This window comes from Onychostruthus taczanowskii, unplaced genomic scaffold, assembly GCF_017590055.1.
Source record: "Onychostruthus taczanowskii isolate IOZ18803 unplaced genomic scaffold, ASM1759005v1 scaffold4, whole genome shotgun sequence".
NCBI lineage: Eukaryota > Metazoa > Chordata > Aves > Passeriformes > Passeridae > Onychostruthus > Onychostruthus taczanowskii.
The window spans coordinates 13,521,898-13,666,076 of record NW_024501459.1 but is presented as its reverse complement, the minus strand read 5'-3'; the positions used below and the strand labels follow the sequence as shown (position 1 = coordinate 13,666,076).

Below are 144,179 nucleotides of genomic sequence, written 5' to 3'. Positions count from 1 at the left end.
TGTCTTCTCTCTTGCTTCATTTAAAACCATCAGCTTTTTTCTTGCTGTAGGTTCTATGGCAGAGCTTTACATGCACTGCTTGTATCTTTGCTGACATCCAAGGTTTCACAGGATATATTAATTTCCTCTAAGCATTGGAAAAATCTTATTGGTTTTTAGCAGGACTTTATCATGACCTAAATGTGTGTGTTCAGTGTGAAGAAATGTGATTTTGTTAAAATATCTGGTGTATTTGCTTTTTTAGGCTATTTATGGAAGTACTGGATGACAACCTGTGCAGCATCAGGCAGATGCTCCCAATAGTAATGATTGTATTGCAGCCTGTTTTCATTCTAGCCATTGCTTGACACTTGTGGAATACTGCCATTTTACCATACTTGGATGGATGGATAGATAGATAGACAGATACACAGATAGATACATACGTACTTAGATGTATGTCAGCCAACTTCACTGCAGTGTGAGGTGGTTTCCATGTACACGCAGCTTCACCTTCTGCCATCTGATGCCAGGATGAGGACTTGAAGGATCATGTCCTTTTGTCTCCACAAAACCACCAGGGAAGTCCCTGCTCTGTTCTCATGAGTGGCAAAACCTCTGTTAAAATCAACAGGATCTGTATTTTTCCCTGTGTGTTTCCTATAACACACACAGCCATGGAAATCAGAAATAATACTGTAAACATTGAAGCAGCCTGGTGTAAGAAAAGCCTGGCAAGACTCTGGGGATGAGTCAAAACTTCATTTTTAATCCCAGGGCTGGCCGGCAGTTGCTATTCTGTTATCAACCTTTCTTCACCCCTCAATATTTTGATTCCAAAAAGAGAGACTAAAACCAATAATTGCTTGCTTAGCAGTGATTTCTTTATAAACATTATAAATAGATGAGTACTGCACTGCCCTACACCGAGACTTTGAAAAGGGTATTTAGAAGGCTCCTTAAGTTAAATGAAGTATAAGATCTTTATTGGTCTGTGGGCTGTAAGCGCCTGTGGCAATACAGGGACAAAATAAGACCAACAGAAAAAAAAAAAAAAAGTACTCTTTGATAAATAACCTTTCCATATTAAATGCACATCAATCTGACATCAACAATTAGCTGTCAGGTGCTTGGCTTTGCTAGCAAAGGCCAATTTTCAGATTAGTGCTAATTGCAGGGCGGGCTGACACATCAGCTCAGAGCCGCGGTAGCCAGCGGGCCGGGCAGGAGCCGGTTCAATAGCGGGAGCAGGGGAGGGCTGAGGCTGCCTGTCTCCAGCTTGCTGGCAGTTTGACTGTAGACTAAAGTAATGGAGCTGGCAGGGTGGAATCAATTACTGGCCAATGAAGATTTTCCCACAGGTCGAGGCTTGGGAAAAAAAGGACGTTCCTGCTGCCGAGACAGCTGGCATGGACTGTCCACTGGGAAAGGAGCCTGGAGAATGAGAAAAAGAGGGACAGTTCTCGGTGATAAACTGGTGACAGACTATAAATTATGAAAAGGGGATTTGGCAGAGGATTTAGAGCTTGCTACCTCTGCTTTTCCCTCCCCCAAGATTTTAATGCCAGCCATGCTCACTGAGTCATTCAATTATCTTAGTTAGAAAATGAGAAGTGTTAAGAGAAAAAAGCTCGGAATATTTTTTTCTGAGCAGGGTGTGTGCACATGTGAGCTGAGCTTTAAAAACCTTTACACGAGCAATTTCCTCTCTAAGCAAACCATTGGGCTGAGCCCCTGAGTGCACAGCTTACTAATGCTGCTGTGTCTGGTGCTTGCTCATGAGACAGCTGGATTTCTGCAGTGCTGTTACAAAGGTCACAAAACATTTTGCCTTTTTGAGGAATCCAAAATTTCTTTTGCTGCTCCTTTTCTATAGCAGCTCACTTCAGCGCTGAGGAAGACTGGAGCAGGGCAGGAGTGTAGCCCCTACCTCTGTGTTTTGCTGCATCTTGGCAGAAAAGTCAGTGATCTGCTTGCTCTAAGAAACACTGTCCTTCACTGGCAGAAAGAGCTGGGAACAACCAGCTCTTTCTGTGTGGAAAATCAGATGTTTATGCTATAAAAATTAAAATATAACGGTTAAAGCATGCACCTAAGTGAAATCTTTATATATAAGATGACAGAAATGCCAAGCAAAAGGTTCAGATTCTGTTCTTTCTTCTCCTTTTGAAAGTATTTTCATATTAGAGTGAGGATTAAATTGTTTCTTTCTGTCTCTTTTTTTGTACTTGGGGAGGAGTTTAGTTAGAAAAGTCAGGAGGCAAAATGTGAGCACTTGTCATTTGCTGTAGTCTGAACAGTGTGATCAGAAAACTAAGAATATTTGGGCTATTTTTGTAGCCTCATTTTAATTGAACAATCTCTGTAGTGGGACGCTGGTGAGGATGATGGATTCATCTGGGTTTTATGTTGGTGTGACTGTGTCTACCCCAGCAGGCCAGATATACGACATGGGTCTGTGCCTGTGTGCCTGTGTGGATGGATGTCTATTGAGGAATCTCTTTTTTCATCTGTGCACTCCAAAGTAAGGCATAATGAAGGTGTTCTATCACCCAACAACTACTACATACAAGTTTATGCACCTTTATTTTGCAGTGCATGGTGCCACAGGGCAGTTCACCTGAGAGTGGGGCCATGGCCCTGCAGGGACTGCCCCAGCTGTGCTGGTCCAGGAGCTGGGTTGACCTACAGTCCCAGTAGTTATCCTTGGCTTCTTTTGTGTTGCCTTCTGTTTTCTAAGCCAGTATGATTTTCTTGATTCACAGCTTTGAGCTTTCTTTCATGGCCCCGAGGGATAGAAATCTACTTTTTAATGAAAGCTGAGATTCTTGTGTAATGATTTCCATTTGGGAGCTGGGGCTTGAGGAAAAATATCTGTTATCACAAGACATTATCAAGAAACATCACAGGGGAGTTGGCAATGTTGAGCTTAGGTTAGGTATGAAAGGCTTTGTGGGAGGCTGGTAGAAAATATGAGTCTGTGGTTTACATCAAGTTTAACTGGATCTTTCTGAAACTTTTAATTGCACATATCAGCATGTGGATGGAAAAGAGCTTGATTGGCATGTCAACTTGGCAGGGTCTGGAAAAGGATTTCTCTTATCTATGCCAAGAGCTGGGAGAAAGTGAAAAAATTTCATCAGTCATATGGCTCATGCAGAGCCCCTTTCTCCTTCCCACTCCTCAATGTGGCTGATCCTCTTCTCACCTTCCTGCCTTTCTCTTTTTCCTCTACAGACACCAGAACAACTCCCACTGCTTCCTCTAGACTACAGCAGGGGAGACAGCTACCCCAAGAGACTTTTCAGCTGCTTTACTAGCTCCTGTCACCTTTCTTGGCTTCAGCTGTGGCATTTGCATCAGCTCTGCTCTGGCAGGATCTCACTGCACCCAGGCTCAGGCAGCCCTGCACCATGGCCCCTGCCACCCTCACCACCACCATGAACTACAATGGTCTAACATAAGCTGAAGTCTGCCTGCTGCTTTTTACCTCAAGCTTCAGCTTTGGTTCATTTCAAGGGAGTTTTTAAGGATGAAGAATGAGGGATTGCTGCTAAGGCAGATAGGAGAGATGTGATGCTAGTGTCAAAGAAGGTGAAGGTTCCTCTTGGTCCTGGCCTGCCTTCCATGGTCTCTCCTGGCTCTCTGTTTCCTTTCCTTGCTCTGACAAGCAGGCTGGGGCAGACGTAAGGTGTATGTGGGAAGTACATGCTGCTCCCAGAAGAAAGGTCATACAGCATCTACTGTTGTTTTCTTTGTGAAGGATGACAGATATCCTTGAGCCCTTGTGGAAGGAAATCTGCATCTGGTGACTGAAGTTAAAAAAGAAGCACAGTGATGGTCCTGCTTTAAATGTGTTTCCTCAAAACTACTAAGTGTGTCTGGCCATGTGCTGCTAAGGATCCATCAGATGCCCAAGGCATGCTGGGTTATTCCTGAACCTGATGGTGTTCTGGCCTCACTACTACTTTTCTCTTCTCACATTTTTGCCAAGTCTGTTCTCAAAATTGTATTAGTTGTATTCAATTTCTGAAATAATTATTCTGATACTTATTTTTCTAAAGTAATTTATCTTATCTGACCCTGCTGACAGGTCTGGAGGCTGAGCAGCTTCTTTTCCAGGAGAGGAAGGCTGGGCAGTGCTCCTTATCAATCATGGCCACAAGCCACTATTTTGAACTGCAATTTGCTTCCTTGGGTCAGACATTTCCTGGTGGGATGCCCTGTGGGATGAGCAGCCCCAGTGCTTGTTTTGGGGTAGCCAGGCAGGTGGGAATGGTGACTGTGGCACCTGCTACAGAGAGTGCTGACAATTAAATGCCAGCAGGATTGAGCTGTGCCATATCTTCATGAACTCAGAAACTGTCCTCTAAGGGCACGCAGGTTGAAGGGGGTTTAAGTGTGTCACATGCATGTTGGCCTGGCAGCAAATCAGTTTGATTGAATGGAGCAAAAATGCATTCTCAGAGGTTTCTCTTGACTGCACTGAATCCTGGAGGGTACCTGCAGCTCCTCGCCAGGGCCTAATGGCAGGGTAACAATGGATTTAGCTAAATTAGGTGATGTCTTGGCTGCAGAGCACTGTAGTGAGATAAAAAGAGAAATTCAGATCTGACTGGTGTCTTGGCTATGATTTTTCATTATAATTGCTGAAAAGTCCCTTCTGGTGGGGTGCATCAAGTGGCCATTGCTTGTTAAGGGTGTCTCTGTGGCTTCTTCTGCTTGGTTTTGACTGTTTCATGACTCACCTTTTAACAGATTCACCTTCCCCGTGTGACAAGTAACATCAGAATAGGAGAGAGGCTCATTAATGGATGTGAATATGTGGCAGGCATGGCACTAAGGTGTCAGGCACAAATCCAGCCATAGCCTGGTGGCTGCAAAGAAAGAAAAGCTGAGTGACAGGACAGCCTCTCCCAGTCATTTCCATGCTGGAAATTTCCCATTAGAAGTACTCAAAATGCACTGAGAGGTAAATAGATAGGAAAAAGCTGATTTTTATATCAAACAGGCAATTCAGGGCTACTGTACTGATTGTATAATTAATTTTAATATGTAGTTCAATAAAATCCCCAGGGATAGCCTTTTTTCAGCATTGAGGCCTGGCTTGCCATTTGCTAACTGTCAGAAGCTTTAGTGATTCTAATTCAGCAATGGAAGAGGCCAAATGGACCAAAAGGGAGGTGAAAAGCTCTTTCACTGGGTCAGGGAATTACCTTCATCATTCAAAGTGCTGTCTTCCAAAGTTTCTGCTTGAACATCCCTCCCTCTTCCCAGAACAATTCTGAGCAATTCCATTCACAGGAGGAAAGCCACTCAGAGCAGGTTTTCGGTGAGGCCTTCTCCGTGTCTCAGGCATGGCTTGTAGTGCTAAAAGGCAAACATGTGGTCCAGAAACCATGCAACACGAGCTGTAGCAGATATCCATGCACCTGGAGGCTCTTCCCACACCTTTCCCCTGCCTCTTCCAGGAAGACAGATGGAGAAATAATTTTGTCTGGTGAAAAGTCATCCAGAAGGGCTACAAAGCCTCCCATCACTTGTTTTCATTCCTGTCCCCAAGCCCTTTAGTCTGGATTTGTCCATGCTGAGCCCTGGCACAGCTCTGGGCAGCTCTGCCGGGTGTCCCAGCAAACACGGCTGCTCCTGCAGCAATGCCGTGGCTCAGAGGGGATCTCCACCCAGGGACCTGAGCTGATTCCAATCCTGGAACACTGAGGGAACAATTGAAAGCTTTCAGGCTTAGGTAAAATAACTGGAAAAGGCTCCAGAAATGTGGAATGGACTTAAGTGCAAGCATCCTGAAGAGATCCTGTTTAAGTGCTGGCACCACAGACCTTCCTGACAGGAACCACCCTCACCCTCCTCAGGGACGTTTTCTAGACAAAAACACAAAGAAAAAAACCCACTCAAAGACTCCAAAACTGGTTGCTAGTACCAGTTAGTCTCCCCCTCCATAGATGTGCTCGTGCATCCCTGCTCACACTACTGTGCAGTGACCCAAGCAGGCTTAGGTGCACACACTGAAGCTCCTGAGATGGTGCTGGCTGCAGGGTCACCAGTACAGCCACAATCAGTGACTGGGATGGGGTCTGCAGTGGTGGAAGCAGCTCTGAGTTTCCCTAGCTCATACAAATTCTTCAAGTGGCCTTAAGAAACTTGATTTCTGACAGAGGACGTCCATGCCCAGAGCCAAAATGTGAGGCATTTTAAAGGACTTACACAAACCCACTGTGACTCATGCAAAAATAAAGCGTTTATGGATATGAAAAGACCATTTATCCCCTCTACACACAAATCCATTTTTTTTTATCCTTTCCACATTGTAAAATCTTTGGGAAAAGGGACTTGTTGTTGCTCTCAATTCAGGGCTTTATGACCATGGGGGTATCTAATTTTCTCCTGAAAGGAAATAATGAAAAAGCATCTTTCTCCTTTTTTTCTTTTCTTTCTTTTTTTTTTTTTTTTTTTTTTTTTCTCTGCAGCAATTCAGGCTATAAGATGATTAAAATTATCACGATTTTCTCTTCATGTTTTCTAATGCAAATATATAAAATATGATGACTGGGAGGGCTGAAAAATTGTCTATGAAACCCTGGTAGCTGACAGATTAAGGCTTCATATCCTAGATAATGGTCTCTTAACCTGTTCATCAACTCAGCGTAAAAGAATTTCAAAATATTCATAAAATAGAAAGTATTCCTTAGAACTCCCACAACCTCCAGCACCTGCACAGATGAGATCCAAACCTCAGTCTGCTCTCTAGGGATGTCCTTGCTCATCAGACAGTGTTGGCAGTGGAGGTGTGCTGGGAATAGTGTGCCCTTCTCTGTCTGCTGATGCCAAGCACTCTCTGAAGGACTCTATTCAAGATTTATTTTTCCTCCTCTAAATATCTTTTTAAAATCACTGCTGCTTATTTGTACAGCTTTCCCAGAGTCTCTTTCCCTAGCTTGTTTATAGTTGGAAGGCCTTTGCTTATTGCTCATCCTAATCGCTTGCATCTTTACTTGGCCATACTGAACCTCCTGCCCTCACCCCTGTCTCCACTTCCTGCTACTGATTTCTCTTTCTTTATGGATCTCTTTATGTGTTTAGCTTGCTTTCTGTTCACAACATGTTTGCAGTTACCAGGATCACAGACATACTTTCAGGATTAACTCTTACCTTGCAGAAGGATCTCTTTTCCTTAGTCAGCTGAAGCTGTCTCTAGCTTACCATCAGTCTTTCCCTCTGCAGCAGGGGCAGATGACCTCACTTTTCTCCTGATTAAGGGCAACATCCACTGGTTTTGGCCTGTGAGGGGACCATGGTGGCATTGGTCCCTGGGAATCAAGCCTCCATTGCCTGGCCTGCCTGTGACCTAAGGGCATCAGGAGCTGTGGCACTGCTTTTTGCCATGAACCCTTCCTTTTCACCTCCTCCTTCCTCTGCCTCCACCCATGGCAGTTTGCCTGAACAGTTTTTCAAACCCATTTGTATTTTATTCCTAGAAGCCCTTTTGAATCACTGATGTGTTTCCACTTTTCCTTCACACTGATGTAAAGGCTGGCAGTGTCACATTCTTGGCATGTGTAAAAACCATCTCCTGAACTTCTCTCCTCAGAAAGTATATATAGCATCCATCCTAACATTACTTGCTTGACCACAGTATTTTCCTAATCTCTGTGCTTCCTTGGCTTACTTGAAGTATTTGCTTCTGATTCCAATCTTAACAATGAGCTACCGCTCCCACATTTGTTTAGTTTCATATTTAGTTTCAAGCACAAGTTCTCCAGCTCCTTATATTTACAATTCTTCAGTAATTTTCCCACCTTATCCATTTAGCTCACCTACACATTATAGGTATTTTAATGAAGACACTAATGCTAACTCAGCATTTATTTTACATATTCAGATAATGTGCAGTAAAGCATGTTGCTAGTCTGCATTCTCCAGTACAACATATTTTCGTTCTCTGCCAATTGCTAATTGGGTAGCACTTGCCCTGGCACTACTCTTTTCATTCCTTACAAGTATCTAAGTTGCCAACCAAGTTGCTTTTCTGTAGTAGCAGGTAATTTATTTTTCTCCATGGAGATAAACACGTAGCACTCCTCTTCATGCTGTTTCATCATTTAAAGATACTAATTGTCTCAGAAATCCTGGGAGTTTTGCCTGATTCCTCATCCTCCCCAAGTTCCTTATGAAATCTTCTAAATGTAAAAACTGATTTTAGACATTTTAAAAATATTACTGAAATATATGTAACCCCAGACATAAAAACAAGGCACTTCTGAACATCTGATCCTCATAGGCTTCCTCTTTAATGAACAGAGAGGTAAAATGAACATACAAAATTAGCCTGCTGTCAGTATCTCACTAGTTTCCAAAGAAGGTGATCTGACCTCCAGAGGTACCCAAGGATCTTGTATCATTCCCCCAGGTTAAAAAACAAGAAGTTGTAACATCGTGATTCCATCTTTCTCTATCTGGACAGCACAGACAGCCTGAGCTCTACAACTCATGTGATGTTGGTGCAAAGAAGGGAAAATTATCTATAAAAAGAAGAAAAGGTGCTTCCACAAATCCTGCCATATATCTCATGGGTCAGTTAATTCCTGTCTGCACTCTGAGATAGAGCTGTATCTCAGCCTTACAAAAGGAAAAAATGGAAAAACGGTCTGTTTTGCAGATTTAGTTGTTTTCTGTTAAGTCAGCTTCTGTACCCCTCTTGCCAGCAGAGCTTTCTGACTTGTGCTGCCTGTTAACTTTGACTCAAGCCTGACTTGGCAATTCTCAAGACCAGGGAGTGTCTCCAGTGACTTCTGGGGACATTGGTTCCATCCTGGATTCCTCACCCTCACCACAGAAACGTGCTGCAGAGCATAATGACTATATTTAATTTTTTCCCCCCTACAATTAAGTTTTTGTTGTTTGGCTTTTTTTTTCTCATGACTGAAGGAAACCCCAGCTCAAAGTAGCTTGCAGGACTGTGTCAAAGGGAACATGGTGAATTTTTTTCTTTCTCTTCTTTGGAGTAAAATATTCTCAGGGGCTCTTGGATGGCCTTCCTTTTCACTCCCAACCCTGAATGAGGCTGCTGGGCAGCGTCAGCTCTGCTCTGTTGTGCTCTGCTCCTCAGTCCCATGAGTACCCAATGGAGTGACTGATACTGCAGCCTCTCCTTATGTGCACAGACCCTTTGAAGTCACTTCAAAGGGGTTGTTTGCAAAGGGGCTGCAGGTACCAGGCGGTTAAATATGGCCAATACCGTCTCGACTGTTTAACGATTCAAACATTATTTCTTACGAGCAAACAGAGGCATTTTTTTTATATTGTTGACACTGATCCTCTAGCTTAGCAAAAGGCACTCGTGCAACATTTTCTGCCTCAATTTATCATCTGCCCTAGGCGTTCGTTGCACTTTGCTCATCATTAGGGAAGAAATAAAAGCCATTCACTAATCCCCAAACCACTTTGTTCCTCTATGGCCCTTCAAAGAGCAGGGCCCCTAAATGGTGATTAAGGACTCTGGAGACCTTTCTCAAGAGAGATTCCTTTGCGTCCCCATATCAGGTAGAAGGAATCGAATTCTCAGGCTGGGCAGTTTTTTTAATTAATACCATGGGACTGAAAATAAAATAAAATAAAATAGGATAATTATATGGGGCTTTTAACCTTTTTATAGGTTTTTTATGTTACCTTTAAATAAAACCAACTCTCTCTGCTCAGTTTGTGGATTTAGGGTGATGGAGTTAATTTGCAGGCTGAGGCAAGAGTAGGAAGTTAGGCTGAACTCTACCTGGCCTCCTGCTGAAGAGGCAAGAAGCCTTGTACCCTCTTGCCCTTGGCCCTGAGATGCTATCTGCCCAAAGGCAGAGGAACTTCAACTTCCCCAGCAGCACGGGGATAGCCTGGGATTTGACCTGAGCCCCAGCCCTGCAGCATCTGCCAGACACTGGACTTTGAGGCGAGTACGCTGCATCTCTGGGAGCAGCTGCCCACGTGTGGAGCATCCTCTCCCCAGCCCTGGGTGTTTGCTGATGGACATGAACCCTCAAGCACCAGCAGCTGTGGCAAACACTTGGTTTTCTGCCCCCTTGATGCAAGTTGAATTTTCTCATGTATGTGTAAATTGTGGGGGAAAAAAACCTGACATCTGTGGTCATTTGCATGGGTGTGAGCTGGGAGCTGGGTAGGAGTTCAGCAGAAAATACCCACCCCAAAAGTTGGAAAATTTAGAGGCCTTCTTTCTATTTTATGACATGTCTGGTTTTTATCTGTGTGGTTTTTTCTTGTCAGGAGCTCTTTTCTGTAAGCTTGTGCCTGATGAATACTGATTTGAGACCTGTATATAGAAGTTTTTTCTCATTCCCTCCCAGGCTGGATGGTCACATTTCTTACTTTCCTTTGAGCACAGCAAAGCTGGTTTTAGTTCTAATGCTGTTAGAGGTTTGGGGACACAGGTGCATGCGTGGGAGAGTGGAGGCAGAGCCACAAGTTGGAACACTCTTTGTGTCTCTGTTAGGGAACTTCCCCCTTTCACCTCCATCCCCAACCAGAGAAAATGCCGGATTTCAGAAGAACCCCTGCATGACAAAAATGAAATATGTTCCACCTCTTACAGCTGGCTTCAAAAGCTCAGTGCGATAGAAAATTGTGATGAGTCAGAAATACCCGTGAAATGGAAATAATTGGCATGGTTCTTCTTATGGTAGTGTTTCTAGGACTGCTTTGTTGTGAGTCTCTGTTTCAGGAGAACAGTGGGAAAGTCTTTGTTGCAAAAAAAAATTTTGCAAAAAAACTCTCCTGGTATCAGTGACACTCTTGTTTTAAAAAAAAATCATGAAGTCACCTCACAGGTAAAGGCAATGGCATTGGAGCTGTGAAGGAGCTGAAGAGCTGCTGCCACTTCCATTGGGTGGTGCAGGAGCCCTCCAGAAATGACTCCCAGGATGTTCTAGAAACTGGTGCTGTTGGTGCCTGTGAGAAGAGGAAGGAGACAGTTCTGCAGCAGCAAGCGAGCTCTAAAGCTCCACTGTCACCTGTAATATCACGGTGCTTTGCCAGACCTTCTCCAAGGAAGACTGGTTTATGCATTTTGTACAAAGCACTGGCTGACCTGCTAAGCTGTATTCTCCTCTCGAGTCAGGCCCTGTAGTATAAATCTGGAGTAAGCGAGTGTGAGCCGGTAGAGGCTCAGCAGCCCCAACAGAGCAGAATTTGTCCCTTTGGTTTTTCTCACCCCTTGTGGATTCATCTGTCATTGGGAAGAAGCAGAAACTTATAATTAACAGAGAAACAGGAAGGGAAGAGCAGAGTTCAAAGCTGTCTGCCAAAAGAAAGCGATCCCAACCGAGTCTCCCATGATTGTGTCTGGGATGACAATCGCAGCCCAGCACTTCCAAGGACAGCTTATTGTTGTGCCGTGCTCCCCGTCCTCACCGCCACTATTGTCTGCCTGCCTTGCCTCGCTTGTTGAGCTGTAAGTTGCCAACCCAAAATTAGGACTCTTCTGGGGCTAAAGGTCAACTGGCAGCTTTGTGATCTTTCTGAGGATGTGAGTTATAATGAGATCACAGAAAAGTTTTCAAACGATGAGCAATGCAGTGGCCGAAGGGGTTGGCTCAGTGATAAGGAATGGAGCAAAACTGGGGGGCTGATCCATTCCTCTGGGTAAATGTCTATACAAGCGCCAGTCTCATTTCGTCCGTATAAAACAAGCCCGGTTTAACCTATTTAAAACGGGGTTAAAAGGGGTCATAAATCTCTACAGGAGCTGAGGATCCGCAGAAAACTCGATCTGATCTCTTTTACATCTGTTTCAGGTTCTCAGCCTTATCTGCCTCAGCTGCCTTTGCTCTTTGTGGCCGCACACAAATGCCATTAAACAAAAGTCCTTTTGCCGGGGCTGAGTGGCAGGTATAGGGTGACCGTGCTGCGGGGGCAGCGGAGGCGGCGGGGGGGGGGAGCGGTTGCCGCCGACAGCCCCCGCAGCCCGCCTGATTGACATTGTAAATCTATACAGAGGGGTTGTTTGAGGGGAGCCCGTCAGATTGACAGTGTAAATGTGTAACACACACACACAGCCTGGGAGAGAGGAGCCTGCCGGCGGGTGGGAGAGCGCCGGCGGAGTGCCGGTCACACGGAGATTGAATTACAGCTGCATTAGATCAGAGCTGTGGGAAACGGCACCTCCTAAACACACACACGGCCGGCGGCGGGAGGGCGGCCGGGGAGGGCGGGCAGCTGCGGGCCGGGCCCGGGGCAGCGCCCGCGGGGGAGCCGCTCCCGGCGGCAGAGGGGAGCCAAGAAACTCCTGGAAAAAGGGGAGAGGCCGGGATGGGAAAGGCGGGATGGCAGCCCCGCAGCTGGAGCGAGCAGGCTCCAGAGGGGATTTTGCTGGCTTTAAGCGATACTTTTGAAGATTTGCAGGTTTATAGCGTTTCACTGCCACTGTATGGAAGAATCTCAAGACCACCGTCCCTCTCAGATACCAACCGCCCCTAATCCTTGTGACTGGCCATACACTCCCCTGGCATCCCACGAACCTGCGGCATTACAGCCCCCGGGCCGAGGGCCGGGGCGGGGGGAGCCTGGAAAACTGAAACACTTTAAGCTCTATTAGAAAGGGCAAAAAGTCAGCGGGCTTTGAAATGAACGCGCTCAGCAGGAGCGGTGGAAGCATTTCCAGGAGACAGCGGGAAGGCATTTGTTTTCTTGGCTGGCACCAAAGCGCCGGCTCGCCCTGCCGCGCACAATGCCTGGTGCTCTGAGGGGCCATCGCACCTCGGCATCGGCGGCCACCCTCTGCCCCCCGGCCTCCTCCCCAGCAGCCGCCCTTGCACCGCCCGCGAGAGGAACCCTCTGCCGGGACTCGGCTCTGCTGGGGAGGGAAGAGCCTCCTTGCTCTCCCTTTAATCGCCTGTGTTTGTCTCCCCGAGGGCTGGATGAGCAGAGGTCAAAAAATGACCATAACGGCTCCTATCCACAGACCACAATTAAAAAAAAAAAAATTGTTATTTTTATTACGAAATCAACTTTTCAAAACAGTATTTTTATTGTATTTTTCAGTGTCTCCTGCTTTGCATAATCCCTTCTCTGCCCAACTCTACTCACAAACACTGGCCAGTCCATTTCTAATTTCTCAGCCTGCAGGCTAATTCTCACCAATAAAACTCAAGCCAAAGGGTAAGACAATGCCTGACATAGGAGCTGGGGCTCCACACACTCCACAGATCCAGAGGCAGCTTGCCTCCAGCTACAGGGCAGGATCTGACCCACATTTTACTGCGCTTGAAGTCTCAGAGACTTACTGTGAGGCTGATCTGTACAGCTTGGCTGAAAACCAGAGCAACTGGCAGCAAGCAGGGAGAGGCTTTGGCCAAGGCCATGAAGTTGTCCAGAACTGGGAAAGATGTACAGGTGTGCTGTGAGTTGTAATGAGGTCCCTGCTGTACAAAAACCAGAGATATTTTTCTCCTGTTTTTCCCAGGTGTTTATAGACTGCACCAGAGGCCTACCCTCTCCACTAGTAAAATTTTCCTAGTAAAGGTAGACCTCTGGCACTGTCACATTTTGTCACAGTGAGCTGCAGACTGAAACAAGTAGTGAATGGCTTGTGCTCAGCATGAAGGGTACACAAACAAAAGGCCACTACACATCCTCTGTCTGCACATCAACCTGAGGGAAACATCCCCTGGCTTCAGGTCATTTCACATTTACAGACATCATAGCTGATAGCAAAACCAGTCCTTAATTTCCATCTCTCTGATGGACCCAGGTCCTCAAAACCATTCAAACTCATCCAGGTTGGCTGACCTGGCCTGAATAAGTAATTCCCTCAGCTATGGTGGCAGAATCGCTGAGGTGTGTGGGATGGAGGGATGATTAACACGGTGGAAGGCAACTGCTTCAGCTGTATCAGCTGCAGGCGGACCAGCCTTGGGAGCCTGCTTCCCAGCAGGTGTCCTTTGGCACCAGGATTGGTAGCTGGCTGGCTGGCTCGGCCAGTCTTCCATTATTAACCAGGTTGTCTGGTTGCTCTCCAGCATGGTTTTAGTCCAGTCTTCAAAATGCAGAAGAGATAAGGCCACTCTCTTTAGAGGGGAAAGAAAGTTCAGCTGTGTGTATATAAGCTGTGTTGTGGCACTTGGCCTCATGAGCCCTGTTCTGTTTGTTTAAGAGTATGACATAGTTCAGGTAGAGTAAGCCCAGAGCTTTACAACTGGGGTTTGCTGCTCCCAGTTCACAGACAACCTGCCACCTGACAGGCTCTGACACTGCTTTGGTTCACAGGAAATTAAATCTCAAGAAAGAGTCTGGCTGACTCCACAAGGAAAATGTCCTCTCCAGTGCATCTTTTCCTCAGTCCCCTTGCTCACAGGCCAGCCAAGGTCAGGGAAAGAAGATGGACAGGTCTTTATGTCTCCTTCTGTAAGAGATGTCTGTGTTACTCAGTGTAAGGCGATCTTTGAGCCCTGACTGCTTGCAAGCCTCATCTCCGCAGGGTTTCTTACTACCTACCCAGAGTTCCTTACAATGCTGGCTGCTACAGTATTTTTAAAGTAAATATATAATACACACTAAATGTAATTTTTGTTTATAGTTTGTTCACTTTTGTAAAGAGTGTAAGGATTGTTCCAGAAGTTGTTGGCAGATAGCAGACCCCAGATTCATGTCATTTTGATATTCATACTCTATTACACTTATGAGACTCGGAAAGATGTGTGGGGCAGCATGACCCCACTTCTCTATCTTTAATCTGCAGTAGCTGCCATGGGTGTAGCTGTGCTCTCACTGACCAAATCACTGCTTGATCTTGTCATTTTTCCAGGCCTAACCTTGCTGGAGGAGATCAACCCAGCTTTCTGGTGAAGCTGACATAGCGTGTGGGAGAGCCCTGGGGAGTGGGTGCCCCACTCTTTGGCCCACAGGCAGGCCTTGTCCAGCTAGCACTGTGTGAAGATCTTTCTTCTTGCACATAGACACTTCCTTGTTGCAGTCCCCCAGCTCAGCCTTGGCTCCCAGGAGTGAAGACATTACTCCTTCAAGATGACCCGATAGGACTAGGAAATCTTGTTCAGTTACTCAAAAGCCTTGATTGGAAGGAGATGAGTTGTTTCTCCAGTTTGTTTACTCATTTGGGGTTTGTCTCTGCTCACTTGCTGAGCAACTCATTGATTCTGGTCCCTGCTAGTGTCACTCAGGGATAACCCTATGCTGGTGATCAGTGCACCCCTGTGAAGGGGCTGCAGGGCAGAGGGATTGCTTCCAGCTCCTTGCTCCTCATGCTGCTAAGCAGTGTGTTGTCCTGAAAAAGAGAGAAATAATTTCTTTAGAAGGATCTGCTAGTTGGCAGCAGATTATCGCAGAAGGCATTTTGTTGTACAATGTACAAAACAACAAATGTACAAAACAACAGAGACTATGAAAAACAGAGGCTCTTACACTGTGCAAGTTTTATAGTCTGAAAATTCTTCATGGCTTTGTGAGCCTTTTTTGTGGCTTTTATGATAGGTAGGTATTAAATGAAGTGGGAAATCAGAGCTACAGATGCATTTGAGCCTCAGCCATCTTGACAGGTCTTGGCCTTTGGGAGAAGGTGCTGATGCAGCATGGCAGGGCAGAAGGCAACACAGGGTCCATTTGCAGTTCTGCAGAGGATGATCAAGGCTTACAGCACAAATATCTCACCTTTGAAATTCCAGTGCTATCAGGACTGAATCAGTGTAAATCCAGAAACTCTGGCTATCAGAAGCTTTCTGTGGAGCCTTTATGTAACAGCTATTCCACAAAGCAGAACTCTTTCCCAAATGGGATTTGGGAGAGGGAAGTGCTTCAGTTTATTTTGATGTTTTAATTAATTTACTCTAAAACATAATTAAAATAAAATAGTTGTTAAATAAATTGCTGTGAAATTTTCCTAGATTATGAAGTTGCCAACATTTCTGTGAATTCAGTTTAGTGTCAGGAGTTCTCCAACCCTTTTAACTTCAGAGAAGACCCACCCAACTGGAATATCAAGAAATAGCATGATGTTGTCCTTCAGGTAAATTGAATTTACTGTGTCTGCATGAGATGCTGTCTCTTCATTTACCTGGAACAGGTAAATTTTCTCCTTGTTTACTGCCTGCTTGCAATATAATTTCTCTTTTCATTCTCACGACATGTTAAAGATCAACAATTGCATTTTGTCTTGGGGCTGCTCCAGTTTTCATGAGAGATGCAGCAGTTCAGCTAGGGAACAATCCACAACTGTGGCTTCTCTGCAGGACTCGCCTATCTCACGTAACCACTGATCCCTTTCTGAGCTGAAAGCGAACCTCCTTGTGAAACACATTGATACGGCCACCTCAGCACACCCCTTTTTTTTTTGGTGGTTTCTTTTTTTTTTTCCAACCTGAATTCCTGCTGACTCCCAATGCAAATCATTTCAGTCCAGCTTCACAATAGAGCAGGAAGGCTTTCCACTGGAAAAACATTCAGTTTTGAAAGTGCTTGTGGTGCTGGGGAAGCTCACAGGTTGCAGCCAAGCAGGGCAAGATCACACTTCCAGGAAAGAATGACTAACCCGATTTCCACATTGACTTAGCACACAGAGTGCCCTGGTAAATATAGCACCCCAGAGGTCATAGGGATGGGGTGCTGGGGGTAGAGTTCAGTCAATTTATGGCCAGGCAGTGCGAATCAGGGCATTCTGCCCTTTGATGTCAACTCTGTTATTGGCACCAGCTCGCTGGGTGAGTGAGATTAGTGAGTGTGCATTATAAGGTTTCAGACTGGATGTTGTTTCCTGGATGGGCAGAAATGGGATGGTGTGCCTGTCAGAGCTGGTGGGCTGCTGATGGAGGAAATGGTGTGTTGGGGAAGAGGTTACCAATGAAACAGCTTATTAAGGATGGTGAGGCACTGCAACAGGTTGTCCAGAGAAGTTGTGGATGCCGATCCCTGGAAGTGTTCAAGGAGATTTGAGAAACCTAGTCTAGTGAAAAGGTCCCTGTCCATGGCAGTGAGGATGAAACTAAATGGTCTTTAAGGTCCCTTCCGACCCAAATCATTCTGTGATTCCATGATTCTGCGGTTCCATGACATCTGCAACTGCACACTCCATGAGCTGTTTAACCGCCCTTGATCTCCAAAGGCTATTTACAGAGTAGCTGTAGGTGTGAGCCAGCTCTTCTGCTGCTGGCAACAGCACAATGGCCTGTGATCCTCAACACCTATTTGCCTATAAGTTTTTCAGAGTGTTGTCTGGTCACAGAAGATAAATATCCCTCTTCTCCTGTCTGCACATGCCAGCCAAACAAGGTGTCATGTTTTGGATGCAGAGTCAGGACCCTGAGGGACCTGAAAAAGAAGCTGGGTACTGTTGCCCTAACCTGCTTAAAGCTCCTCTGATCAGTCTCAGACAGATGCTCTCTCCTCTTTCATTGCCCCTTTCCTCCTAATGATCTGCCTGGTACTTCTTTCAAAAACAGTTTCCTTGTATGAAAGCTAGTAGTGAAATGTCTCAGTATTTTCAGGTAAAACAGTAACAGTTCACTTTAAAACATAACGGTGTACGCAGAACTCACAGCTGGGCAATGCCTTGGCACTGCCTCTCCTTGGTGAACCTACCCAGTGTCTCCATAGCATTTCTGCTGGTGATGAATGAGGACACCTCTGCCATGTGCCAAAAAGTGCCTGGTGCACCACCAAGCATCCATGGGAGCTGTCCTTCAGTGACTGCAGTGCATGACATGGCAGATACTGCATCACTGCCATGTTCACTTTCCTGTAGCTTTAATTAAAAGAGGAAAGATTTACAGGAGCATCGAAAGCATTAGAATAAAATTTTCCATGCTTCTGAATTTTGATTAATTTCAAAGAAAAGACTACAGGAATTTGTATAGGAAAGTGTACACATACACCTAAAATAAACAAACAGCGGCCTTGTGTGTTTACCATGTCCAAAATCCACTGGAAACTGGAGAGTGTCCCACTGAAAACACCAAAAAAAGAAGAAATCTTGTGTAAAGGGTGAAGGAACAGAAGTGCAATCTAGTGGTTAGGGCAGGTGCAGGACTGACAGGATGTCTTTCTGGCAGTGGTTTTATTCCTGGCTTTACCACAGCGTTCCTGTGTGCCTGACCAGGAGCTGCAGGACCGGACAGCGTAAGCATGTCTGGGGACACACTGGGAGAAAAGCTCTGAGCCTGCAGCCAGAGCACTGTGAGCAGGACCTAGCTCTTGGAGCAGCTCATGAGCTGCTCTCATAATCCAAGCCAAGGAGTGTGAGGCCATCACATGGCCTGGTCTGGGGCAGAGATCTGCATAGGCCACCATGGGAATGTTGTCTCGTGATGAAAGGGATACAGGCATCAAGTCAGCCACAGGATCACTGCTGTGTAGCTAGGACAAAGCAGGATTTTGAGTTATGACTTTCTGGTCCCAAATCTGGGGCAGCAGATCAGCATGTGGCCTCGTCCCTGGCATTTGCATTTCCACCTTATGTGGTCTCAGTGGAAATTACTGGACTTGAGAGACCAAGTGCCCTCATTCAAGCACACCTTAGGCAAAGGAAGGAAATGGGACTGAAATGCAGGCTGTCATTTGTGGTCCAATCAAAGGAGCTTCGCCTTCTGCTCTCATCACCCTCTGGCTGAATTTCCTCTCCATGGGAAGGATAAGTGAGGTGGGTGAGGGAGGGACATGGATTCAAAGGCAGCAGCCACTATTTATACCCGCTGCACATTAAAGGTGACCGCTCTGGGCTGTCCATGTCCTCCTCAGTGGCTGCCTCACCAGGCTCAGATAACAAACAGCCCTGGCCGCCCTGCAGATCTGTGGCAGGGATTATCTGCTCGTTTGAAGTGGTATTTAGCTGGTCTCAATCAGAAATCTGACCGCATCAGGTTTGCATTAGCTTGTGCGGAGGTAGTGGTTTCACACGCTGACACGGTAGCAATTAAGGCAGTCGCTACTGGTTCTTACCCCAGGGTACAACTTTGTTTTGTTCCTTGCAGATTAGTGAGGCTGCATGAGTTTCCACATAGTTTTCTTTCCTGTAGACCCTGGCTATTTCATGTTGAACCCTCTGGGACCATTTATTAGACCACACAAACAGTAATTATTTCCAAAAGAGGCCAACGGTGTTCCAGACCTCTTGCATGGCCAGTTATAAAAAATATTATGAATCAAGGGGAGGAATTTCACGAAAGCCAAAGAAACCAAAGAAACTGTACAAATGCAGGGAATGAAATAATTTTGAATGGCAGGAACAGAAATAAATATCTCTTCAAAAATGCATCATTGTGCCTTTCTTGACATGGGAGGTGAGAATGAAGGAGAGCACCTCCTGGGTCCCCCTTCATTTCCTCCCTTGGCTTCTTGCCTTGGTCAAAGCCACAAACCTCATCTCCTCTTCATGTTAAACCTTCCTGAGGGACCCAATTATGGCCTGGTTGCTGCTCACATCAGCTCACTGGGAGAACCCACATTTATTTTATTACTGAAGCTGAAGGCCTGACATGCGGGAAGGGGTTGGATGTGCTCCACCCTTGGAAACAGCAACTTACAATGAAAGGAAGAAGTTCACATGAAAAAAAGTAAGATGCATAAAAGTTGTAGCAAATCAAGGCAAACACACATACATACAAGCAACTATCTGAGCTGAAACACAGCCTCTTACCACTACGAGAGCAAAGGCTTTCACAAAATGAGCTGCTTTCAGATGAACTTTAGTATATGACAGTTTTTCAGCTTGGGGACCACATGCCTCTGTGTAGCAGCTGAACAACCCTATGTCTTGTGGATGCCATATGAAATGACTGCTGTTCATCACTTTCTGGAGCTCCCTCCTACAATATTCTGAGGCAGTCATGCAGGGGAAGTATCTTATTCCAAACCTATTGTGTTTCTCTTAGCATTTGCATGAGTCAGGACAGAATTATTTTCATGTGAATTGACGGATAAAATTCACATCTATTCACTTCAAAAATGTAAAATTCCATAGCCATAGTTTCTTCAGTCTTCTAAACCAAACCATAAAAATACAGGAAGAAGAAAAATTAATAAAATAGCAATTTGCTGCCTGGCCAGAGGCAATAGATGATCACGTTACCCCAGTATAATCTTGTTAACATCCACTAACAACGTCATTAAGTAATTTCACAGCAGGGTGACATTTATTGATCTCAGATATATAGAGTCACTTACTGCGAGTGACCTAAGCTACCATTGCTGTTGGATGACTTGGGCAACTGCTCTATGCTGAGTGTCCTGAAAGCTTTCTGAAGAGCTGTCATTGCTTATTGCACAGGACTGGCTCCAGCAAAGCTTCTAGATGGGAACTCACCAATGCTGGATGCTTGGCATTGCCACAAGCACAGCTAAGCAGAGGGAGTGGGCAGGCACAGGAAAGTCAGTATGAGTGTTCTCAGCTCTGGTGCCCACACTTGGGAGGGCTACAGCATACAAATACAGCCAACACATGAAGCAAGGAGGCTGGTGTTTCTAACAAGCTCAGCTCAGATCTTTGCAGCAATTGCCACAGCAGCTGTTAAGTCCGTAGATCTTTTGAAAGGCAAACATTATAGCTGTGTGTTTGTATGATGGCAAATCCAGCTGTAAGCCACCAGCTGAGGATTTTCCTGAGAGAGTGAATGGCCTGCTGCAGAGACCTGACTCCTGTCACATTTTTTACCTTGGGAAGTGACACTTCTGCCACTTGTGCCTCTCAATGCAGCTGGCAAGTGAGAAGCAGTTCGGTGCCACACAGCTTTCCTTTACTGGTACATACTTGTGACAGGCAGTCTTTGGCACCACTTGGCAGAGGTGTCTGTGTCAAGGCTGGATTTCCACAGACCCAATTCTGTCTCTATCAACATCTGGATGGTGTTGAGCTCCAGGTCAGGAAGGTCTCAGCTCTAGCAGCTGCAAACTCTCCCTGGCTAGGAGTCAGTCCATGGGTTTCTTAGCTGAGAAAGTGTACTTCAGCTGGTCTGCACCAAACCCATCCTCTACCAGCAGCAATGTGGAGGTGTGAACGAGGCCTCTGGGAAACCAGCCAGAGTCCTTGGTAGACTTGTCCTGGTTCTTCACAGCAGGGGTTACCTGTTAGTACTTCCTGCACACTGCTACACCTAGGCTCTGTTATGGGGAGCACCTCACCTCTTCCAGCCCCATGGAATCCTGAGGACTGTTTATCTGTCTCTGTAATTAACAGGACTATCTCTGACATTAGCAGGAAAATGGCTATTTTTATATTCTTGTAGCACTTAAACTAAGAAAGCGCTGTTGTATCAAGGAACTCAGTGTGTGTGCATGTGCCAAGAGATTTCATGGATAACATAACAGTTATGGATTTAATGCCCTCCACAGTTTCACCAAAAGAGTGAAAAGCAACTGAGCATTTTCCATGATAGTGGTCTGAAATCCAGACAGACTCCTTGTCTTCCTCTTGGTTGAAGTTTAGGTGCTGTTTTCCTTTACAAAGACACAAGTGACAAAGACCCCAATAAGCACAATTTCAAAGGCTTTCTAAACTTATCCCATGACAAAGCAGGCATGTTGTATTTTGTAGGGCTTACAGGGTATTAAGACAAAATCAACTGACAGTTCAAAGAAGGCTGGGAACAAAAATTCTTGTTCCATTTATTATACTATTTCTGATGGCAGCTACCACTTACATTTCTTGGTGTTTACTTTTCAAGAGGTCAACAGCCAGTGTCTGCAGGAAGGATGTCCCTGGGAGTTATAATATTCTGACTGTGTGGTTCCTTCCAGCAGCTTCTGTCTTTTACTGGTCCAAAGTAGCTACCGTCTTTCCATATTTTCTTTTCTTCACTGCATCTTAAATTATGTATATATGTATATATGCTTCCCATTGGCCAAAGCTCCTCCTCCCTACTACTTATGAGAAAGTGTAACAATGACGATATCGACTTCCAGTTTTGAGCCTCAAGATTGATATTCCTCCAAAGTAAATACTGGCCTTGGCGGTGCCACAGTCAATATTTACTTTGAGTAAAATAAATCTTGCTGACAACCAAAACCTGAAGTCAATATTGGCTTGCTGTAATCCAGCTGGTATAAAGAAATCAGTTTCCTTTATAATACCTGAATGCTTTATGCAAATATTTTCAAGTTAAATGTGGACTCTACATTCCTGTAGTTGTAAATGCAGTACTGAAACCATCCCCCCATTTTCAGTCATCACCAACCTGAGAACACTCCAAGAGAGAGCATGAAAGCTCTCCTATCTCAGAAACAATCTGTGAGTGACTGATTAACTATCTCATCTGTGTACTTACTCTGAGGCCCAATACTTCAGTGTCTAAGAGTCTTCCAAATCCTTAAGAGAGGCAAAGTTTGAAAAAAAAAAAAAAAAAAAAGGGAGTACCTTTTACTAGAGCAGGCATTATAACTGAGAAAATGGGTAAACTGGATACACAAACATTAGATCTAAAGCTTAGGACTCTTCCAGAAAACCCTGCATTTTGTTTATTTATACCTTTACATCTACAGCAATATCATTGCTGCTACTACCTCCAAGGACTGAAATAATATCTTCCTCCTAATCCACAGGGAAACATTTTAGTACTAAAAATAGGTACTTTTTAAATGGAGTTCCTTTGGCAACCAAGCTTCAGCAACCATCTCATTTACCTGCTTTGCTGTTTATGTATTGATCAGACACTCCAAGCTCAATAATGTTGAAGCCTGTTGGCTACCACCCTACCACCTTTGATGAATGTCACATTTCAAACTAATGGTTATCCTACAGGTTTTATGCAAACATGGTGAAGAAAAGGGCCCTAGACTGGTTGTCCTCTGTTGGCCATGCCAGAGGATTTGATCTGGGTAGTCAGCACGCCCAAGCCCTCTGCCCACTGCAGCATCTCCTGCTTCCTGCCCATGTGCCAGCTTGTGACTGCAGGCAGCAGCACCATGGAGCAAACTGGCAGGTACAGATTCTGGGCCAGAATCAGGATGTAGACCATTACTCCATAGAAAACAAGGTTTGATTAATTCTGCTGACTGTGGAAAAGCACCATTTAAAAAATTTTTGTGTGTAACCAAGTATATTGTCCCAGTACACACACCAAAAGAGAGTTGAAATGAGGTTGTTCATTTAATTTGTAGTTCCAGAAGGGGTGGGCATCTTCACAGAACATTTTGCAATTACTGTGACCAATCCACCCAGAAGCCTCCCTTTTAGCTGGAGCTCTGTTCCATTGAAGTGACTGTTGTAGGCTACTGTGGCCATGAAGTCTGAGTGAAGCTCCCTCAGGCTCATATAGGCTTTGCATATCAGGACACAAATCATGAGCCACTTTCCATATTCAGTGAGAAAACAGGAAAAAGAACAGAGAACTTTTTCAAATGACTCACTGATGGGCTGGGGTTTTTTGTTCTAGTTGGAGCTTTTTAATTTCTAAATATAAATAATGAGTTGCAAGGACTAAAAAATAATTAACTAGATTTAGTTCTGAAGAAGGCTTGTAATTGTTACAGTGCAGAGTTGCTTTGCTAGATTATTTTTCCTTTGGTTCAGGTTACTTGTGCAAAGATGTTGGTGGTCCTCACATATTCTTAAATCTGAACAGAGCACTCACCACTCCCTGCAGTGCAATTCTGTCAGATTAGCAATCTCTCTGGGAGGTCAGTGTCTGGAGCAGTTTGTGAGTTGCATTATAAAAGAAATAAATAATAAGAAATTATAATGCTTACAGTCAGTGGAAGACCACAGGTGCAAAAGGCAGCAGACTCTATCAACTGTTAGTGCTATGGTAAAGCCTAGTGTTCCCCTCAATAGTACTGTAGGCATTCCAAAGGAGAGGGATGCTGTCCACCAGGAAGAGGAAGATCTGACAGGGACATCACTCAGAACTATTTGTAATGATATAAATCTGGGGCCAAATCAGGGATTGTTTAGTGGAAATAATGTAATGATGCACATATGAATGCCTCCCATATTTCTACATGGCACCTTCCTCACTGGTCACCAGTTTCTTGAGTAAAGCAGGCCATGATGCAGGGTGGATTCTGCAGGTCTTTCCCTCTCTAAGCTTCTCCACATTCACACTGGGCAAGCCTGACTTCAAGGCAGGCTCTGCTTTCCAACCTGCTGGAGCACCAGAAGTGCCTGTTCATCTGCAGAGGGCTGGGTCACCAGCTACTTGCTCACCTCTCCTTAAATTCCAGCTCTTCATCTCATTGAAAACTAGACTGCAATTTACTTACCAAAGCAATTGGAGCTACAGCATGGATGTGAAGTGTTTGTAAATGACAAAAGCAGTTATGAGCAAAAAGCCAGATGTGCATGATGGTATGAGGACACCAGCTCTGAAGCTTAGCACAATAACTCTGTAAAGCACTTCTTTCTGTGGCAGGAAAATTACCTGCATTTCTCTGGGCCAGCCATTCAGTCTGTACCTTCAATAATGCAAAATATTGTCCTGTACCCTGAGCTGAAGAGGATGTCATGAGACAGGTAATCTAGAAAGAGGATTCAGTTTCTAAAAAAAACAGGGTTGGGGGATAACATAAATGACAACATCCAAGTATTAAAGTGACTCTCACAGAGACGCCCTTTAAAACTGAGCTGACTCACTGGGAAGCATTTCACTGTTTCCGAAACATGGGACTTGTTTTCCCCACTGAAAGGACAGGAAAACCCCAAACCAAACAGACTTGAGATATTTCAGTTCTCTGTAACCTAAGTGAAAGCAAAATAAAAGCGTAGAAATACTGGAATTTCCCAGAGGATGGATATTTTTGCCTAGCTGCAATCTCACAATGTCAGGGCAGACTGATAGCTCTTTCTTTGCGCCTTTCCTTTAACTGTACCAGGAAAGCACAGGCCATGCTTGCACCAAGCCTGACTGTGGTCATTAGCAGCACACTGCTTTCACAAGCCTGTGCCTGGTGAAAGAGAAGCAAGCACAGATTTAGACCGTGCTGTGTTTAGGGTGAGTGCTTGGCAGCCCCGCTCCCTGTAAGAGGTGAGAGCACCCTGTGCCTGCGCTGAGCCCCACCACGGCAGCACAGGCACCAGGCACTGCAGCCTGCGGCTGAAACGGGAAGAGCCCCAGCTCCAATGTTCCCTGCAGGGCTCCCTGCCCTGCCCAGCACCCACCCTGCTCACAGCTCTCAGCCCCCACTGTTTCCTCAGCATGGCTGCAGAACACGGGGAGTCACTCCAGACCAGCAGGACAAGGATCATCCATGCCAGAGGAGCATGGTCCCAGGGCTCCCTGCCTGGCTGAGAACAGCTTTCGGCCAAGGCTGCTGGCGTGACAGCGGGGCTGGTGGGACCCTGGCAGCTCTTACAGCTCCTGTTGGATGCCTGTGCAGGGTACATGCTGCCTGCATCATCTGAGAGGGGGTCTAGTGTGCTCAGCATTTGAAAAGCACCACAGCACCAGGGCTGTGGGAGAAGGATTTAACTAAAGATGTAAAAGTTAAAAAAAAGGAAAAAAAAAAAAACAAAAAACAAAACAAACAAACAAACAAAAAGAACCACCACCACCACAAAAAAAAACAACAAAACAACCAAACACTGCCCCCCCCCAAAAAAAAAAAAAAGGCAAAACAAAACACCAAAACAAAAAAGAACACACAAAAAAAACCCCTAAACCAAATCCAATGTTGAGCCTAAAACCTGATCCATGCACAGGTAGTTGGTGCTGCTGTGTGACTTGGCCTTGCTGTCTGATGCCTGCTCTAATAACCAAATGCCATGACTCAGGTAATCTGCTCTCTCTCTCTCTCTCTCTCTGTCTCTCTCTCTGGGTCTCATTTCATTTTGCAAGCCATGGCACGAACTAGCTTAGCCTTGAAAAAAAAACGGACTCACTTCCTAAGGGCAGGCTAAAATAACCTGAGGATTTTTTTTTTTAAAATGGTGCTTTTATGTTCTTTGCCACAACAGAAAGACATTGGGGATTTCTGAAGATTAAAAAAAAAAAAAAAAAAAAATTAAAAAATCAGGTTTGTTAAAGACAGATGAGATGTTCTTTCCAGCCCAATTTTCTCTGAGTTGCTCCTTTTCAGAAGAGAATCTGTGCCTCTCCCGTGTCTAGTGCTTGACAATCAGCACTTCTTCTCTCTTCCCTGAGTGGTAAAGCCGGGGGGAGGGAGAGGGCTGAAAGTAAAGCAAAGAATTGTTCAGATTGCCTAGATCCCTCCAGGAAGTGATCTTTCTGCTTTTACTCCAGACACACGCCTCCCAGCTAGCCAGCGGCTCCAACTAATTAGCACACGTGATGGGAATAGGAAACAAAGCCACAAACAATAGTAGCGTGGGAACGCAGTGTAAACTGCAATTAGAGGCTCACAAGATGGGGGCTGTGCTGACCCCCTTCCTCTCCCTCCCTCCCTCCCACTCTGCCCTTTTCCAAATAAATAAATAAAGGCATAAATAAATAAATAAGTGTATAAATCCGAAATAGCTGCCGACAGTGCAGCAGATAAGCGTGGGAGGCAGTGCAAACCGTGCTGGGGAGGAGGTGAGGATCGGCGTTTGCAGGGCGAGCAAGGGCCAGCTATTATTTTCATTCCATACTTCAAGTATATCGAGGCTGCTTCGTTTCCTTTTGTTCGGCGTTGGGGCACAACAGAAAAATCTGTTTGGGGAATTTCAGCACTTGCCAGGTCATGGGGGAGGTCACTCTACTTTTGTTGGGAGAGAGGCAGAAGAAGAAAGAGGGCAATCAAATATCCTCCTTGAGACAGCTTACAAGCACATGTCTCATGCTGTCAGGGGGCTAGGCTCCAGTGTGACACTTCCAGCTTCTTGTCCTCCTGCCAAACTGAATATGTTTGGTATACGTTATATATGTGAGAAGTGGTCACCACTTCCCTGGCCGAGCACAGCTTTAAGACACAGTATAACAGAGCTATTGTGTGGGATTAAACACGTTTGCTGTGGTGTAAGCATTAAGAGCGTGTGACTGTTTGCACTTGCTTTAGAGCACCATCATTAATAGTGACTGCGGAGGTGCTCCTAGAGAGCTCATCATCCTGGCATCTCGGTGCCTGCACAGTTATGTATTGAGGGCCATGTCCCAGAGGTTTGGTTTGCTGACAAGTAAACACAAGGGATTTTTATCATGGCTACAGCAGTATGAATCAAGAGAGGCCTGGGTATGCCTGGAAAGTAACTGCTGTTGCTGACCTGGCATGCTGCTTTGATAGTGTCTTTTCCCATATAACTGAGATTTTCTGGGATAAATCTTTCAGATGGGGGCTGTTTTGGAAGAACACTATTTCCCCTGGAATAGTTTTTCATTTTTAGAAGCAGTTGAAATGAAGGTTACTCAGAGAACAGTGGATCTATGCAGGGTACAGGTTTTGCACTGCTATACTGGTCAGCTCTGCAGGGTCCACAAGTCTTGACTTTTCTGAAACTGACAGGAATGCTGCTGTTTTTAAGAACTGTGAGCAAGACTGAAGTAAAGCAAGTCACAGGAAAATACCCTCAAAGTCAGTGCAGGATGTTACAAAGCTTTCATGGCATTTCAAAATCGGTTTGAATCTCAAAATTCTGACCCCTCAACTTGGAGTCAAAATGCTCAAGTCAAATAGTAGGTACAGTATCTAACTCTGTTCTGGCAAAATCACAGTGACACTTTTTTTCTGTGTTTATTTTTTTCCTGGTATTCCATATGGAAGAGACAACTGATGATAGGATTTGATTTTGGTGTCCTCTAATATCCAAATACTCTGACTGTCTGGAAAAAGGTTTCGCATTCAAACCAGCCAAGCTTAGTCATTATCTAAAGTAGGCAAATCAAGCTACTTTGCCAGGATCTCCATGATGAAACCTCAGCCAAAGCCCTGACCAACTTTGTGGCAATTGAAAATCCCTGTCAGTTTCTCACTCTTGTCACACATGCTAAACATCCCCTCACAGTTCATCTCTCTGTGGCTGCCGAGTGTCTCCTGCAGTGGCTGCTTCCCCAGCTCTGACTTTTGCTCAGGTGGCTGATCGCCGTGGGACAGCAGCTGTCTGGAAAAGCCTAGGGCAGAAAGGTGTGAGGTGAATACAAGTTATCATCTGTGAGAGAGCAGATGCTCTTCTGGGAGTGAGTGCTCACCACTTCCGATACAGAATATTCACCGTTTTCATTTAATTCATCTGTGCAATGGTCTTAATAGCTGGTACCTTCAAAAGTCATGGATTAATGCTTTGATTTGCTTTATTCCAAACTGCCCTTACCAACAGCTACAGGGCATGCTCCAGTATATATGTATATTTTTTTTTCACAATGAAATTCAGTTCAAATAAACTTTTTTAGGAAAAAATATTGTTTTTATTAGCCAAAAAGCCAGGTTTTCCTCTTGAAAGAGCATACTATAAAAAATAGTTTTCATGGTAAAAGAGAAGGTCTGGGAGTAGTTCCCTATCCTACACCTCCTAGCAAGAATGAGTAGTACACACACATTTTTCTCAAAGCTGCATCTTACTGGCAAAGAAAACTCAAAGTAAGTCCCAGACTGTAAACTCTTTGGAGCAGAGGCTTCCATATATCACTGTATAACACAAACATGATTTGAACACTGCTTTTAAAACACTGAAATTGTAAAATTGCACAGGAAAATAGCTAGTCAGGCTGTTCCTTGATGGACTGTGAAGATTTCAACAGCACAAAAAACCAGAGCAAGTTTCTGCATTATTATTCCTCAGTCCATTTATGAGAAGCACTGTAGGAACAGAACAAAACTATTTTGGCAAACAACAAAGAACTTGGTTATAAAAAGTCAGCAAAAGGAAAACTAGGTTTTACTCTGTGATATTTGGTGCCAACTGTACTGTGATAGTGAGGAGTGATCACTGGTATAAGCAAACTACCCATTTTCAGTGAAATTGTCACCATGGTGGGATGGTGTCAGTAGTTGACACAATTTTGGGGCCATTGTTCCCTCTGGATTTGGCAATGCTGTCAGAGGCTGTCCTGCCAATAACGTGTTGCTGACTTTTTGTGTGATTTTACACGAGGTGCACTGTTATACATATGGACAGGGTGTCACTTTCCCGTGATTAAGATCAAAGGTGGTTGCAAGTCAAACCAGAATTTTCTACACTATGCCATGTCAAGTTTGCCTCCTTTTGCATCTGAGACAGCCATTAATTAACATGAGCTGGTGTCATTCTTCCTGTAGGGTCTTCCTGTGTCTTTCCACAGGACAGCCTGTGTTGTGGAAATGGAAGAAGGCATATTTATGGAAGAAGCTGACATCTGTAAGAGCCTTGGGTCAGATGGAACCTTGCATAAAAAGAGAAAAGAGGCAAAATTTATTGGAAAGGAAACCAGGTAATAAAATAGCCAATCTGCTTCTTCCCTCCTCAGTCACAGGGCCGTAGAAATATGAGGTAGCTTTGCCTGTCAGCAGCTTGAATGTACATTCACAGATTAGCCTTTTGCACAGTTATAACCCAGATCTGGTTTTGGAGATGAGCTGAAGCCTGAGCAGGTAAATGCAGAGTATCTGTTGGAGCCATCCAGAACAGATATCTGTTTGCACTGCTGCTCTTTCTGTGCTGACAGTGCTAGTCTTGCTTATTCATAGCTATACACTGCTTCCAAAAGATGACACTTGAAACTCATCCTGCAGCAGAAGCACTGCAGCTGTAGCATTCTGCTTACAGTAAAGACTTTGATGTAAATATTATTTATCCCAGTCCTTGGCCAGCTTGAAGAGAGAAATGTCTTGATGATCTGGCTATCACTACAGATGCATGTGAATGTGTGAGGTTTATGTCCTTCTGCTGCAGAAATGGCTCCAGCACAAAGACACTCAGTTCCTGCATGGCAGAAGCTGGGGCCAGTGTGCTTAGAGAGCACCCCAGCCTAATTTCTGAGCTGGCTGTTTGGACCTCTGGCATGTGCAGACAGGAGTGTCAGAGTTCAGCTCCTGACAAAACACATTTATAGTCACAGTATTGCTAACAGGTCATGCAAGGGGTCTAAAACCCTCCTGTGTCACTCCCATTCATTTCTCCAGCGCTTCCATTTCACCTGTGATAACTAGTTTTGCCCTGTGTCGGTGGCACCAACTATCAACACTCAGCCAAAACTCTGTAAAGGAAAGAACAAGATTTGGAGCAACAACCTCTTGCTTGCAGAGCTGATGCTGCAGCTGGATATATGCAGGGAGGGGAGGTCAGGGGGGAGCACTGGTGTTTTTGCCTGGCTGCAATGTGAGTGCCAGAGCCACCAGTTGAATTGGGCACAGTAACCATAGCAACAATGAGTTTCTGGGACTTGGGGTGACAGGTTGACGGGATTACTCTTCAAAGCACTTGCTCTCTTGGGAGAGAAAACCTAAAGGAAGGGGATGGGAGTTAATTTAGCACACACACACTGGAGCAAGGGTCAGCAGTGGCAGGTCTCTGCTGGAAGGAAGCCTGCAGCAGCAATAAACAGCACCATTTCAAGCACTTTGAGTAGCAGCGAAATCACTATGGGGGGAATCCAGGAAAAATATGGGGTGCACACAAAAACTAGCACCACTTCCTTCCAAAGGACAGTGGCTCTTGCCACAAGAGCTCCTGCATGTCTCAAACCTGAGTCTGTGCTTTGGTGTGAGGGCTTTACCCTGTCCTGCCATTCCTGCTTCCAGCTTCCAGCACTGGGGGCCCGGTGTGGCTGTAGACCCTGGATCTCAAAATGCTGAGTTGTGCCAGACCTGGAAGCAATGGGGAAACTGGGGCAGGGGGGAGTGGCAAAAGGGGGCATGTCAAGTGTGGTGGTGGTGTGTGTGATAGGAAGGGGTGTGAGATGAAATATTTGGGTGGTGGGGTGACTAAGGCATGGCATGCTGCAGCAGGAGGTGGGCATGTGGAAGGTAAGAGGGCTCTGTAGTGTGAAACAGGGAAAAGGGAGGCACAGTGACAGTGTAGGGGACAAGAGAGAAGGCTGTCATCTCCTAAGGTTCATAGCCTCATTAGTGCAATGAGGGGGCTGAAATTCAGTTCTATTTAGAAGCATCACCTTATGCACTGTTTTAATTTCCTTGGGCTTTGGTGAACAATGGGCTGCTCCCCTGTTTGCTGTTCTGGTGAGAGAGATGTATGACAGCGCTGTCTTGGTGTGTTGGTAATTTTGGGCTAATAAAATTTCCCTTTGGGCTATGGTTAACAATTAGACCAACGCTATGGATCCATGCCCAGCACCAGAAAAGAACAAGAGCAATTTAAAGCTGGTTTTGCTGTCTGCTCCTCCTAGTGCTGGATGGGAAGATTGAAACCACACACAGGCAAACGTTTCCTATCTTCCCACAGCTGCTGATAGCCAACTACAATTGCTCACACTGTGTTGAGGCACAGCTACACTCTACCTGCCCATTCTTGTAAATCATGTGCAGAAGTCAGTGTCTACAGAAGCTCAGAAAGCTTCTTTGGAGGCTGCCTGGCCCCAGTGGTTCACAGAGCTAAAGATGGGGGCAGCTCCAGGATCCAGCTGCTGGGAACCTGGGTGGCCACACCTCTGCTACCAAGCAATCGATGCTTAATCCCAAGGATCTTCTTCTACCATGTTTGTTTTCCCCACAGTAGGAGAAGATATATATGTGCCTGGATGGGAGAACTCAGATGTGTAGTCTGCAGGCCAGAAAGACATAAATGTCACTGTACCTTTCACTGACCTGTAAAAGCAAGTGATGCAGGCAGACAAGTTTTAAAACAAGAATAGTAGAGGCTGGGAAGGTGGATGTAATAGAAGTGCTGACACAGACTTAATTAAAGCACTGCAGAAAGGATAAAAATAATGTGGGAATAGAAGATTTATGTCATCTTCTGTTAGCTGCTTACAGGTGGCTGCAGGACTGTTTCTATCTTCGTAATTGCAGGTCTTTTACTACTTTTAGCTTGGTCCCTGCTTCCATTTCCCTCCTGCTTGAGATGCTTTGCAAAAATATGGGCAACTCCATTAAATCTGAGGCAACCCTGTGCTGGTAACCTAAACCAATGGGAGGCTGAAGGTACTTATTCTGTGGCTTTAGAATGCGAAAATCTGGGTTCATCGAGTCTTTGCTCTCACATGATGCTCATCTTGGTTATCCTCCAGTCCCTCCAATTGTGAAACATGGAAGAATCAGCTTAGAAGGGAGCCTGAGTTGAAAGGCTCCATGTAAATGAAAATATAATTATTATGAAACCACCTCAAAGAGTACACCCTCATTTCACCTGTCCTATTTTGCCTGTACCTCAGCCTGAGAAAGCTGGCAGAATGAAGAGGACTTGTTGGGGAATACAGCATTCAGGCTGAGGGCCCTGCTGAGTGCAAGGCAGCATGTACTCACAGTAAGCGTGCCAGCCAGACCTCCACACATCCTGTATCCAGTGCTGACCTTTCCTGTCATTCCTCCCTCCTTGCCAGCAAAGGCCACGTGCTTTCAGCTTCTTAAAAGCTGTTCCTGCTTCTGCTCACAGCCACAATACATGTTGGGGGGAGTAAACAAGAAAAGGATGTGGCTGGCAGATTTGTAGTTTGGAAGGGTACAGGAAAGAGGGATGCCTTGATTTCCCTTGCATTGCCAAAAAACTGAAAAACCCTAAGTTTAAGCCTCCTCAGCTTTCAGGCTTTAGCCAGCATTTTCACCTTTTCTTTTCTTTTCTTTTCTTTTCTTTTCTTTTCTTTTCTTCTTCTTCTTCTTTTTCTTGTTTTTTCTTTTCTTTCCTTAAGGAGGGTAAGCTACTCTTGCCCTGGCTTTTCCTTCTTTTAGCCTAGAAAAGAGGATCAGAGTGAGCTTATCACACTCTAGAACTCCCTGAAAGGAGCTTGTAGCCAGGTGGGGATCAGCCTCTCCTCCCAGGCAACCAGTGACAAGATATTACCACATAGTCTTAAGCTGTGCCAGGTGAAGTTCAGGTTGGACATTAGGAGGTATTTCTTCACAGCAAAGGTGATACCTGGAATGGGCTGCCAGGGAGGTGGTGGAGTCACCGTAACTGGAGGTGTTTAGGAAAAGAGTGGATGTGGCACTTAGTGTGCCACTTAGTGTGTCACTAGCCATTGTCTACTAGACCAGAGGTCTAGTCTAACCTCATTTATTCTGTGATTGCACTCACTCAGCTCTCCCAGGCCCTTGTTGCCTTAGGGAAGCCCTCAGAAGGTTCATCAGCCTCTGCAGGGTGCAATGATTCTGCTGGGCTCGGGCAGCTGGGGGACCCCAGCAGGAGAGGGGGGCAGAAGGACTGGCAGGAGCACCGAGGCTGCCGTCTGCACAACACCCACAGCACCCACACCGGCTCCCCAGCTGGGGACGTGCCCATTCCCACCCCTGCCCAACACTGTCCGTCCATCCATCCATCCATCCATCCATCCCTATCCATCCATCCATCCATCCATCCATCCATCCCTATCCATCCATCCATCCATCCATCCATCCATCCATCCATCCATCCCTATCCATCCATCCATCCATCCATCCATCCATCCATCCATCCATCCATCCATCCCTCCCCCCGCCGGGCCCCCGCCGGGTTCCCACGGCCGCACCTCCCCCGCGGCGGGGGCGTGGCCCCGGCAGCGGCTGGCGGCGATTGGCTGGGGCGGCGGCGGCGGCGGCCAATGGGGGCGGGCGGGGGCCGCGCGTGGCGGTGCTGGGCGGCGGGCGGCGGCGGGCGTGCTCTGCTGGGCTGTGTCCGTGCCCGCCGCCTGCGCATCCCTCCCTCCCTTTCTCCATCCATCCATCTATCCATCCACCCATCCATCCATCCATCCGTCCGTCCGTCCGTCCCTGCCTCCTCCGTCCCTCCCTGCCTCTGCCCGCTGCCTCCTGCCCTCCCGCCAGGCGTGGGAACTCCATGGGAGAGACGGGCGCCGCGCGAGGCGCGGGGCGCGCTCTGGGCGCGCTCCTCCCGCGCCCCGCCGCCCGCCGCCTCCCCGACGGCCGCCCGCGCCCCGCCGCCCCCGTCCCCGCCGTCGGTGCCATGAAGCGGGCGCACCCCGAGTACAGCTCGTCGGACAGCGAGGAGCTGGATGAGGCCGTCGAGGTGGAGAAGGAGAGCGCAGACGAGAACGGGTGAGCTCAGGCGGGCTGCGCCGCGGCCCCTTCCTCCCCTCCGCCCCGCGGAGCCCCGGCACCCCGATCCCCCGCGGTGACCGGTGTCCCGCTGCTCCCCGCAGGAACCTGAGCTCGGCCGCGGGCTCCATGTCTCCCTCCACCACCTCGCAGATCTTGGCCAGGAAGAGGCGCCGAGGGGTGAGTGCTCGCCGGCCGGCCGCGGCTCCCGCAGCCCGGCCCGGCCCCGCTGACCCCCGCTCTCTGCCCTAGATCATCGAGAAGCGCCGCCGCGACCGCATCAACAACAGCCTGTCCGAGCTGCGGAGGCTGGTGCCCAGCGCCTTTGAGAAGCAGGTAGCGCCCAGCGACCCTCCGCCGTGCCCCCCATCCCTTCCCGGCAGGGAGCGTCACCCCCCGGCAGCGGCTCTGGTCCTGCCTAAAACGTTCCGTGCCTTCCCTTCTCTCCCAGGGATCAGCCAAGCTGGAAAAAGCAGAGATTCTGCAGATGACTGTCGATCACCTGAAAATGCTGCATACAGCAGGAGGGAAAGGTAAAGTTTTGTGCGTGACAGTCAGGAGCCCTGCAGGGAGGCTGCCGTGGGAGCAGCGCATTCCCGAGCACTGGCAATGCCTGCAGAAAGTGAACGCTAGCTCTCTTATGTTTCACCAGGAATTAGGGACTTTCGCTACTTCACAAGATTTGTGGCATCACTATCACTGAAAGGTTTTGCAGTGCTAGCTCTGAGGAGAGTTGTTCTAGAGGAGAGTGATTACGTCTCTCTAGCAGTGTGTCAGCACTGCGTAGTGAATCAGCTTTTGGCAGCTTGGAAAGCAGTTATTATTTATGTCTAATGCTTGTTTCTCTAATTTTCTGAAATTTCAGAACAAAACTAGGAAAAATGCAGGATGAAATAAGTGGTGAAAAGATTTAGCAAAAACACTGAAATGCCCTTTTAAGAAAAAAGTACTTTGCCTGCTTAACTGATAAGTTAGGACTTGTGTTTCTAATGAGTTTCAGTGTGCTGTGGTTTAACTTGCACAAGGGAGACAAATGGAAGGAACAGAAATACTTTTCTCCGGTGTCAGTGGGCAATTCCAGTTTAAAAATGGCAGTTTGTGACTGGTCTTGGGACTTGCAGCATCACAGCACAGATATAAAAGAAAAGCTTGTTAAACAAAAAAGGAAAAAAAAAAAAAGGAGCTTGGCAGTTAGTCTATGGTTGGGAATACTAACCACATCCAAGTGAAATATGCTTATAGGGGAGGGTGGAGTGGGGAGGCTACTTGAAGACAATGACTAGAAAACAACATCTTAAGACTTCATTCTCTGTTCTTTTCTCTTAGGTTATTTCGATGCTCACGCTTTGGCTATGGACTACCGGAGTCTAGGGTTTCGAGAGTGCCTGGCTGAAGTTGCTCGATACCTGAGCATCATAGAGGGTCTGGATGCCTCTGATCCTCTGAGAGTTCGACTCGTGTCTCATCTCAACAACTACGCCTCTCAACGGGAAGCAGCGAGTAGTGCTCACACTGGCATTGGACACATTCCTTGGGGCAGTGCCTTTGGACATCACCCTCACATACCTCACCCGTTGCTGCTGGCTCAAAGTGGGCATGGTAATACCAGTACTACAGCATCTTCCACAGAACCACATCACCAGACCAGAATTGCTGCCCCACATGCTGAGACTTCCTCACTCAGAGTGCCCCCAAATGGCAGCGTCGGACCAGTGCTCCCTGTGGTCACATCTACTACCAAACTGTCTCCTCCTCTTCTCTCCTCCATGGCATCTTTGTCTGCGTTCCCCTTCTCGTTTGGCTCCTTTCATCTGCTGTCCCCCAACATGCTGAGCCCATCTACACCAACGCAGTCAGCAACGCTCAGCAAACCCTACAGACCGTGGGGGACTGAGATTGGCGCCTTCTAAGAACTGACTCTTTAGCGAGGGTGGGAAAGCCTATAAACCTAGCTGAGCTGGGTTATGCCACTCTTAAAGTTGAGGTTCTTAGTAACTGGGACAAAGGTACAGCTTCACCTTAACTGAGTTTGTCTAAAAACTGTCTCGTTGGATTTTTCTTTTTGTTTTCTACATTTTTGTATTAACAGGGTTGTTGTTTTGTTTTTTTGTGGTTTTTTTTTTTTTTTTTGGTAGTTGCTGATGTTGTCCAAAAATAAAATTACAATAGTGGTTTGTTAACACTTGTGTTAGATCTCTGCTGAGCATTTAAGTCACTTTTGTAAACAGTTTGTTTCAAATGTTTCATTTTTCCTGAGTACATCAGACTGGCTTTTTATGAAGAGATACCACCTATTATTGTTAGCGATGGTCTAGTTTTGTTACTAATTTTTCCAAGACCATTCTTCTCAGCATTTACAAGCTGTGTTTTTGTTAGTATTTTGACACTGAGATGTTCTATAAAGAGTTACTCTTTTGTAAACTATATTTGAGTCTTATATTTCTGAGCAAAGCGTTGACAAATCATATGCACCTGCTTGACCAGCTTTATCTAAGAGCCCAATTCCTCTTTCTTCTGAAGCCATTTGGTACATTTGGCAATCTTATTCTAGTCCCTAGTAGATACTTACTCACTTCTTAGAACCACTACCCTATTTCTTCCATCAAAAGGAGCAGTATGAGTGGGGAGGGTGCAAAAGTCAAAGTGCATGCTGTATGGGTGGTGGGTTTAGCTGCTGGGGCAGTTATGGGTATTAAAGTTGTCACCTGCAGTAATCTCCCAGCTGGACCTGGTCACATGCATCTTCATTCCATAGGGCCAGATCCTGCTTTGAGTTCCAGTGGAGTAATTGTTCTGCTAGCCTGAATTCTTGGGTATCTGAGGTCGGACTCTTCTCTGTCAGCTTCAAATTTTCAGCTGAAACAGTTGATGCTGGTATTTCAATAGCCAGTGGAATGGTACAATGGGAACCTGTTCACTACACAGCCTTGTTGCTTAACAGATGCATCCTAAGTGATGTTTCTATTGCGTTTTAGGTGCAGTTCAGTGCCACTCCTCATTTTTTTAAGGGTTCTGCTGTGTTCTTGTGTGCCTGAGAGTGTGTGCACATACATATATTTTGCTTGATTTTGTGAGAATCTTAATCTGAACAGGTTTATTGAGTGAGTTCCACTGGAAGGGGTTTGCCTGCTCTTGTATCTGTGTTGTGGCTAAATAAAGGAGAAAGAACAAAGTATTTAAAATGACATGCTTGTCTGATATATATCAGTGAAGAATTCTATGCCTGTGGGTGTCACAAGAGATGTCGAATGATTGCTACTTAGTCCTGCTGTGGGCATTTGTATTTGCTCTTTTCTCAGATATTACGGCATGTGTAGCTTTACTAGCTGAGTACGTGAAGAACCTTGGAGTGCCTTGGAGTAACAGTCAAGGGAAGGAAAATGTAGGATTTCTTTTGCACATCACTTTTATGTGCCTGGCAGTGCGTGGGCAGGTAGTGAAGATAGCAGGGTTTGTGCTAAAGAAGAGGTTAAAGCTGCACTGCACTTGAATATATTCTTAGTGACTTGTATTAACATTAAGAAGTGATAATCTTTACAGATATGAAGACCTTTTCTGTCTAACTCATGAACTTATCTGTCCTGTAGCTCTGGAATGAAATTTTGTACGTTAGAATGAGGTTCAGATCACATTCAGTTCATTAGTGCAGAATCTACCCCAGGTCTCTGACTGATCCTGTATTTGTTTGAGTGGTACCATCAGTGTCTAACTCCTTTGCTTGAAGTAAAATCCTGGCAAGATTACAGGCAGATAGGTTTTCTCCTGATGCAGTCTGTCCTACCTGCAAATCTGTTCCTGCAGAACTTCTGGAAGTACTTTACTTCTTTCCCGCACATTTGAATTTATAGTGCACTTGTTTTGGTAAATGGCACATCCTTGTCTGGATTTAGCTCTGCCAGAATAGCAGAAAGAATTCGGCCCTGTGGGAGACGAGAGCTTTGTTTAAAGAGGGGCTCTCAGGCCAATTAAGGAGTGGCATTGATGAGAGACTTTCTCGGAAGAAGGATTGCTGTGAGGCTGGAAGGAGCGGGAGAGCATTCAAGTGCGTAACCTTGTTTTACCTTCCTTCTGCGGCTGTAAGGGACCACTGCTAGAAATGAAATGCAAAACACTGTGGGAGCTAGAAATACATAGGTGTTATTAAGGAGAGATTATAGAGCATAGTATTTCATGTAGAAACCTGAAATAAGAGGCTGTAAAATTCCAAATCCAGTTTCCTTTCACAGTGTGTATTGTCTCCTGTTTAATTACGCTCTGCCCTGTCCCTAACAGGTTTTTATAGCAAATTAACAACTCCTACCTAGAAGATTGCTATAGTGCATGCAACTATTCTTTAGATCTTTTAATAAATGGCAATGCTTCTCAGCCTTTTAATGGTTATTTCATTGACATTCAAATGACTTTGCCTCCCTCTAAATAGCTGGCTCTTTTGTGTAGAAAGACCCCTATAATTATTTTTGTCCCACTGTCCTACCCTTGAATGGACTTCAGAAGCAGACTGCAATAAAAGTTTCGCTGCTGGTGTTTGTCTCTATATCCACTGTCTTCTCTTTCTATTACCAATGACAAAGGTATTAATGAAAAGTACTAATTCAACTTTTGCCATAATTCTACATTCAATTTTAGGGATTCAAAAATCTACTTATTGTTATCATAGAAAGAAATGAAGGAAGTCTAGTAACTCACAAAAACTAGTAATTCAAATGGGAAATGCATGGCTCAGAAGCTGAAATATCAGGATTGTAAGTCCAGGGCTACTGCCAACTTTGTAAATCTGTCTTAGTAATCACTTAATGTACATCTGTTTTGCCAGCAGTGAAACAGGTATGGCAGTGTTTGGTCTCCTTTCCTCAAGAGGTAGTTGTAGTTGGAAATTTTCTATATGAATGATAAGTACTCTTATTTCTTAAAAACTACAATTCTGAGACATTCTGCTATTTTTTTTTCTTTCCTGCAGGATGCTAGGTTTCTAAAGAGAAACTGAGAAAGGCAAAATCAGCTTGGTTCTCTAGGCAATAGATATCTCCAGAGTCCAAAACATTTACTTGTTTACCCTATTGCAAAAGAGCAATTCAGGAGCACAAGCTTAACCAGAGGGATGCTGGAAAAGAAAGGAAATGCATATGTCTTGATCCTATGACCCCACAACGATCTTCAGTTGCTTTGGATGAAATGTGTCCATCTGGAAATCCTCGGTTAAAGCTTTGTGTAGGATGTAAGATGATGTGGTACTTCATTTATTAAGGAAGATGGCTTGGAGTGCAGAATAAATTTAAAAGACTGGTAAATGCTGCACAAAACCAGGTACAAACCTCTGGAAATCCATTCTGTGCTTTGGCGTAAAGGAATAGCTGATGAAAGTGACATTTTTTAGCTTTTGGAAAGAATCTGTCAGTAGTTCTTAAGACACTTTCTGTTCAGCGCTGCTGTCTTAACACTAGTAGCATGACAGAGTTTATTAGGATCCTGCTGAAAACCCCATGAATCCTGCCTATTGCTCTCTTCACTCACACATCAGCATGTGAGTCCCCAGGTGACAGGAGCCTTCCTAGACTATTGCATAGTGGTGGGAAGTCTGCCAGGCTTTTTTTTTTTTTTTTTTTTTTTTTTCCCAAGCAACAAATAAGCCCAAGTGAACACAGATAAACTGAAATCCTTCTTCCTGTTTTATATTGTGTGCATACTCGCAAATGTTTATTGCCAGAAACTCCCAGTTTGGATTGCAACACGCTCTACATGGCGCTGGAATTCTCTAGTGAATAATGCAGAGGCCATGGGCTTTGTGCTGGAAGGCAACAAAAATTATGTACAAAGCCCTTTTCTGAGGCCTTACATGAAAGGATGCAGAGATGGGTTGTGGTATTTGTGACTCAGTACACTAAGGCACGAATATGTTCATCTGTTAACCAGCCTACCTGACCTTGCAGGGTCTGTGTGTGCTTTGCCTGTAACCGAATTACTCTCTCTCCTCTTGCCCAGCTTATAAATAAAAATTAGAACAGTCCCTTTCTTCTGGAGCCAGGAGATGTGGGCACTGACTCATGCTTGCAATATAGTAGCGTCTGCAGTCATAAATGTTGAAATGCCAGTGCCTTGTAAGATACAGATCCTCGAAGGTGTCTTTTGGGAGTCTGAAATGTTCATTTAGTGAAGGCTTTTATTAAGGAAGTGCTTGAGTATTTTATGTTGTTCTCTCTTATTCCACCTAGTCCTGTGAAATTTTTTGTCTAGCAAATTCTGCTGATTATTCATGCAGCTTGAAGGAGTGGACCAAACTGCCTTGCTCTGACCTGTGCAGTGTGCAGTCTGCCCAAGCCTTCCCAGCAAAGTTCTTAGACATAGGTTCCCTTCCAGCTGTTTTTTATTTTTTATCTCAACAAATCGTGCAACACAGCTGTATAATGCAGGAGGGGCTTATCTAAGTGCTCAGGACAGCTGAGCAGTGGGGGGCAATCTGCCCTGCTTGTAGACCCCCTAACCACATTACGTTGTTTGGACCTTTTCAGAGTCTTTTACAAGGCTGCTCATTTCAGGTGAAACCTTCTGGCAAGGAAGGGGAGGAATAGCTGGAACCAGTCCTGCACATTGGGGCAGCCTCAGCACAGGGAGGATGTTGCAGACCATGCTTTTCCCTGTACTGAAGAGACTTCTTGGATCTTTCCAGGTGGCTTCTCCAAGGTAAGCTGTAAAGTCTAGGCACAAACATTGGTAACAGGTTAAACAGGTACGTGCATTTCTCTGTTTTGCTCTGCTTTCACAGACAAAAGGATGTTGAGAGTAGGAAAGCTGGTGAAGCAGCTCTGCAAGAGAATGGCAGGAGGAGGAAGGAAGGCTGATCTGTAGGACCAGAGGAAAATTGAAGCTGTGAACAGATGAATGAAAAGATGCATTGTTTGCATTGCCTGTGGCAAAGATACGGAAATACCTGACATCAGATGAAAAAATAAGCTGCATGTCAGTATGTAGAGAATTTATAGAGGGGAAGGTAGTACACAGTATTCATAATTTTTCTCAGTATGAGCACCATACAAACAGTGAGGCATGTTATTTAAAACCAATAAGGTGCTGAAACAATTCATGTGAATGTCTTCATTGAATTTGATGGGTCATCCCACTGGCTAGGAGAAACCAGGGCTGGATGGACATCAGTGGCTGTAAGAGTGCATCACAACGTGGTTTACTGATTGCATTTGTACAATCCAGTCAAGTAAGTGTAAGGAGCTCAGGGAATTAAAGCAAGAGATGGGGCTTGACCCAAGTTGACAGAGGATTTGGGACATCAGAATAACTGGTAAGAGCATCTAGTGACTGGCAGCCTCTTCCACAAGCCACTCAGCCTTCATCAGTAGTTACCACCTAGCTGTTAGTGCTGCCACTTAGCTCCTGGGTTTTGATATGGTGCTTCTCAGCATGGGTTAGCCATCTATGAGGTCTCCTTCACAATTACATGTGTAGGGCAGGTGTGTGCTCTCACCAGGAGTGGGAAATGAGCCCTTCTAGTGCAGGTGAGCATGGTGCCTCTTTCTGAGTCAAGGGACATCTGGTAGAGAGAACACAGAATTTCTTTCATGTTATATATCTGCTGTAGATAGTGCTGATAACGACTGGGTAATCCTCTCATTGTCACCAAGCCCGCCTTCTTTAACAGCAGAGGCCTTTTCAGAGGCTGGATTTCAATAGCAAAAGAAGAAAAGAGAAGAAATGTCATTTGTTGCTGTTCGGGGATGGCTATGTGAAAGTTTGTGGGATTGGATAGTGATTAAAATGTAGCAAAGGGAACTGAGGTGTGTGCTGTAGGAACTCTTATATGCCGCACAGCAGGTTTATCTGTTTTTTACTTCATCAGGAAAACATCAATGTGATTGAACAATGTTCCCTGTATGATGTAGATGCCTTGCTGTCTGTAGATTGCCCCTTTGAATTTCTCTGGGATTCATTGCGTCTTCTGTTAGGAGGAAATTATCAACAACAAGAGGAAATCCTGTACTAGTACTGAATAGTCCTTATTTTAAAGGTACTTCCCTTCTTGTGGGAATTGTATATAATCAGAACAACACTCCATAAAACAGATGAATTATTTTAGAAGGAGACAGGTCAGCCTTTTATTTAAAAGGTCTGACGTTATTGTGCATAAGAAAATCAATTGTTAGAGTGGATGACATTCTTCCACTAGCTGCCTGTGCTTCCCAAAGGTGGGGCAAAGTTTAAGGCATTGGTAACAGGAAGCCTGGGCTCCTTAGAGACTTTCATGTTTTCTGGAGCATGCAATGACAGAATGGCTCTTTTTCTTCCCCAAAATAGCAGCAGGAATAAGAATGATTAAACTTGACCCTGTTAAGGATTGGAATAGATAAAGATGCTAATGGTGCACATACCTGTGGGCCAACCCCAAATATCCACCAGGTTGGTGTGGGCAGGGAAGGTGCATTAGTCGGTGTTGTGCTGTAAATGCCATGCAAGAAGAAAGAGAAGCTCTTTTGAAGACAAACCCTTCCAAGAGACCTCCGAGATCTGGCGCTCTGTGCTTCAGTTCCAGCTGCACAGACCTTTCCCACCCCATAAACCAGGGGGCAGGTGCTGTTCCCACATGAAGCCAGGGGCTGAACTACCACGTGGCTACAATTATGTTCTGGGATTTGGGGCACCAGATTAACCAACCACACCAAGAAGTGTGATTGCAGGTGTAAAGTTAAGTGGTTGTCATTCCCTCACCTGTTAAATCTGTGCCTGCTTCAAAGGAGACAGTTGAAAACCCACGTACTCTCCTCAGCCAGCCTTCAGCTGTGAGAGCCCTGAGTGAGTAAGATACTCCATGAATGAAACTAAAGCAAAATATGTTATGGGACTCTAGAAGTCTTTGGGTTGTTGCTGGTTTAGACAAAGTTTGTCTAATTTTTCTCTCCTCCCTGGGAGGTAAGAAGGCTCCCTGCTTCTTCATGGTGCTGACAGAGGTTTGCAGGACCCCTCAGACCTGACTTCATCCTGCCAGGAAGCAGACTGAAGGGTTATTTTCTGCCCCTGCAGCACAGCAACATCCCAGGCTGAAAGCACAGCCTCAATGGCAGGGCTGGCTGAGAGCCACAGGGGCCCAAGACTGGGAATTCCCATGGTCTGCCACCAGGGGCAAAGCTGAAGGAGTGAAACAACAGGTTTCCGGGTAGAAAAGCCCTTGTGGTTTTTTGTTTGTTTGTTTTTAACTGCATCAATATCCTCATAATGTGCTAGTAAGATGGTCTGGCTTTATGTTTTTTTTTGTTTTTTTGTTTTTTTGTTTTTTTAAATAAAGAGGGAGAAATAATGAAATTATTCTTTAGCTTTCATTTTGGTTGTATACTTTTTAATGGGGGGAAAAAAAGGTTCAAAATCCACATCTTATTGCCAGGTCTTCTCCTAGGAACTGCAGTCTTCTCTCCATACTATTTTCATTGCCTTTCATGAGATAGATACCCAGTCTGCACTAAGCAGTTGCTGAGAAAGCTGTGATTCAAGTTTTTTATAATGTAATACTTTTTATACCAGAGTCTTGGGAAACAGCCTGTTCAACTCAGCTATCTGCATTGCTTTAACTTTTATAACCTACAACTCCCATCAGAAAGGAGATTTTTATGAGATTGCATTTGACACATCCCCAAAAATGTTCCCTTAACAACTATGTCTGACTGACTGAAAAAGGCTAGAGAAGACTTTGCCAGGGGCTAGTGCCACCTCAGATTTAATTTTTGGCGACAGTGTCTGCTCGTCACTCATTTGTACTATTGCAACACTGCTGTTAATCCTGTGGGACAGGGAGAGAGCATGAAGATAATTTTGTACACTGAGCTTCTATGCAGCACCCAGCCTGACTTTGCTCCAAGATCACAGAAGTTGCAGAATGAAGCATAGTCCAGGCGAGTGGGTAGGGAACCAGGAAAAAGTTGAGACCCCTTTTATGTTGAAGTCTAATTATAAGGAGTAGTTTTTTATTAATAAACTCCCTATCCCCAGGGCTTTTTCAGTCTCACCACTACTGCATCTGCCTATCCCCAAAGTTAGGTGATATTTGCAGTGTACAGTGGAGGTGTAGCACTATATTTTGGGTAAGAAGTCGGGATTCAGAGAGTTGAAAATCAAATAGTTGAGCTTCTTGGCATAGGTGTTTCAAACTGGGTTAATTTTTTTCTTCAGGACTTCTGTAGCAGTTCTGAATTCAAAGCACAGCTGCTCTTGATTTTCTGGAAGCCCCACAAGGTGAATAGTTCTTCACATCAGCCTGAGTTACTTCCCATGTCAGAGTTTCAGCATCAGGAACATTTAGGAAGCCTTTTTCTAGTCTCCTACAGCACTTAAGCAAATGGAAGCAAAAAAAACAAAAAACAAACAAACAAAAAAAAATCCAGTTCCCACTTTACCCTTAACTCTAAGACTGTATTTTCCACTCCTAACACATTCAGCTATTTCAGTTATTTCAGCAACAACCAGATCCCTTTACTACACCCTGGAGAAAGGAAATCCAGCCAGTGTTTGGAACGAAACAGGTTTTGTAAGCAAAATTAATACTTCCCTTAGATGTGTTTTTTTGGCGTTTGACTTCAAACCTCAACACTGTATTTCTAAAACAGTCTTTTGTGTTTAATGTACTAGGTCTTAAATAAATTATATGAAGGCATGGCTTTGCTTATGATGTCTCAAATCATCACATGAATGGTTTATCAGTAGGGCTGAAGGTCTTCGATACTCAGACCCCTTCAACAGGTAGGGATAAGTGGTGACACATATAGGTGATCTTCATGTGGACCAGATCTAGATAACAATCGGTTTAAGGGGAGAAAAATAACCATTTGTGAGGGCTGTGTGTGATCATGGGGCACGCACAGCTGAAGATTCTGCTGAGATGGCACAGATTGCCATTGTGCCACTGGATCATGGTAGGGATGTGGTGAGGTTCCAGATGGGATCCCAGTGGAAAATGTGCAGTAATAAAAATGTCTAGGATGTGGAAATTGGCATTTAGAGTGCAGCTTTGAGTGAAGTTAAAGGCATGAAAAGAAACTTGTTGGGACTGTGGAAAAAGGTGAGGGCTGAGAAAAGGGGCCCATGTGTGAAAGGAGGGGATATTCCCCTCTATCCTCCTCACTTGCCAGAAATATCATGGCATTTTCCTACCCTGTGTGATGCATCAGTTGCTTGGACACAAGAGATAGGATCACCATCAGATAAGACTGAACCTTTATTCTCACTAAAATTGGCTCTGTCCATGAAATGGATGTAATTACCTGGATGAGAAGCTGACAATAAAACATCACTCCTTTTGCACAAGGTGCCCCAGATCCATCCTGAATTTCTGCAGACACAGCTGTGCTCTTACAGTCTTCCCTGGGCACAAACAATGCCACAGATTATTTCCCCCCTAACTAATTGCTTGCTTCCCTCTGTTGCCTCTCTAGTTCCACTGTCTGATGCCAGGAACAATGACAAATGTGCAGCAGTAATAAACAGCTAGATGCTTCAGCAAGGCATTTGTGCCTGCACATGGCTCGGTTGCTTAAAATGGCCAATCTCTAACTTGGAGTGATGTATTCAAGGAATGAACAAGGAGCCCTTCTAACCTTGGGCAAGGGGTCTTCACATGATGATGTCAGAGGAAAAAAAAGGCAATTAGGACTTGTTAGGACTTGTTTTGCAATTCTTTGTAAGGAGTGAAAGAAGAAATCTTCTTAGAGTGGGCAGGAAACCTTTTCTGGAGGACATACGAAAATAGGTCAGTTGTGTCTCTTCTTAGGGAGTGTACGGAAAACACAGATTAGTGTCTCTGGAACAATTTTGCTTTATGCTCTGGCTTTCACAAGAGGAGGAAGGCTGTGAGGCAGCAGCGTGATTGCAGTATTCAGCGGCAGGGCCCATGGGAGCGAAGGAGCGCCATTTGGGGCGGGGTGTGGGCTGCACAATAGCGCGGGGCTGTTTGGGAAACGCTTTCATACAATTTTATGAGAGAGAGAAAATAGATGCCTATAGAAATAACTTTTACAACTCTGTTGATTTAAAAGAGAATGAGAGTGCAATGAGGGTGCTTTTGTTCCAGCAAAGAACTTTATAGTATGTATTGTGCCCTGACGTCTCTGTGGCTTTCTGCATGTTGGGGTGCAATGGGCTGATTCTCCTGGGTTTTCCTTCTTCTCCCTCTGAGGCCAGCAACTATGTCAGGGCTCAGTTCTAACATTTGCAGCATAAGGGAAAGAAGATTTCTTTAAAAAATCAAAACAAACAAAAAAACCTGTGGAGAGACTTGGTACCATGGGTAATAATTAGAAGTTTCACCTGGTTGTCTTCAGGGGGGATGAGATCACAGTTGCAGTCAGAGTTTGCTGTTTCTCTCTGGAACCTGTGGTCAAAATGGACAAATAATGAATTCAGTGCCACTGAACACTGAGATATCTCTTACAGTAAGTAATCTAGTGTCAGAAAATATCTTTCTGTTCTGGAGCTGTACTGGTATCTCTATGGAGCAAAAGCATTTCACTACTGCAAATGCCTATTCCAGATGACAGGTTATGGTTATGCTCTGGTGAAATAGTCACTATTCATATGTTTGAATTACGTGCTATTAAAAAATGAGAAAATAGTGGAAAGCACTGGGCACACTGAACTGTCAGAGTTCCGCAGGCTCACAGACAAGCACACCTAAAAAAACAGCAGCATTTTCAGGCACTACAGCAAATCTTCCCTCCCGGCCCCTGAACTTCCTCCTGTATTCTTGGAGATAACCCAGCTTGCACATCACGTGCAAGGGATGATACAGCCTGACCTTAGCAACATGCATGCCTTTATGGTGTCCAGATGAGCAGGGAACAATCAGTGTTAGCAGTTTTTTTCCCAACGGATTTTTTTTTTTTGAGAAATTATTGAAGAAGTGAGATAAGGTTCAAACCATGTGACATGCATGCCTTTATGGTGTCCAGATGAGCAGGGAACAATCAGTGTTAGCAGTTTTTTTTCCCAACGGATTTTTTCTTTCTGGAGAAATTATTGAAGAAGTGAGATAATGTTCAAACCATGTACACTGCTAGTCCCAAAATCAAACCAGGTCACTTTGACTTTTAAGAGTCAGTGGTGCCTTGACAAGAGAGGAAACCTGATGGCAAAGCACAGTGGTGCTGGCCAGAGGATTTGCATCTGTGATACTTCTCATATCGCTAAGATGCCAGAAAGAAACTCCAGTTTTCTGGGAGGAAATGTTTGCCATCTGCTTCCCTCTGTTGACTGAGCTATTGAAGTACACTAAACTTGGGTAGACCGAAGGCAAACTTCACAGACAATAAAGTGGGGTGGAAAGGCAGACAATAGGGCAGATTCCAGGCATTTGTGAACTGCTGAAGCTTTGCTCACAGTGCTGCAATGGCTGAGGTTTGGCCCACTTTGCTCTTAGTTTAAGCAGTCCCTTTTATGTAAGACCATGCTCTCGAAATGAAAAGACATGCTTTATGTGTACACTATTTCAAACGTGCATCACCTTTCTCATGTCTAAATAATAATTCCCCCAACCTAAACTTTTCTTGTTTGACAGATCAAGCTGTCTTTCTTGCCTGACAGATCAAGCTGTCAGTCACTGCTGGCACTTGGCCTACAATCAGGGAGGAAAATGAAGTAGCTTTCTTGTTCTAATGGTGTTTTTAAAACAACAGCTTTGTATTAGTCACCACAGCTACCAAATGCGGGCAGCAGTTCAGGAGAGCTTTCCAAGAGTACTGCTTTCTGCCACTGAAATGTTGGTAAACTCACACTGGCTGTAAGACAGGTTCCAGTCCTTCATTGGGTGCTAGGGAAATGTAGTGTGCATTATAGAGAGACACTTCTATTAAACCCTAGCAGCTCATTTGCACTAGAGCCAAACTGCCTAATATCTATCATCCTGTCCTGCTCTGCCTTGGCCACAGAGTATACATTTCCCTCATCTGGGAAGGGAGAAATGGCAGCAGTGACTCATGTTTGACACTTATGTCATTTGACATGAATGCCATTTCCACTGGAGACCCTGGCTTGCAGTTTCTTTTGTCTTCTGACTCCTTCTCTGGCATCTTCTTACGTGACATCGTGTTTGAAAATGCTAAAAAGGGATGCTCTCAGTTGGCATAAGATTCACACAATTTATTTTCTCCTGGCACAAGCATGCCACTCAAAGGGGCTTCAGCTCTCCATAAAGCCCTCCCCCACCAGATTTGGACAGATTTATGTTTTCACTGTTTGCCTGAGATGCACTGCACAGCAGCATGTCTGTGCTCAGAAACAAACTTCACCCGTGGCAAAGGCACCTTCATGGGCTTGACACAATCCTCCTCCAGGTGTACAGGTAACTTCCAGGGCTCCCCTGAGCTGGTTGGAAGAACACTGCAAGCTCTGCCTTATCTTCTGAGAAGTAAGCTTAAGTGACAAATCACCTGCTGGACACTTTTTCTCAGCTCACCCTGTACTGAAATGCTGCTGCTTGGGACTGAGCTTAGAAATACGGTGGACCTCTCTAAGGGAGTAAATCACTTAAAGCTTTTTGGCAACAAGATGTGATCATCTGCCCATCTGCAGAATGTATTGGCTGGCCACCACCTGGTGGTTGTCAAAAATAGCCATGGAAAGTTGCCTGCCTACGGAATGTGCCAAGGAATGCTGCTGCTCTTTCTTGGTGGCCTGTGATCAGAGGCACGAGCTGATGCTTTGCTTGGCTCTGCTCAGCAGATAGATGTTTTAGGACTCTGGTTTTAGCTGTCATCACCAGGCATCATTTGTTGTTGTCTTTACTTCAGACCTGCTCTGGTACATAACAACTATGAGTGGATTTGCTCAAAGGTCAGCCATCTTTCAATACCGTGATGAACCAGATTCTTTTCTCATTTGGCTCCTACATGGTGCTTTGCTCGCTTGGAGTATCCTGCCAGAATCTTAAATAATCTTTAATTATGTGGGATCGCTACTGAGCTCCCCTACTCCTAGCAGTTTCTTGTGGTTCCCTTAAATGTTCTGGGTGATGGAACACTGGGACTGTGTAGAGTTAAAACAAGTGAGCATAAGCATTCTATTGTTTGCATCTTTCTCCAAAAGGGCTGGTAAAGAAACTCCTCTTTGGGGATAGATAGAGGTAATCTTTGCAATTATCTTCACAGATGCCTGACTACAACTTCTACAACATGTCCTTGACTTTGTGTTTAGCATTAAACGTGAAGGGTGAATTACTTGGGATGCACGGGGCTGTGGCCTGCCTTCCTGCTTTGGGGATAGGTTGGTTTGTGGCTGGGAGTGATGGTAAAGCAGGTACAAAAAAAAAACTCCATGCAGTTTTTTTTTTTTTTGCTGCCAACATGAGCCCAGTTGCCTGCATCCATGATACGAGGGCGTGCTCTTAACACATGCTACTGCTTAGGGTACCTGGTTGAAATGTAGAGTCTGCTACTGTTTTTATGCCTTGAACCAACCCTTCTATTCTGACGGCTTCATTAGTAGCACAACAAGGATTGATAAACTCATGAGTGCTTTTCCTGGCAAACAGGAAAGTAGAAGGAAAGCAGCCCACTCAGAAATTTCACCCATATCAGAATGGAGAGCGGAGAGCTGCAGTTCCTGAGCTGAGCCACACCTGAAGTCACAAGTTTTTAACCAGACCACTTTTTCTCTTTTTCTGTTTTCTTCTTTTCCCCCCTAGGCAGCCAAGGACAGTATTTAATTTGCTGGTACTGCTTCTGTTTCTGTTTGCAGTCAGATACAGGTACTGCTTGGATACATGTGATGAATGAAAGAATGATTGCCACAATTACAGATCAACAACAATGTACCTCCCATTTTAGGCACAATTATGCTAAAAAAAGAGAGGATATAGGTCATGGTGTGTGAATTTTCTTATTTGCTCAAGTGAGTCTAAATGTTTCCTTTTTGCAATGACTCAACTTTTCAACTATGGGATTTTGAATGACCTGTTTAGTGCCTGATTCAACATTAAATAACACAGTGGAACAAATTTCTGTTTGTATAAGGGAATATTCACATCCCATCCTTTATTAGCCATGTAAATGAACAGCCATACCTCTTAAGTGCTATTTGGTATTTTTTTTTTTCTTTTATGAAGTGTACAGTTAATTTTAAACTTTGTGATTTTTAAAGTGTGATCAAAATACAAACACATAAATTTATAACTGAAAAAATTTTACTTTGAGGATGTATTTATAGTGGCTGTTATATCACCATCCATTTTTCTTTAGAATAAGAAAAAACAAGATATTGTTTAATCACCAAAAATTCATTCAATATTCTCTCAGGGATGAAAACATGAATGGCCCAAACAATTAAGTGGCATGGCACAGAATAAAATAGAATAGACAATTTCAGTTGGAAGGGACCTACAGTGATCATCTTATCCTGATCACTCAGGGCTCACCAAAAATTAAGGCATGATTTTAAGGGCATTGTCCAAATGCCTCTTATACACTGATAAGCTTGGAGCATTGACCACCTCCCTGTGAAGTCTGTTTCAATGGCTGACCACCCTCTTGGTAAAGAAATGCTTCCCAGTGCCCGGTCTAAGTCTGCCCTGTTATCCATTCCTTTTAAGAGTCCATAAAAGAGGACCTGGCTTAAGTAAATTAAGTAAATCAGATTGTGATTAATGGGAAAGAGAGGGAAATAAACTTATCCATAAGTAATTTTGCAGATCCACAGCTGGTTTTGAGAGGCAAAGTTAATTCTTCACAAAGTAGAACACTTCATTTTGACAAGTACTGCATTCTGTGCAATTCCTTGTGTGTGACTTAAACAAGTTTCCACAGGGCACTGCTTCAAGAAGTGCACATAAATTGATGAGGTCCAAACACCAAAAATGATGTGTTACCTTGTTATTTGTTACTTTATTCCCTTTTCCAAATCCCAAAGAATGACCTGCATTTGCCATGAAACACTTCTGCCAGCATTTGTGATACCTTATGTCATGATGGACATAATGTATAACACGGGGTAAGCTAAAACATGCTTTAGAAACTCTCTGCCTTCTCCTTTATGTATTTTTCTCTACCATGGCCTCTGAGAGCTCATTTGCCAGAAAATATAAAGCAGTTTGTAGTAAGGGGGGAGTGCCCTTCCCAAAATATTCAATAGCACTCGAGAATGTAATGGATTCCCATTCTCTCATTCTCATGTGAGTGCTGTGCCAAAGGAAGCCCAGTGCCATACACAGAGGATGAGTAGCTTGTAAGGGTACCCAGGGCAGTGGTCTGGGGACCTGGGTCATGAGAGAAACCCACTTAACTAAGACAGGTAGCATGTGAGTCATCTGAACTGTGAGGGAGAAGGCAAAATTAGAGAACCTTTAATTTCTGCTTTGAGTGGCTTTGGATTTAATAACATTTATAGGAACATTGTCTGTGCTTCCAGCAACTTTCCAGAGACAGTTTAAGATCTGTTACTGGTGGTTGAGTATTTGCAGCTGCCTGAATGCAGGACATTTTCACCAGAACCACCTACCCATCTGGCTGGCTTTTGATAAGTATGTGAAAATAATTTATGATTCCATATGGAGTTGTTGATGCTTTGTAGATTGTACGATTTCAGGGGCATATCATAGCCAACACCTATGAAGAGATGTAGATAATGATTTCTTCAGCACCCTTCCTATGGAAACTCCTCATAGTTGAATTTAATAAAATATCTACAGTTACTGACAGGGTTATCTCTGTTGATGTGAGCAGCTACCCCATGCAATGCCATGACTACCATGAATATCTGTATTTTCACCCACATTTCCACTTGATTTTGTCTTCTTAAAGCCTCTTGCTTTATTTATGATCATCTCTAGGCTTTTTCTCAGAAATACCCATCAGGATGGTAACACTCATGTGTCTTACCTAATTCTGAGAAAAACTGAAGTTGTTCTGACACTTCCCTAGGCATTTTAGTATCTCAAATGTATAGTCTTTCTTTAAGACCAGTTGCTGAATAAAGCTACAACTCTATCTACTTCCACCTCTATTTTCAGCCAGTTCTTGTCCGCCTAAGTGTAATGGAGATAATTTTGTATTTAATTTCTATTTGCTTTTAAGACCACTGTGAACATAGTGGTCATTTGGAGAACAATACAGTCTTAATAGTGATGCAAAGATGCAAAGTTATATTTAAATCTTTTTCTGAGTGAGATAATATGTATTGTGCAAAAGCTTTTCTGTGGTTTCAGCCAACTATATCTTCTACTACAAGGCTAGTGAGAAGAAATTATGGTTAGCACCAAAATGAATAAATCACTGAGCAGAATAAGGAGAAAGATCATTTTTCCCATGTTAGGCAAACCAAGAAAGATTAAGTTTATGGGTATGGCCATGCCAGGATTCAATATTGAACTATCTGTGGTTGATTTCCACTGCTGGGAGAGAAAGTGCAATACCCCTTTCTGCAGAAATCAAGATTCTGCTTAGAAAATGGCGTGTTTCTGTTTTAATCATTAATTTTTGCTTACACCTCAGACCTGCACATCATCCTGTGCTGGGCACAGGACTCTTGAGCTCCAAAATGCAGACAGAGTTCTTCAGGAAACTGGAATAAACTTGGCTGACTTCTTGCTTGTGTCCTGCCTTTAAGCCTATTGAAATGTGATAGAAAGAAAAGGAGATATACAGGTTACACCTTTATATCCTTGGGAAGAAATTATCTTCAGTTTAGAAACCTCTTCCCTTTCTTTTATTGCCTGGAAAATCCATAGAAGACTGCAGGTAAAACAGTATCTTACTGCAGAGTGGTCCCCTTGTGCTACAGTACATGAGAAAGGAGCAACTCTCTTTCAGCGCAGGGAATTTTTCTCCTCTAAATGAAGAAAGATCTAATTTCTCTCAGAAAGGAGAAAAATTGGGTGATGAAAAATCAGTTCCTATATTTTACTGGTCCAAATAAGAAGAGAGGATTTTTTTTTTTTTTCAGTATTAAAACGTAGGAAATATTCAGGTTTTCCATACAATCTGACAGGGCTCATGCTTGCAGCAGTAAGCAGCAGCCTCTCTGGGTGAGCTGGAGCCTGTGTAGCTGTGTTTCAGCAGCCCAGTGCTTGCTCCCAGCATCCTGGGGCTCCCAGCCTGGCTGGGGAAGATCCTGGTTTCAAACTGGCTGAGTTCAGCAGGCTCTGAGCCCAGGCCAGGAGCGTGGGGCTGTCTGAGCACACCCCCACACGTGTGCTGCAAGGTGCCTCGGGCAATGCAGGGACTCTGTGTAAACTCTTGGTACCTCTGGGAGCATTAAACTTGTGATGGCAAGGAGGCCAGTTGCTGTGAACACCCTGTGTCCCAGGAATGATCCCAGTGCCCCACAGCAGGCTGCCTGGCAGGGATGTGGGACTCCCCAGCCCTGCCTGGGGTCTGCCAGGCACAGCAGCATCTTGCACAGGCCAAAGGAGATCCTGTCAATACAGTAAACTCTGCATGTTCCAGAGCTCTGGAAGAAGATGTCCAGTTTGCCTTCAGCTTTGATGTGGAGAAATTATATACCTTGGATAACCACAAAATGAATGGGAAACAATGAGGAAGAATCTCTCTAATTTCAACGTTGTAAATTCCAGCTTGGTTTGCTGATGAGCTGTATCAAAGCTGTGGAAGTGCACTCCCTAGAGAACAGAGATGCCTGCGTGCCTTCAAAAACTCATCACAAATCCTTTCATAGGAAAAAAACCCCATTTTTAAAAACAGTCCAAGCACCTGATTATTGTGTAAAACATGAGGGTAAAAGTGCACTGTGAAATGCAGAAGTAGCATCATTCCTACAGTCAGCTCCAATACAGAGCCAACAGCTGGCCAGAGGACAAGCAGATAATGCCCAGTGCTGATGACCTGCTGTGAGCTGGGAAGCACAGGACACACAGCCCTGCAGTGGTGTCCGTGCTGGACAGCATCTTGGATGGGCTCAGAGTGCAGCTCTCAGGATACCCTGGGACCCTGCTGTCCTGGTTTTAGCTGGGATAGAGTGAATTTTCTTCCTAGGAGCTGGTACCATGCTGTGTTTTGGATTTAGGGTGAGAACAATGTTGATAATACACTGATGTCTTGCTGAGCAGTGCTTACTCTAAGTCAAGGACTTTTCAGCTTCTCACACCACACCACTTCGAGAAGGCTGGGAGGCACAAGGAGATGGGAGGGGACACAGCTGGATGAGCTGACCCCAGCTGCTGAGAGGGATATTCCATGCCTTATGACAACATGCTCAGTATGTAATTTGGGAGCTGTCTGGGCATTGGTCAGTGGGTGATGAGCAATTGCATTGTGCATCTCTTTTTTGGTATAGCATAATTATTGTTGTTATTATTATTATTATTATTATTATTATTATTACTGCCTTTCCATTCCTGTCCTATAAAACTGTCAACTCATGAATTTTACTTTTTCCCTGCCATTTTCCTCCTTCATCCCACTGGTGGTGACCCAGCAGCTGTTTTGTGTTTAGCTGCCTGCTGGATTAAACCATGACATCCATGCATGGATCACCTTCCCACAGGACCCCTCCTGAAGTGCCAGGGATTGGGGAAATTCAGAGCAGAAGCAGCATCCCCCAGCTTCACCCTTGTTCTCCCCCAGCATGGCTGCTGCTGCCAGTTTGCTGCTGTCTCTCAGTGGCAGCCATCAGCCTCCTCCTTCTCTGTGTTTCCCAGATGATTTCTTTCCCATCAGCTCTGCCGCAGGCTGTGCCTGCATGGACAGGTGCCCAAGGAGATGCTGGGTGAGTCAGGCTCCCTCCAGCACTGGTAGGGTGTCCTAGGAGCATGGCACAAGGCAGACTGAGCTGGTCCTTCATGAGGACATCCAAGGTCTGACAGAAACTGTTAATCTGAGCACAGACTGTGTTTCGCAGGCAAGCAGCTGTGCTGCCTCCAGACTCATCCCTGGAGGCAGAAGATGTGCACTCATCCAGTGCTGCTCCAGCTAATACCTGTGTCAGGAAAACATGCACTCTGTGCAAGCAGTTCATGGACAGCTCTTCATATGCCACTGCACTCCACCATTCATTTCATCATTTGCAAACATCTAAGTGTAAAACACAGTGCAGGAAGGGATGTTCCACTTTCTTATGCTGTGTGCATCATCCTTTTTCACCCTGCGTGATCTGTCTGAGGAGATCTGTTTTCCTGCTTCCGTCCAGCACTCAGGAGAGCTGGTTGAGGCTTGCTAGGAGCAGGAATCAACCTCTAAGCTCCAGACTAAGGAACAGTTAATATTAACCTGCTTATTCATATGGCCACCTTAGCCTTTAGTTTCTTTTAAATGTCTGCCAGTGCTGTATTTTTAAGGAAATGTAGCAAAAGCAATGAATTTTGCCCGAGAAAAAAGTGCTACCTTTTATTTTTTGTATAAACCCAAGCCCATATTTTAGGGTAAATATAGAACATCAGACTCCACATAGCAGGATTTCAGGATTCTGCAGAGGTTTAAAGGCTCTTCAAAATAAAATTTACCATCTGTAGTTGCCTATTAAATAATAAGAGATTGCCATCTTCTGGTCAGAAGCAGTTGTACATGGGGATATTTGTCAGCTTTTGTGAATATGTAGAAATTATTATCTAAATGACTTCTTGGAAAGCTGTGTATTTTAAGAGCTAATGTTTTTAAAATGTATTTTGATAGGGCGAACCTATTTTTCAAAGTTTTTTTAAAAATCCATTGCAATTATAATGGCTAAAAGAAATTTAAGTTGTAGCTTGGCTGTTTCCTTATATCACACTTGTCTGGGTTGTATCTGGGATAATGCTTTTCATGTCTCCATCTTCAAGAGTTGCCCAGGATTTCCCTTTTCTGTGACTCATTTCACCAAAGCCAAACTGTTACAGTAGGAAGACATTTTCCAGCAGCAATTTACTGCCATCCAGAAGAAAGGGAGCATGGGACTATATTGTAGGCTTGAAGCAGGCAAATATTTCCCTAAGTAAATTATCAATTATATGCATTCCTATGGTTTTTGAATAGTAAAAGGAATCTACATTAATTTCCCAGGAGGAAAGCTAAAAGATCAGATGGCGTCAGAGCTTCAGCACAGCACTGGAATTATGAATAGCTAGAGCACAGGCATTTTACTGTACACTGGAGAACCCCCTAATCCATGGCATAATCCAAGCATATTCTGGTTCCTATTGCTCACAGAGCTATGGATAACACACACACACACACACACATATAATGTAGGCTAGATTTTAGGTTCCTGTCTTGTGCCCTAGTTCCAAGTATTGGTGTGGGGATGGAGAAAGAGTTCAGTCTTTTTCAAGGGAGACAGCTTCAAGGATGACCATGCTCTCTCCCTGATGGGGAGATGAAAACTACTTTTCAAATGTGAGATTTGTTTCACAGTTCATTTATCCCCTAATCTGCTGATGGTTTCTGATGTAGCTTCTTTTGCCCTTCCCCATACTTCAGACATTGCTTTTATAATTTTCTCAGTCTTTTGTCTGAGCTGGCTGCTGTGCACCCTGTTGCTTTCTAGACATATTTGAAGTTTCAGTAATGCAGGAATTATCATAATCAGGAGTGCTTCTGATGGTGGTGTTGCAATAATTGTAATTCTGGCTGCTCCATGTTTCACACAAAAATATCAGTCCTTTCTTTGGACTTAAAGCTATCCATGGTCATGCCACTCACCTTACAGAGGAGTTAAACCTGAGAATGCTGGACTCAGGCTTCAGATTTCAAAACCACCATATATCCACCATAAAGACCCTTATGTAAAGTGTAAACTGCACAGCAGATGGAATGGATATTCTTCAGAAGAAATCCTTACAATCAAGCCCTGGGGTATTCAGAGATGCTCCCCCTTGCAAACTCTGACCACTGCATGGCAGTATTGCACCAACATCACTGCGGCACCAGCCCTGAGGCATGGGGAAAGTTGCCTAAAATTATCCCAATATCCCACTGATAATATCCCTTCTGCTGAGTGAGTGTCTCCTCTTCTCACTGCTGGAATATGCTGAGAACAGGGCATGTGGTGCACCATGGATGTCGGGCCTGCCTGTTCCTGTGCAATCCTTGCTTCTCTCCATCAAAACCTGATGGGAGGGTTTGATTTGACATGATGGGATCTGGCAACAGTGGGATGAGAAAGATGTTCATGCTGCCCCAATATCTCGCTCCTTCTGGAAGAGGGGAGAGAAGTACCTCTCTTCTCTGCATAGTTTAGGTGCTGGGAGTAAAACTCTTTCCTGGGCTGATCACAGAGCCCATCTCTCTGACAGGGCTGCTGGATGGCAGTCAGGCAGGCAGCTCTGAGTGTGTGTACAATGCTGCTGTACATCAGTCACATGTTTGGGGATTCTGGACTGAGGAAATGAGTAGACATTGCTATTTGGCTATAGAAGGGTTAGGATTTCTTTCCAGTCATTCAAAAACAAAGCAACAAAAAACCCTCCATGTGATAAGAAGCATGATGACCAAAGGGGAAAGAAAAGGCATTGTTTTCAAGTTGTGGTGGATTTAAACCATACATCCAAACCTCCTGATTCTGGAAATATTTGGAGGTTGTAGTAGGGTTTGTCTCTTCTCCCAGCTAACAAGGGACTGTACAAGAGGAAACGGCCTAAAGTTGTTCAAAGGGAGATTGGACATTAGGAAGGAATTACTCACAGAAAGGGTAATTAGATATTGGAATGGGTTACCTAGGGATGTGGCGGAGTCATCATCCTTGGATGTGTTAAGGAAAGACTGGACATGAACTTAGTGCCATGGTCTAGTTGACATGGTGGTGTTTGGTTGCAGGTTAGACTAAATTGTCTTTTCCTACATAAATGATTCTGTTACTCTGTAACTCTGATATTGGGAAAATTTTTTTCACCAACAGGGTTATCAAGCATTGGAACAGAAGTGGCAGAGTTGCCATCCCTGAATGTATTTAAAAGATGTGGAGATGTGGAGATGTGACGCTTAGGGACATGGTTTAGTGGTGGAGTGAGCAGTGCCACATTAATGATGCCAGAACCCAATGGTCTTAAATGTCTCTTCCAACCTAAATGATTCTAGGATTCTATGCATTGGTTTGACCATAAATTTAGTGGCTTCAGTAGGACCACAAGAATTGTGACAGGTTTGAGCCATTCCTCTTTGATTACTCAGGCTGTTGCCTCACAGCAGCTTTGACACCACTGATGAGTTAACCAAGAGGAGATCTAACCTTAACCACGCCTGGAGTGCAGACCTTGGATCTGCAGAGGTCAGAGGCCAGAAGTGTCTCTCTAGATGTGCTGCACAGCTCTGCCCTGCTTCTGAGCCATCGTACAGCCCAGTGAAAGGAGGGAGCACCATGTGGTGCAATGCCAGCGCTCCAGCCTCACTCCCGTCCTGTGTGGGGTTTCAGGCAGCCTATGGAAAATGTTTGGCAGTTCAGCAGCAGATACTCACAGCTCATGGCATGGATTTGGGCATCTACAGTTAATCAAAGAAGAAGCCTAATGTTTTTTATCTAAAAGCCCTGAACCCTCTGGCTGCTGTTGAATTTAAAAAGCCCTGTCTTACCCAAATAGTAACACTTTAAAAGCATGTGTTTTATACTTATATTTTATTACTTTTCAAGGAGATTTTTTTATCTGTAGCTACACATGAAGAGAGACCCATGGCCACAATACTCTTGCTAGTACAAGCAGGGAGGAGCTAGAAAGGCAGTACTAAAGCAAAATACAGGGACATGTAAAGAAACAGGAGTAAAAGAAGGAAATGGCTATGCTGCAGATCTCCAGATATTTTTTTCTGCTATTAGAATTAAATAGGCACTGTATTTGCAAACAGGCTTTCAAAGCATAGTTATACTCAGTAAAATGAATTGTAGACCCTCCATTGTTCAAAGAGCCAAGTGAGCAGGAGCAGAGCATGGTTTGTGACCTGGGGCAGTAGTGTCTGGTTCTTCACTCAGCCTTGGTACCTGTTGAGAAGCACTTACCAGGCAGAGCCCAGTTCTGCAGCGGGTGAGAGTGTGCTGGAGACCATCCCAGTTGGCACTTTGGGTGTGGACACTCTTTTCTGGGGAGGAAGAGAGTTGAACCCCATGGAAGTGATGCAGGTTGCCCTGTTTGGCTCAGCACCAGAGATTTCTTCTGGGCTTGTTCTCTGAGCAACCATAGCCAGGAAGACAAACAGGAAAAGGGCTTGATGTACTTCCAGAATTTGTTAAATCAATGGACAGGCAAAACTATAAGTGGCTTGCCATTGGGAAATGAAAACAAATCTGCAAGCGCTCAAGCTAAGATCCTGGAGCTTAAATTTAGTTTAAATAATGCCTTTTTTTTTTTTTTTTTTTTTTTTTTTTTTTTTTTTTTTTTTTTTTTTTTTTTTTACTGGGGCTTAAAGCAATATACAAACTTTATAGGCTTGGCAACATTGAAGTTCATGTCTTCCAGACTCAACGTTTGCTATCTGGCTTCCATGCCAGGTTTACTTCTGGTAATTTCATAAGAAAGATAAGTAATTTAGGCAAGAAGACCCAGCTGCTGTAACAAGTTGGAGTACTCATTTCATTCTGTGGTACTGAGTTCACTGCACAGAGAATTGAACTCACAACCTTTCTCCACGTTCAACTTCTGCTGCTTTTTGACTGCAGGCCATCTCTTGGCCCTGAAACAAAATAGTCTGCTAAAATAAAAAACTGATTGTTGTAGACCTGGAGCATAAAGTCCACCTCTCTGAAAGAGCAAGTAAATGATGTGACTTTGATAACTTCGAATAGCTAGTTTAGTTTTCGACTAATCCTAGAGATAATTCTTTATCACTTGTCCAATTCAAAATGGGGTCTGATTCAATTTTACATCTCATCTCTGCAGCTCAGCAGAAACCCAAGTGATTTTGTTCTTCAATAAAGCCTATAAATTAAAGTTTTCTACCCTGAAAACCTGTGTGTTTACACCCAGAATCTTGTCATTGTTATTGATGTACGTACCCAGAGGTAGATTATTTACTTTTCTTTCCCCAAATTCCATTTTTCCCCCAATGTTGAGTCAGGATTGAGGAATGCATGTGCATGTGTATACAGCTAGTTCTTTTTTTATAAACTCAGTGATAGAGGTTACATTTACAGGCTCAGTTTATATGGTAATTTTTATAAAACAGCCAGCCTAAGCACTTGAAAATACATAGCAGGGATTAGTCCCATATTAGCAGAGAAATAGGCTTGGTTTATTAATAATTGTTTAAATCTCATTTCCATGCTTTTATGACTACATTAGGTTTTCCCCTTACATGGACACATGCCAGAGGCGTAATGGAGCGAGAGAAGAAACAAGCCCTTTTTCAGTTCACAGAACCCCAATTCTTTATTAATCACAGCTTGCTCACAATGACATACAGGAAAATAGCACTAATGAAGAGTAGAATATGCAGGCAGCAACCTCCAGGGGGGTAGGGACAACTTCAAAACTGCAGCTATTTTGGGGATGATGTGTTAGGTTTGGTGATATTGTACTTGGCACAAGCACCCTGTCTAGTCATTCCTCCTGCTTCAGCCCTCTTAGTCCTAGATGTCTGTCACTAGGTAGGGTTGGCTAACACTGAAGAGTAAAGGTCATGATGGATGGAAGTCAGCAGTGTCATAAAAAAACCAGTAACAACTGGCTCATGGGTTCCAGGTGAAGGACTCGGTAGCCTCTTGTACTATTACACATGTATTGTAGTAGCATCAGATAAGTATCATAGATCATGGCACCTACAGATAAAGCCACTTGATGCTATCTATTAGTTGCTCCATCAATAAATTGTCAAGTGGTGAATTAAGCTCACTTTACAATTAGCATTTGTATGGCTGTTTGGCATCATCCAAAACTTGTCATAGCTTGATGGTTACAACGTGCCTCTAAAATTTGTCTCAAACTGATCTTGCTTGAATTCATTCTGTTGCACAGATGTTTTTGTTGCCTCTTACCTCAAAAAGCAGAAACAACAAACACTCTGCGTGGTGATTCAACCTCAATAGTACAGCATAAGTTGTACAGAGTCCTGCAGCATAAGTTGCATTTGAAAAACCATTTTAAGAGCCTTTTGTCTTGGACAGCTGAATGTGAAGTCACAATACCTGTGATCTAGTCACTGTTTCAAGAAAGCTTATAGATGGCAAAGCAGTCTAGGTTATTAGGCAATGATTGGCCTCTAGCACCATAGAACTACTACTGACCTCATGGTGGGTTGGAATGAGAAGTCGCAGGGAATGGAATTAGACATGAGGTGCTTCAAATGAACAGACCCAGCAAATTCAACCGAGTGGAAATAGACAACATCAGAAGCCTGTTACAGGACATGTAAGATTATGAAATAACTTGCATAATGCAATAATTGTATTTTTTAACAAAAATGTAAGTATTTACAAAATAAGATCCAAGTTTTTTAAACATCAAGCAAATCATTCTGCAAAGAGACCGCATTGTTTTTGTTTTAATTTTTTTTTGTTTCTTTTTAAAGTTTTTTATTGAGTTCTTGTTTTTACCTTTTTTTTTAACCACGTCATACATTTCCCATACTTATATCGCATGATCCATAATAATATAGGCAGGGGGAGTTTACTAATGGTGGGGATGGGTCACATCCACCATTGCTGTTTTCAGCCGGACAGTTCCACCTGGAGCTCCTTGTTTCTACGGACCTCTGCAGCATGCCTCTCCTGGAAAACACCAAGAAAGGGAAAATCAAATCTTTTTCTCATTCCACCTGTCCAGGGAGGTTCACGCTGACAAGACGTTTAGGTCATGCATTTGATGCTTGTGCAAAACTTGGTTCACAGCACAACCATCTTTCAAAGAAGCAACACAGGAGAGGTGTCATCCACCAGACCAGCCTGAGGCACGTTTTGTGTTTACTTTCTACTCCTGCTCTGGAGTTCAAAAGCTTTTATTTGATATGGCCTCATAATCCTCAGCACCTCACAGAGTTTCATTTAAAAGGGCCACATAGAGAGGCGCTGCTTGCAGCACAAAATGTGCCACATGCTCACATTTGCCCTTTGGATTCCTGGATATTAAACTAAATATAGGGAAGGATGAGTGAGAAATTAATTGCCTTCACATTGTATGTTAGTTACTCTGTTATCTGTAGCATTTAGGAACTGTAATAAAGATGCAAGAACTTAGTTTCAATGAGATAAGTCAATTTGAACATCTCAAACGTCTCCTTAGTCTGAACACTGAAGCTACCTGTCCTCTTGATTCTTTCTCTGGCTATGATGAAAAATACCTCCTATTTCACTAACTTAACCTGTAAATCAGTCCTTTAAAGATCAGTAATAATGAATGCTAGATTTTATAAGGGATTTATTGCTTGGTCTTCCTATTAACTGCAGCATACAGAAGTTATTTCTGCGGTAGCTTCTAGACACCAATACCTTGGGGAACCCACATTCTGTGTAACTTTGGAAGACTTGGAACCAGGTATCTCACTTCTTTTTCTGTATATTAAGGATTCACTTTTGATGTTAGCAAATTATGTTTGTTTTTGATGTTTTGGTGTTGGCAAAATTGTATTTTTTAATTACTGGTCAGTGCAAATGATTCCAAGTAAGTTACTGTCATCTTTCCTCGGAAGTCTTTCTTGGGTTTCATGCACATATACGATCACATTTCTGTGGAAACAGGGTTTAACAGTCTGTTAACATTAACCTAGGACAGAGAGATGTATCAGCTGTCCTTCCCACTTCCTTTTGGACCTTGAGGATAACTAATTTGCTTTTTCCTTTGTTTTCATAAGGTCTGGGAATATGCCTGCAAATGAAGTTAATGCAAAAATGTCAAGAAATCTGGGTATAGTTCTTAAGCTCAAGAATTATCCTGTTTGTGTAGTTACTTGTAACATCATCCTTTGGATTCTGTTGTTTCTTTCCTACTCTCAAAGACTTTTGTCTCCATCACAGATGTAGAGGTGCTTATGAATATCTCCTTGAAAACCCCTGAGAGCTATTTTCTTTAGCCAATTTACTATTGAAATAGTATATCAGGGTATATTAGAAACTTAATTATTGAGAGAAATAAATGATCACTCATGCAGCACTAATTAATTTTTTCTTAACACTTCTAAATCTTTATTTGCATGTTTCTCTCCTTTGTGTGGATGGTTTCTTTGGAGAAGGGCATACTTTATCCTGCATCTAGGGTCTGTGGTTCCCTGTTTCCCCTGGCTGTACCAAAGATCTCCATGGGAAAATTTACTCTCTTCCTTGCAAGACTTGTGGAAAGACAGACCTCTTTTGCTGTGTATGAAAGAATTTTTTCCCCATAGTTTTATATCTTTCTCCTCTGAGAAAGCAAGAATTACACATATAGGACAATTGTTTGATTTCATCAGTGACTTTTCTTAGAAGCTAAAATCTAAACAAAAGTGACCTTTCATTTGTTCACTGAACTTCTTAGAAGCTAGAAAACCAACTTTTCTCTAGAGACAGTCCAGCAAAGGGCCATGAGGATCAAGGAGCATCTCTCAGTCTCTGCTATGAGGAAAGGCTGAGAGAGCTGCATTTTTCAGTTTGGAGACAGCTCAGAGGGATCTAACAAGTATCTATAAATGCCTGAATGAAAGGAACACAGAGCCAGGATCTTTCCAGTGGTGCCCAGTGACATGTTCAGGGGCAATAGGCAAAAACTAAAACCCATGAGTTTTCCTCTGACCGTCAGGGAACACTTTTTCATTGTGAGGTGACTGAGCACTGGCACAGGCTGCCCAGAGTGGAATTGGAGTCTTCATTCTTGGAGATATTAAAAAGCCACCTGGACATGGCCCTGGGCAACTGCTTCTACGTGGCCCCTCTTGAGCCTGGAGCTGGACCAGATGATCTCCAGAGGCCCCTTCCAACCTCAACCATCCTGTGATTGTGTGACTAAAGCACTTCAGTCCTCTTCCAAAGTGAGTGGGGGTTTGGACAGGCATCAGTAGCTCTGACTTAAAAATAGCTCAAGTGTAGCAGCTGAGATAAGGACTATGCACAACGTCTCTGTAAAATATGGATTAGCTTTTCCTCTCTAGTCTAAGGTGAGGAGTGATGGTGTGGTTACCTTCTCTTGGAGGCGTTCAATAAGAGCAGCTAAATTAGCTTCACGGTTTTCTTTGATCTGTTCCATTTTCAGTATCAGTTTTTCCTCTGCCATTTTGCTGAAGTTATTGTTCTCCTCCAAAGCTTTTTGAAGCACTTCTCTCTCATGTTCTCTCTTCTCTGCCAGATGTTTCAGCACCTGGGCCTCCTGGGACTGGAAACAGAGACACAGGCTGAGAAGAAATACTCATGTGGAGCAAAGCACATGTGGAAACTGTGTAAAGTTTGCTGTCTTTTTTTAGAAAGGTCACTTTGTGACTGAACTGGGTCAGCCTCAGGTTTAGAAGCACTGGTTAAATGTGGGGTGCATGCCTGAGACAGCAGCAGAGAAATGTCCAAAGCACTTCTGCCAACAAGAAATGCTGCTGTGCTGCTGCTCTGGCTCGCCTGGATTGCTGCAGGGGTTGCTCAACCTCGGACAGCTGCAGTCTCTTAGCTACAGGCCTTTTATCATCAGAGATAGGGACCTGGGGTTGAAGAAATGTACAGAGTAAAAAGAGAGATTAGTGATGCAGGACAGGTGCAATTTTCACCCAGGTTGGACTCTTCTTTAATGTGCTTGAATAGTTAATAATTGTTTATTGACATGAAAGACAAGCAGCATCAATTCAGACAATGTTTCTTCTGATTACACTTATATTCAGATTAATCTCACCAATTAGGAAGGGGAAAAAAGTGTTTTATTGCATATAAAATATCAAAAATTTTTAGTTAAAAGTTTTTATTTTTCAAGGAAGGTGAAAACTGCAAGCAGGAATTAAACAGATGCAGTCTATGCTTAGTATTGTGTTCTTCCTTGTAAACTCACTTCTCAGAAGCATCAGCTTTGTTATGTATATTCAATCAAATTTCTAACAGGAGACCATTAATCCTAGGAAAGAAGCCAAAATACTTGCAGTATTGGGCCCATTCTCCGGCAAGTCTAGTTGAAAAGACCAGTTATTTGGAAGGCATTAACAACATCATACACTTCTGGATAAAATAAATGAGAGGCAGCATGAGAAGAAACAGAAAAACAGAGAATGAAATAGGGCACTGGGAGGCTAAATGTGTATTTCAGTGCTGATCCCAAGGCACCGTTGCCATTGTGATCCATAAAAATGAGTTAGTTTATGGCCTAAATTAAGGGTTTTAACCATTAATTACAATCAGTGGTAATGAAACCTTTTAAATTCTATCATGTGGCTTTAAATGGACTGAAAAAGGCTGCAATTCTTTTATATGAGCAAGACTCAACTAGGAGAAAACAAATATTTTAATGAAAGTAAGATATGCATAAAACCAAATGCACTGACAGGGCAAATAAAGCAGATTCTAGAAAAGGCTGCAAAGGCAAGGCAGAACATCTTGCAGCAAGATGTTGCAGTAAAACACATCTGGCTTTGAAAGGCTGTAATGGCCTGCTTGAGATCATGGGAGACAGCCACTTCCATCCATCCTTATCACTTGATGAGTTTCACCTCTGGCCTGGCTGCAGGCACAGGCTCATTTCTCAATCCAATCTCTGGAGCACCTGCAGGCAGGAATGGTCTCCTGGAAAGGCTGGTACCTCCCTGAGACTCTTCCTGGCTCCTCTCTCCCTTGCAGAATATGTAGAACAGAGTGAGAGAGCAAGCATTTTTCATGTCTTTGACTCTGTTGTGCCAGATGAAAGATGTTGCAAGTGGGAAAAAAACCCCGCAGATAGATGAAGCCAAAAGTAGAGGGAATTTCACTGGTGGAATATGGAAGAAGGATGAGCCAAAGACAAGTAGAGATGGCAAAGAAGGAATTTTGTCGAGCAATTAAAAAATCAGAAAAGCCCCATAAGTTTAATAAAAATATCAATTTTAAAATAATAATGTAACATAATAAAAGTAGCTTATTTTGAAACAAAACGTTTGATTACAGATACTTACCATTTAACAGTTCTTAACCATAGGTTATTTCACTATGTAAAAAAGTTATTTTAAGAGATCTGATGCAATGTAAACCTGAAATAACTAAATATTTTCATCTCTCTTTCCCACTTGTGGACAAACATGAGTGGCCCAGTTTGCCTAGTGCTTCTACACTTATTCTGCATTTTCTGTTTAATTTACTACTCAACAGAAATCCCTCATCTACTTTTGGAAGAGTTACAATCATTACATTTTGTTTGCTGATACGAATTTTGTGAACCCTTTGCTTAAATGATCTAAAAGTAATGGATAATCTGGGAGCACATTTCTCTTCCTGTTGGGAGTTTGAATAGAAAAGACCCCATTAGAGTTATTCTAATGTCCTTTCCCATGAAACATGGGAAGAAGTGACTTGTTAATTTGAAAGGCTAACATTTCATGGTGCTTAAATATGCATATATAATGTGTTATAAAATCAGACATTTTCAGATTTGGAAAACAATTTTCAAGGACATAGCCATGCACTAATAAAAAGTAAGATTAGGACTATGCATATAAGACGCATTTTTTAAAAGAACATTTGCTTTCAATGGAGGTAGCAAAATGCCTTTGAGATTTTGAGGCACTTGCCTATTTTTCAAGATTTGTTTTTTCTTGCATTCAAATCCTCTGCCTTCTGGAAAGATTTTTACCATAAATCCTGGAGAACAGTGAAAAATTAGAGCTCCATATCAAAGTACACACATTTCTGGATGCTGTGCTGGCAGACAGTACATTCAAAAGTAATTTGTCCTATAATTCATGATAATGAAGAAAATCCTTATCCTCTAATTCAGTATTTACTGGATGCAAATTGGGTTGGCTCCAGAAAGAGACTGCTTGAAAGCTGAACCAGGCCTCAGGAACTGACTGTAAACCCCTAATGTGATTTTCCTTTGCGTTATGTCTTTCATGGTACATTGTGACGAATTTTGAGACAGGAAAACCACCGGTACCCAGGACTGGTTCAAAATAAAGGAACCCCCCTCCCTGTCATGAAACGTGCACAGGGTAGGATGTCATTTAGACTGACGTCCCTTCTCTAATGGCATTGTACCTCAGCTGTCAGTCTGCCTGTTTCCCTGGTGTTCAGACCATTCTGAAATCCCCTTATGACAATTCTGGAAGGCGCCTGCTATGTGTTTGTACTGGATTGTCAAATTATTTTCTGTTTCCAACCCATTTGGCAAAAGAACTTGGCCACCCTGTCTGTTCAAAGTCTACTACGCATCCAGAAATGGGTAAATGAATGACCATGGATACCCAGGGGAGCTGGGATTAATAGACTCCCTTTGTTGTTTGTCTTGGCTTTTAAATGGCTGAGTTTGGACTCACACTGTTCCACAGTGATGCGGGATTCCAACCTACATAGGAGGTTTTTATTTCAAGTTTATTTTCGACACTGTTTGAAGTGCTGGAAAGGATATTTTCAAGTTTTTGATAGTTCAAACACAGTGGTATACTGCTTATGATGTTTCTTATACAGATGTGGTGAGAAAATGAAAAAAAAAAAAGCTGTAAACAAGATGAAAGATAAAGAAAACTAACAAGGAGAGAAAAATATGAAATGGTGGAGCAAAAAAGCAATATTCAAGGGGGAATATTCAGAACATTTCTTAAATAAAACAAGGCATAACTAATGCAGCTCCAGCTGCAGCATCTAGTGTTACATCATAGAATCAAAGCGTCATAGAATGTCTTGGACTGGAATGGACCTTAAAGATCATCCAGTTTTAACCCCCTGCCATAGGCAGGTACATCTTCCACTAGACCAGGTTGTGCAAAGCCCCATCCAACCTGGAGCACTTCGAGGGATGGGGCATCTACAGCTTCTCTAAGCAACCTGTGTCACTGCCTCACCACCCACACATTAAAGAACTTTCTCCTACCATTTAATCTAAATCGCCCCTCTTTTAGTTTAAAACCATTCTTCCTTATTCTGTCATTATCTGTGCTTGGAAAAAAATCACTTTCCCTCCATTTTACAAGCCCCCTTAAGGTACTGAAAGGCCACAAAATAATGTGGAGAAACAAAAATACTTATTTGTTAATAACTAAATATAGAGGGATAAAAATATTTGAGAATAGTCCTGGTACAGGTACCTTTGCTTCAAGAAACATATTGATATGCTAAAAATGCAGACAAATTCCTGTCATGTTCATGTATATTTTTAAGGGATCCATGTGCATCTTCAGTTTTCAGAGATAAGTGGTTCAAAAGGAAATCCGCATCTGTTACCTGGCTGGCCAGAGATAGATGTAGACTACTAAACACTCACTTCATGAGCAAAATTAGTTATGGAAACTGGCTTTGGAGATACACTGTTGAACTATTACTCACATGAAGAAAATTCTCCTTATCTGAGTAAGAGGTGCTTTACTTTCTCACATCTGTCTTTGTTTGATAGATATATTCAAATATTGACGTAATTGATATGGAGATGAAAGTAATCCCTTATTGCTCTTAAGCAAAAAATGGGTTCAGACAACTGCTCTTAAGCTGGGAATTTCAGTTTGAATGCATTCAACCTCAGACACAAGTACCCTTAGTTACTAGGGTGTCTGAGACACACCACCAGCCATGAGTGCTCCTCTTCCACAGCACATTTGTTCACTGACTCTTTTTTTTTACAATGAAGTAGTTCAGAAGAAGCTGCAGTAGTGTTGGTGTTCCTCAGTACACTGTGTATCTATGAGACACTATTAATGGAGCAGATTTTGAAGACAGGAGGAAAGGCTCCTACTGCAATGTAAATGCCAAGGTGAAGCCTCGGTATGGTGACTTGAAGTACTGATGTTTTCAGGGGAAGGAACTGAGGCTGGGGTTTTTCCTTGTAAAAGCATGGGAATGGTCTCAAGTTAGATTTCTCTCAAGAAATACCCATTTGGCAGGAGAGTCAGAAACATGTGATCTGTAACTATGGGTGTAGCTCTGCTCTAGTGAAACTAGATAATTAAAAATTTTGCTTAAATTTAGGTCAGGATTTCTTTTTTCAATTTATTTTTGTATAGTCTGCCAAACAACCTTTGGGATGTGGAGTAAAAAAAAAAAAAAAAGCCCATCCATGTGGGATTCAAGAAAAATTTCTCTTCCTCTTTTGGCACAAAATTGCTGCACTCATGGTTGTGATCTGTGGGAGTGAACAAGGCAGGGGGGAGCATGCAAGAAGTACCACTTGAGCCTCTGCCCTCATGGTCTGCTGCAGTTTGAGGTCTGGCATTATAAAGTTAATGAAGATTAATGTCAAATTGTCTTATGGTTGTTCATTAGTGGCAGAGCCCACGCCACTAATGAATGGGGAGAGAATGTTTGCCAGCATTGGGATGTATGCTGATGGCTCCATGTGGTCCGAGACAGAACCTGGTGCCTAACACCAAATCCCGTCCTTGTTGGTAGCAAACATCTTCCTACAGGCCCATATTCCATAGGCTAACGTGTGGTTTTGGATGAGTGATGTGAAGTTTCTTGGAATTTTTGCTATCTTTTGTTACCTAGGAGTGAACCATTGTGTATAGACACACTATGGTGTAAATCAAAATGTGACAGAAACATTTGTTCCTGGTGCTGATTACACCTATTAGTGGGACCTTTACAAGGAAAAATGCTTCATGCTGTGTTATTTCTCCACAGCAGCACAGCTGAGGGCCAGCAGCAATAGAGAGGGAGATCAATAGGTGGGCGAGACAGGAGACATATGACTTGGGCACTGCCTGTCCTCATTCCCATCCTTCTCACTGTAATATTTCGTGGGAAACAGTAACAGAAATGAGATGGAAGAAGCTTGACTTTTGACAGGGAAGGAGCACATCCCTTCTCTGCCTGTCACTTGGAGCAGCAGTTCTGTAGGTGCCATGCAATGTCCAGGGAGAAACACTTGTCCCCCAGCTCTGCTGCCTTTCCTGCCTTCCCCCACCAGCCTCCTGTAAACCAAACTCTGGGTTTACTGCTTTGGGCCAAAGCAGAGATGGGTTAAGAGTGTCAAGAACCACCTCTGGGCAGGCTCAAAGGGGCTGGCTCAAAGGACAGTGATTTGGATGCTGAAGCCCAGCACTGAGTGTGGTCCTGATGCTGGCAGAGGTGCCCTGGGCTGGCTGCTGCTGTGGGGGCACAGCGAGCCCAGCCCAGCCCAGGCTGCACAGCAGGCTTGTCTTGTGGCATTTCATTTCTACAGCAATAAAAACCCAGGAAGCTGTAAGTCTATACCCAACAGCATGAAAGTAAAAAAATATATGACTGTTTTCCTGTATTCTTTGTCACACTAAGCTCTAGGGATAAGCTTGATTCAGTTTCATCCCAATACAAAGCCATTAAAAGGATTTAATGACATATGATTTCTCTTCTATAATCCAAAGTCTAGAAGAAATGCACATTCCTTTAGTGTTTCTTTTTATGCTACTAAGTAAATTGAACATAGGCAATAAAAATAAATAATTTGACATAAGCCCCTTGAAGTTTGTGCACCACTAATAGTAACAGCTGAACATTCAAGGCCAGTGGGTGAAAATTGATAAATGCTAAAAATTCTGTAAGAAAACCTTCTGCTGCATACAATGTCACAGTGCTCTAATTTTTTAACTGAGGAGGATGAAAAGATCTTTCTGATTATCCACCAAGGTACGAAAATATAGCACACATATGCAAAAAAAAAAAAAAAAAGGATAATAATCATGTGCCGTACAGAGGATTCTATAAATGGAAAGGACTAATCTGTAACTAGCCCAAATGGGCTTTGCTGTGTAATGCAAAAAATAAAAAATGCCTCAGGTGAAACTCTCTGAGAGTATGAGGTCATGACTGTAAGGTGAGGTAGAGAAAAAAGGAGAGAAAAGGAAAGGAGTCCTGTAAAAGCTTACAAGGAAATAAACAAGAATGACAGACTGGAAAAAGCCTAAGCAGGAGACCGCTGAAGTGCATGTATTGCTCTAGAGGGTCTCATGAGTTGGAAATTTTATTAATGAACACTGCCTAATTAACAGAGCAAAACTTAACTCCTAAGCAGCGTAAAATTTGTTAGCAACTTGTTTTCCAAAAAGGCAATTCTCATCTGTTAGTTATACTTGATTTGAGTTAAAATTGTGCTGGAAGGACATGATCTAGAATGGCCATGCCTGACAGTTTTGTACTGAGATTGAAAAGCATTATAATAACAGCCAGCTGGCTTTTGGAAAAAGTCTGCCTGGTTTGTCTGGCAGCAAAAAGTGGAAGAAGATGCTGAGGGAAACACTAGATGAAGTTGGGCAAATCTCTCTAGCTTTCATCAGTCAGCAATTTCCACATTCCCTGAGTCACAAGTTCCATTCATAATAATTTCCTACAAAGTAGTACTCTATCAAGTTTTCTATTTTATTTTTTAACTAAATTATATTTTAATAATGTCTAAACAGTCTGTGATAACAGATATATCTTAAATAAACAATACATGAAAACATGATTCCTTTTTGAAATTTCAGTCTGATGATTTCTTTGAATGTTTTGTCCCCTTTGGATTGTGTGACATAGAATATAATTGTTCCTATTCATCTTCTCATTACCATTCATGACTTTGGAGACTTATATTTTATCTTTCATCTGTTGTCTCTTTCTGAGCTGAAAACTGGACTGTTTAATTTATCTTCTTATGGAAGATTTTCTGTTCCTCTAATTGATTTTTAATCCTTCTCTGCACTATGCTTTTTTTGAGGCAAAAATGAAGTCAATAGTTAAGATGCGAGAACACCAGGCATTTTAACAGTGATGTAAAGAAACATTTTGCTCTGTTCTTTGTTCCTTTCCCAGCAATTTCTGCTGCAATGTTAATGTGGAGGATCTTGTCTCTTAAAATAACTCAGTTGTATATTCATTCAAAATGAATATAGTATCAAGGGGAAGAAATGGCAGGTGTCTGTATTGCTGTCACTGATTACCAATCTATTGCGTGATTAGTTTTCTCTAGAAAGAAATGAACAGTAATGAAATCAATGGAATGAAATCTCTGAAACATTCAATTTGTATTTTCCACCAAGTATATGCATAATATCAGGCCTTTTATTGCTGTCATTTCATTCTGTGTCTGTATCTTTACTGGACCATTTGTACTCGGCACAGAGGAACTTCACAGACTGAATTTTTTGGGGAATATCATAACTTGGATGAGTGAGAGCTCACCCCTCTCAGCAGGTGCTAGTGCAAATGGAAATTCCTTGGATATACAGTCATGTCCTCTTACTGAAATGAATGCTCTGGCAGAAATATTTGTTTGAAAGAGGCAAGAGTGCTAATGAGTGTGTGCTAGAACCACAGAGTCATTGTTAGCAAGCCTGCAGAAACGACAAGAGTAGCAACACTGCAGTTGTCATCTAGATGAATTGTTCAAATTAGTGAGGTCCAGAACAGTCAAGTTTCACTGCAAATCCAAACTAAGTGCCAGGTTGTAAAGAGCTGTCAGTAAACCAGATCTACTGACTTCAGCAGACACATAACAAACCACACCCCAGAGTAATCGTTCCCTTGAGGTTCTTGGCAGTGACCCTGATCTGCTCTGACAGGAATGAAAGAGAATGGAATTGCTTTTTCTGGATCTGTTCCATGTGCTATCCGTGGCACAGATGTTGCACCTGAACTTCTGTATATGTTTTTGACAACATCAGGAAAAGTTCTGTGAACAACAGTTTTAGCAAGAAATCACATTGTTTAAAAGATAAATAGGAGGCTTAAGAGACATATAAGTTTGTTTTATTTTCTGAAACCCTCTACAAGGGGCTCCATGGGCAGGTAGAAGGGATTTCTAATGCCTATTTAACTGTGCAAGCTGATTTGCCACAAAATAACATTGATCTCCTGGGTGAAGGACACAGAAAGCCCTAAGATCCTAAAGCTTCTATGGCTCTCCTTTTCTGTATCAGCAAAAAGAAACATTAATTAACCAGGACAATATATTACCAATTTGAATTTTTCTGTGGTCACTGCAGGCAGTCATGACTTTTCTGAAATGGTGCAACACAGCACAAATGCTGTGAATATATAGAACACTGATAATTTCTAGACTGGCAATTCAGCCTGGTTATGGTGAGTGTCTCATTGTCATCTTCTGACTTATTTGATCTGGAGTTTGTCTTTTTCTCTTTGTAAAAAGTAAAAAGAAAAAGCAACCTGATTTAGCTCTGACTTAGAGAAAAGGAAGACCTCTTCAACACATCAGTCATGATGAAAGTCAAATAAGCACTTAATGGGTATTTCCAGCTGCCTTTGTGCCAGCCTTTGTGAAAAAGGTGTAACAAGTCTTCCAAATGCTATGCGACCAACTTAGTGATTACAAAAGACAGCTTTACCATTATGGGTCGGATCATAAACAGGGGAAGACTTTGTCTGTGGAAAACCCTAGAAATCCAATTTCCATCACTACTGAAAGTGCTAGAAATGCCTCTTAGCATCTGTGCCATGCTAGTGTCCTAATTCAAGTGTGCGTGAATGATCCCAAGCCACTCTATTCAGGGTGTTCCTCTATATTGCATAAATAGGACATTTTAGCTGCCTTATGCAGACCCTATGAATAATTTCCACGGACACTATAAAGAGTCAAGATCTAGTAGCACAGAGAGCATCTGCTTGAATTGCAGATCCAGCTCTTAAACTCAGACACAATACCTGCCCTGGTTTTGAGCAACTATTACAGGTGCCCTGAATGAACCATTATTTATGCTCACATTGTAAGCAAGTGCATTTGAGCCCACTTGGCCCCTGTCTGAAGCTATGTCTATTTTGTAATGCATGCTTCCCCAGCATTGAAACCAGTGAGGCTTGCTTGCAAGCTGCTGAAAGACAATGAACTCGTTCATTTCTATAAATATATTGATGATTTAGTCCATGCAGGCTACCATGAGTCAGTGATGGCAATGGAAAACACACAAGCAAACATGAAACTCAACTGCTACTCTGTACACTAAATCATGTCTAATTACTAGCATATTTTTTAAAAAGGAAAGATACCTTTCTCCTCTCCTCTGCAGCCTCCAGCTTTTTCTGGATCTCCTCAAGAGAGAGTTCTTTCTTCTTTGGAGAAGCTAAAGTTCGTGGTGCTTCTGAGACTGGAGATGGCGGCTTTAGGATCAGTTCAAAGGCCTGGCCTGAGGCACGTTTGTTGATTTGTTTCACTTCCATGTCTGCACAATAAGGTAGGAAATTGTAAGTCCTTCAATACACCAGCAGTATTCAGGAGAGAAGCAGCACTGATATCAGAGTAGGATCAGAAGCACAGACAAATGATTTAGCATCTTTGCCTTGCGCATTTTAAATGCAATGGCAGGTTATGGGCTGAAAACTGTTCTTGGGAGTACATTCAATTTCATCTGTAATAGCTTAACTATACCTTAATCTCATAAAGATAAAAATTTACAGCAATTTTTGATTCTTATTGGGGTTTTGTGCCATTTCAAACCCCATGCAAGCAGTGCCCAAGCTGATTAATTTTTTTAGGCATGCTTTCATCTTTTCTTCATTTTCTTGGGAATTATGCCAGCTATGAAGAGCTGTAATTCTCAAAAGAGGAGTAGGGAAAAAACAGCTAAACGTTAAAAGTTTAGTTAGCTCCTGTTACGAGCAATAACCAGCATCATGGGTATTGCACACTCCATAGAAAGTAATCACCCAAACTAGCAATTAAATTGTTAAATCAGCAAAATATTCACCAACTAACACTATGGACTAGGAGGAGAACTGAGTCGTTTTCCAGAACTAGCACATTTTCTAACCTGCAGGATGATTTCCAGTAAACGTCACTCACCATCATATTTGTAGATGTTCATGTTGCGAGGTTCCGGGTAAAAACAGGAGCAGATCAGCGAGAGCATGGACAGCTCCTTCATCTTTTCCTTGTAAGCTGAAAGGAGAAATCTCGTTAGCATGCTTCACTTCCCCAGCTCCTCCTCTGGGAATCTTGAGCTGAGTGGCTGGGGACCAGAAAGCCTACTCCATCACACACCTGGCACATTTCTCTAGAATATTTACTTTCACCTACTTCTTCTCAACATTGAACCTTTATCAAATCACAAATGAGATCCTCAGAACTGGCTTCTGGTCCTCTACATGACCTCATCCTTGGGCATAATGCGGGCAGTCCTCTCTGATTTATAGAAAGTGAATCTGGCTACCAGGAAATGCATTTAGCATTGGAAGAGTGCCATGACTCCACTCTCCCCTGGCAGGTGGAGAGACATGAAGCTCTTAAAGTTTCTCTGACGTACCCAAATGCAATTGAGAACAGCTATGAAAAGCTGGCCATATATCACCATAGGCTAAAGACATTATTTTACAAATGAAAATGTCATCCAGAAAATTAAAAATAAAACCAGAAATGAGGATACATTTATCAAACCATTTGCATAATGTCCTTAATATGTTTAACTACCTGAAACAAAGCTTTTCATTCCCCACGTACTGGCCAAAATATGTGGCTTTCATACTCAGGTCTAGTCTATATTAGCTGATGCCATTAATACCCTTGTAATCTACTTTATGGTGCTATCTTTGCTGACTTTATAATGCCTGTAGGCCCCAGTCATGAACTGAGGAGGCACTAGTCTAAAAATGGTCATACCAATACAAAATCATTATGCAGTGAGCACTGTGCTCACCCTTCCTAATTGCCTGTAAGTAAGAAAACAGTCTCATACTTTGTCACTTGGAAAGCCAATGACAGAGCCCAGACTGGAGCTGGCTCTCCTGGGTCCTGGGGCAGTACCCTGCCCACTCTCCACACTCCATAATGCATGGATGTTAAGGCAGGGTGCTTCAAAATTCATCTTGGCACACACAAATCCCTGCTATAATCAAAATCATATCTACAGAGGCAGACACTCATTTGCTGCCAGCATGTGAAAACGTGGCTTAAAATATGTGTGACTCAAAGTATTGTACTTAACAGATTAGACCAAATTAGCCCTTGTTGTTGCTAAAGGAAAATCATATGGTCCTTGGATCTTCAAACTGTGGATACAAATGAAATTCTCAATCAGCCTTTCTTAAGGATGCCCTTGTGGTTTTTGATTTTGCTTTTCCTACTCAGAAAGAAACCTGAGATTGATGAGGGCTTGAGAGCCTTTGGGTGCTGATCAGTATGGTGGTATTTGAATAATCCATGGTTCAAGAAAAAATTTATAGCTGCCAGTAAAGGATTAGATAATTTAATTAAGCTTTGCTCAAGGGTCTCTAATCAGGTACCTTGAATAACTCACCTAAAGGAGATATAGCTTTTCAGAAACCATTGGTAAAGGACAGGATTTGATGTTATGAGTGTACTGAAGACTCTGCTTTCAGTGAACTTAGGCTGTCAGGGAAGTTTGGTCTTGACATGATTTTGGTTTGAAACCTGAGTACCAACTTGCAAAGAGTAACTCAAAAATCTTTTAAAGAGAAAAATCATGTCCATCTGATGTATATTGAATTATGAATAATGATAAACATAATGAATTGTTCACTTAGACCTCCATCCAACAAGCACACAGGTGTGGTTTTCCAGACTTTTCTCTGAGGAGGGTTTGCCTAGCCAGCTGCCCATACCATTGCATTTCTTCCCAGCAGCAAGGTTGTGGAGTGGCTGCACACCAAACCCTGGCAGGCTGCTAAACATAGAGAAAATGGACACTGAGCTATGTGTTAAAGACATGGCCATTGATGAGGCAAACATAATCTTGTACAAAATCTGCTGAATCACTGCTAAAATGTATACATTGAAATATCTTTGTAGAAAGAGGCATGAAAAGCAGCATCCTAGGAATTTTGCCTTTTGAGGTCTTTGTTAATATTTTTTATCTTTGCCTGACATTGAATATGTTCTGCTTCCTAACAGCATTTTAAATGATTAGAAAAAGGTGGTTTTTTTTCCCAGCTTGCCATCTGCAAAACACAGCAGGAGAAAGATAAGAACATGCCCAGCTCTCTTTCCTTCAGTGCAATAGCTGCACTGAAAGCATGCTGGCAAAATCATTGCCTTAGTTCATTCTGGCCACTGGCAGAATTAAAATGACTTTCCATCCTTCACAAGAATTACTTTTTGGTTTTTTGTGGTATTGATTTAGTCTGCACTTGCCCTAGAGACTCCTTCAACTGTAGCTGGAGCTCGGCTTGAATACTCACAGAGGTTCTGGAGGCTTCTGCAGCCCTGGAACCAAACAACCTTCCATGGCAGCAAACACTGGTTTTCCTGATGTAGACTTAAGGGCTGAGGGTGTCAAAGGACCTGAAGAGGCATACACCTCCCCTGGTGTCCAGCATCAACATTGTGATGGCCTGTCTCCCTTGATCAGGCTCAGCTCTGAGAAGGAGCCCTGCTTTGTTCAGCTCTCCTTTCCTTAAACATTTCCTTAAAACGCAATATAAAAGCTGAAAGCAGCAATGTTAGCCCAGTTGGTGGTCTGATTAAAGTGGCTGGCCTACGTCACACAGGTTAGACAGGGAGGTAACAGTACCTTCCCAGATCCCAAGGGTCAGTGTTTTAGCAATGGAAGCCTGTTATCTCAGGAAGGTTTTCTGTTAAGAAAGCAGCACACACAGACCACACAACCAAGGGCAGAGCATTTGTGCAATCTGCACAGGACCTCTTGTGTAACCTGAAAGAGGCACAAAAATTACCTGCCTCATGGCAGAGCTTTTCAAAACCCTTGAAGACTGGCAGTGATTGCAATGAAGTTTATTTTCCAAATGTGTTTCTACTGGCTTTCTAATTATATCACTCCTTGTGCAGTCATGTAGGCTACATATCATTCCATTAACTGTGCAAGTTAAATGAAAGAGAGTAAATGATGGTAATCGTAACACTACAAAAGCTTTGATAGGGAAATTGATAGGCCAGAACAATGTTGACAAAAGATGGCAACAGAATCTTTTTAGTTATATGCAGCAAGATCTAAATATTTATATGCATTAAGAACACTGATTTTTGCAAAGACCAGAAGAGAATTCAGTATTAGCATTTCTTGTCGTTTTGTTGTGAATATACTAGGTTTCATAGGTCTTAAATTCTGAAACTGTGTGATTATTCTAGAACCTCATCTATGTTTTAAGAATAAACTCCTCATATTCAGAGTTGTAGAGGAAACCTTAGAAATACTATCAAATGCCCCTAATTGTTTGACAGCTTCAGAAGAGAATGAACTCAGATGGCTTTGAAAATCAAAAATGCATGCTTTTTTTTTTTTCCTGAAAGAGTCCAAAATGTACCTTAATATTATTGTTTCAAGCCAACCTCACCCTTTTCTCAAACTTCTGAAATTATTTTCAACATCTGTATTTAGAAACTTTGAAACTACTCCCTCTCTTGGGTGAACATCCATCCTCTTCCTTTTTTGGCTTTACTTGCTAATCTGGCTAAGATCTTCAGGGGCCTTTTAAGGGCTCCAGTCCTACAACTGCATGAGCAAGAAGGGAAGGACAGCAGGACTGGACCTCCAGAGGGAAGCAATTCTAAGGATTTCATGCCCATGTTGTATAATTTTGGAGATCTTTTCTTGAGGCTAGTCTAGTGCCATGGTCTGAACAATCATTAGAGCCTGAGGCACATTAGGTATATTGCTAATACACACCTTCCAGTTTCCATACCTACCAACTAAACTTGTTTATGCTACAAGATTGCTCTGATGTGTGGTCAGCTGGGATGTTTTGATGATCCTCTTTGAAAATCCTCTATTGATCTCAAATGATATGTTTATTCAGATATATCCTGTATTCTTCTGCTAATGACAGAAAAGTGCTCCATCCATTGCCAGTCCTGCAGCTCACTTGCCCAATGAATGAAGCTGTTAAAGTGGAGTGCTATGGCTGCCATTAGAAGTCAGCAACCACTTATTTACATTTACTGCTGGGACAAAAAGAAAGGTTAAGGAAAGCACTGCTAAACCCTTACTGTCCGTCCTCATCTGTTATCCAATAGCTATAAGGAATTTTTTACAGATTACACTGTAAAATGAAAATCTGTCCTGACTGACTGGCCATGGGCAATTTGGGTCACATTTTGTTCCTTGGCAAAGCACAGCTCAGACAGATTGCTGTGTCACAGCAGAGACCATTATTCATACCCAAGACTATTTTTAGCACATGAAGGCAGAGAGAAAAGTGTTAATGTTACTTATAATTGGCATCTGATATAGGCAAATGTGTTGATTATTTTTGCCTTACTGAATCTGGTCCGCATGTAAGAAATGTATTTTATACACACATTAATATGTATAAATATTAATCACACACATTAATATGTATACATCACGTGCATTAATTTGTAATGTCACTCTATTTTGACATTTCAAGTACCACTTGCCAACTAGTTCTTGAAGTTCTGCACACCTGGAAGGAAAAGGACACTGGCGCATTGCCCATGGTCAGAGTGTGAAACCCATAACACAGCTCAGCCCTGTGCTCCCTTGCCAGGAACCTCTCTGACAGTTGCACTTCTGAGACTAAACTGAAATCCTGCTTAGTTTTCTCCTCTGGCAGACATCGAAGCATTAAGATGTAAGATTAAGCATGACATGCAGACAGAGAAGACCTATCACACCCATCCTTTATACAGATTTCTGATGGATGTTATTGACAATGTGGTTTGTTACAAATGTTATTTTGGTAATGCTCCCTTTGAGCTGCTAGAGCTTTTGGTTTGTCAAGGCAATGCTTTAAGTCATATAATTTCTGAACACCAACAGCCACAATCTGTTGACCAGTAATTTACAATTTTATTTTTACTAATCCATTTTAGTAATGTGCTGCATCCTTTTCTGCCAAACAAGATGATATTATACAATCCCAGCTGTGTCATTTCCCATAGCTGGTGGGGTATTTGAAGAAAGTTACATGATCAGTGCTGCTAAAATGGTGGTTAGTACTGCGAAAAGCACATGGGACTGGGAGAATTAAAATTCATGATGGGGCACGAGTAGTACAGCAAATTTAGTTTTTAGAACGTCTGACATCTATTAGCCTGGGATTCACTTTAATTAATGCTGGCCATTATTTAAGAGAGCTACTTTGCAGAAATCATGAACGCTTATTTTTCAGTCAAGGGAGAGATTAGCACTACCAGAGAACCATGGCCCCAATCAGCCATCTTAAGTTAAACAAATTAGGTTGTCTTAAGACTAGCAAATCTATCTTCACTGTCAGGAAGCCTAAGGATGTTTATAGGCTTATGGAGTCACCAGTGATGGAGAGAATGAAAGCAAAAGCCCCTGCAGTAAATATATCTTATCCACCCCTTATGCTCAGCCATGAGTGACATCTCATTTTGATGGTTCACATAGGTGGGGCTCATTTTGTTACTGTCTGAATCCAAAACACTGCCTATGAGAGTATTAGGTTGAGTCCATCTCACAACGTTATGCATGTGTGTGCTTTTCCAGTTTATTTTTATTTTTTCCAGCAAAAATAAAGTTGCTTTACAGCTTTAATGCCCTACAGTGCTCACCTGCTTCACTGCAGGGAAAGGCGGCACAGGACTCCCACTCACCTGGGGCCATTCTTTGGGGACCAAGTCTTTCAAATTGCACTCTTTATATACTGCAATCCAGGTTAAGATAGAGATGAGAATGGAAATATTTCTATATCTAGGCAATGGAACAAGCAGGTACTATGAAAAAGTAACAAGAAACAGAAAACAAGGGAAAAAAAAGTGAGTTTCCTCTGTCAATTGTGACTCTAGAATTTCCCACAATATGCCCAGAAAACGAGAAAGGAAGAACTTTGGACAGCTCTAATATGCCTTTGTGGCAATTGGGAGTTTGAAAAAATAGTTTTAGGCATTGATTTCTGTAGCCCTCATGAATGTTCCTGGGTTTTGGCAGAAATATCATCCATTTTATCCTCTTCAACATGAGATCCTTTTAACAAAAGTCTTTAAAATGGTTTGGGAGGGAATCAAGCATTAGTGTCATCCATAAAAGCACAGAGTGGCTTTGAAATCAGGCATCGCTGTAGCATCAGTTCTTCAAAATACACAAAAAACCTAATGCAAGCAAGAGATCTGACCTTCAGCTTCTTACTCAGACAGGGTCAGATTGTACCAATGAACCCTGTCCTCGAGTGCAAGGCCTGGCATACCATTTCCACAGCATAATTTAGGTTACAGCAGAGGATCTGGCTGGAAAACCTATCCCGTGGAATACACAAGAAGCTGTTTGCTTATGGAAAGACTGTACAGTAATGGTTTTCTTGAACCTCTAGTGCAGGGATACAAATGCATGCAAACATGGAGACTGGAGAGTGGCACAAATCTCATTAAAAATTGCTCCTAATTTTACAACCTAATCTATCACTGATATTGACTATGGCTTTTTGGACTACTTTGGGTACCATGTTTTTGGTTTTCACTTACTGTGCGTGGTGAGAACCAAATGTCTTTGCTCACTTTATGATGTCAGAAGGTTAAGATGTGAAGTTACAATTTTGTATTATTTCAATGTATGTAATTTTCACTGTTGAAACAATGAGAAAGCCCATTTACTGAACCCTGACTATTATAGTCATCTGTGACATGAGTTAATGGGACTTCTTTGTTGAGCTAATGCAAACCCTTTTCCAAAATGAGATTTTGACATAAGTGGTTTTTTGAATTTGAAAAAAACAACAACTTTGTCATGATTACTCAAAACAAACACTGATGCAGATGCTTTGTTGTAGTCACATTGTGCTTTCTAGTCACTGAAATGAAAACACACACATTTCCCTCTAGTGTGGGAGGAACACAGCAGACACGTGCCTGTTCAGAGCCTGTCGGTGCACTGGGGGCCCCACAGCCTCACCACTCTGTGTGCTGGCAGACACATGGGAAGACAAGACAAGAAAGCCATGGGCTCGCTCCTCCTTCTTCAGCTCTGCAGAAACTGGTCCATGGCAGTGGCAGAGCCAGATGCTGCACTCTCTTCTGAGCCAGCCCTTTGCAGAGTCCATGAATCACGTTGGCATGAAGAAGCCCTTGGCAGCTCAGTTCCAGAAGTCCTCTGGGACTGAGGGGAAGGCCAAGGAGCCAGTACTGATACAGAGGACTGTGGCCCTCTTGAAATTTGTTTGAACTTAAGAGAACTCCAACTAAGGTGAAAACAAAAAATTCCAGAGATTTTTTTTTTCCACAAGGGGAAAACAGCCTTCTTTAAGATCTGCTTTGCCTTTACAAGGCATCCCTTCACATATTTCCCTCTACCTCTACACCCCATCTGTCTTTGCCCAGTTCTCTTCCCATAGAGCTTTCTGTGTAGGAAAGGATGTAAGTTACTAAAACACACTTTAAAAACAATGGGGTGGATGGAGAGTGAAGAATGAACTTAAAGGCTACTGTAGTCCTAAGACAGTTTTATCTCCTGCTGGTTAACTGACCATGACTGTTTAATTTTTGTGCAGTCAGAAGTTCAAACCCTGTTATTCAGATGATTTGGCAGGATACTGATGTTTAAGATGCTGATCTTACACCTACCTTCATAAGAGGACACCAGAGACACAGATAATTTAGATTATCACGTAAGTGTGAAAGTCATGCAAACATCAAAATTTGAAAATTATTAAGGCAGCCCCAGCCAGGAACCATTCTGTTATCCACTGTCTCCTGTTTTCATTGGAAACAAAACAGTCTGTGGAAATTCAGCTATGGGATGATTTGAATCAAAGTAATTTTCCTGAATATGGACTGAATGGAAAAATTGAATAGGTTTTCAGCAAACACCAGGAGAAAAGCAGCAAGACCAGGAGGAAATAACCTTCCTTATTTGGCTCACATTACCTCCTCAAGAACTGTTGTTGGTTTTGTTACATACCTGCACCTGGGGCACACAGTTTCTTTTGACTGGCATTGTAGCAAGTTTGGCTCTGTCATGCCTTACAGAAAAATCTGTTTTAATTTTAGCTGAGGACTCCTGCTAGAGTAGTAGTAAGGATTCTCCATGGGTTTTGGGTTTGATTCTACCACTAATTTTTCTGTTCTCAAGAAAAATCCCTCTCTCCTGATCTATCACTTAGAGTCTTATATGAATGATTTAGGAAACAAAACCTTGAGCTCTGGAGTTTTTGAATGGGTGGATTTGCCAACCATGATTTAGTGCTCATGGTGTGTAATGTATTTCCTTTGCATTGTATGCCCGAAGGGTTGTGACGTACCCTTTCACCTGGACACAGACATCAATCTCTTTTACACTTCTGAGACAGGTTACATATAAAATGGCTTAAAAAGCCAGATATTTCACTCCAAAGTTTCCATTAGCATGGCTTTGAAGATCCCTCCTGGTAGGCACCACTGAACCACGATGTCCATCTACACGCAGGCTAAAAAGCAGTGTTTTCAGGAGTCCTGATGTACATGTCTGAAGGCCAGGGAAGCAGAAGGACTTTCAAAGACTCTTCTCAACATAACCACCCCAGCCTTGCTGCATGCAGGCTATTTTGTCTCAGCATTCCTTGGATGGGCTACGAGCTGTACTTGCCTTCCATAACATCAGCATAGTGGAGTTTGCTCCAGGACTTCCCTGCAATAAGACAACCCCAGATTGCTGATTCCTCCCTCAGAAATGGACATGTAGTGCTCAGGAGCTCCCTGAGCCCAGCTGTTTCCTGTGGTGCTTGGCTTGGCTCTGGGGCCATGCTGGTGGCTGAAGCACCAGGGAAGGACGTGCAAAGGAGATGGAACTTCTTCAGTGTCTTTCTAGGTGTGGAGTGGAGAGAAGTGAGTTACAGACTGGAAGCTGCCAAGCCTGCAAGCAGCCCAGTTTCCCTCAGCAGCATACAGGCATAGCCACCACAGTAGCACCATGTCAGCAGCTTGGTGCTGAACCGAGCACTGGTGGGCAGTGAAATTTCGTGTCCTTGTGTTGAGCACTCCAATAACCTCTGGTGTTTCAAATGGAGAACCCAGCCGAATGCCCAGGACTAGGCTGTCAGAGATGGCTGCTGCCTCCCAGTATGCTCTTAAGGTCATTTGTCACTGCTTTGTGGGAGTATGTGGGGGCCCAGCTGAGATCTGAGCCACTTTCTGTAAAAATGTGTCAGATGTAAACACCCTATGCCAAAGAGCTTATGGTGTGAGAAGGAGAGGCAAGGGATGCCGGGGGATAAAATGTCACAGATATAAAAAAAGAAATGCCTTGGGCCACAGACCTATTCTATAGTAAAGCTTCTTGTGGAACAGAGCTCTCCTGAATTCTGTGTAAGTGACACCTCTTTGCAAGTGCTCCAGGCAATACAGGTGCTGTCTGGTGAAACAGTCTCTTGAGGGAGGATGCTAATCAAGTATGATGAAATCGAATGGCAATGGTTTAGTCACGCAGCCTACTATGATCAAACAGCATCTTCCCAAGGCATGAATCACACTACGGGTTCTGTTCCAGCACAGTAAGACTGGGTTACTAGAGCAGGGTGTGAGAGAGCTGGCTGACAGTATTACTTTTATTTATCTGAATCTCACTGTCATCCATGTGTGCATGTAGAACAGAGGCATTTATTTAGTTTTTCCTGGTGATGTCTTCAGAGGCTTTTACTGTCTTAAATTTGCATCACCCTTATCCCTTTATGTTGGCTCGACAAACACTTCCTGGTGGTGCGTCACGTGGCCACGCACCACCCACTGACACTTGACAATGTCATTTTATTCCAAGCCACCTGTTTTTTATCAGGCTTGGAGACTAATGGCATAACCTTGCATATTGCTGATCTTCGCTATGGAAATCGGAGTTCTGCAACTGTTTCTTTTCATCTGGACACAGATCCTTCCTGGACTTGTACCTGGTATTCCATGATGAAATCCCTTCCCTCACCTCTGTGCTGAGATTACAGTCAAATTGCTCACACTGAGCTTCTCAAGAAAGATTGTTTTAGCAGAACTACCCACATGTTTTGAAAGCAAGCCATTGATACAGCATCAAGGAAAGGAATGGCCCAAAATGGTTCAGGAAAAGCAAGCAAGTAGGAAAGAGTGGGTAAAGAATGCAACTTTTTCTGTTTTCATCATTCAGCTGTTGTGGAGTACCTCAATCAAGGGACCAGAGATAGATTACTACAGTGACAGTTTCCATTATCAGACAGGCTGGTTCTTGCCATTTTTCTGGCTCAGATATGCACATGGTTTTAACATAACTGTAGCTCTGATATAAAATATGACTTTTTTATAACTCATATGTGTTTTTTTTTAACATATCATTAACCTGTGCCATTCCAAAGTGCAGATAGGTCTTCCAGTATTTTCAAAATTTTGCTTTGAACTGATGAAGACCAAAATATTATTTAGGTGTGTCTTGAGGCTCAGAACAATAAGCCAAATAAATTGCAAGGTGCCTTTTTCTTCCTTTTTTTCTCTAGACAAAAAGAAAAAAAAAAGAAGCAAGGCAATCAGCTAAGTAGAAATTTTTGTTTGTATGATATGATATAAATGCAATTATGATTTCTTGTAGGGTTGGACTCTCAATCTTTGCATTCCAGTAATTAAATGCATTCCTTGCTTTTTGAGTCATTGCACTGAGTGCAAAACCTATCGCAGATATTTTCACACCACAAATATCAGAATAATCCAATTAAGAGAAAATATACTGCTGTGAGTGCTGTGGATAGTATCTTTCAAAACTAATCATTCAATATAGGCTAGAAATAATGTTTTACAGGGTCTGAAAACCAAATCTATAGAATCGTTAATTAGTTTATATATATGTCTATACATAAAAAGTATATATGTGTGTATATGTATACATATATGTATATAAAGCTTTATTTGTGTAAGTTTATTGGTTGATTTTGAGCAATTCCCATGTATTTAATGTACTTAACCCAAAGCCAAATATGTGTAACTGCATCTTTATGCTGCACAATCATTCTTACTGGCTGCCATGGCTACCGACTCAATGTCAAAACGCAAAAGACAGTGAAAGGAGGCAGTCTGGAAAATCCAATTTACTTCTGGGTTTTGAATGGAATTTTAATTTTGTGGGACATTTTAAAATAAGAGTGTCTCATCAGTTTGAATAAAGGCATTTTCTTTATAGAGTTTGCTTTCTGCACACAATTGCAAATGACATATGTAAGTAGATTACTTACAAAGGAAGAATCCCAATCCTTGCAATTATACAATGGGACACACATTATAATTGTGTTAATTAACACTAGTATTTTAAATTTGAATGCCAGAACAAAATAAGCTCCTAGTAAATAACTTCTGAGTTTCCATATAAAATGGTTTGATATTAGATTTTGCCTGTCAACATAACTCATAATTGTGGAAGATTTTGCTTTAAACCCAAGGAAGTGTGATAATAGAAACTGCGTTACTCTTATGCTTTATGTTGTAGGGCTTAATTCCCCTTTTTCATAACAAAGACTATTGGAATGTAAATGTTTTTATACAATTTTAAATCTATTCAGATCTACTCAGTGGGGTATATGTGGGCGTAAAGGGCTGTATTTAATTATGAGATATTACAAAGGATGAAATTTCTGGGTTTAGAGAAATGTAATCCCTAATTTAAAATAGTCTCCCCCTATGTAGGAAGCCCATCAAAGGCATGTGCATCTTTGGAGAAATTCTTCTATTCAAAAAATAATGTCTTCAAGTTTTGAAGGAAAAATAATGTGTTCAGGTTTTGAAAGCACTGCAAAGAGTAAGCAAAAATGCCAGCAACTCCTTCACCAACCATGTTGATACAAAGCAGATTCTGTAAAATTAATCTTTTCACTTGGTGTTTTCTGCTGACAAGTGGGCAGCAGAATGACTAGGAGAAGTATCTTTTGGCAGGTCACCAAATCTAGAAACTGGGACTAGTGTGGAAATCTATTTTTACAACATTGAAAGGGATAGGATAATTTTCTGTTAGTCTTCTCCACAGTCCAAAAAAAGTACAATGCCCAAGTGAGGTTTCAGATGATGGGTTCCTAAACTCGTAACTGTCAATGCTGAAGGATGAAGTGTAAGAACCGAAATAGGAATGGATACTGGGGAAGTGACTTTTTAAAAAAATAAGTTTGCAGAAACAAATTCAGCATGTGTAGGTTGGCTCCAAAAGTCTCACAAGGAAGAGGTTTTTTCTTTCCTTTTTTTTTTTTTTTTTTTTTTTTTTCTCTCTATTTCTTCAATCTTTCTTTTAAATGTCCAGGTTTGGAAGACAGAGAGAAGAAGCAGAGGTGTGCGTGAATCAGCAGGAGGCGTTTGTTGGGTTCACCTTTGATTGAAGGTGTTTGGTGCTGTGGAGCTGCACCTGAGGTTCCACATCCAGTCTTGGATCCCCCAATTTAAGAGTGATGTGGAGGAACAACTGAAAGTCCAGTGGAGGGCTGTGGGGGATAACTGGGCAAAGAGGTGGCTTAAGGTAGTGAGCACACGATATGAGGCGCTCAAATTCATGCAATGACAGAAACAAACCCTTCCATATAACACACATCTGTCACTCTGTGGCTTTCAGAGTTTTCTGTGCGACCTTTACCTAAACAATCTACGCAGTTATTGCTACTAATTACCAGATTTATATTTCTGCTATTGTATCCTGCCATGACTTTATGCATACATGAAAACATTTGACTGCTTCCATAATGAAAATAATGATACCTCTCAACAGCATATAAACTCTATCATGGTTGGGCATAGATTATAAATATTATTGCGTATGCTAACAAGAAGATGTATAAAACTAACAAGAAAAAAAAAAAAAAAGAAAGGTAAAAAATTATGCCTCTTCTTGGAAATGACACTGATGGTGCAAAGAAATTAGTATATTATTCAGAATTGATTAAATTGACTGAGAAGGAACATTTGCTGGTGGGATATTTTTATTACAATTGATGCTACCATAAAACTAGAACAAGAGCTACTGCTTGCAGTGAAGTGACCTGTGTTTTAAGTAGCTCTGCTCTGATTTGCATAACAGAAGCACTTTGATTTTTGAAGATGTAAAATTAATGCATAAATATCTATGCTATCATTTATATGGACTTTTGGGAATGTGACTGCTCCCAATTATTTCCCAATCTTTCATGACCTACCTCTCTTTTTCATCTTTCTCTTCTCCTTCCCCCTTTTTTACTGGTTTTCAATTTAGAGGTATTTTTCTCATCCCAAAATATTATTGAAAATTTCAAGAGTACATTTTCTCTGTCAGTATCTCTCTCTGCAGCTATCTGTTTCTGTCTGTGCCTATTTTTTCTGCAATACCAGCCTTCACTTAGAAGAAAATCTTATGAATTCAGACTCTGCTCTGCTATTAAATTAACCACATGAGGAGCTGATCCCTGCAGAGATGCTCCACTGATTGTTGGTGCAAGGGTGTTTGTCTCATTTACAATAAAAAAAAAAAAAAGATCCTGCAATAGCAAGATTTTCAGAGCACTGGGCACCAGCATCAACAATCTGCCATTAATGGCAAATCAGAACTTCTTTGTTGTTCAGCCTGTCCTTTACAACAGACTTATCAAACTTCCAGAACTAGATTGTCCATCAAATTGTTAATATGTTCTAAAAGTAGCAGGAGTTAGATATCCCCAAATGTCAATTTATAACAGCCTATTCTGTCTTTTTCATTATACAATCAAGTTATTTTTCCAGTATAAAAATAAGTTTCTTTTTCTGAATAATAAAATTCTCCTGTTTTTTTTAGTGTAGCTGGCTCTTATATGATTAAAAAAAATAATAAAGGACATGTTTCCTCCTAAGTTGATGTTTTGGGAGTTTTAAAGGGGGAAAAATAGGTTCATCAGATGTAAATCAACATAAGTCTACTTCACCCACAGACTTCCACTGGTCTAGTATCTAATTCTGTCAAGGTTGATGTTTCTGGCCTTTGCACATCTCAGCCACTTAAACGTGCCACGCTGTCAGGCATTGCTATTTCCCACCTTGTGCCGCTCTGTTTCTCCCACTGCACCAGAAAATATGTCCTTCCACTGAACATCACATTGTTCAACTACCGTTTTCTTGGCTGGAAGGCTGCGTCTTCCTGAATTTTGGAGAAGGTTTTAGCTAAAAACATTTAACTATTTCCATGATGATGACTAGGGAAATATACATGTGTGTGGGTAAGCCAAGCAAGTGGTTATTGCACTTGTTTGAAAGGTTCTAATGCTTTGTGCCAGGGAATCATTCTTAATTTGAAAAATTTGTCCAGGCCATGGAATAAGTCAATGAAAGATCAGATTTCAGCCTTCAGCCTTGTCTGAGAGACACAAATCCAAGTTTTACAGCCAGTTTCTCTCAAGCCACTATGTGCTGGATTCTGATTCCACATGGGCTGAGAGCGATGTTATGGACCAGAGCAGCACTGGAAACTAGAAAAAAGAAAAAAAAAAAAAAAAAGAAAAGAGGAAACAACTATCCTGTGGTCTCAATTCCTCCCCTTCTGGCCTCATAGAAGTGTGAAGGACCACAGGAATGAAGCGGCTGTGTGAAGAGATGAGAGCAGCATCTGCATTGTGGGAGTAATGGCCAAGAGCAGACAAATTTAAAAAAAAATAATGAAGGAAAACCAAGCAGGTGAAGTCAGCCAGGGAACAGGATGAGTGAAACTGGACCAAGAGTGAGGGTAACACTTGACTGACTGGATAATGAAACTATGTTGAGAAAATCAGGAAAAAGGCACCAAGGAAATGGATGAGATTGGAAATCAGTAGGTCATGGGGATGGAGTAGATGGGAAACTGCTTAGGATGGTAGATTGTTCACAAGAACATTGAGAGTTTTATCTAACAGAAATCTTCCTAACTGCAATCTCAGACTTTCCCCTAAGCACAAATTACATTAGAAGGCTACAAAAATAGTGGTCACAGTTCAAGGACAGACTAGGGTCCATCTGATGTAATGTTCTGTTTCCACAATATATTTTCTTAATTGTTTTTTTTTTTTTAATCTTGGAAATTCTGTTTGCATAACTACATAGAAGTGTGCTAAATATAATTTTGCAACCTTTGTATTATAGATTACCTGTTTGCTTACCTAAATGCCTTCATTTTGCTGCATGGGTTCAGTATTTGGTCTTATTGCAGTTTTTACCCTCAACAGACCTGTTACATCTTTGTGCAGAAACCAGGATGCCAGCAGAGATGAGACCTCTAGAACAGCACTGGCAAACGATGCAAACTGATAATTATAATTTTGCAGAGGACTGAAAGTACTTCTGTCATGTTTATTCCTGTTTTTCAGGCCCCTCACAACAAGAAGATGAAATACTTTACACTGTTAATCAAATACAGTATGGTTCCCTAAGTAAGATATTTCCCTTAATGTTTCACTGTGAAAAAAATAAGGGAGTAACTTGAATTGTCAATACAGCTTAAAAAATACCTCACTATTACTTTTCTTAAGAAGTCATTATTGATATTTTGCTTGGAAAATGATATTTAGACTTAAAACATAATTTCCCAGTAAGAAGTTATTTGCCTTGAGAACAAGTGGTTTGTTAACAAGTATTAAACATGTAGATTTTTCAATCAGGAATCAGGGTTTCATTCCTGCCTACAGCATATAATATTGAAAGTCCCCTAACTGCTGCCTCAACAGCATCAAAAAATATCTGAGCACATAGAAAAAATATCAGCTTAGAAATAGCTTTTTGTATTACATCTATGTAAAAAACACCAGCACCTGGAGACAAAGAAGGTATATTCAAGTGATGTAAACATGACTTGAGTGACATAAGATACCCCTTCTTCTCACATTAATAAAGCAAGCAACAAATACATCAAAATAATTAACAGACTAATGAAATGTGTTACAGAAGTGAATTTTACTTCCAAAAATTTCTTTGAAAAATTATGGATATGGATGCATTTGCTTTAAGATTTCCTAGGTACATGCAACTTTTCTTACAGCTCCATTCAGGTAACCGGAGGATTTGCAACACAAAAATACTAGTAAACCAAAAAAGGTAATTTCTGGTGCAATTCCATATAGCAATGTTGCTAAAAAAAGTCTTGTGCATCTTTGACATGGCTGTGGTCTCCACAGTCTTTTGAAAAGGAAAAAAATAGTAACCAGTGATGATATTAGTAACTTCAGGGAGCTCTACCAATTAAATTACATCCAGAGTCATCCTACTGGAAACCAGGGGATGAATTTGAACATGTATATATCAGAAATCTTAGTCCAAAAGCACAATTTGTGTTTTCAGCAATTTTGAAAGCATCAAACATAGCATCAAGATCAAAAGTTATAGGTACTTAGAGATAAGCGAATTTATTTAAATGTAGATACTTCATCTACCTTCCAGTAGGGTATACCTTAGCTTAGGGTAAATTCTAAATTCATAGAGCTCTGTGCCTTCAGTAGCACAAAATACACACATCATTATTTTTTCTTTACCTACAAAATTCCCTAAGGGTTTTAAAGAAGTAGCTCAATAGCACAGAATGCTAAAACAGCTTTAGCAGGTAAGTTGCTCTGCTTCTTAATCTGATCAGTATGGATCTTGGCACTTCTATAATATCAGAGCATGGTTATACATTTTCATGCAGTATGGAACATAACCTCACATCCCACCTCTGAGTTAAGTACCCAAGATTATCCCCATCTTAAAGAGGAGAAAGTCAGGTCACAAAATGATTAACCTACAAATCCAATAAAGGAACTAGGGGCCTAAAATGATGCTTAAGAAAACTCAGGTTTCTAAATGAAGAATCTGTATCCTAGAAATCCCTACACAGATGAGCAGAGCTCATGAGAATACAGAAAATCACAATTTATGATCTTTAAATTGGGGTGCATTGTAGGGTGCTAAACTTTGGACAAGCAAGGACAGCTCAGACTTGAAATGTTTAAGCCACTAACACTGGGAATTGCGTGTTCCTACAGCTCACAGCCAGTCCTCTGAAGAAATCTGTGTAGTCTATTTCCTGGGAGTGTGTGGCACACGTAGGTAGCACAGGGCTCTTCATAAACTGAGGAGCAAGCCACAGTTTTCTTTTAAAATGTAGCTGAGGAAGAATGCTGCTGGCTGTCTTACTCCTGCCCATTGGAGCAACTGCCTACAGTGACATCTTTGACTGGGAAATACCAGAGCTGGGGTTAAACTCTCAAAATTTCCATTCAAGCCAAAGCATCCTGTCACTCAAAGGAACTCAGGTTCTATTTGCTGCTTCCACAACTGTTTCTATTTTGCCATATCATGCAAAATCCAGCAATGCTCCTGGGATTCCCAGCTCCTAGGTGTAGGTCATCCTCCCTCCTGTGTGCTCTCTTGTCCTCTCTCTAGCATGATGCTCTTCCCATGGCAGAGTGGAAAGAAGACACAGCTCAGTGCCTCTGGTATTCTGTGGGGAAGGAGGACACACAGGGACAAGGGCCACCACACCCCAGCACCACACCTGGAGACCAACCACCAGCTGTGGCTCAGGGGCAGGAGCTCACCCATTCCCACATCTTTTTCTCCACCCGTCACAATGGAAGAGACAGAGCCAGGGCTTCCCTAAGGCTGTGTGTGAAGAGTCCAAGGGACAGCTGAAGGCTCACCACTCCTCCTGACATTTTCCTCTGGGCCACTGAATTATGAGTACATTCACTCTGGGCAGACCTAGAACACAGCCAGAGGGGCTGACCTCTCCCTGTGTGCAGTGGAGGTACAGCCATGCCTGTATCTCATCACAGGTGATTTACTAACCCTATCCTCAGTCACCTCTCCAAACTAAACTACTGATTGGGGCTAAATTGGTGAAAAACTCCTAACAATCCTGTTTTGTGGTTGTGTCTGTGAAGAATCACAACTTCACACAATAACTGCTGCAACAGGGATAGGTTTTGTGCATTAGAATGAATGCATAATTCATAATTTATTTATTAATTTTATTTATTAATAATTTATTTATGAACTGCTTGAAGCTATAATTTAGAAAAATAGGTATAATTTAGAAAATAATTTCTGAATATAGTCAGCAAAGTCTAATATTTTGTGCAGATGCTGTGCACCAATTTAACTGAACATCCTGGCAGAAATAGCTTAAATTTACTTTAGCGCTTAAATTATGTATTAGAAGACAGGAAAAATAAAAACATAAGTTGAAGAGAAAATGAAATCATTTCAGATAAGCTTTGTATGCTGGTATTTGTCAGACACATGATGTCATAAGTATTTAGTTCCCAGGAGCCAGCATTTATGCATTCGTCCTTTTTTTTTTTTTTTTTTTTTTTTGACTCAGATGCAGATCCACGTGGATTGAGGTCTCCAAAGCAATTTTTGTCCATGTTTGAAAAGTTCTGAGCAACTAGAGGAACAGTGTCTGCACTGCAGTCATGGGAACCCAGCACCTTGCAGGACTGAGATACCTGTCCCTGGTAGAACTGCTGGCTGACATTCCCCGCTGGGACTCACCCTTCCGAGTGGGATCAACAGTACTTTTAAACTGAATGAAAACCAACACCACCTCAGACTGTATCCATAGAATAGTGTGAGGGTTGTGTGTAGCCTAGAAAGAATTATGAATAGCAGCCATTGCTCCAAATGTGTGTCCCCACAGGCCAAAGACCAGATGGTTGTGTTGAGGACAGTGGCTGTACTCCACTGCCTCCAGTGAGGCAAGACTCATTTGCAAAGTTGGTTCATCTACCATCCATTTTATGGATAAATGCTGAAGAAGGCATGTTCTCTACACACCACCTGAGGATGGCAATAGTTTTTTGTTTTTACAGGTGACTTGTATGGAGAACTGACAGTGGATTTTTTGAAGGTAGTTACTGCAGAGGTAAGCAAGCACTGCTGTTTCATGATGTACCATTTGCTCGTCCTCTTGGGCAGAGCTACTGAGAGTGCCAGGATAAAGGGTTTTGAAGCCTGATACCCTAAGCTGAAAGGCAAATTTACACTCCCTCTCTTTGCCCACTGGTCACAGGGCCAGATGCCACCCTCAGTCCCTTATGTTCAGCTTTTTTTTTGCAGTACCAGCTTTAGCAAAGCTTTTAGTGAATCAATTTTCCAACTACATCAATTATGTGGTGTGACACCATTTTTCGATGCCCACTTTAGGACTCCTAAGGTTTGTTATTTTTCAGGAGTGCTGAGCATCTCTTTGCCTGTTTTGTCTGTGAACTATTAAGGTAGTTAAATTAGACCTACATGAAAACACTGCACAGGTCAAGTACTGCCCAGACTGATCTGTCATGGCAACCTTCTGCTCTCTGTGTTTAGACTACAAAATAATGCTGACTTCTCTCTGCAAGCAATTAGGAGAATCAATTAGCTAATAGCATATAGCCTTTGAAGGCTAAAACACTACCTAAATATATTGCTGGATGTGAGTGCTACATCTCTTTTTTGTAATGAGGTTGGTTTTTTTTATTTTTCTCAGATTGATGCTATTAATTTGAAAATGGAGACTTCTTTTCTAAAGGAATTAATATAAATGTCACCTGAGATAAATCTAACCATAAGGTTAGATTACAGAGTATATATGATAAAAAATAAGTGTGCAATGTGATATAGAGAAATGTACTATTGTTGAACAAATACCAATAGTAAAAAAATTCCAGTCTGAAATAATAAATTTTAAAAAATTCAAATTCACAAAATCTATGTGAATGAATTACATGATTACATTATTAAACAGGGAAGTTTTTAGCCTAACTAGAGCTTATACTGGGACAAAGAGGTGATAGTAATGGAGGTGGAGGTGAGAGAACATTTTGGAAGTGTTCAAGCTGCTGAAGTTTATTTTTATTTCCTCAGTGTGTTATGGGATATCTTCCATAAGAAAATGGAATAGATGACGTTCCATCCCTCCTGCCTGTACACCTCAGGGTAAGTAAAGAACTGCTATGAGGCAATATAAATCCTTAGCCATATGGACTGTTTTAAAAATTATTCCTGTCTTAATTCTCAATATCAGGAAGAGTAATCAAGTCTTTAAAAACCAAGTAAAGAATGTGTATAGGTGTTAACCTCAGTTCTTTAGTTAATTTTGCTTACCAACATTTTTATATTAGCTCAGTAATAAAAGTTCACAGAAAAAATAAACTAACTGAAATGTTACCACTTCAGTTTCCTTATCACATCAAAATTATATTAGGAAAAGGTTTTTTTTCACCCAGAACGTTGCTGGGCACTGGAACAAACTCCACAGGGAAGTGGTCACAGCACCAGCCTGACAGAGTTCAAGAAATGTTTTTACAATGCTCTCAAGGCACATGGTGTGACTCCTGGGGATGGTTCTGTGCAGGGCCAGGAGTTGGACTCAGTGACCCTGATGGGTCTCTTCCAACCCAGTATATCCTGTGATCTCTTCTCCTAGTTATTAAAAAAATTTGGAATAGTGGTATCTCAGTCAAATCACATTTCTGCCAACATTATGATACAATAAATAACTTTCTAATTCTTGCCTATGTTCATTCCTCTCTTAAAGTAACTTCCTATTTACAGACATGTAATTTTGTGACAGTTGGAAATAATTCAGAGTTGACGTATGTTCATTTATTTATAAAAGGGGAAGGTTAAAACCTTCAGCTAAAAACTGAATCATACGGGAAGGAGTGTGTTCAGTCCAAATTCAGCCTGGCACTTAGCCATATGTTGTTTAACTTGAAGCTTGTCATTGCCATTGATATTCAGATGACTACTCATGTGCAATTGTTGACAATCAAGCAATTGTTTAAGTGTAGTGGCAGATCAGAGGCAGAACTCTTACCCCTTTGCAGTAAAAAAAAGGCTACTTATTAAAATAATGGAACCAGTTAAACTCAACAACCATAGTCTTATGTATGACTTCATATGCATGTTACATGCCAGATAAAACAATGATGTAGTACTCAGCTAACAGAAAAACTCAGCAGTGGCCTTACATCCATCAAGCTAAGTATTGAGGTCTGAGCTTATAACTAAAATGCAAATGACAAAGTAGAAGAGCAACTCTGAAGCACTTCTACAATGGCTTAAGCAGTCTCACTCAGATATGTTATATCTGAGAAAGAGGGAACATGGCGCTGTCTCAATTCCTGTATCCTCATAATCCCACCCATTTATCACTTTACAGGGTTCCTGACTATCTCAAAAGGAGCTGACATTAAAACACTTCCATAACACACTATTAACACATACCCCATGTATTTCAGTGGGGTTATAGTTAAACAACTTCCTATAAAATAAACCAGAACCATAATGGGGACTGAGATTTTCTGTATGATGGTTGTCTGAAGATGTTTGAACAACAAATATTCTTTAAATAAAACATCACAACAAAACAATGAAAGAATGGTTTCAAACACTTTTTAGCTCCTGTGGCATAATAGACTACTTCACCTTCACACTGCCATCTATGTACCTTACACTAAGTAAGTTTATCAAACCAGAAATGTGGCCTGATGGGTCTGTAGTGACACTGATTTAGGACCATAAATCAGGCCCTGATTTATGCAACACACATCCTGTTTGCTTGGGAGCTTAAGATGTGAAGGAGTCCCTCTATCCAATACATAATTTATGTGGAAGATGGTGTCAGGGGGAGGATGAAGTTTAAAAGCCCCTAGAATTTCTGTACAGTAGTGTTACATGGAATTTCAAGAAAAGACACACTTAAAAAAACCCCCCCAAACAGAGATGCTTGTGTGGCATGCATCATTCATGTACCATGTAAACTAAACAGAAAGAAGAATCTTGCAGGCATTCAGAGTGTAATGATCTCCAGAAGTTCTTGCAGCTGTTGAAACTCCTACGTGAGTAAAAGGAGATTTCCCTGAAAATCTTTTATTTTACACAGCTTAATAGAAAAATTAGGCTTAATTTTGCTTTCCATGGCAGAATATAAACAAGCTTGTTCAAGGTATTTAGCATCTGCCTAACCTGAGTTATGTGAAGAGTTCTGTCCAAAGCCAGTAGACTATTCACATGCTCAGACACCTGATTAAGTGCCTTGCTGGACCAGGGCCAGAAATATAATAGTGGGCTGGGTTAAGCTGATTAGAAATGTTTTGCTGGCTCCAGTGGTAGCACGACCTAGCCTTTATTGCCACTTTGCAAAGCTGGTGCTCAACAGGAAAAAAAACAGGCACTCTGTATTTCTTTCAGTGTTCTACTGGGTAAAGTTTGAGTACAGAATAAATGTAGCTCATTTAGCCCCAACTGGAAATGTGCATTACTGAGAATGCATCTATTTTTCCACATGAAAGTAAAATTTGTTGCTTTGTTGTAACTCTTGAAATAAAGTGGCTTATTCTAATAGGCTGTCTAGATATAAATTTTGTCTATTTATAACTATAACAAGGAAGACTATAGTTTAAAGAAATGGTGAGGAGAATCCTTTAAGCTTTGTGAGTTTAAAGATGGAAGATGCTTTTAATAAAGTAACTTTAATTTTCTAATTGAATGTTGTTGTAATTAGTATTTTTGGAAACGGGAGCTAGGTGGCTGCATGGCTTTTTATAGCTGGTATAGGTGGCTCGTTAACGAGGGATTAACAGACAAACTGGCGCCACACAGTCCCTCTGTCTCTGGGTAAACCTAATGATTCCTGGCATCACTCTTGCCGCAGAAATCTTTATATTTGTGTGATGAGAGATCATTAACACCAGGCTGAGGAGCCCTTCCTTCCCTTGTGACAGAATTCCTAACAGGCCTTCTGCAGCGCTAAGCCCCCGACCGACTACAAATTATCAATACTGATTACCGGATTGCTGCAGTGGGGAGGGGACGGCGTGCTCGGCACTGCAGGGCTGGCCAGGCTCCCACAGCCCTCACTTCCCTCCTCTGTTTGCATCTACAGCTGTCTCATGCCTTGTTCCCAAGGGTGCCACAGCCGGGTTAGAATGCTTTCAATCCACACCAATTGTTCCTTGGGAGCGGAACATCAGCATTCAGATAAATGCTTTGGTGTAATGCATCGGCTTCAGCCGCTGCCAGGAGGGTTTGGTGTAACTTCGTGCAATGCGATGAGGAGTGGTAACAAGAATCTGCACAAATAAAAATTTAAACAGGATTTTCTTATTGGGGAGGACACTATTTGTGTTGGGAGCACTTCATCCTTATTTTGTGGGATTTGCGTGTGCGTGGCATTAATGGTGAATGATTGTGAAAACTTGAATTTGAATGCGTCAAATGCAGGTCCAGCCTCTTTCCTCTTCAAAAAGAAAAAAAACCCCAAACAATCCCAAAAAACCCCAAACCAACAAAAATCAATCCTAAGGAGCGTCAGGGTCTGGACGCTTTCAGCAGCCCGACCCCAACACTGTTCTCCCTCTCCTTCACCACACCCTCACTGGGATTTTTTCGCCCACCCTACCCAGCAGCCTCCCTTGAACAAAGGGGCCAGAGCAGGGCTACCGCCCTTCGCTCCTGCCAGGACCAGCAGGACGAGCAGGGACCCGACGGGCAGGCGCTCCGCGGAGCCCCGCGGGGCCGGCTCGGGCGGTGCGGGCGGAGGGGTTCTGAATATAGTCAGGGCGGGGGCGGCGCGCCGCGGCGGCAGGGCGCGGCTCCCGCGGGGGAGGGGGGATGCTCTCCCTGCCGCTGGAAAACGCGAGTAACAACAGCCCCGGCAGCCGCCCCCCGGGACAGAGAGCAGGGCGGGCACCGCTAGCGCACACCAGCTCTCCTGATGCAGTGACCTACTTCAGCCGCTCCCCCCGGCAGACTGCAGGTGCGGGCAGCGCCGGGGCAACGCCGAGCGGCGGCTCCTTCTCGCCCCCTCCCGCAGCCCCGCGCCGCGCTGGGCTGGGCTGGGCGCGGCCGGCCGCAGTGCGCGCCTGGCGGCGTCCGCCCCGCCACACCACCCGCCGGCCCGGCCCGGCCCCGCCCGCAGCCCCCGGCCCGCGCCGAGCCCTTTCGGGCGGCGGTGCCTCTCCCCGATTCCTCTTTTCTTCTCCCCACGCGGTTTCAGAGGCAGAGGGGAGCGCTGACTCCGGCCGGCGGGGATGGGTGGAGGCACACTGACGACAGGAATAACTTTACCGTTCTTTTAAAAAAAAAATTATTTTTCTTTCTTTCTTTTATATATATTTACATATATATACGCACACATACACATATATAATATCTATCTATATATGCATAATCTATATTAATATATATGTGTATATATATATACATATACATATCTATATATATGCATAATCTATATCTATATATATGCATATGTGTGTATATATATATATATAATATAAAATCTATTCACCTTTAAAAGAATGAAAACCATTTCAAAATTACGCTGTGCTCATGTGCCGACCTCACCCATCGGTATATAGTTAATCCGATCTCTGATTAGGATACTAAAACATCCCCATGTCCCACCCACCCTCTCCTTTTTTCTCTGATCAATGAAATTAAAAATATGTTCAGTGTTCTCTTGATTTTTTTTTTTTCCTAAACTTTTGGGAGAGCGAGAAGAACACCCAGTGATAGGTAGCAGACCTAGGAGACAGTGTCCGTAGTACTGGCTGAAGGAAAAGAGAGGCATTTTCTTACCCATTGCTGTTTTAGCCATGCTGGGATGTGCAGCTCTCAGAGGCGGTGAAGGCAAAGGGGTCCAGCTACAGCAGTGGAGAGAGGGAGAGAAGACTGAATAAGGCACTGAGTCAGCAGAGTGGGGCTGTGCAAGAGAAGGAGCAAGAGGCAGGAGCCCATGAATAATTATCACTCCTCTACCCAAGCAGATTGGCTCGAGAGGTCCCCTGACATGACTCCTGCAGAGCCAGAATCTCTGGGCATTAAATATTGATCCACCAATGGTGCTGGAGTACAAAGTGCCAGAATGCAGTTTGAAATGGAAATCAGTCCTTGGATGCTTCTCCCCCCTCGGTCTGGTGTTAATAGTACATTCCATGTCAAATGTTTTATGTCTTACATGAAAAAAGCCTATTGGTGTTGAGGGCTCTGCTGTTGCTACCTGTAAAACATGCACAATTTCATTTCAACATATTTCATTCCAAAGATACAGCAAGAAGAGGGACCATTGCAAGGGATTTCCTAGACCATTTCAGTAAAACAGCTGCTCAGATTATTTTTGCCTCCTGCAAGGGTACACAGATATCCTATACAATTGTTTTATACTTAATGTTTCTGCATTTTAGTACCTTTTTTACTGTTTTACTGTCCCCAGACCTAACCTTGGTCATCGCAAACTTTTCTTAACCTTTGGAATTGGTAGCTGGAGCTGCTTACACTTTCAAAGGGCTCTGGAAATCCCAGAACATGATAAATATGGACAGAAGTCAGTAACTACTTCCATGATGCACTATGGTAAGAGCCACTGGGAAGATGTGAGCTTGATTCCCTTGATAAAATGTGCAGGATGGGATCTGATATCATCATTACATGAAAGGGGATGGACACGTTCTAAGAATTCCCTACACTAATTTTAAGAATTCTCTATCCCTGGCAAGAGGAAAGCCAGTGACATAACTGGCAGCCACTAAACAAATGTGGTAGAGGTTAATTGAAACACTGCTAGAAACAGGGCAGTGATGGGACCTGTTTGTACATCTTGCAGGCCTGGAAGCAGTTGCTGGCCTAGAGGAGCCAGTATCCAAGACCTTGGCACAAAGAGAGGGATGCTTCACCTTTACCTTCTCGTCTCCCTGTCCAGCTGGAGCTCATTTGCCTCTCCCAGGGGATAACCCGCCTTACTGTTAAGAACTTTCAGGGATACCAGACTCCCACCCTGCTTCCAGACAGACAGGGCACTGGGCATATTTTCAGCTTGCAGTTTGGAGGAAGCTACTTGTAGATATGCTTGATGGTGTTTGTATGGGGGGGGGGGGGGGGGAAAAGCAGGGCATTGACACCATTGTTCTTCCTTGTGTGGAGATGTTTGCAGCTGCACAGCCTACGCTGCCTGCCATCCCTGACTGTGATGCTGTCACTCTGTGTGTGCTTCCCTAGAACAGGTAACTCACAAATTGTGCTTCTCAAGCTTCCTTGAAGTCAGTGAAGAGCACCTTTGAGTGATGCATCACCCGGAGCATGGGCATAAGGCTGGCTTTCTCTTTTGAGACACTAATGACGACGCTAAAAACTAAACTAGATTTTTAAAAATGAGAATAGAAAAGTCTAGAAGTGAGTCTGGGGAGAGAAACATCCCCATGCACAGACACCAGCACGGGAGCTGAGGTGGGGCACAGGCCGTGATGGCTCCTGCGAGGTGCAGGCAGAGGGGATGACAACAGGTGTATCGGGATGCAAGGCCGACCCGCCCTCCTGAGAGACCCTGCCCGCGGGGAGAGCAGGAAGGCGGCCCCGGGACGCGGTGGCTTTCTAGGGTGTGTCACTTCTGGGCCCTCGGTTCTGTGGCTGCGTAGAGCGTTGGTGAGCAGGGGACAGGATTGCGACTGGACGTCTGTAGTAAAGGAGCTTATTCCCGAGAGGAAATGGTGAGCAACGGCGCAGTGCTACGCATACCAGGGCGCCCTGGCCGCAGCCGCGGGACCGGCCGCGCCTCCAGCGCCGGGCAGGGCTGGTTCCTCCCCGGGCGGGGCGGGCCGGGGCTGCCGGGCGCTCTCCGTGGTGCTGGAGACGGCGGCGCTCCCGGGGGATGGGCACGGGCAGGCACGATGGGGCCGGAAAGGGTCGGCCGGGGGCGGGAGACAGGCCGGGGGGCAGGGACGGACGAGGAGGGGGCAGGCAGGGATCGGTGCGGCTGACCCTGCCCCGGGCAGCCGTGGGGGTCTCGCTGCCTGCCCCGCCGCTCCCCGTCACCCTGATGCCTTCCCGGCACGGGGCGGCACCGGCGCTCGTCTTGGCTTGGCTCGGCCAAGCTCGGGCTCAGCTGCCCGGGAGGGACGTGACACCGGGGCTGCGCTGACACACAGCATCTCTGCTCGGCTCCCCATCCCCCGCCCGGCACGCCCAGTAGGCAGCGGACCCGCCCCGGCGTCTGTCTCTTCTATTCAGTTGCTTTTCCTGTTCTCCGAGCCAAAGCAGCGGCACGGGCGGCCGGCAGGATGGGAAGGTTCCTCCGCCCTGGCGGGAGTGATCTCGCTTCCCGGTCCCCGCTTCCCTGCTGCCGCCGCAGTGGCAGCAGCGCTTCCCCGCTCCCTTCGCCGCCGGGAACGGCGCCGCTGCCCGCACCCCGAGTGCCCCAGGCCGGGGGCGGGACTCCCCGCAGTCCTTTTCGAGGGAGCCAGAGCGGATTGTCAGGCCTGGGGGACCTGGGACACCGACGATGGCAGTTCGGGTGTCCCCCAGGAAGCAGCTCCTGGGGCAGGGAGTGCCGAGAAAGAGGTGCAAGAAATTGCTTGGCAATCACTGTCATGTCAAATCTTGGCATGTACGGGAGCAGTTATCAGACACCTCATACATCATTTCTGTTCCACTGACTGCCACTTCTTGATGTTTTGTTTCACATAAATTTTACCGGAGCATGAATTAAACTCCAGCATGTCCTAGCAAGGCTAGGACTTATTTTCTTTCACAGTTTGTGCTTTTTCTTGATTGACATTAAAATGTGTTTGCAGGCCAGGCTACCTCCAAGTCTGTGGCTGTACAGCCTGTAAGGATGTGCTGCTGGGCAGAACACCCCTGAATTGCTTCTAAATTGCAGTGGGGCATAACTGTGACTTTCATCCATTTTTTGTTGGACATTTATTTGGCCAGGCCATATCACTGAAAACCTTTTGTTCATTTTTCCCATTTGTTCTTTTCTCCATTTGTTAGGAAAGATTTTACTTTTTACCCCATTGCAGACAAGGGAGAAGGGGAGGTGGTACTGGAAAGAAAAATGTTTGCGCAGCACTTTGAAGACAATTGCTGCTAAGTAAATGATCTGCATTGGCACTGAAATGTGAATCACAGAGATGGGAATAGGCTATGAATCTCTTTTTCTGTGACTGTGCTATGTGGCTGACTGTAGCTTTGCCACCTTGTTTAGTTTTCTTAAATAACCTGAAAAGTCAGCTTTTTTCCTACTGAGTTTTGGGAGAATTGTTTACACTTAGCATTTGTCATTAGGAAATGCAATGGACCTTATTTAGAGGAGATGATTTTTTTCCTATTTGTTTACTTCTACACCTTCTTTAGGCCTTCTAGAGTGATTTCTCTTTGTGTCTATGAAATTTTAGAAAATTAGTTAGTAATTAGTTCATTATTAGTTCATTTACATCTCTCTTTAACATCCTCACCAAAACTTATGATAAAAGATATTGTTCAGACTGTATGATAAAGTCTTCAAAACTCAAAGAAGAATCGTGCCTATACAACCTTAATTACTCTTCCAATGCCTTTATATGATAGAGATTTAGATTATACACTCACATGCTATGTTTTTTCTCTCTACATTCATAACAAGATGGATGGTACTCCCTTTTTAAGCACTATTTGATATTTTCTTTTCATTTTGTTCTCATAAAAAAGAACCTTGACACAGTCCTCTCTGCCCTTGAAAGCATGGATACAATAAAGATTTTCTTGCAGGAATGTTTGCCAGAATACTTTCCTACCATGGGTGAAAAAAATCTTTTGTTTTGCCTTACTCTTCACAGCAGGTTAACCACAGATAAGAAGGTGTTAGCATAGTTTGTGTTTCAGTAAGTAGATAAGCAAGCATATTTTAATGTGAAATTTATAGAGAGAAGGCTCCAAATATATGCATGTGTGATTTTCATAATCTTTGTAACATTTGGGATTTTTTGGTAACTTTTTCTGAAATTTTCTGTAGAACTGTATAAATATACCAAGCAGATGAAAAGATTAGCTGTGTACTGAAAACTTAGGGAGAAAGAAAGAGCAGATATGTATGTGTATGTATGACTGTCTTGTATCTGAAGCATGGTGACCATTTTCTTCTTGAATTGTGTCTTTCTTATCCTTTCATTTCCCTGTGTAACACTTGTGCTATGACGAATGACGCAGTGGAGTACTGTTATGCTCCCATTAGCATTTCTCCACTTCTTTTTTGCTGAGCATAGCCTATCTAAAAATCAGCTTGTAAAGAAGCTTGGTAGCAGCTTGATAAGCCAGCTGCAAACAATGTCACCATTAGTGATTTCAGTTGCTGCTTGTTCCACACACGTGTTGGAGTAAGGCAGCTTTAGAGCTCGCCTGGTTTCATACAGGCTTTTATTCTTGCACGGCTGCACGTGGTGCTCCTTTCAGCAGCATTCAGGATCACCGTGGGGAAGCTGAATAATGGTATTATGGCATTTGTGGATTTATTTTCTTTTTTTTTTTCATAGAAATCTCTAAGCAATGGCTTAATGCTAGCATGGGTATTGTACATAATGAGATCTCCCTCAACAGCGTTGTCCATGAGATGTGAGCTAGAGCTGTGCAAGGCCACACGATGGGAGTGACTTGGTTGCAGCTAGATCTGTGCTGTGCCAAAAACACATAAACCATAGATCTGGTGGGTGAAGACTGGGCAGGTTGAGGTGGAAACCAATTACATCATTCTGAATGAGGATAGCATGTGCACGAGACCCTGAGAACTCTTGTGTGGAATTAAACCAAGAAGCCATCTATCCAGTAGCCTGTAAATTGCATATCCTCCCCTTTGAAGGCCCCATCAGATAGCAGAATTTTCTAGTCAGTGACGTTCTCAACTTGGATGAATCCCTCATGACCAGCTCTTGGACGGGGCAGCTTGGAGGGGAATCCCAGTGCCAGTGGAACAGTTTTGGTTTTCTCATCCTGACCCATCTTTGTGTTAGCCACCACTGGGCAGCCTCCCCACATCCTTGCATGCATTCAGTGTGCTCACAGAAGTGCTGTTAGAGATGCTGAGCCTGATGTCTCCATGTGAGTCCTTACATTTGTAATTCTTTGACTCTCCCCTGTCTTCTTGCTTCCATGTCCATACTCCCTTGCTAAAAAAAAAATAAAAAATAAAAAAAAAATCCCTAATTTCTTTCTTCTTCAGTTCACTCTTCACAGGTAAAGTCTTATTTTTTATTTTTGTAATGGGATGCGGTTGTCTTTGAAGTGGGGAAATGTGTAGGAAGAGCAGCCACAAGCACATGCCAAGCAGCAGCAGCAAAGCAGCAGCAAAGGGCAAGCTTTGTTATTCTCCCAGTATATGCACTTTGAGGCCTTCCTGTAATCTCTTCACATTTAGTTGCCTACCTTCTAGTAGTGCAGCTTCTCTTTATCATCACTGGCTGCAGGTGAGCTCTGGGGGAATGCTGACAGTAGGAAAAGCACATGAAGAATTTCCCTAGGGATCATTCCAGCCACTGACTGCTCTCAGGGATATCTGAGCTGAATGCAATTTTGATACTCAGTAATCCTTGACTGATCTTTTTCCTTCTATGGTATCCGCAGTGTCTCATGGAAATCTGTTCCACAGATTTCCACAGAGCAGCTCCTTGCTGTGTGAAGAAGCATCTTCTTTTGTTTATATTGAGCATGTGTCCTACCAAGACCTGTTATGTTTATCTTGATGTGGATACTAACTTTTCTTTCAGCCCTGGAATCATAGGGTCACTCCCTCTTTAAAGTAAAAGTTAACGGAGGGAGGAATATCAGATCAAACTATACTTTTAAAATGAGAGAATTAGATGATACAGAAGGAATTATATTTGGTGAATATAGCATAGTGGTCATATGCAAAAATAGCAGGTAAAGACTGTGACATAGATACAGGAAGCTAGGCTAATGGGGGACCCTCTGCTGCACCTCAGAGGTTCGCAGTGAAGTTTTCCTAGAAAAACAGAAGGGCTGATGTCAATGTTCAGCAGGCCAAAATCACAAGTCATTCCAAGACCAGGAAGCCTAGTCGGAAAGTGTCCTCCCAGTGCTCTACCCAAATGAGGTGTATCCTGACATGGCTCTGATTTGCTTTCCTGACTGTAATTTTCTGAACTGTAAAATACCTCATGGTATGTGAAGTCAACAACAAAATCATGCTGTCAAGTGCCTGATTCACTTTGCTCTGTCTTCCTTACTGCTTGCTGTAAGAAAGTACCGAGCTATTTAAACTTTCTTTTGCTCTTTGAATTGGTTAAATTTCTTGTTACCATTGGCTGGTTATCAGCTGTTTCCTCATGGCTTTTTCTCACATGCCTTGGAGAAGACCAACACACCTTTTGCTGCTCCAAGTGTATTCTAGACCATTTCTCTCTATGTGGTCAGGTATATTCATAGATATATTTGCTTTAGGGCAATAAGTGTTATATTGTTGGCTGTCAAATGAAGATAAGATTCTTGATACCAGCCACATAATCTATTCCTTATGCAACTAAAATTTATTTTGACTTAGTGATTTAGTGTGCAAAACAACAGATGATGGTAAAGTAAAAATATGCTGAGGTTAGATAAAACAGACTTTGAAGATATTAGCTGAAATCTTAGTGTGAAATTCACACTTAGAATGAAACAGTAGCAGAAAATCACTTTGAGAATGAAGTGTAAAAGAACTCTTTTAGTTCTAGTCTTGCTCTTAGTACATTAAAATGTTTACAGGAGATTTCATAACAACTCTTTTTGCTTATGACTTTGCCAGACTTGATTATCTTAATCTGATATTTTTAGTGTTGTTTGCCCCTTATTTTTTTTAGCAATGTTACAGCGGACTGAGAACTGGTCAGGGAAATAGGAAAATTGGATGAACAAAATGCTAATTATGAAGAGCAGAAAGACAGGGTAACAACTGAAATAATGAGAGAAAATGGGCATTGGCTGGACAAAGAAACTGGAATGAAGAAGCCTTTGGGAGAATGGGTAATTAGGGTCACAGAAGCAGACGAGGGAGAGTCAGGTTGTGAGACAGGCCTGGCATGTGTTTGCTGAAGAGATGAAGAACAGGGATTTGTGGCATAATGTGGGGAGGTGGTTGCTTGGCAACCTTAATTTGGTCCCCTTATTATACATGGGTGATCACATACTGTTTTTATGCAGGATTTCTGTCTCTGTGCAGGATGGACCCGCTCTGGGGATGAACTGGGGCTGTGCAGGAGAGACAAGTGATGCCCATGTGGCTCCTGCTTCATTTATTGCTTGAGCTGGGAAGTCAATAATGAACAATGGGAGGGGAAAGAAAGGTCATGTAACTGTAATAATGCACTGTTGCACAAAAGATACTTTTCCTATGTAGGGCTAAAAACCAGTTCTGTGTGGAACCTCTAATGGTGTAATAGTTTCTAATTGTCTAATTTTTAATGACCCCTTTTAGAGCCCTAAATCAAATTTCCTCAGCAATCACACCTGCAAGTGATGTTGCAATGTCTGTGTTTGAAGTATTTTTAAATACTTTTAAATTACATCTGTAATGCCTTAGAAATAAGATCTAAAATCAGTGAATACCTCTGCCTTTAATTATTTTGTGCCTCCTTGCCCAGTATTTTAAACAGCAGTAGTACCTTTTCTTTGCTGCTGTGAATTTTTGTGAATTAATTTGAATTTGTGCAGCACTCAGATGTTGAAATGATGGGCAGCACTGAAAAGCTCTGGAGGAAATTAATATTTCTGGCATCATAAGGCAGTTGAATAACGAGCAGTGAACAAAGCACCAGGTCACACAGTGAGTTATGAGGTGAAAGCAAAGTATTGATTAACTGTTTGGTGAATATAGCATAGTGGTCATATGCAAAAATAGCAGGTAAAGACTGTGACATAGATACAGGAAGTTATTATTAGCCTTGTACTGGGTAGATTTCCAGGAAGGGGATTAAAAGGTGTACTGAAGACCCATGTGCTTCTTTCTGCCTCTAGCAGGGCCACTTGTTTGGATAGTATGGAGCTTCAGGTTTGTGATGAGTACTTTAATGGCAATCCTCTTTAAATGTGTAGGGTTCATAAGTGTAAGGGTACAAGGTAGTGGAGTTTTTTAATTTTTTTTTTTTTTTTGAGGTCCTGTCTCTCGTGGAAACTCACTCCAGGTTTGTGATGAGTACTTTAATGGCAATCCTCTTTAAATGTGTAGGGTTCATAAGTGTAAGGGTACAAGGTAGTGGAGTTTTTTAAATTTTTTTTTTTTTGAGTTCCTGTCTCTCGTGGAAACTCACTTTAAACTGTGTCACGTGGAGTCACCGCCTCTGGGTAGTGTGGTTAGGTACACTAAGAATAAACAGTACTTAGATAGATATTTAATTTGTGTCATGGAAAATAGTGGCAATTCACTAATAGCTTGTGACTGGTCAGAGATTAACTAAACATCTTTAATGCTACTGTCTGCAAGGAAAATGGTGTTTTAAGAAGTTACAGGACTAGGGAGTTACAGGCTTAGTAACTCATGATAGACAATAAAGAATGGTTTCCTTTACTGACTTTTTGTTTTGATTATTGTTTCACACAAGGTGGTTTTTGTTAGTGCATGCTTGTGGGCACTGAAGGTATGGGGCTCAATAGGAATTTAGTTTTTGAATGGCATGAAATTTCTCCTGTGTTTGTTAGTTCAGCTCTGAACTTACAAAAGCCAGTGTAGCGCCCGAGTTCCATGGGTGATGGTTCTGCTGTCTGGTGCACACCTGTCTGTCCCCTTTTGTCTTTTCTTATTTTTATATGCATCCTTGCAAAGCCTGTCTGGTGCAATCCCATGTCACAATGTGCCCTGCCAGTTTTTGTCCTGCAGCAGACATGTCAAAGGTGGTACAAAACCTGTGTTCCCAGCAGTTTATGCTACTTGTGTTTTTTGGTTTGCATAGCTATTTAATTTTTCATGTCTGAAGTTTGAATGTAATCATTAAGATCTGAAGAAATGAATATTTTCCAGTAAATCTTCAGATAAAGAAATAAAAGAGAGTCTTATTAAGACACAGAACTTGAAAAGACTGTGAGCTATTATTCATATGAGCTAATTCAATGGCCAATTAGAGCTGTAACTCACTTTTATCTTTTCTAGGGCTGAAAAATTCCTGACTTACATCTGATTTCCTGTTCAGTCAAATGTTATTAGATTCAAGTAATGTAAGAACTTTAGACAGAAAAAGAAAAAAAAAAAGGCAAAAAAGCTGTCCATCTTTGTCAATGGCTCCATGGTACATAGCCACTGTAATAACCAAACGTGGAAAAACACATCAGATGAAAACTTCCAGTTCAGAAGCTGAATTTCTCTGCCTTCTAATCTGTCTTCTGGTTTTATTTTTCTGTTTTAGTTTTCAGTCTCTTTTCAGTTGTTTTTCTGAAAAAACAAGATGATTTGGTCCCTGAAGTTTCTTGCTTTAAGACATTATCTTAAATCTTATCTTTGTGACTCTTCTCATTCCATTTCTGTCCTTGTTTTGTAACATCTTTAAAAAAAATGTAGAAGAAACATATTATTCTAAACTGACATCATCAACAGACAAGAATTGCCACTCTGGTTTTGCTCATTTCTTTTAACATGTTTAAAAATTGTATTACCTTATCTTGTCATAATAGAGCTGCTTTTAAGAGTTCATGCCATTTCTCCACTGGGATCTGCAGATCCCTTTCAGACTCTGCTTTCCAGGTTGTTGTTGTCTGCTATGTTAGACTGCCTGTTGCTGGATCTATACCTTTGCATTGGCACATATAACAATTCAAATTGATATTATTTGAAAAAATAACAAAAATTTATTTTTCCACTTATTCCATGCTGTAGTAATGATTTAAAGTTAAGTGATAGAGGAAACAAACCAAGTATTCTTTTACATCTGATTTTTAGCAGTGTTGTTTCATCGAGGGTCAGATCCTGCAATTTATGTGTCTTCTAGGTAGCTTTATATTCATTTGTAGGTAAGCATAAGATAATTGAAGTTAATGGGAAACACTCTGGCTTCACTAGGACAAGCAGTCAGCTCCTCTTTACACCCTCCATGAGGATGAAAGTGTTTGAATGTTGAGATGTTTGCAAAGAGCTGGGCAATAGTGTCATCCTGCTAAGCACTATGTTTAATTTTCTGAGCAGTTTTGTTAATTAGCCCTATTGAAAGTCCAGTAAATGCTCCAATCAATAGAGTGTCATCAGTTCATAAATTTTTAAGTCTGGAAAGGACTATTACTTTCTCTGAGTCATTCTGCAAATAATTATTTATGAAATCACAATTTTTTTAGTAGTTTTGTATTTACTAGCATCAGTTTAATAGTACCACTTAGATTACTAGATGAGAAATGCTGCTACAATCTGATTTAAAGAAGATTCTGCCTAGAAAGTACCTCTTTGGAAAAAGTTGCTAAGCCTATTATTGCTTTCTTCAGTCTCTCTGGTTAATCAGCCTTTAGACATTTAATGTAGTTGCATTTATTTAGTGCCATTCCAAAAATCAAAGAATCAAATTGATCCAAGTTGAAGTGTATTTTACAGAAGTATGTTGTATGAATATAATGAATTCTTATCCCTTGTAGGCTTTTTCATGGTATTGCTTGAATTCTAAGTCTAACTAAATACCATTTAGATATTTTTTATATGGGATTCCTGGGTACTGATATGGATCAGTGAAGTACTCATTCACTGTATTGCCAAAACAGTCTGATTCCAGTCATTGGTTTTTACTTTCAGTCTTTCTGCTGGTAATAGATTTTACAAATGGAAGAAATTCAATTGTCTGAAAGAATGATAAGAATCCTGAACAGCAAAAGGAATGCAGCAGCCATCACTTCTGAGAAATCATATATCCCTATCACTAAAAAGGAATAATTTCAAAAGTAAATAATGCACATTTAGAGACCTCTTTTTCAATTTGATAATGCATTTAAATTGGCATTATTAAACATCTGTTATGGCAGCAGCGATTCTAAAATGAGAATTGTCAGCTAAAGTTTTCAAAATTCAGTAGGTTTGAACTAACACAGTGCAGCCCATGGCCTTTTTGCCTTTTTTTTTTACCTCATTAATCATCTATCTCACCACTGTAGCACTAGGATAAAAGCTTGTCTTACAGATATAGGGGTTTTACAGGCTAAGAAGTTGCTTTGAATAGCCCATGGAGAAGAAAGAACAGTTGCATAAAATTATTTTTTCATAGAATCATAGAATGGTTTGGGGGGCAATGGACCTGAAAGATGATCTAGTTCCAACCTCCCTCTTCTGGACAGGGACACCTTCCACTAGACCAGGTTGCTCAGAGCTCCATCCAGCCTGGCCTTTGATTCTTCCAGGGATGGGACATCCATTATTTCTCTGAGTACGCTCAGCACCCTCACAGTCAAGAATTCCTTCCAAATACCTAATCTAAGTTTACCTTTCTTCAGTTTTAAGCCATTCCATCTTGTTCTGTCATGTCATGGCCTTTTAAAAAGTCCCTCTGCTGTTTTTTTGTAGGTACTGGAAGGTTGCTGTAATGTTTTCCTGGAGCCTTCTTTTCTCCAGTTTGAACAATCCCATTAATGTGGCATAATTCTTTGAAAATTTTGGTGGCATAATTCTTTAAAAATTTCAGTAGTGATGAAGAACAGAATTGCTATGACAGTATTACAGCAAACAATTTTTTCCTTCTTGTGCCAGGGTTAACAAGATTTTGTTCCAATTTTATAGTTATGGAAACTGAGATCAGGTGGTAATCTGACTTTTGAAAGGCCACGGTTTGACAGCCAACAAGTTTCACTAAGAAATTTGCTATCTTTACTCAGGAACTTGGATGCTCAACCAAACCTTTGAATATTAGAAAGTTCACTCATATAGTAACTGTCAGTCTTCTAAAATGACTTTATTTCATTCAAACAAATTCAGTTTGTATGCTGCAGTCAATGGCAGGATGCCCATTAAAAACAGATTCCTGATAGGAGTGTGGAGATGTCTTACTTCTCTTCAGAGAAATGGAATATTGAATCCAGTTCATATTTTTAAAATGGTTCAAAGGAGCAAGGGAAGGAACTACTGAAATGATTCATGAGCTGTAAGAAATACCTCATCCCATGAGAAATAAAGGAATTGGCATGTCAGTGAATTAAAAACAAGACTCAGAGGTGACCTCATTAAAATGTGTAAGCATATTCAGTATAAGAAAATTCCAAATACTACAGAAGCAGTGGCTGGAAGCTGTCATCAGCCAAATTAAAATTAGAAATTCTGTGCCCGTTTTTAACAGGAAGAGTGATTAATCATTGAAATACATGATGAAGGGAAGAGATGGGTTCCCCATCTCTCATTTTCAAATTAAGACAAGATGTGATGCTGGAAGATGTATTTAAGTCAAACACAAAGTTACTGAGCTCAGTACAAAGGTAATGGCCTGTGAAAAGTAGTCCAGATTAGGTGATCACAAGTGGCAGCTCTGGATTTGAGCTCTGTGACTCCATGAGATCAGGTCTCTGCCAAGAGCTGGGTGAGCAGCTGGTGATTCTTGCATGGATCAGAAATTGTATCAGTTATAAAATGCAGGTTGCCCGGCCCTATGCAATTATTATTTAGCTGTGTAGAGTATGCTGAAAATTAATTTCTTTATGATAATCCTGGCAAAATAAACTAGACCAGTTCAATGACTAGAGAAGATACTGAAGACTGCTGATATTAATGTATCTTGGGTCAGGTAACACCATTTTTTTTTTTTTTATTTACACTGTACAAAGTCTTCCATATCAGTTCAGATCAAATGTCCATGTAGCCCTCATATTTTCTGATAGCAGCCAGGATGTTAACAGTGTAAGCCGAGGCATGGACAGAGGGATGTACCATAATTCAAGTTGCAAGACTTCCCCAGGAGGTCTGTGGTCCAACCTGCTTCCCACAGTGAAGAATTCCCAAATTCTGAAGAAAGGATAGTCCATGCTGCTCAGGGCTTCCCAGCTTCCAGTGATCAGTGGTCAAGAGGTTTCCTAGGCAGCACCTGGAATGCTGTGTCTAATGTCCTGTTCTCCAAATCTATCCAGTGCTGTTCTTGTGTTGGCTGTCCTTTAGTTCAATGACAATGATTTCCATAGTGGTACACTGTATAAAAAGTGCTGCTTCACTTTACCTTGAACCTGGTCTTTACCCACAGTTCATCCTGTGAGAAATAATGCATAATCATTTTCCTTTTCCAACAGCCCACATTTTACTAAAGATCTAGCACAGTCCCCTTCTTTGACCCTGGTAATAAAATTCAAGTACATCTTTGAGCTCTTTCCACTTTAATACATGATATTAAAATGTGATGTTGATGACATTAGAAATAATGGTGCAAACACACACTCTTCCTAATGGTCTAAGCGATAATGAGTTTTGGCTCTACTCAATAAAAATTTTGTTACAAAGCAGTGTCTATTCAAGACTGAGTAAGCTGTGGAAAATCAATTTTCTATGGCTTCTTTGGCCTTGTGCAAAACCTTAGTGGTTTTTTTAGTGAACCAAGCCTTTTGTTTTATTATTTGTTCTGCTTATAAATTATGAGTGTTGAGTTACTAATTTATAAAGGCAAACAAATCTTGTGCGACAGTTTAATCACCTAATTAATATCTTAAGTCAGAAGTTTTATTGTATTTTTTTGCATTTATGAGATTTTGCACATTAACACCTGAGTGGAAACATGTAATAAAAAGTATCATGAATTTATCAAATGTCAAAACCCATGACACAGCTTAAATCTGTAATTTTTACAATGAAGTGATATTTGAATAATTGTCACATTGTAAAAGTGCCGCCCTGTGGAGGCTAATGGAAAATTACATTTCATCATAGATCCTGAGGACTGTTCCTAATGCATTAATTAGGAAGATTACCACTAGCTTTGCTGCGATGAGATTGGTCCAATTTCTCAGAATAGCAGTCTGATTCTGCTATGCACACTCACATGTGCCAGAAATCCTCTGCACATTAGGGTGCCAACTTTCAAGCCAAAGTCTTGCACACCATGAACAAGTTTGGGCTCAGTCCTGCCAGCTGTAGGTGTTGGTGGGAAGAGGCAAGACCTGGGCAGGGAATGTGGATTATTTGCTTAGCTGGAGGAAAGTGGCTTTCTGGGCTCTCCTGAGGAGCTGGAAACAGACCTGGCCCCAACAGGAGTTCAGGCAAGGAGTAACAGGGGCCGGGGAGGAGGGGAGGACCGGCTATGGCACAGTTCTTTCACTGCAGTTGGTGAGCAGAGTTGCCAACCCTCAGACTTGATCTGATCCCCAGCAGGAGGTAGAGGAAACAACCTCCTTGGCCAAGGCTTGCAGAGCTGATCTCTGAAGAGTTTTGTGTCAGAAGGATTTTGGCAGCAGCATTCCAAAAAGCTATCTGCTGAACTTCCCAAGATGGATGCTAAGCTTATCTTTCATGGGTCTCCTGTGTTTGTTTCCCTCATCTCACTGAAGTGGAAACAATTAATTGTCATTCTTAGCAGCTCCACTGCTTTCTCAGTAGTTTTTTAAAGGCAGTTGGTTGCCTCACTAAATATCATAAAACCATTTATGACAGCTCTGACCAGCTGCAGTTAGCAGATGTATTTCCATGGGTTTAGTCTGGATTTGTATGAAAGATTGCATTTTACCATGCTGTTTTATTTTATGTTAGAGCATTGTCATATCTCTGTTTTAAACTGCTTGCAGTGGTTTCTGAAAGCTTCACTCAGGCTTTGGAAACTCTGGGGTTAATGCCTGAAGGTCTTTGCTTCAAATCAAACCGTAACAAATTCAGTACAATACCCCCTGGATATCACTTTGAAATTTGGAGTTAATTTGAAACTTTCTGCAGATACTTCATAAAGTGGAAGCATTGGGCATGACACACATTCAAGTAACAGCAATTAGAACCATCCTGGATCCTTGTAGCCTTGGGTGGGGAGTAATTACACCTTTCAGAAGTGTTGGGAGCAATCCATATTTTTCAAAATGAGCCTTTCAGGTGCCAGTCCCACTACCACTACCATGATGGTTCATTGATTCCCTCTGTAGCATGTCTCCAAGCAGCATTTTTTTGTGAATGAAAGAGAAAAAGAAAAATGAGTACTGTTTAAGGGTGAAGATGTCTGCTTTTACGCTATTGTAGCCACAGACTTGTTGTGCATCATTCTTTTTACAAGATAAAGATTACTTCTTTATGTATGCATATAACGGTAGCAGTGGAGAAAACCACAAATACTTTGTTCAGTTTGTGTTTTGAATGGTTTTGAATTTTGGAAGACCATGATGTGTGTTTGTACAATCATTTGCAGGTTTCTCCCTGAGATTGCCAGTAAATGTGTTCATCCCATTCACATAGCAGGGGCTGTTGCAGCGCTGTCAGAGACCATGGAGATAATTGTGGGCTGGTTACCATGGCGTGCCCTGGCTCGGCTGCTGGACTAACGAGCACAGTTCAAGAGAGCTGTTATGTAAATGTTCTTGAGGAAACACAGAGGGGTGAAAACACCAACAGCTGTAAGGACAGGACCCATTCATTAAAAAAATAAGGCCAACTAATCTATTGAGCTCCCTGAGGAGAAAAAAAAAGTGACTTCAGGGTAGTTTTACATGAAGAACTGAAGTCTGATAAAGGGACCATCATTTTAGCAGATCCAGGTGTAAAAACATATTGGGACTGGAAGTTGAAAGATTCCTGTATTTCAGCCTATAAAAAGGTTTACTTTTTTAACCATGGGGGTTACTAATCATCTCAATTTTTTCTTCAAGGTTGTAATGGTTTTACTGTCTGTGGCATTTTACAAATCAGTGTAAATTAATTTAGGGAGCATCTATAGTTATAGAGCCAGAAATAGTTATAGTCATACAAAAAGGTTGCGTTACTTAATTCCAGCACTGTTGTCTTGCTTGGCAGTTGCCAAATCCCTCAGTTTTTGGACAAGAGGCACAATGGTATTTTGTGGACTGACATGTGTGGTGTTGCCCTGAGTATCGAGATCTGAGCATGGGTAATTTGCGTAGTTAAACCCAGTCCCAGAGAGAAGGGCATTTCTGTGTATCCATGATAGTTATTGGTTGCTATGTAGCACTTCCTCTTGCCAGGGCTGTCTCTGCCCTATCATCTATTTTGTTCACCAGTGGCATCTGGCTCTGAGATCCCCACAGTCCCAGCCTGGGTGGCAGGGGAGGAGGAGGGAAAGGTGATCACAGTGTGTATGAGTTCAAGGACTCCTTTCTCTCTGTGCTGCTGTAATGTGGGATAAGGACACACACCACGCTGCAGTCTTCATTCCTGCTGCTGCAGGTCTCTACCCAGTGCAGCTGGGACTGGGATTTGCAAAGACCAATGCTGGGAGAGAAGTCAGGAGGTGAAGATCCGAGCTCCTCTTTCCTACTCTCTTCTGTCTTGACCAGTCCATGCTTATGAGGGTTCTATTGGAGTTATTATTGTTTAAATTTAACAGAAACCCTTCTGTTGTTTTGTGCTGCATAGCCCATAGCAGAACTGTCTTTTAAGACACTAGGATAGATATAAAAGTAACCATAACTTTAATAATTTCTAATACATTACCTGAATCTACTTCAGTTTGGTGAGTCCTGATGAAGTATGCTGTGTGTCCTATGTGTACCTATGTGCACTATGTGGAGATAGAGCTGCAACAAAGTCCTCCTCTTGGAAGAATCTAAAGAAAATGTTTTGTGGGTTGGTTTGTTTTCTTTTTTTCCATTTATTTAGATTAAAGAGGAGAATAGAAAGCTATGATGATCTCTGTTCCCATTTTTCAGTTTGAGAGAGTAATAACTCAGAAGTCTTGAGTCCTTGAATTTTTTGCCCATTTTTTTTACAAGGCATATGGTATTAAAAATTTATTATTATATTTCAGGTTACACTGAAGGTTCTAGTAATGAGTTGGGCATTTGTTTGTTTAAATATCTTTATTTGGCATGCTGAAAAGACCAGAGTTAGCATTTTTTTTTTACTTTTAATACAGAAATGTTAAACCTTCCTGACAGATAGAAAGAAAATATTTCTGCACAATATGGATGAGAAGCACTGCAATATTTATCTAGCAAGGTTGGTGAGTGGCCATCCTTGTACATACTTGAAACTTTCTTGGACACAGCCTTGAGCAACTTCATTAAACAGGAAGATGGCCCTGCTCTTGGAGCTCCATCTAGATGGCCTAAATTCCTTCCAACCTAAATTGTTGTATGACCCTTTAAGAAACTTAGAGGGTAGAGACAGCTCTTGTTTTGGAGATATAGAATTATCACTAAGTTTCCTGCTAATAACTCTGTTTTGTAATTTTTTTTCCGCTGATATCTGCATCATGGACTGCATAAAGAAAGGAGAAGCCCTATAAGGATGTGTTGGTTTTCACATACAGTTCTCTGAGAAATAATCATAGGACCCACAATAACAAGAATTGCTCCCTGGTGACCACAGCCCTGGCCCAGCATCCCAAATCTGTGTGTTCATACTGGGAAAGTCTGTTAGAAGGGAGCATGCCTTTCCTTACCTGGTCCCTACTGGGTAGGGATTGCCACCAAAGCACTTCCTGCTTGCTTTTTCTCAGATATGTCCTTCAATTCTACTTACAAGTAAAAATTCTAGCTACACAATGCAATGTCACATACCAAATGTAGGCACAGAGATTTTTTTCCATGTACAGGAGGAGTCATAAGGTTTCAATGCCCATTTGTTCGACCTTCAGCTAAAAAGATAACACAATAATAGTGATTGAATGTTCAGCCTGTTTAAATTAGTGACAGCAATGAGAGATGTGCATTAGTCCACAATTGGCTTGACAGTACACAGCAGAATATTCTCCCCTTACAAGTTCTTTTTCATCTAACATGATTGCTTTTCCTTTCTATTCTGCAAGGCCTCAGCTCCTGACCTGCTGGGTTTAGAATTAGTCCCATTAGTCTATTATTTTTCTTTTCAGCAATGACAACCTCTTTAAAACAGGCCCCTTTTATAGGGATTTTAAAGGTTTTCTGTGGCTTTCACCAGAGCCTGACAATTACTAAACCATCAGTAAATTAGCCCTATTCCTCCTAAAGTCATTGTGGCATTTTCAGGATATTGCCTTCCATCCAAGGTCTTTCAGGAATGACTTCTCTCTCTCCTTTCCTCCCCAGAGCCCCTGCCCAAACCCTTTCAGGCACACCAAGCATTCCTCTCCAATGACAACATGTTAATATTTTCGATGTAAATGCTTCCCAGGCTCTCACAGACTCAGAGGATGTCTCCTCTCACCACTGAGACCATCGTAGTGAGGGATCTTTAGCTGCAAGTCACATACTGCAATGTAGATGTATGTTGTTACGTGGGGTTCTATAGCAATGAGCTCATAAATACTAAATAAAAAGCTAATGGTAAGGCAAGGACTGAGTAAAAGCTGAGTTCTCATCATGTGAGCTGGCTGGTTTTAGCTTCATTTCTGCTGCACTTTCTTGTTTATTAAATATTTTTTATTCTGTTTGTGTTCTCAGTATTTTTTATTATTTTACATGTATTTTTGGAACATTTCCCCTGTGTAGTCTATGCAAATGGCTTTCAGGATTGCTTTCAAGTTTCTTATGAAACCTTTTCAAGGGCTTATCAATACTTCTGATTTTCTGTTTTCTTTTTTCTCCCCATTTGATGTCAACAACATTATAATTTCATATGGCTTATCTTTTTATACGTTCCGCTTCCACCTGTGTTCAGGCTTTCTCTTACTGTTGCTACTGGATCTTGATTTTCATAGTTCTATAGAACAACGCAGGTTCTTCTGCCTTCTTAATTTCCCTTTGCAGGAGAAGGCTGTTCTTGTGCCTCCAGGGGGTTGTTGAATCATTTTGCAGAATGGGAACATGTGGTGCTGCCAGATAGTAGGAAGTCAGGAAGCTTCTTGCTGACATAAAATTTATTTCCCTCCCTGATTCATACTTATGTATTTTAGTCAAAAATGTCTCTGTAGAAGGACTTTGGGAGTAGTCTTTATGTTTACTTGTGTAGCAATGAGTGCAGTTAATCTTTCATAGCTAGGCAGGCAAACAAGAAAAAATGTTTACTTCTATGAAAACAACACAGAAAATTTCTGATTTTATAGGTCACCCTTGATTTTTCATGGGATATTTGACAAGAAGGGAGATAATAGTTCTTGGCCCTCTCTTGGACGTTAGAAGAAACGTATATGGTTAGTGCCAGGAAGGTGCAGCTTACAACTGAAGCTTTACTAATGAATGTGTTGAAATCTTGATCCATTCATTCTCTTTTTTTCTATCTTGGATTAATTTTTGATGATAAGATGAAATAAACAAAACCTCAGAGAAATGTTGTGAGTATTAATTAGGGACTGTTGATTGAACACTGATTGTTTACCATGTGGACTGATATGTAGGCGGGCACTTTTTCATATTAACAGTAGAAGTAAACGAACAACCGAGAGGAGAAATCTGTAGGAATTTTCATGTATCAGTAAATAGGAACAATGCATTACCAGAAATTCTTGAATGCATTTCTCCAGAACTGTTAATAACAAAGCAAAGACTTTATTTGGAATGAAAATCTTTAATTTTAGAAAGTTAAATTTTTTGTTTTAGACTCAATAACTCTTGTTACTGCTGGTGGGCTGAGAGATGTTTTTCAGTTTATTTATTCACTATCATTGATCGAGAAAGAGAAAACAGATACAAAAATAGTCTTCTTTATCATATCAAATATGAATTTTTCCAATGAATCTGTCAGACAGAATTGTTATTTGTAGAAAATTCTGTCTTAGCATTTCCAGAGAACCAATTCCCTATTCAAGAGGAGAGAGGGGAAATACACAGCTGCTTTAATTTTACTACCAAAAATATAAAATTATTGTATAAATTAAAACAAAGAGGTATTTCTTTTTCTGCCAGTTACAATGACATTTTTATGGTTTATGTGTTTGCACTGAGGATGGTGACCCTTTGCTAAAATACAGTATAATAGGCTATTATCTTTTTTTTTCTGTAAGGCATATTTATACCTTTTCTGCAGACTGTTTTCTGATTCAGAAGAATTTGTACTGAATCATCATTTGAACTTCAATTTCATGCCAGTGCAAGGTACAAGGTGCATATTGTAAGCATTGGTGCATCTCTGGAACACTGCCACAGCAGAACCACATGTTTTTTAATTTTGGTATGTGCTTGAAAAGCATTCTCATTTGGAGGGACAAAATGTTTCATTATTTAGATCACAGGCATCAGATCAGTGAACGCTCCAGAATTACTCTGCCTAATCAACTAATTATGTTGCCAGCTGTAGCCTAAACTAGCACTCTTCATGAGTGACATTAGAAAGCAAAAGGACATTGTGTTAGGAATTCCTTCAAAAATTGTGTTTCAGAGAGCTGAACAATCATCAATTTGGCCATCAGATAGATAACAGTGTGTTTTCAACTGAAGTTTGATGGAGTGTTGTATAGAGAAATCTTTGGATAACTCCCTTTGGTGTCTTCTGAAGTTCTACAGAACCCTATAAAAACAAGTCTTTGTAATTAAAAATTATGGATTATTTTTTGGGTGTTTTAAGGCTCAACTTTAAGGAGAAAAAAAAGTGGGTAAATCTCATTAGAAGTAATTCATCTTCCTCTGCATCCTCTTTGTAAAATAATCTTGTTACACCCTTTCTGCTAATTTTTAACATGGCAACTGTTTGCAAATAGGATCCAATTCCTAAATAATTTTATATGGCTCATCCCATCTGTGCTATGCTGTCCTCAGTACTTCAAGACAGAAAACATACTTCATGATAACAGCTCAAGTGGGAGACTGCTATGAAAAGATTAAGAACAAGTTTCTATTTGCAGTTGTAATGGAAACTGCAATAAAAATTGCTTTCAGAAATCGCCTGTAAAATGTTTTGCAATTGCACTTCTGTATACCATTGATTGATTGAATTCCTTGTGATGAATATTTAGTGCTTTGAAATCCGATTGCAAGACGGCTCAGACGCTTAGGTGAAGCATCTGAGGGACTCCAAGGTTTTTTGTTTCTCCCGATGTGCTTGCTAGCATGTCTGCTCCAGCCAGACTGTGGTCCAGAGGGAGCAAGGTCTGCATAGTGAAAAGCCACCCGATGTCCACACTGAATGCATTGCATGAGCTTTTACTTTGGACTAATTCTTATCTGGTTGGGAAATGCCAGAGGCTGGGCAAAGTGTGCCAGAGAGGGTGCAGTACTGGTGAATTTTCTGTTTTTCATACAGCCTGAGCTGCCCTCCACACTGCCACATAATCCAGGAGAACAGCAGCAGAAAATAGGTATAATGGTATTAATAAGGCTCATCCTTAAAGTATCCATGTCTCTTGTAATAATTTTTTCTAAGTCTGCTAATGTCAAGATGTCAAATCATATACAATGCAGTTCACAATATTGATATATGTTTCTTGGCCAAGCAATCTGGGCTGAAATTCCAGTCTCAATGAGAATTTTGCACTCTGATCAGGTCAAAAAGTTAATTTCTGGCATATTATTCTCCTTTTTCTGCTTATATTTTCATTTAAGCTAAGATAAAAAAAAGGACTGCTATCGACTATAGATCTTGTACAATGATTTTCTTACCAGATTTCAGGTCACCCCTAATTGATAGCATTTTAGGGTGTTTTGTTTGTTTTTAAATAAACATAAGAAGGCAGATCAAGTAAATCAAACAGAACACTTTAGCAAGGGATTTAGTTGTTAGCTCTTTTAAACAGAAAAAGTCTAAATGATTTCTTTTGGAAAGATTGATCAAAATACCTTAGGGAAGGTAAAATTTTGTATTAAATAAATTCTTAATGTGTAAATAATTCAAATGTCAGTTATAAAAATCTGTATTAGTTTTCTCTTTCTTTAGTCTCTAGTTGTTTTTATATTTGGTATCTGTCATAATTGTCTTAGCCTTTGTTGGAGGATGTCATAACTACAGGCTTAAACTCATGAAAATATATTAGTCACATTTGGCTAATACAGCTGGTTCAGCATGTCACAACATTGGTATCTAATGTATTGAGAATTAAATAAGAGAATAAGTTTGCAAAGGCTAAGGTGGTTTCTGAAGGGCACTGAAAATCTTCCAGTAAGGCTGCATTTAAACCATTTTGGTCTAACTCAAAATATTTGAATGTTTCTCTTTATCTGCTCACATCTGCTCCAGTAGGTAAATACCAAAGGAAATGTATTGGAAATAGCTTCAATGGTGGAACTGAGCAGAGAGTGTCTGAATTATGCTAAGAGATAAGCAGGTATAAAGGTTGGGTATTAAATAATTCAATGTTACTGACACATAGGCGTTCCTAGGCAGAGACAGCCAGACAACAGGAGGATTTTTCTGTTAGAAAAATAAGCATCCAAGGCACCCCGGGGAATCCCTGGATTATACTCAGGATCTTAAGGCAAGCTGACAGTGGCCAAGTCCCACAGTAATTTTTATGACATTCACTGAAAAATGTCTCAGGGTCCACAAAAAGAAAAAATGAAACATCTTGCTGAAGGAAATTTGAATGCCTCTCTACCTCAGTGATAGTTCATGTCCCTTTCCATTTCCATTTTGCAGGGGTTAATAGGAGAACGTAAGATTTTCTCCAAAAGCAAGATAGGCAGCAGTGTCCTATTCTGAGGCTTTATTGCATCAATCTTAATTTGTAAAACAGAGATAATAATCTCCAGAGTAAATCTTGGTTCTATTTGCTTTGAAATGAAAAGTGAACATTCTCTTTAGGTTCAGAGTGGAAGGATCAGACTTAGTAGCACTTCTGCAAGCACACAGCAACTACAGGATCAGGTTGTCTCAAGGACTGACCAGCTGCCTGGTAACACCTAAAACACAAATTACCACCACTCCCTAAAGAGAAAACTTTCTAAGACCTTGACCAAATAGCACTATAAATTTTTGGCATGTGTGAGGTTTTCTGTTTTTTGGGGAGAAGGTATGCAAACTAGTGGTAAAAAAGACAAAAACAAGCAATATTTAAATAGTGATATGAGCTTAGTAGTCCTCCCCAGAGAGTCCTCCTTTTACTTTACATATGAATGACTCTAATCACCTCTGGGATGGCTTCTTAATGCATATTTCTATTTTGCATCAGGAAGGGAAAAACATGTAAATAAAAGGTGGAGAAAAGGCTTATTGTTTGAACTAAATAATGAAGGAAGGAGCCCTGTGAACAAGGAAGAAAAAAATACACCAAAAAGAATATTAAATCAGAGATGATGACATGATAAAAACATAAAACTTGAAGGTTTTATTATTCATCACTTACTGTTATGGAAATGTATGCAGTGGCTCCAGTATGATGCATGCAAATCCTCAACCCATTCTTCTGACATTCAATATCTGTGTGATTTTCATTAACCCCACCTTTTTAGGTCACCTTCAAGTGCTTCTATAATCATATTTAAACTAAAAAAACAAAGAGAGAGAATGACACTGAAGAGCTCCTACTGTAATATGGCATGATGGGAGCTGTTATCAGAAACCATGGATGAGATCTGCTGTTGTGTGTCCAAGTCTCCTGGTGGTGAGGTGAGAAGACACGAAACTGGTGCCATGTGTAATCAGCTTGTAATTAATTTCCTTGGTATGTTGTCTCCCAGTTCTCTAGTCACATAGCTCCTTATCCTTGGAGGGCTGTAGTGGGAAGGTAGCTGGGAAGTGCTATCAGTTTCCATCTGCACAAATTTTCTGAATGTCTCTGTTAGAAGGACAGACCTCCCTCCAGTGCCATATTTTATGAAGCAGGGAGTTTAACTGATCAGCTCCAGGGGCATTACCCAGAGGCAGGATTCGTAGCCATTTCTGCTGAGGTCCCAGCAATGTGTTTTTGCCCTGAATTCAGGCAGTTTGGATTCCTATATGGTTAAGCCTTGTGCTTGATTTTGAACGGAATTCACATTCATACCTCTGTGCTAAAATGCATTATTGACCCAGGACAATGGAATGGGTCACTGCATTGATGTGACTCACAGCACCTCAAAGAACCTCCCTGAAAGAATTTATCCTAGAGTTTGTTCTGTGGTTTTGTTGCTAATCTATTACCATTCTTAGATAGAAGACCCCAATTACTGTCCTTCTCTCTAACCTCAAATACACAGTGTCACTTACCTGCTTGTAGAAATACTTACTTTTGACAAAAAACATTCTAAATATATTCTAGAGGAGCAATGGCATTTCCTGGATACTTTTCAAATGCTTATGGCCTTTAGTCTCAATGCATACTATAATACAGGGCTGGAGCTGTAGTTTCTGGGAAATATCAAGTCAATAGCATGGTCAAAGCACTGAAATCCTGCCCTACAGGAGATGCTGAAATTTCAGGAATTTGCTCCCACCCTCCTAGAATTAGGATAAAAACCATTTTAAGCTCCTCACAAATCTGAAAATTCTGCAAATATTGCTCAGATTAACCACATCCTTTTGATGATCTACAGATTACTGAAAGGTTATATTGATAAAGTTGATAGCAATTTCATGACAAATGTCTCAATTTTGCAGATTCCTACAGACTGCTTCATCTGAGATCCAGAAACTTGTTGTAAATGTTAAAATTGGTTCTAAAAAGATGGTTTAGTTAAAATTGAATTTTTTCTTGTAAACTACAAAATAATTTTTGGTGCTAAACAGTGACATACTACTAGTGCTCAGCAGTCTGAAGTGTTCCTGAATACTTATTATTAATTTATGAATACAGAAATTATATAGGCACTTGTTCCTGTAAAAATGCCTGTGATAACATAATATACCTGTATTTCTTATCTTTTCCACCAGTGAAAAAGAAAACAATGTGGAAGAACTGAATCCTATAATCAGGAAAAAAAATATAATAAAAATGTATTGTGGTGTGTGGAAACAGAAGTTTGGTATCTTACAGCTATCCATGTGTGGCTGTAAGCCAGGGAGAAGTGAGAGAAGCTGAAGAACCCATGGTGTCCTCCATAGGCTGCAGTGGGAATATCTGCTCCATCATGGTCCTCTAGGGGCTGCAGGGGAGCACCTGCTCCACCATGGTCTTCTCCATGGGCTGCAGCAGAATTCCTGCTCTGCTGCTTGGAGCACCTCCCCCCTTGTGGTAGTCATATTTTCTGGAAAAATCCCTTTACTCAGGATTTCTCTTCTGGGAAGCTGAGAAGCTTCAGAGAAAAAGGAAAACAATATTCTTTCATTTGCTTCTTTTGTGTTTTGCTGCTTTGGAGTGTGATTGGAGATTGCTTATCTAACAGGTAATTGTTTCGTTGGTTTCATGTGAATTGTTTTAACTTAATGACCAGTCAGGGTCAAGCTGTGTTGAAGCTCTAGAAAGAGTCACAAATTTTTCATTAGTATCTTTTAACCTTCTGTAAATATCCTTTCTGTATTCTTTAGTATAATATAATATAATATAATATAATATAATAATAAATTAGCCTTCTAAGAACATGAAGACAGATTCATCATTCCTTCATTCATCTGGGAACCCCACAAATACACTACTCCCTTTCCATCTCTGAGCCTGGGTTCAGCAGGATGAATTCTCTTGCACTTAAAAGTGAATATTTAGAATGAAACCGGGACAAGGACACACCACTTTACTGTCAACATCTCTCAGAAATGGCTTTAGGAGACTGTGAATACCAGCTCTGTGAGAAACATTATATATAATTTAACATTTAAAACACTAGATGAGTGGAGTGGAAAATGTGTAATTTTCATTTGGAGGAAAAAAAATCAAAGAGCCAGAATTCTTTCAAGAATGTTTCTGGTTGTCTGCACATAAGATTAGCTAATGAGTCAGTCTATGGAGCAACATATTAAAACAGGCAATGCACTGCGTAACACTGTGCATGGGCAAGAAAATAGTACAGTTGTACAGTTAGCACTGACACAGCAACACAAATGCATAATAGGTCACTAGACCCATTTTAAAAACAGTAATGTTTTTACTAGCTATGTAGATTTTGGCTTTATTTTTTATTATTATGTCTTATTTTCCTCAAATAATCAGAATATGGTTCATAAATTCAGCACCTACATCCAAATTTCTTGGTGGTCTTCATAATACCACTGAACTGTTTCTGAGTTTCCAGAATAAATCAGGTTCTTTGGCCGTAGTTAGGACACTTGGCTGGTTAAAAACAGGCTGCAATTTCAGTGCTAGCTTCTTTGATGACTTTTGCATTTTGTATAATGGGTATTTAACTTTAAATCCATAAATGATGATTTTTGCCTTGATCTTGGAGCAAAACTACCAGTAGATGATGTAGGTTTGAGAACCTTGAATGAAAGGATGCACCTCCTCATACCACTTCCCATATTTTGCAGTCCCTGGGGAGTGGTAGAATTTGGAAGTCAGTCAACACTGCCTGCTGGTTAGGCTTTTGTAGCTCTTGCCAGCCTTCACAGACACCAACATTTAGCTGTCATCACCCTTCACACAGAACAGGTGACTGCTGAGGGTTGCCAATGCCCCTGCAGGGAGTGAGTCCCTGTCACACTGCACAAACAACCTGACAAGCAGCGTTTGGAAGAATCACTAAGATCTGGACAAGGAGGTGGGATCACTGATGTACCTTTTTTTGGTCTCAAACACACAAGCATTTTTACTTCTTTTAAAAATAATACATTCCTAATGTTTTTGCTTTGCTTTAAGTACAAATAATTAAATGAAGAGGTATTTTACCTCTTACCTCTAACTGTTTTCTGATACATGAAATCATTCCAAATGTCTTGACAAATTGTTGCAAGAGCAACATTTATATCACAGAAAATTTTAGAATTATTAGGACCTGACAATTAAGCATTTTTATTTCCTAAACTAGGATAATACATTTTAACGAGAAAATATGTTTTAATGAGAACAGTCTTTCCAAATGCATGTGAAATTGGGTGAGACAAAATTTTGGTTTTGCCATGCACCATGTGGGATTGGCTTCATGCTGTCCTGTGTGCAGGTGCAAAAATATGAGTCATGAAGGCAGTTCACTGACAGCCACACTCAGACTCTCGCTCTGGCAGTGTAAGAATAAGAGGAATGAAATGTGAATAGGAAGGCAAAGGTAGCCCAAGATAGCTATTATGAGCAAAGAATATAAACATCTTGGTTAAAAAACCCCTGATTCTGTGAGTTTGGGAACGTAACAACAATATCACTGTGAGACCATCTGCCGTTTTGGCTTCACACAATGCTGCAGGCCATTACAAAAATGGAAATATGTCTCCTGAAAAAGCCAACCTGTTGAACAATATAGCATGGTGTCCTTTGAAACCAGTAATATGACTGACATTCCCACTAAGAGTCCTGAAGAAAGAGAATGAATTTGAATAGAAGTGGACAGCGACTTCCTGACCCACCTCTATTGCTCCAATGTTCCATAATGCTAAACTATTTCTTCATTCTAAAACTTTATCAAAACAAGACAGGTCAAAATATATGGTATTTCATGAGAATATTAAATCTGCCTGTAGTCTTTACTCTGAAATGGGTTGTGACATCTAAAATGGGTTGTGACAACACCCCTACCATCTATGCTGGTAGGGGTGTTGTCAATCTTACTGGTTTGGTCAGACTAAAGGACAAATCTCCTTTTGTTCACTGAAAAGCCTTTTAGAAACTCAGGTTTTTCAGTATCAGTGAGAGTTGTCCAGTTACTCGTAGAATCTTGTGATATTTTGAGGTGGATTGGCTGAATCTGCCTGTCTGTGAAGCTGAGAAGTGATGAGATTTGCTTACAGTTTTCATCAGGTTTAAAGAGAAAGTTATGCACTTATTCCTTCTCTGGGGTCCAGTTTTAGAGGCTTTGGCTTTTTATTCTGAGATTATTTAAGGAGAATTATTTTTGCCTCTGAAACTGATCCTTGGCAAAGTTTCATGTTGTCTCAATGCCTGTGTAACTTCTGCTGCTACCAGAATAAATGTTCTTGCAGATGGAGACTACTGATACACTGAATTTGTGCTGGAAGTGTCCACAGACATTCGTGGAACCTTACAGTGGTTTTGGTTGGAAGGGACCTTGAAGATGTCGGCTCCAGCAGATTCCAGCCTTCCACCAGACCAGATTGCTCAAAGGCCCCATCCAGCCTGGCCTTGGACACTTCCAGGGGTGGATTGCTTATTTGTAGAACATAACCACCAACATGTGGCTAGTAGTTTTGGTCATCAAATAAGCTCCTGGCAAAGTTTTGAAAGGTTTCTCTTTGTTAGGTACTCAAAAATTGCTTCTTAGCAAAAGGAAATACAACATGATGGGGTCTTTATATTTAAATCTTATATTCAGCTAATAGTTGCAAGGGCACAATTTACACCTGTCCGCACATGACAGACATTATTCTCTATATTCTTTGTGTTGTGTACAGTGAATGTATCAGGGACAGTGAAGAGTTGCAGTTAGAGCCTTTCTATAGAGTATATAATAAATGTTATACAGGATTAAATTTCCTTTTACCAGTCGCTTTGTTGCTGTGCTGTGAAGTTGAATGGCACTATAGGTCTGTGTGAAAGACACTTTGCTGAAAATATTTGTTGACTCCTATACACAGCGAAATTGGGTACCCAGACATGGGTGTTACTCACCAGCAGGATCTCAACTCTATATTGAGGTACTATTGATAAAGATACTGTAGATCAAAGTATGCCTAATTCTGCATACTCATGTACTCATTACTCAGTCTTCTTGTGTCATGGTTGGTTTCTCAATCAATTGATTTATCTTTGCTGTGATATGTGGACTTGTAATTAATTTTGTGGAATGATGAAATATTTTGCACATTGGTTGTAAATAGATTAATTTCCATCTGATTTACTGGTTAAAAGAGAGGAAATAATTGTACTTTAGATCTGAAATCACTATGCTAATATTGATTAAGCAGATATAAGGCTTGTCTCTGAAATTATCTCAGCATTTTTTCACTGTTAAATCTTCAAAAAAAATTACATATTGAAATGCATGAATGAATTTTGTCCTTCTTCTTTCTTTCCTTCTACCTATGGCAGAGACAAAGGTTAAAAATGCAATTTGAACCAAAATGTATAATTGGAGGATTGCATCAGTCTCCCTGGCATTTTCAGCACTTAATGTACTTCTACTGTGACCAGTTCCAGTGCTGCATCAGGTGTCCTGTTTTTCTAAAAATGATGGAATGAAAAACATCACACCACTACTAATGGCATTTTAACATGAAATGGCTGTCTTTGCTCTGCTCCTTAATGTAAGAGCAAGGAGCAGGAGAGGATTAGCAACTTCAGCTTTTGACTGCAGTGAAGTAAAAGTGAGAAACTGTGAAACAGATTGTGGCATGAAGCTAATGGAAAGTATGTTAAAAGGGTGAAAGCATAGATGAGGACTGGAGGGCCAAAGAGCCAAAGTTCTACAGATGTGTTTGAAATATCCAATTCATGAAGCATGGCACAAAAACAGGGTCCTAGAGAGCTGCTCTTCTGTAGCAATGTGATGGCTTTTTGTCTCCAGCACACAAAATCAATGACAGCTCTACACAGTGACTTTAGTTTTGATCAAAGCTCAGTGATGATGGGTGGCAATACAAATGGTTATTCTATAATGACAGTGGGAAATAGAGGTGAAGACACAGACTCAGATCTAGTGACTTGAGAGCAGGGCCAAAGTGATGGGAAGACAGCCAGAGGCCCATGAATAAACATCCTTGACATGCAAGGGAGCAATAACAAGACAGTTACTGGTAATTATCTTTGGGTGTATATTGAGGGTTCAGAGCTGCAGATCAGTTGTCATATATACGACCATGAATGCAAATCCTAATAAATTATGCTGTGTGCTATCCCAAAATATGAATAGGGAAACTAAGCTCTTTTCTTTGTTTGATTACACAAAGAAATGTTTACTGATTGATGCACTAACTATATCATGCCTAAGAAAAGAGGTACACCCTATCCCTTTTATAGGAGGCAGCAGCAAGGTTAACATCTGTAGCCAATAAGAATATTTGGGTTTGTATTAGGCTTATGTGGCCAGGTTTTGGTAGCAAGGGGGATACAGGGGTGGCTTCTGTGAGAAGCTGCCAGAAGCTTCCCCATGTCTGGCCAAGCCACTGCCAGCCAGCTCCAAGACCCACCACTGACCATGGTCAAGCCAGCTGGGAATCATAGTCAAGCCTCTGTGGTAACATATTTAAGAAGGAAAAAAAAATTATTGTACAGCCATAATTGTGCTCAGAAGAGAGGAAGAGCTCTGCAAAAAACAAGGTCATTGGGAGTGGGAGGAGGTGCTCCAGGCCCCCAAGCTGGGATTCCCCTGCAGCCTGTGGTGCAGACCACGGTGAAGCCGCTGTGCCCCGGCAGCCGTGGAGGTCAGAGGGGATAAGGAGATCCACCTGCAAAGGAGGAGATCCATGCTGGGCCAGTGGAGAGAAGGCTGTGGCTCTATGGGAAGCACATGCTGAAGTAGGCTCCTGGCACAGACCCACAGGCCTGTAGAGACAGGAGCCCAGGCTGGACCAGGTTTTCTAGCAGCACTTGCAACCCCATGGGGGACCCACCCTGGAGCAGCCTGTTTTTGAAGGACTGCACCCCATGGAAGGGGAGGCCCTCTGGAACAGTTTGTGAGGAACTGTAACCCATAGCAAGGACTCTGGATGAGCTCATGGGGAGTTATCTCTCGTGAGAAGGACCTGCTGGAGCAGGGGATGGGCTCCTCTCCCAGAGGAACAGTGTGTGATGAGCTGAGCTAACTCCCATCCGCATCCCCATCTCCCTCTGTATCCTACAAGGCACAGGAAGGAGGAAGGAATGGGAGAGGAGGTATTTTAATAATTTTATTAAACTTTTTAATTATCTTGCTCTGATTTTGATTGGTTATAATTTCAATTGATTTCCACAAGTCAAGTCTGTAATGCCCATGACAGTAATTGGTGAGGGATCTCTCTCTGCCTTTATCTCAATTCATAAACCTTTTGTTCTGTTTTCTCTCCCCTGTCCCATTGTGGAGGAGAGTGACAGAGTAGAGTATCTCTGGTGGGCATCTGGCGTCCAGCAAGGGTCAAGCCACCCAGTCTTTTCCAGTGTAGGACTGATGTGAGAAAGAAGATGGAAAACTTCTTGGGACTATAGACAGGGAACAGAACTACAGTAAAGTTCAAGTATCTAAGGGAAGTTTAGAGTACAAGCTGTTTGAAAAATAGCAAGGATCCACCTAAAATACTTTGAAAAAGGGGCCACGGGTGCTAGAAATACTTTTGCATTGAGAGGGAAAAAAAACCAAGGCTTTTCTCGAAACCTGAGCCTAATCACACAAGTTATCAGAGGAAGTGCAAATAGGAAATCAAAGGACAACACAACACTGTAAACCTTTAGATTATGTGGTGCAGAAGTTAAGGATGTATTCTCTCAAGGATGAAGCAAAGGTATCTGTCCTCACATCTAGACACTTCCATAAAAATCCCCAAAATTTCCTTGAATTAAGGTCAAATCCCAGGGAAGCAGCTAGTGAAAAACAAGAGCAGAGTGAGATGTAAAAATAGGAAATGACGAAGGAATACCACATCCTGAGGGGAAGACAGGTAGTGGTGTCTTAACTCAGATAGCTTTCTGGCAGGTAAATATGAATCAAATTCTAAGACATATTTGATGAAGTGTTAAATCTTCTGATTTTCCATGTCTCTATCCACACTTTTTATTCAAGGGACCTTAGTGTATCCCTCTGACCAGAAGGATGAAGGTAAGACAGCAGGAAATTTAGCCTTTCAACACCTGGAGTTCAGAATAATGCCAGCTGGTCTGTGGCTATAGTTGTTTCTCAGCGCTCAGTTTCTTTGGCCCCATCAGGAGTGTATGAGGACACATGCAAATGACACTGTGATTTTCAGTGGACAATGGGAAGACCAACTACATGCAACCAGAATGTTTTTTCTGGTTTTAAAATTTGGTTAGGATGAAAGATTGAGATCAGTCCCTGAGTAGTGCGTGCAGAATATAAGTGAGTTTTGTAATTTGGGTTTCTAGGAAAATGGCATAGAAAGTACATGATGGAATAATGCCCAGAGGCAATGGAGACTTTATTTCAAGTGGAGAAAGAAGAGAAGTATCCTTTTAAATTTTTTTTTTTTTTTTTTTTTTTTTTTTTTGCTTGGTTAGCTATATTGGGTGGTTTGCATATAGGTTCTATAGGTTCTTGGAAGTGGTATCACCACTTTGAGAATAAAGACAGAAAACATCATCACTGCTGATGGTACCAGATTTTCAAAGCTATATATACTCTGGACCAATGTCTCCAGCAAGGTGAAGGGACTGCATTATAGTGATGGAATGCTAAGTATACTTTTAAATATAATATTAGCTTTAAGTACAAAGCTATCAGCATGGGAGAAAGCATAGTCAGCCATTGAAAGGGTGTCCTTGCCAGCTGGTTGGAGAACTACAAGCCTGACTCAGGATATACTAAGCACTTGTCTTTGATGGATGCTTATATATCCCATCATCCTGGGTAAAGGGTTGTAATTATAAATTACTGCTGTTGTCCTTCACTCCACAGCTTTTTTTCCTTTTCATTGCAAGGTGGCCTTGGGAAGGTATAAATACAGATTTATTTTACAGATTTGGTGAGCGTGGCATGAAGTATCACCTGATTTCCACAGAGATGGCCCCAGAGATACAAACCCAGGTGTTCTCTGAGCCTCCTTTAATGGGCAATCTACAGTGCTGATGTTTTTGAGGTGAAAGAGGGCAACGATCTCTCTGTCCTCTCTATGTTTGCTCTAAAGCAGATGCCCAAATATTGTCACAGAGAATTTGTATAAGCCTGGGTGGGCCTGATTTTCAAACAAACTCATTCACCCACAGTTGTGACTAAGATAACAGGAAAGAGCAATTGAAAATTTGGCCTCAGCATGTATTATATTTACAAAGAGAAAAAAATTTCTCTGCCTTGAGCACAAGAATAATCAAGCATTTGTCATAGCTGATATTAGTGTCTGAGAGAAAGGCAAAAGTGTAGATGGAAAGAAACGTCTAATGCCTTGAGAAATGAAAATGGAACAAATTGGACATTAAGCAAATGTCACATTTTCCCTGAAACTTGGTGGATGGTGAGAAGAAGTCGTAAAATTGGGAGTAATAGCAAAGGGCAATAACATGCTGCTACAAAGCAACACATCCATTATACCATTAAAAATAATCTGATGCCTTATCTTCCAGACTCCATGCATGTTTGGGGGGCTATTTACAGGTTAGAGTTTGCAGTGGATACCTATGATTCAATATTGCCAGCCTTAATATTAACAAAACCGTATGGCATGTCTCTGGAGTGCCCTGTCTCTCTAATGCTCCTGGGAGCAATAGGTGCAAGTGTTGGTCACTGCAGAGTTAAAGCTGCTTTGGCATCTACCCATGCTTTTTTGCTAATGAACCATCTGGCTCAGTATGAGAAGTTGCTCAGCCACAAATCAGCAGTTTTCTTGCAGATGTTTGCTATTCACTGCTTCTTAATTCCCTTACTCCCAGTTCTTCCTCCTGCCTTGCACAGCTCTTACTGTGCCATTTATCTCAATTCTTTCTTCAGAGGTAGTTTTGATTGCAAATACTCTGGTGTCTGGGACTCTCATTATAATTATATCTTTCCACATTCAAAACACTAAGTTTCAGGATTTTGAAAGTAAAGATTTTCCCCTCTTAAAGGAAGGAATGACATTTTCTGCAGACTGTGCTGGGTTACATTTCTGTCCTGGATGTACCAAGTTGAAAAAGTTAAATATCATAACCTACTTTCCTCCTCTTTGAATTTCACTTCAAAAGCTAAGTATTTAAGATCATGGACATGATGGTTTTCATTATAACAATCATGTCACCATTTTGCTGTAGAAGGAGCAGAAAATGTGCTACATTCCCCTACACTTTCATAATTTATGTAGCAACCCATTCACAAATATGTACAGAGGAATCAAAATATGCTCAGGAAATTGGGCTTTCCTCTTGGAAACAGGTAAATTATGGGGACTGAAATCTGGACCTTGATGTTGGTGTAGAAGAGAAATTCTGCAAGGGAGAGATAAGTCTTGTGGTCTGTACAGCATTTTTATGAACTAAAACATCCTACTTCAGTTCTGCCCTTTATTTTCTCTTGGGTGATTCCATTCATCTGCATTTTCTTTTACTTACCTCTTCCTTAGCTCTGGGGGTGACATTCCATTTCCCGCGTAATTTATATGAAAATTAACCTTTCACATTGATGCCAATCCATGTGGGTGGAAATACTGTCGTCTGTGAATTACCCAGTAACCAGAGGCTTTTGAATAGACCCTGGAAGGCATTCAGTAAAACTAATTTACCATGCTTTCTGTAATAGCAGATCCTTTCCTAAAGCTGTTCTCCTGCAAGATACTGCTGTACTGATTCAGCATGGATTTTAAGATTTTACGAAATCCTGTTTATCTAGAAAACTTTAATTTGAAACAAAAAATAGGAATGAAAAAAAAAACCCCAAACTTGTTGGAAAAGTAGGAAAATATGGAAGAAAACCTTAGGCTTTAATCAATATCTGTGTGGGAGACAATAATGTTTGCAGAAGGTAGCAGCTTCATGAGGGTCTGCTTTTACCTATTGGCTTTCTTCTAGTGATTTTAATGGATAGAGTCCCTCCAGGTGGGCAATCACGAAACTAACATTTTTATTCTCCTGACAGAAAATTGCATGTCTTTTTCCTAGAAAAAGATTACATTTCCTCTAGAAAATTCTGATGCTTTTGCATAAGTGGTTTTCCTTGTTAGAGTATTTCTCTGAAGAAGCATTTCCCACTGGTTTTAAGTCTAGGAAAATTCTTGAGCAAATTCTTCTTTTTACTCACTTATTTTTAGCTAGCATGCTGCTCTGACAGCACAGTCTCTCCCTGGGTAGCTTGGGGAACAGGTGGAGACCATAGTTCTTCTGTCTACAATGCTACCAGGTTAATGTGAAGATAAGAGAGATGATTTACAGATACTTTTGATCTGGCTTTGACTTTGAAAATTTTCCCAACAATTCATTAGGAAGAATAAACCCTTTCTTTGCTCACAGTAATGGCTGAAGGTGCTGGAGGGGTCTGGCCCTCATTTCTACATGTAGAACTACCTGTTCTGACTGGTATAAAAAGAACTAATCAAGATCATTGTGTTCTAACTGTCTTTTAATGCCACAACTACAAGAACTTTCCATCTCTTTTCATTAGACTCTGTGCTGTCCAGTGAGAAAAGTCCATCCATGCTCTCTAAAATGCTCTACGTATTGCTAACTACTTTCCTCCCTTAAAATGTGTGTATCAGCAGCATTTACCCGGTGTATTTTAAGACTCCATTTCAATTTGTTATATCGGACATTTCTGAGATGCCTGTTTCTGGATATTTCTTTACAAAGAGCTGTTAAAAGATGGTTTCTCCCTCTCCTAAAGTGCTACAGCCTTGTTATTAACAACCATGTGCTGGCCACTGCTCCTCATCATTCTCGTGGACAGTAATTCATCCTCTGAGCAGAGGCTGACAGATGGCCATAATTTCTGTAACAAGAGGGAAGCTTTGAAAAAAGACAGTGTGTTAGCACCTGAAAACTAGAATGAAAGAAAGCATGAGTATTGGTCTATGCTACTGAAAATGATGGAAGTTGTAAGTGTAGCTAGAATCCTAAATTCTTCTCTGTTCATAGAAAAGTTCTCAGTTTTTTATTTTAAATTCCCAAGGATAAACCACAGCATAACTGAATGTGGATGTCAGAAAGGAACAAAACCAATATCCTAAATCTGATATTTATTTTTCACATTTATATTTGTATCAGACTCTCAGTATTGCTTGAGTAGATAATTTAAAAATGTTTGTAGTCTTATGCATGGGTTTTGTATTTATCAGACCTATACTCAAAGGACCTTGAACTCAATTAAAGAACATTACTCACGTAAATTATTTCAGACAACCTCTTTTGCTACTTACTGTCTTTTAATCTTTAAATGTTATCCTTATGTCAAGAAAATATGTTGTGAAGTCTGAATTCATTAACGAGGAAGAGCCTATCAACCATCTGTGAAACACCTGAAGGTAAGTATTTGTTGTGGTTTAGGAAATGTGTTCCCGCTGAAACACTCCAAACTATGTGGTGCTTGCTCCCTGCCCCCGCCCCCTTCCTCTCCCCCTGTGGTGGGCTGGAGAGCAGAATTGGAGGCACAAAAGGTAAAATCATGAGTTAAGAAAAATTTACTAGAAACATCAATGAAATTAAGAGTAACAGCAACAACATTGGTAGAAGGGGGTATGAGAAAGGCAAACAATTCACACATGAAAGGCTCACCATGGGGAAATTGGCAATACACAAACTACCACCATGCTACCCTGACCTGGGAGGGACCCCTTCTCCTGTCCCCAGAAAACGAGGTGAGGTGGTACAGAGTAACCTCTGTGTTTGCAAAAATTAACCCATCCTAGATAGAACCAGGGCAAATTTCACCGTCCTCTAGAAAATCTGAACTGTGTGATGCTTTGGAGTACACAGGAGTTCTCAATGCCCTGTTAAACAATCCCATCAGGTTGCAGCTGATATGTGACCCCATTAGATTTCACAAATTGAATTGCTCTTGGATTTCCCCTGGGTTTAGCAGGGAAAGCATCTCTGATGAGGATTCCTGGGAAGAATAAAGCTTGCATGCTGGTATCAGCCCTTCTGCTAGAAGAGAGGAGAGAGGGGAATTAGGCAGTGAAAACATGAGTGTTATTCTCTATGGCCCTGGCTAATGGGATGGATGGGACCACACAGAACTTTGTTTTCTATACCTGAACTGAAATCCAATTCAGGCTTCCCTGGCATCTTTCTTTCTATAAATTAGTCTTTCTTTGGGGACTAAAACAACTCTTTTTATCCATGCATAGCACACCTACTTTGTCAGATGAGTGGGGATGGCTCTATTAAAAATACGCTGGCCAGTGTCACTTTGTAGATGGTGACAGGAAAGTTTAGAGAAAGGTTTCACAGGATTTGTGTGAAATCCTGAATTTGAACTGGAAACAGAGCCTTGAGCCAGTCAGGCTGTGCAGTGCTAGGAGTATTGTCATCAGGAATGCTGCTAGTGATTCAGTCAAATATTTGTGCCTGCTGTGAAACCAGAGGACAGACTTGCATTGTCTAACTTTGGTTTCTAGGGTATTCATTTTAGGAATACAGCCATCCCTTTCTAATCACAATAAGAGAAATGCACTTGCAAAGTCTGAGTCTACACTACTCTCTTATCACTCACTGCCTGTGGCAGAAACTTAATGTTACCAAAATCCTAATTAGATTTAAAGTGAGCCTGGGATGAACCTGGACTGCATTTGAAAGCTTGGTAAGGAGTAAAGCTGGCTTTCCAGACATTTCCAAACAAGCAAATAAAAATACAGACCTAATTTCCCCTAGTTTCCCAGAAAGCAAGACCTGCTACAATGAGAGCATCAGCTACTGGGAACACATCCAAGGTTCTCCTGCAGCCCTTGATTTAGATCAATACACCATTCCTGATTCCCTGTGACAGCCATACAGGAGGTCTCAGATACCTCAGATACCTTCTCTTGCCACAGATCTGAGCTTTCTCATAACTTACATTCCTCAGGAGTTATGAGATTTCTACTAAAAGGTGATTTCAGTCGAAAGGGAGATTTACTACTGACTGGCTCAGGACTGTGGACATTAAGGTGGAGTAATTTGCTGGCACTTCCAAAGAAAGGGAGATAAAATTCACATTTGTGTTGGTTTTCACATAATTTCAACCCAATAAACAACAGCTGAGAAAAAGGAGTCAGAGAGAGATTAAATCTCAGCTTGTTTCAGTTGATAAAAAGAAGGCAGGATCACAGATAAAACCTGTTAGTCTCATACTCTACTGTCTAGTATAAAATGGAGTTAAAGATTTTTGGATCTTTAGGAATTCACAAAGTGATTTCTTCATATACATTGAGCAAAGTATATGTTTAACTGTTATGCTTAACATTGTTTTCATGCATTTTCATTTTTTCTTTAACTACTCTGTCTCATTTACCTCCTGCTATTGAAATAATTCTCCTACAGACTGAGGAAAAAAAAATTGCTGGTGACTGCAAGGCTGATGAACATGAGTGACACAGGTATGCTCTCTGTACAGATAGGCTAGTGAAGAAGGAAGTATATTTGCTGTTGCTGGCATTTTGTCAAAGGCTAAAGGCAGCGGCAAATATTATTTATAAGAATATATAATTATTCAAAGCTTTCCTTTAAAATTTTTAGTTGCATTCCTGAGTATTTGAAACAGAGTTCTTCATCTTTGGACTGAGTTTCTTCTCCCTGTTAAGCAAGTTCTTGCACAAGGATGTGCTGCAACCGAGATCTGTCATTTAGAAAAATCTGATGTTTTTAGCTTGCTGAGTTTATCAGTTGCCTTGTATCATGTCAGACAAACTGTTTAAATGTTTTTCCTCTTGTATGGTTTGATCAGGCAGGTGGGCTTCAGCTGGACTTCAGCTGCTGCTGCTGAGGTTTAGGCAGCTCCCTGAGGTGATGGATGTCTGTTCAGGTTGCTCTTGTGCTGTCCATGCCTAGTTCTGCTATTGAAAACAGAGTCACCACTTCTACTCACTCATATCTGCCTTCTTTCTGGCTTTAGTAAGTCTATAGCTGCTCTCAGCTATATAGTATATATAGTATGCTATATAGTATGCTCTGGGCATACTTCAGCTAAGATTATACGAAAGAGAAATGTAAAAGCTCCCAACTGAAAACTTCTTACCTCTTTCATTTATTTTTTGGTTAGTTTCTAGGATAGGTTTGCATGTGCTCACAGTGAAATGCACATCAAAGTTTCCCTTTTATGCTACTGAAAGATACCCAGCCAGTCTGAGGAAGCACACACCTGCTCAGCCAAAAGGTTTGGGGCTTGCACATTTTTACACTTAACCAACACAGAGGTAACCAACTGGATAGCAATAGCTGGCACTTATCAAGCTTCTCAAAGTATGGTTCAGCCAGTGAATGTAAAGGATAAATAGAATCCCAGAGAGGAAAAATCAGATGTGGAGTAGATGAGAGGCATGGCTGGCCTCCCACAGATGAACACCATACTTACACATAATCCAATTTGGATTTTGAATTAATTTTCCCTATATTATGAAGGGTAGGAAACTTGTCTGGTCCTGCTGAATACACATATTTGTGATTACTCCTTCTTTGCATGATGCTAATGTTTTAATCCTACAAATCTTTGTTTTATTCTTCCTAGTTTAGTAACTGGATTGTCAGAAGAGGTGGAAAATTGTTTCCTGCATTACTGGAAACTTTTTATTGCATTATTTATTTTGATGCTCTTTGAGGTTTTAGGAAAATACGTATGCTTGAAGGAACCTGGATAACTGTCCTATAGATATGACTGCTTTTTGAATAAACACTGCATTTTAGGATTGTCTCTGTGGGGGGATAGAATGTAAGAGGATGGAGGTGGTGCAAGGGGCAATCCCACCCCTGAGGAGTTGCAGCTGTGCTAATTACCAAAGATTAGGAACGGCCCTGCCCTTAATAGGCCACGGCTGTGTCCAGTAAGGATGAGTGCTATAAAAGAGTGGGTTAGCTAGTGGGGGAGGGAGTTGGAACTTGTTGGTTGTGTTGTGAAGATGAAGTCTTCAGTGCCGCATGGGGCTGTCCGTGAGAAATCAGCAAGAAGGTATGGAACTTTTGCAATAAGATGGCAACCTGTTCCCCACTAGCAATACCTGATTTTTAAAGATTGCTAAGAGTAGGATTGATGAAACACCAGCTTAGGATGTGCTGGGAAGTCAGGGAGTCATAACTATCAAACACTGGAAATTCTGAGAGATGTAAGAATTAGAGGGGTTTTATTGCTAGATTAAGTGGCACTTATAGCAATCTGTCCTTTTTTTGTGGCAAATATTCTGGAAAATAATATACTGAGGAGAAGTCTTCTATGCTTCTGAGCACAGTGCACAATTACAATGATAGAGAGAATAGAGCTGCTGATTCTGTGAATAACTGGTTTGGAGTTTCATTTCAAGGTACAAGTGACAGTGCAGCCTTTTCTGGGTCCTAGAAAAAATGCAGAAGTTCAACTTCCTTATACCCCTCTGTCCTACTGAAGTCACCATTGCACAGGGGAGAGTTAATCTTATGGGTAATTTTGCACCTTTTGTTACATCAGCCCAACAGCTCAGACTCATGCAACCTTTCAGACGGGGGACAGGAATTCTTCTAATCTCACATTTGATGGCATCTGTCAACCCACTGGCACTTGCTTAAGATCAACTTTAGACATTCAAATAACCTTAAAAAAACACGTTTCTTTTCACAGGTTTAAAGACATTAATGAGAGATAAGACAAAGTATATTCTGTATTTTCCTTTTGGAAGTGTATCCCCACCATTTGTCCACATTTTAAATGACTGCATGTAATGACTGGGTCTTGCTTTGAGGCTGAAGGTTTGCTGGAGAGATTTTGGGTCTCTTTATTCTATGGTCTTTCTGCCTTTCTTGGTAGTCAACCCCATATTTTCTTTAATCAGCCTAAACTTTAAAGAGGACATTTCTCCTCTTGTTACATTATATTCTCCTAATGCATTTTGGACTTTCTTCTTTAAGTGTACTTAACATCTCTCTGACCCAAGCTGGTTGATTCTTTAAAAATTTATCTCATATTTCATGTTTTACATCCATGGATCTTTCCTCCAGTCCAACTGTCTTTACAATTCTGGTTTCCAAAACCATGTCAATAAAAATCAATGACCTGGAAATCTTTCAGAGAATCCATGCCAAAAGTCACCTTTAGTGAAGGACTAAGTACAAGGTTTAGGATGATGCTATAGACCTGCTAATATTTTTTTTGTTTTATTATTAGCCAATAATATTAGTTCTTTTGAGTGAACCAGATGTGACTGGTTATTGGTTATACATAGTTATTTCAAATTAATTTTTTTTTATTCTTATGGAGTGACAGTCTGATAATACCCCTAAAATTAATTAGTTTGTATACAGCTGATGAGTTTGGTTTCTAGAACTCCTTATTTAGATATACCTACATTGCTAGACCTAGGAAAAGAGAAGTCAGGAAACAATTCCCACCAGTGAAGTCTGTGGGACAGAGGGCAACAACTGCTCCTTTTGGGTGACTCTACTTCTTTATCAAATAAGTAAGATATACAGGCAAGAAGAACACAGAAAATAGCAGTTGTAAGCTATGTGTGAAACCTATTGAGAAGCCATGTAGATCCATTTGAAAAGATTTAGGTCAGTTCAGGCCTTTACAATAAACATTTAAAGACAAAGACTAATGTATGCAAGTGGTGTAACTCGTGCATTTTCATTAGCCTAAGTGCAAATATGGAAATATGCACCAGAGCAGGTCTGACCCTCAGTGTTACTCAGAGCATATTCTTTATTCATAGAATGCCCTCCAAAGGACAAATGTAATGTGTAATCTTATTTGATAATGTATGTTCACATCTCAGAAGATAGTGGAGAATTATTAGCTTTTGACTGACTTCCTTTTGGCTTTAGCAATTAATAGAAATGAAACTCTGCAAGATTAAATTTCTCCTTTGGACCATGTATAGCTTTAAGACGTTTTCTATAGCCCCATAAAGTAACAAAAAAAAAACAAGCACTGAATTTTCAAATAATTGTGCAGTGATTTAGCCAACTCTTTTGAAGTTTGGGCTTTGAAAATTACTTATATGAAAATTATATTCTTGGCCTTTAGAACTCCTTTGAGAAGCATGTCCTCTTAGCATGTGACCATAGGGAGTTGAAGATGGAGCTGGGGAGTGGGGTTTTTGGCAATGTTTAAACTATCTGGCACAGATGTTTTAAGTTAGATGGAACATATCCTCAACATGAAGAAAATAGGATTCTTTCAGTGTTGGGCAAGTGAAATTGCTGTATAAAACAGTGCTGAGGCCCTTCAGAGGCATGGCAGGGGTCTATGCCTTAATAACCAAACTTATTGATGCAGGAAAATGGAATGAAAGTCAGTAAATTGCTGATGAAATGGAGTTCAGTGGGTTGTTTAGTCCATTCCATGCTGAATTGGTCTCTACCATACATTATTCTCTACCTTGCCCAACTCAGGTGTAAGTAATGGAACTGGCACTTTTCTTGTTACATTACAAAAGTAATGGCTTCCTCTTTCTGTTCACTTGACAGGCTAAAACATATTTAAGTGGATAAAAATGAGGGTAGACCAGAATGTCTGAATTGCTCGTAGAGTTCATTAAAGCACCAGCCTCTGGTGGAAGTTTATTCATGTGTGAGAATACTTGCAGGTTGGTCTGGATCCCTGCTGGAGGCTGAGCAGAAGTAGCTGCGGTGGGAGGAATTTGATGAAGCTGCAACCTGTCACAGTTACAGCACTGGATGTAGCAGGCATAAAAAATACTTGTCTGTACTTGTGAACCTGTTTCCATCACACAGGAGGGGGAAATTTCAAAAAGATTAAGCAGAGCAGAAGATCTATATTGGAAATTGTCTAAAATCAACTGAGTCCAGGAAATCCTTATGGAAAAATCAACTGTTCACAGTAATTTGTATACACATATACACACTGTAAGACTTTGTAGGTTGATTAAGAGAGATCAGAGGATAAATTTTCTGTTCCATAAAAATATCTTGAGTAAGTAAACCAAATTCCTGTTGCTATTGAATACCAACAGTTCTTTCAAAAATCTGTTTCTATGGCTGGGCAAGGCTGTGGGACCTGGAGCCTGGTCTTGTTGCAGCATCACTGGGGCAGGGACTGATGTTTGCCAGCTGCCAGTCACACTGGGTTGAATGGGGCATGTGGGCTGTGCCTGCCCTGATCCAGCCTGAATCCGCCTCCACCTCAGCAAGAAGTGCAGCAGCAGGGAGGTTGTAGAAGTCTGTTTAAACCATGCAGCCCTATGGTTTCAATCTGGCCTGTTGAATTACCACAATGTGAGCCCAAACCCACCTGGTAGCTACATAATATTAGAAATAAAGGCCAGGGTGTGTTTTATTGTTTAGGCAAGCACTGGCAATGCTTAGGATGTTTTTTAGTCCTCAGGAAGTCTAGCCCCTCACTAATACACGGGGAGGCACTGGAAGCATGAGGTGACTCATACTGTCTCAGGTTAGCAATTAATTGCAAGGCAATCAGAAGGTGTAATCAGAGATATTTTAAATACCTCTGACTATTTTTTATTTCTATGAGTGGCTATCAAAGCCTAAGTAGCAGAGGTGACAGGCTTTTAAGCACGAAGAAGCAAGCTACCTAGAGAGAGGCACATTTCACTCTCCCAGGGTAGGTTTGGAGTATTTTTGTTTTGGGCTAGCTGGCAAAGCCTTTTATTGATACTGTAACATCTGAAGGACTATCTAAATTCTGAAATGCTCTGGGGCAGGGCCAGAGGATAAAGAACCTTATACAAGGAAAGGCTCTTGGCGTTTACACGGTCTGGCCACCGGGTCAACAGGAAAGGCTGGACTTCATCCACAGAATGATGAAAGCTTGGCAAAATCCAGCAGTTATGCCCTAGGTTTTTGTAATGTACCCTGGGAGCAGAATCCCCCTTGCCAGACCCATTCCCAGCACTGTGTTTTGCTAGCCCTTCCCCTGCCCTGAGAAAGTCTCTCTGAGTCAGTGTGTCAGAAGCCTGGTTAGTCAAATAAAGCCGTTCTTCCTTTTCTGCTTTCCTCTCTTCTGTCTGGGATTCCCAGCACTGGGATCTTGTCCTGCCAGAGACAGAAGGGACAGAGTGTGTGAGCAAGCAGGCCTGCCTGTGGGGCATGCCAAGGCATGTTCATGCTGAAGACAAGCAATATAAGAGCTTTGGAAAGTGCATTGTTATGAATAAAAAGTTATCTATTTTTGTTTAAGGTTACAGAGCTAAAACCGGTTAGACCAATTGCTGTTAAATTAGCTTCATTGTTAAGAGTTCTTCTTTAATTGCCTGTCAATGGTTGGTGATTTAGCCATTGTCCTCCTGATGCTTGCCCGGGAGCAACACCTGAACATGGCAGCACCAGGAAAATAGGAGTGGCCTGAGACCATGTATGCAGATGAGAAATGCATTGCTCCAAATCTTCCTGTTTTCCAGGAAAACCCCTAAAACAACGAGCCAATATAGAATTAGGGGACCTAGGTGATTTCCAGGCATTAAAAAGGAGAAAGATCTCCTGCCCATTTATTTCATGCATCACCTACTGCCTCATCGCAGAAAGCCAGGGAGACGTCAAAGCAAAGGAGGCCAGGAAATTTGGGTTGCCACTTTTCAAATTAATGTTTTTATCACTGTTTTTTTTTTTTTCTTAAATGTTCAGAGTAATCTAGTTAAGGTTCCCCACTGGTTTTAAAGAGGAAAAGAAAAACGTTTTTAATTAGAGCTGTACAGTTGATGTACCTAATGAATCAATAGTAATTGAATATAATGGAAACTTCTTCAAAGCACACTTATGGAGTATAGTAAAACCTCCTTTAACAGGTTTAGTTCCATGCCAGTGACCTTTGAAAAGGATTCTCCATCATATACTGGCTCTACTGTATGTGTTTTTCCCATGTAATCTCTGGAGTTCATCCAAGTATTATATGCGTGGATATACAGTGGTATATAATGTAGTAATGGGTATGAGGTACAGTCACAGATGTATTTGTTAATTAATGTACTTCCTAAAATTGTTATTCTCTGTATGTGGTTTTATGAAAGGCTAAATGGGTTATATTATCCCTACAGACTATAAAAATAGCCAACATATTTTTATTTCAATTATTTTAGCCACTACTTTAATCTAAAAGTTAAGGCTACAAGATATCTTCAATCAACAGACTGGAAAAAGAAAATATATGAGATGAG

At 41.8% G+C, this 144,179-nt stretch overlaps 2 protein-coding genes across 2 annotated transcripts; one reads left to right on the top strand and one right to left on the bottom strand.

Moving 5' to 3' along the window:
- The first annotated feature begins 33,619 nt into the window (after positions 1–33,619).
- Positions 33,620–37,156, top strand: HEY1 (hes related family bHLH transcription factor with YRPW motif 1). Its single transcript, XM_041412980.1, has 5 exons — positions 33,620–33,978; positions 34,083–34,158; positions 34,231–34,314; positions 34,430–34,511; positions 35,305–37,156. The coding sequence occupies exons 1-5, from the start codon at positions 33,761–33,763 to the stop codon at positions 35,886–35,888; spliced, it is 1,044 nt and encodes a 347-aa protein (XP_041268914.1). The 5' UTR covers positions 33,620–33,760; the 3' UTR covers positions 35,889–37,156.
- A 23,052-nt stretch (positions 37,157–60,208) lies between these two features.
- On the bottom strand, positions 60,209–99,496 carry STMN2 (stathmin 2). The gene is made up of 5 exons (XM_041412682.1): positions 99,245–99,496; positions 74,666–74,761; positions 73,873–74,045; positions 63,950–64,141; positions 60,209–61,572 (listed from the first exon to the last, which is right to left on the bottom strand). The coding sequence occupies exons 1-5, from the start codon at positions 99,261–99,263 to the stop codon at positions 61,513–61,515; spliced, it is 540 nt and encodes a 179-aa protein (XP_041268616.1). The 5' UTR covers positions 99,264–99,496; the 3' UTR covers positions 60,209–61,512.
- Positions 99,497–144,179: the final 44,683 nt, after the last annotated feature.

Excerpts from the sequence above, each read along its gene's own strand:
- HEY1 (XM_041412980.1), top strand. The coding sequence starts at position 33,761 with ATGGGAGAGACGGGCGCCGCGCGAGGCGCGGGGCGCGCTCTGGGCGCG. Across the intron at positions 34,159-34,230 it reads CCAGGAAGAGGCGCCGAGGG|ATCATCGAGAAGCGCCGCCG; the intron begins GTGAGTGCTCGC and ends TCTCTGCCCTAG. Across the intron at positions 34,512-35,304 it reads GCATACAGCAGGAGGGAAAG|GTTATTTCGATGCTCACGCT; the intron begins GTAAAGTTTTGT and ends CTTTTCTCTTAG.
- STMN2 (XM_041412682.1), bottom strand. Across the intron at positions 74,046-74,665 it reads GAACATCTACAAATATGATG|ACATGGAAGTGAAACAAATC; the intron begins GTGAGTGACGTT and ends CTTATTGTGCAG. Across the intron at positions 61,573-63,949 it reads TTGAACGCCTCCAAGAGAAG|GAGAGGCATGCTGCAGAGGT; the intron begins GTAACCACACCA and ends GGTGTTTTCCAG.